The sequence below is a fragment of the Equus przewalskii genome, chromosome 9 (assembly GCF_037783145.1).
Source record: "Equus przewalskii isolate Varuska chromosome 9, EquPr2, whole genome shotgun sequence".
In the NCBI taxonomy this organism is placed as follows: Eukaryota; Metazoa; Chordata; class Mammalia; order Perissodactyla; family Equidae; genus Equus; species Equus przewalskii.
The window spans coordinates 57,591,273-57,702,639 of NC_091839.1; the positions used below are offsets into that span (position 1 = coordinate 57,591,273).

Consider the following 111,367-nt stretch of genomic DNA (forward strand, 5'->3'; position numbering starts at 1 on the left):
TGGAATGGGGGGAAAGTAAGAATGTAAGACAAGAAGGTAGTCAAGGTTGGTCAGAAGAGGCCCAGAGATCATGGCCAATAACCAGTCTCCCTGCTAACACTCTTTCTCCCTTATGGTCTATTCTCACTGTAATGGACAGAACCTTTCAAAACCTATGTTGGATCATGTCACTCTTGATGCTCTGACCTCACTAGTGGCTACACATCTCACTCAAAGTTAAAGACAAGGTCTTTACTATGTTCTAGAAGGATCTGCCACTCCCACCAGCATGCCTTTTCCCCCTAACCTTCTTTATTTTTCTCCATAGCACTTAATACCCTACAAAATCCTATCTACTGTTTGTTTATTTTCAGTCTCCTCCCACTGGAATTTAAGCAAGAACTAACGGTTTTGTCCGCTGCTCTCTCTCTAGTAAGTGCTTGGCACTTAGTAAATGCTCAATAAATATTTTTTGAAAAATGATTTTCATTTAGAGAGGAGTGGAGTATAAGAAGTTTGAAGCTTGAAAAGAAGGTTTAAATAATTGTTTTGGATAATGAAAAAGTGAACATATTAGGTAAGTGAATAAGATTGCCAGGCAATATTGAATGCCTATTTGAGATGAGTAGATACAATTTTAAGGTCTAACCAGTCGGCCTAATTATGTATTCTCCTCAGCAATGATCAGCTGTTCATGTGAAAGTACAGAACAGCATAAAGGTTGAGCTTAAAATTGTTGGGGCATTGTCTCCGCCAGTAGGAGGAAAGGAGAGAGCACCATGCTACTTTATATGTCTCCTCACCTGACCCAGTTTTCCATTCCTTCCCACCTTCGCAAAGCGTTCCACTGGGTCCTTTGGAACTCACAATCTATCATCTATAATCTCCCTTTTCCTCAGTATCTTCTCTAAACAGTAACTTCACCCTCTTTGCCCTAAGCAAACCTGGCTCTCCCTTGATGACCTCACTTCCGCTACGCTTCATGACCTCTAAAGAGTTCATGGAGCTTCCTCAAGAGCAGCCCTAGACTGAGGGTAAGTGGAGATCAAGGCTGCATTCCAGTCCCCAAGCAGAGCGGTTTACTTTGGTCTACTTTTCACGCTGGAATTCCACGTAAGATTTTTTTTAACAGTTCCGCTAGGGGAGAAAATAGTTTGGAAATCACTGTTTTATTACATTTTTGCAGTACTCTACTGTCTGCTGTGTGTCTCCAATCTTCCCATTTCTGAGGTTATCCTGACCCTGTTCCACCATCGTGTGTTGGTATGTGAGGAGCGAGAACTCAGCTTTTCAGTTCATAGGTCTCTGGACCAAGAAGAAAACCTGTTGTAAAGACTACCACATATCACCCAAAGATTCTAGACTTTGAGCTTTATACTATAACAAGATAGGACTTTTGTGTCCTTTGGAGGAGATGGGGGAAGAGTGTATTATGCCTGCAAGGAGAGTGAACCAAATATTTAGGTCAGCTAAATATTTAGGTAGGCATTAATATCTTTCACTAAATATTTCCAGTTTTTCTCCTTTTGTGCACATAGTAGGATTGCACTTTGTTGTGCCCTTGGAGTTAGGTTAGCCATTTGACTTAATTTGGCCAGTGAAATGTGAGCAAAAATGACAGGTGGAAGTTTTAGAGATCAGTGTACGATTTACCTGGTTTCTACTCCCCCCCACTCCTATTACAGTAACTAACACCTTTCTAGATGATGGAAGTTCTGTCAGCTTGGAGAAAAAGCATGGAACAGAACCCCCAGCTGACCTGTGATGAACATGCAACTTGAGTGAGGATAAACCTTTGTTTTTATAAGCTGCTAAGATTTAGGAGTTGGTTGTTACCACAGCAAAACCTAGTTACCCAAATACATATTTCTTTGCTGATTTCCTCCCAACTATTTTCTCTGGTTCTCTCTCTTTGGATCTTCCTTTGTTTATGTTAGACCTTATAGTAGAGATTGCTCGAATTCCTCTAATATCTATTCTCTCCTTCCTTTTAATAATAGAACTCTTGAGTTTGAGCTGAGCATAAGACCACATAAGCAAGACTACATCCCCCAGACTCCCTTGCTTCTAGATGTGAACAGAAGTGATGCAGGTACCTTATGAGTCATACTTCAGTTGTGACTTTTGTCGACTTCTCTCCTGCTTGTTAGGAAATGTTAACAACTGAAACAGCAGCCCTGGATACAGCCGTGGATATGGATGTAACGTGTTTAGCGTGACAGAGCCAACTGGTCGTAAATCAGAGCCATCTACCTATCGTAGGCCTAGGAGAAATAAACTTCTATGCTATTTAAGCCTCTGTATTTCGGAGTATCTTTGTTACAGAAGCATAAGCTGCTTCCTGATGCAGTCTTCCTAGACTCTTACTTTAATTTTCTCATCTTCTATTGTCCTCTCCTATTTTTCCATCTCTTTGTCTTTTTACCCTGCTTCCTGGAGATTTTCATTAACTTTGTTCTCCAGTGCTTCTGTTAAGTTTTTCATTTCTGCTACCATATTTTTAATTTCCAAGAATCCTGGTTTTGTAAATGCTACATTTTCTTTTTAAAGTTTTCTCCTTCCTCACAGCCTGTTTCCTCCAAGTTACTTTTTTCTTCATTTTTTCCTTGAATGACTGGTGAACTTTGGCTGTCTGCTTATGTTTAAGAGAGAGGCACTACAAAGCTGAATGGAAGCTCATGGATAGGGCAGTTTGACTGTGGGTGTCACTATAAGTCAGTGGTTCTCAACTTGGGGCAGTTTATCCCTCTCCCCCAGGGACACTGGCAGCGTCTAGAGACACTTTTGGTTGTCATAACTGGGGGAGGGGTGCTACTGGTATTTAATGGGTAGAGACCAGGAATGATACTAAACATCTTACAATGCATAGAATGGTCACCCGAAACAAAGAATTGAAAACATCAATGTTTCAGATCTTTTCTCTTGGGCAGGTGGTACTCTGCAGAGAAGATTCTGCCAATGTGCTATCTTGCTGCCAGCATTCTGAGATCCCGGCAGTGGGAAAAGACTAGCGATCTCCACAGTCAGTAAACTTTTATTTAGTCCCTCTGTTTTCGGTAAAATGCCTCTGCCCTCAAACATGCTTGTGCCTCTTGGTCCAGACTCCGTCTGCTTCACTCTCTCCAGAGATCAGAACTTCATGGGTATTCTGCTGGAATCAGGGTGGGGCAGAGTTGTGGAAAGGGTATTGTAAACAGACTTTCAAACAGTCATCCTAGTTTTAGCTCTTCCGTCACCTTTTTCACATTGACAGACCATCTGGTTGTAAATATGTATTTCAAATAGATGAATCTTACTAGAACTTCGAGTTTTTATCAATATATATTTAAATAAATATTTGCTCAATAAATAAATGAATAGAGATATACATAAATATGTGTGCTTCAGTTGCTTCAGTATTTGTATATTATCAGCAACCAAATTCTGATTACTGAATCTACTTCCTAATAGAACAGGAAAACCTGGTTGTTAATTGGATACCTAATATATGGTAGGTGTATGTATATATTCTATACCATAATTATATAGCATAATTATATATATATACACCATATTTTTTATATATATATATATTATATATACCATATTATATACCATAATTCTTCTATAGCCAGAAATCACAGGTCCAGGAATGAAGGAATGGAAATGAGAATGGCACTGCTCACTATTACCCCTAGTGACCCATTAGCAAAATTTTTGCTTCCTGTTCCTGTAACCTTGTGTTCTGCTGGCCTAGAGGTCTTAGTTGCAGATGGAGGAAGGCTTCCACTAGGAGACACAGCAATGATTCCGTTGAACTGGAAGCTAACACTGCCTCCCCAGCCACCTTGGGCTCCTCGTGCATCTGAATCAACAGGCAAAGAACGGAGTTACAGTTTTAGCTGGGGTAATTGATCCTGACTATCAAGGGGACATTGGACTCCTGCATCACAATGGAGAGAAGGAAGAGTATGTCTGGAATACGGGAGATCCTTTCATATTACTATGCCCTGTGATTAAGGCCAATGGAAAACTACAACAACCGAGTCTAGGCAGGACTACTGATGGCCTAGACCCTTCAGGAATGAAGACTTGGATCACCCCACCAAGTAAAGAACCATGAGCAGCTGAGGTGCTTGCTGAAGGCAAAGGGAACACAGAATGGGTAGTGGAAGAAGGTAGTTATAAATACCAGCTATGGCCATGTGACTAGCTATAGAAATGAGGACTGTAATTGTCATGAGTATTCCTCCTTATTTTGTTATGAATGTTTGTGTATGTATATATATCTCTCCGTCTCAAATATTTTCATTTTCTTCCCTCTCTTATTCCTTTATCATATAAGATATATTGACTTTATGTCATAGTATTTAAGTATTGTTAGTTTTACATCATAGAATTTAAGTTACGGAATATCAAGGAGAAGAGTAAACATCACTCAAGGACATACCTCCTCTTCTGGGGAAGGGGTTGGTGTGTTTTTGGTTGTATGCAGGACAGTTGTATCATGTTAGGTATAATTATAACCTTGTTATTCTCTTTATTTAGAGATTAAGTTTGGTTTAAGGAGATATATATGGATTCCAAGTTGCCAAGGGGTGAACTTGCGATGGTTAATTTTATATATCAACTTGACTGGGCCATGGGGTGCCTAACATTTGGTCAAACATTATTCTGCTTGTATCTATGAGGGTGTTTCTGGATAAGCTAACATTTGAATGAGTACACTGAGTAAGCAGATTGCCCTCCATAACGTAGGTGGACCTCATCCAATCATTGAGGACCTCAATAGAACAAAAAGGCTAAGTAAGAAGGAACTCCTCCAGCCTGACTGCTTTGAGCTGGGACGTTGATCTTTTTCCTGCCTTGAGACTTGAACTGAAACATCAACTCTTCCTAAGTCTTAAGGCTGCCAGCTTTCAGACTAGAACTTACACCATCGGCTCTCCAGGTTCTCAGGTCTTCAGATTCAGACCGTAACTACACATCAGCTCTCCTAGGTCCCTGGTTTGCCGACTGCAGCTCCTGGGACTTCTCAGCCTCCATGAGACAATTCCTTATAATAAATATCTCTCTTTATATATATGTGTGTGGTATATTTATATCCTATTGGTTCTGTTTCTCTGGAGAACCCTGACTAATGCAAATACCTTAATTATAAATAGAAAATTGATTGCACTATTAAAAAAATCTTGTTCATTGTTCAATGCTTATTAATAACCAGATGCAGATTTTACATATCTCTTGATACATAAAGAGTGTGTTTCATTATTTATTGTTTCTTATCCATTTAATTTCTTGGGATATACAGATTGCTAGAGAAATCAAGAAGATGTTATTTCTATATAGTATGCCTTTTTTAATATCAAATTTTAAATATTCTCTGTAAGTGAATCATATTCACTGTGACATGACAACAGAAGCAGAAGGAAGCAAATGTTACAAACGAGGTAAAGTGTATGAACATCCATGTCTCAGAGAAGTGGATGTTCTTCATTTCACCTATGGCAACATTTGGAGCAAGTGCCACTTGTTATTATCCTTCTACTATGCTTACTTGAAGACCTGAGCCAATGTTAAATTGTTTGCTTTTCTTCTGTTGTAAACTATCTTATTGTCCTTCCAATTCTAATCCTGCCCAATTGCTCTATTCAAGTAAAGTCATTTAATCTCTCCTGTTCTGAGTGATATTTTAATTATCTGGTTCTTTCCAGCTGCATCCACCCCGGTTTTTTATGAAGAATAGAGAGCTATGCTTTCTGTATTTGAATGATAAAACTATGGACAGGGTCATTTTTTTCTCCCAAAAATTAGAGAAAGAAATTACCCACCAAAAAAAACTATTCTTCTGCTCCAAGTATCACGGGGCAGATAGTTGCCCATCTGTTCCCTTTATTAGTCTATTAACATTTTAAAGACTATGACAGCTATTTGAACTAATTACTTGGTTTTACTGCACAGAAATATATATACACATTTATGTATACATATAAGTCTTAGACTTGTCAGATGTGGACCAAGATCTCATTTTGACTCTCCTGGGAAACCTTGATTATATTCCTAGATCTTCAGAGACTGAATTCTCTGTACATTTGAGAATAACTACTGGCTGATCTGATAGAGGCAATAATGTGACTGTAGGACTTGCCAGTAGTCTTCCATCAAGACAGTCTACCCCGGGGCTGGCCCGGTGGCATAGCAGTTAAGTTTGTGCATTCCACTTCCACAGCCTGGGGTTCACGGGTTGGGATCCTGGGTGTGGACCTACCCACTGCTCATCAGGCCATGCTGTGGCAGGCATCCCACATATAAAGTAGAGGAAGATGGGCACGGATGTTAGCTCAGGGCCAATCTTCTTCAGCAAAAACAGGAGGATTGGCAGCAGATATTAGCTCAAGGTTAATCTTCCACACACACACAAAAAAAGACAGTCTATCTGTTGGGTCTCTTTTGGTTTCAAGAAACAACTCAAGTTAACTTAAGTAAAAAATGGAAAATATGAGGATGAAACCAAGGTCATGTTTCAGGATGGGACTGAAACTATGTACCAGAAACCCTCTCTTTGTTCCACTCTATGTCTCTCTTTACTACTCAATCTTAATGGTAGAAAATATGGCTGCACAAACTCCATTTTTTATATCGCCTGCATTAAAGATTTCACCCTAGACAAAGACAAGATTTCTTGCTCCCAATTCCAAATTTTCCAAGACTGAGTCTCTGTTCAGCCCAAAATGTAGACAGGACGAGAGTAAGGGGTCATAATTTATAACCATGGCTGCTCAGAGGCTATCCTGTAACCTTGTGGATGAGAGAGAAAGGGAGAAGTTTTCAGAGAAGGGAATCTAGATGGCAAACTTAACAGGTGTCCACTGCAGGACCCTTCTCTTTCCTCCTAATGGAAAATTGATCTCAAACAGTAGCCTGCTGGAGTCTGAGCTGGGGGAAAGGAAGTGGATGGTATTACAGTAGGTTGGGTAAAGGGAGGAATTTTCAGGCAATTGGGCCTTTTGGGGCTCCCTTCAATTTATACCTTAAGTATGGTTTTTTAAGATACAGCTCATTATTTGGGCCATTCTTATTTTACAAAGAGATTTAATTTACTGTGGCAAATTTATTCCTAGATTTTGAACCATCTTCAAATTTAAATGTATGTTAATTATCCAGATCAGCTTTGCAGAGATTTGACTCAATTATCGTGTGCTTGAAAAGACCATAATGGACAAGTGGTGACTCAGTTGTTTCCATTCTGTAAACCAGTGGGTTCCAGCCTGAGATCCCTAGACATCCTGGGATCATAAACTATTTCCACTATTTCATAAATTCTAAAGGAAATCGTAAACTTACCTAACACAAAGCTACCTAAAACAGCACATTTCTCTGTTTTAGAATAGATTTATATCAAGTCAGAGAAGCAAGCCTGTTATTCCATGATAATTAGTCATCTCTCTAAAAGAATGACCTCTGGAAAATCCTTCCACTTTCCTCTTAAAATATATTAAAATATCATCTACCCCCTTATTGGATGTATTGATTAGGATAATATATTGCCTTAATGACAGGGACTGGCGAGTGATAAGTCATTTACAGAAATACTCTCTGCCTTTAGAACATGAGTTCTGGATCATCCTGTGAATGTCAAGGCCTTGGATGTTTTGGATTTCATTCAAGTCCTCATCTCCATAATGATCACAGGTACTTGCTTATTTCTCTGCTTCATCCGTGATTAGGCCCTCTGGACCCAGATGTAAAGAATAAGGTGGATAGGAAAGGTTTCTAAGATACTAATTCTCTATTTGTAGTCCAAGCTGTCAGAAATCTTTTAAGCCCTAGGCTCTCAAGCCCTAGTACATATAGTTACCTAAAATCCACTTTGGAGCAAAGCCACTCCTCTTCCTATATCCAAGACATGTCAGTAGGTCATTTTCAGTAGCCTTGAACTCTTCTCTCTCAGTTCACCAAGGCTCAAAGCTCTGCACTAAATGGCTATTCCATTCTACCTTTCAGAAAAGTAATTAATCACAGTCAAATGGCAACATCATCTTTAAATGTACCCTCTACTTCAGTTTTGGAAATCATATATCTAAGTTTGAAAAAAAGTTAATGGGATTAGAAGCAATAATGAAGACACTAATTCTAATAGGAAGTATTAGTTTTTTAAATTATTGTTTTAAATGTAAAGCTACATATTCATTCAAAATTGATTCATGTGGGATGGGTAAATCACTTCCCAAATGTGCTTCTTTGTAAGGTTATGAAAACGGGGGAGGCGAAGTAGGTAGAATGTGCATTAATGAGTGTAAGGTCTTCTCTTCACCGTGAAATAGTTGTACAGGATGTTCTTAGTAAAGCAAATGTAGTGAAAATTCTCCTTTTCTTCCATGAAGCATCTGTGAGTCTTTCTTCTTTAGATAAAATGAGCTTTTTTGGTGAGCACATGACTAGGAAGGGGTTCAGTGTAACAAGCAATCATGTTATTTTAAAAAGCTCCATCTCAAATTAAGTTTACATGTGGCAGCTTTTTAGAGAGGGTGGGTGGCAACATGTGAGCAATTTAAAAGTGTAACATTTCATTTACAGGTTCAGAGTAGCTTTCAATTCCCTTCTTGGTGTGCTTCTAATTAAATCTTAATTGTACCATTCATTATGAAATGAAAGAAACACTGAGCTACTGGATTTTCCATAAGAGGAACTCAAGATGGCGCTCATAGAATGGCTGGCTAATCCAAAGAAAAGGAATAAAAGTGGAAATGAGACTTAAAACTAAAGCCTAACATTTGAAGTTTCATAATTATTAAATTATCACAAGCAATATCTTTTTTGATAGACCCAAACAATTTAAATATATATGATTAGTTATAGCAAATCACCAGAAAGCATGAGGAGAAGTGAGTAGGTGACAAAATGAAATAAAAATGATATATTCAATAATTTAAGTTGTTACTGTATCATATACCATTTTTTAAATATATCCTTGTGAAATAAACATTTTTTTAAGCTGGTTTTATCTTAAAGTCAAAAGAAGAAAGGACCAAAAATGTAAGTGGGCCAATGCTGCTTTGTCGTGGGACAGGAGTTTTGTCTGAATTATAGGGTAATTCTTACACTTGCCTCATTATACCTCTTTGGCCTGTGCTTGAGTAATTTATATTTTCAACTTAGCATGAAATAATTTTCAAATATAAATCAATTCCCCTTCCATTTTTAATTCCTTCTGTGTATAGAGTCATCGTTCCTGAAATCTGGTGATGCTGAATTTAGAATTTAAATGAGCTCGCTCTCTTTTCTATTGTCTCCTGCAACTAGCTCTATAGAGAATAAACATGATAATAACTTAAAAGGTATATCAAGAAAGGCTCCAACAGCTTAGTGGAACGGAGGTTGAAAACAAAAGGTGTATTTCTCATATCCTGACTACTAGAAGATAGCAACCCAGCCCTAGGTTTTTCTCATAGTCTGGGATTGGAAATTTATTCTGTTTTGAGAAACAAAGAAAATACAGAAAAGCACATATAATAATGTACCAAATACCCATATACCCACAACCCAGATTTTTAAAATTCTTAACGTTTTGTCATGTTTACTGAAAGTTATCTTTATAAAAGTAATTTTTAAAATTCCCCATCTTTTCTTTAATCCCCTTCCCTTCCACCCCACCCCAATCCAGGCTATAACTCTCCTAATTTGGTGTATTAGTATCTATTGCTGCATAACAAATTATCCCAAAACTTAGTTGCTTAAAACAACAACATTTATTATCTGACGGTTTCTGTGGATCAGGAATCGTGTGGTTTAGCTGGATCCTCTGGCTCAGGGTCTCTCACAAGCCCGCAATCAAGGTGTTGGCTGGGGCTGCAGTCTCTCCAGGTTCAACCGGGGCAGAGTCCACCTCCAAGTTCACTCCAGGATTGTTGGCAGGATCCAGTTCCTTGAGGATTGTCAGACTGAGGGCTTCACTTCCTTCCTGGCTCTTGGCTAGAGGCTGCTCAGTTCCTTGCCACATGGGCCTCTCTATAAAGCAGCTCACAACATGCAGTTTGCTTCCTCAGAGCCAGAAGAGCCAAAGCCAATAAGAGGGAAGTCATGGTTTTTTATACCTAATCTTGGAAGTGACATCCCATCACTTCTGTTCACTACAAGCAAGTCACTAAGCCCAGGCCACACTCAAGGGGAGGAGATTATATAAGGGCATGAAGACTAAGAGGCAGGATTCATTGGGGACCATCTTAAGGGCTGGCTACCAAACTGTGTATATAGGGGGCAGCAGGGTAGCATAGTGGTTAAGTTCGCATGCTCCACTTCGGGGGCCCAGGGTTTGCTGGTCCAGATCCCAGGTCCAGACTTACACACCACTTATCAAGCCATGCTGTGGCAGGCGTCCCACATATAAAGTAGAGGAAGATGGGCACGGATGTTAGCTCAGGGCCAATCTTCCTCAGCAAAAAGAGGAGGATTGACAGCGGATGTTAGCTCAGGGCTAATCTTCCTGAAAAAAAAAATTCCGAAGCGTGTATTCTTCCAGCTAATTATTTTGTGCTTTTGTATAAATATCTGTAAATGAACATTTTATACATATAAATATAAAAATATACAATGATCCATGTTTTCAATTTACAAAAATGGTTTCATAATGTGTGAATCATTTTGATCTTGCTTTTTTCTAGCATATTATATATATAATATATATTATATATAATATATATATTTTTTGGTGAGGAAGATTGGTCCTGAGCTAACATCTGTGCCAATCTTCCTCTTTTTGATTGAGGAAGATTGTCACTGAGCTAACATCTGTGCCCATCTTCCTCTGTTTTGTATGTGGGCTGCCACCACAGCATGGCTTGATCAGCAATGTGTAGGTCCATGCCTGAGATCTGAACTCATGAACCCCGGGCCGCTGAAGTGGAGCATGCAAACTTAACCACTACACTACCAGGCTGGCCCCTCAATATTATATTTTTGACATCTATTCGTGTTGATCTGTTTAGATGTAATTAGTTCCTTTTAACTACTATTCAGTATTCAATCTATGCATTACCACGTTTTACTTAAAACTCTACTCATTCATTTTCTTATGAATGGACATTTGTTTCTCTTTTTTTTTTTGGTGTTACTAACGAAGTGACAATGAGCATCTTTGCACATGTCTCTTTGAGTACATATACCAGTTTCTATAAACCTAGAAGTTATTTAAATATTATACTTCCAAATTGTTGTTATACAATTTAAGATTGTACACCTGTTTATACTTATGCCTGTAGTTTAAGAGATTTACCTTTCCCCAGTTTGCATGCCAACCCTAAATTGGTGATACATGGTATCTCATTGTTGTTTTACTTGTTTTTTCTCTAATTACCATTAAGATTGAGCAGGATAAATCATTTGGATTTCCTTGTCCCTTCAGTCTCTATTCACTACTGTGAATGCTGTGGCCATCTTTCTGTTGAGTTGTTTGTGCTTTTGATTACACTTTGATTATACAAAAACACTTTTCATACAAAAAAAAATTTGATGTAGTCAAATATCAGTTCTTTGCCTTGATAATTTGTGCTTTCTGTGTCTAGTTTACGAAACCTTCTGTGACCCAAGATCCTAAAGATATTCCCTATATTTTCTTCAAACAATTTTGAAGTTTTGTTTTTTTACACTTCAAGCTTTAATCTATCTGAAATTTGCTTGTGTTTTGTCTGAAGTAGGGATCTTAATTTTTCTATGTGGAAAGTAAATCATTCCAACATTATTTATTAACTCATCCACCTTTTAACCCTGATTTAAATATCGGTTCTGTTATAGATCCATATCCCCATGAGTCTATTTCCAGGCTTTCTGTTCCACTCAGCTGACCTCTGAGCACTTCTGAACCAGAACAAAACTATTTTCATTGCTAAAGCTTTATAATGACTCGATATTTTAAAGAGCAAGTCCCACCTCCTTATCATTTTTTCCAGAACTGTTTGGGATATTTTTAGATATTTACTTTTCTATTTGCATTTTAACCAATTTCTCAAATTGTATAAAAAATCCAGGTGGGGTTTTTATTGGAATTGTGTTAAATTTATACATCAAAATTGGGGAAATTGACATGTCCTGAAATCAAGTCTTCCCAAACGAGAACATAGTATATGTATCGCCATTTTTGTTTAAGATTGGCACCTGAGCTAACAACTGTTGCCAATCTTTTTTTTTTCCTCCCCAAATCCCTCCAGTACATAGTTGTATATTCTAGTTGTGGGTTCTTCTAGTTGTGGCATGTAGGATGCAGCCTCAGCGTGGCCTGACGAGCAGTGCCCTGTCCGCGCCCAGGATCCCAACCAGTGAAGCCCTGGGCCACCCAAGTGGAGCGCGCGAACGTAACCACTCGGCCGGGGCAGCCTCGTGTATCTCCATTTTTAAAAAGCCTTCATAGTATGTTATAGTTTTCTCCTTAAAAAGTGCATACATCTTTTCTTAGATTTATTCCCAGGTACCTTATAGTATGTTTGCTATAGTGAATGCTGTCCTTTTTTCTATTGGATTTTTAATTGTTTATTGCTGATTTATAGAAATGCCTTTGATTTTTATGTTAGTATTGTGTCAAGAATATTAAACTTCCTCATTAATTTTACAAGTTTGCCTATAAATTACCTTAGATTTTCCATGTAGATTATTATAGCATCTGTAAATAAATAGCATTTTTTACTTTTTCTTTCTGGGTGGACATTTGTCATTTGTTTGGCCACCCAGCGTCAGAACTGCTTTCTTTGTTTGAGGAATTTCCCATTTTATGAGTCTGGTTGTAAGACAAAGACTGCTCGCTCTATGGGATCTTAAAATATTCCAAACTTCTTTCCCAGCCTTCCTGCCACTGAGGAACAGGCATTTACTGATACTGCAGCGGTGACAGCAGTGACGGTAACAGCAGTGATGGAGCAGAGCTGGCAGCAGTGTCAGTAGGGATGGCAGTTGCAATCAAGTTGCAGGAGCAGAAGTGACAATGGTCTAACAGCAATGTCTACGGCTCAATGGTGGCAGCAAAGGATTCCTTGTCAGACCATTTCTGCAGCATGTTATGGACCCTTCTGGAAACTCAGCCTTAAGCCTGGTTTTTCAGCTCTCCCAGTGATTCTGTGAGCTGCCAGATATTCTTGTAATAAACTCTTTTTCTGCTTAATCAGCCAAAGTCAGCGTCTATTGCTGTAACTAAGAACTTTAAGGGATATATTTTGGCTCCTTAAACCTCTTATTCTTTTTTTTTTCTTTTTTCATCCCAGTGAATTGTCAAGGATCTCCAGTACAATGTTAAATAATAGGAGTGATAGTATTTAGTATAGTCTTGTTCCTAACTTTAAAAGGAATGTTTCTGAAGTTTTACAACTCAGCATACTATTTGCATGTATGTTTTTAGTAGATACCAAATAATCAGGTTAGGGAAATTCTCTTCTACTAATATTTTGCTAAGAAGTTTTTTAAAATCATGAATGGGGGTTGCATTTTATCACCTGCTTTTAAATGTGTCTTTTGAGAGAATCATATGATATTTCTTCTTTAATATGTTAATATAGTGAATTAATAGTTTTCTGAAGTTATTTTTGCATTTTTATTATAAATCCTATCTAATCTTTTTTTATACAATGCTAGATTCAATTTTCTAATGTTTTATTAAATATTTTGTATTTGTGTTCATAAGTGAGATTATCTAAAATTTTATTTTCTTCTACTCTGCTTTGGGTGTCATGGTTATTCAACCTCATAAAATGAGTTTGGTGGCTTTCCCTCTTTCTGTTCTCCAGGATAGTTTGTAAAGACAGACTTTTCTTTCTTCAAGAATTGGTAAAACTCACCTAGGCCCATGTTTTTTATTTTCTGTATTTTATGATGCTTTGACATCTTGGGGCTTTATGGACCTAGGGAGAGACTGCCCCTCCCAGTGTTAGCTAATTTCTAGAGAGAAACAATTTGCCTTTGAGCATGTCTTTGATATGCAAACCAACCAACCCTAAATCCATATCCCTCTCCTTTTATCAGGCCCCTGCATTCTGAGACATTAGCCCCCTGCCCTAAATCACTCTAGGCCAGGTACTAGACAACCAGGGACCACTTATAGCCCAGAGCCTGCCACAGTTATTCAAACTATCCAATCCTAATGTACGCAGTTCACCTGTACTGCCTCATCCTTTCCTTCCTGCCAAAAGTCACAGCAAAGGATCTGGCCCATGCTTTCCCCCTTGTTCCTTCCACCTCTTGGTTATCCCTGGTGCTTCCCTCTGTGGATCCCCTGCGTGGCATGCCATGCCTCCTGTTTCTGGAGATCTGTAAGCATAAAAACTTCTTCCTTCTTGACAGTAATTTCTGTGTCTTCAATCTTTCCACACCTGATTAAGACAAATCCTGGGTACATTTTAAAACAGCCTGGTGTGTTTTAGGAGAGTAAAAGGTTTTTTATGCCAATAAAATTTTCTTAGCAGTTACTGTTCTGTTCACTTTTTCTGTTTCTTCTTGAATGATTGTTGGTGACTTTAATTTTTCTAGAAAATTAGCTATTTGATCTGTTTCCGAACATACTGGAAACATTAATAAAATGTTCATGATTTTTAAAATATTTACAACATCTCTAGCTATGTCACCTTTTAAATTTTCTAATATAGTTCACTTAATGCCATTCTCTTATTTTTTTGATTACTTTGTGAAAGGTATGTCTATTTTATTGGTCTTTTCAACTGACCTGCGTTTGTTTTTTTGATGATCTCTTTTGTTTTTCTGTTTGTTTTCATTTTAATTTCTGACTATTTTTTCTTTTACTCTACTTCCCATGGATTCTTTTGTAGCTTCTGGAGTTGAATACTTAGTTCATTTATTTTCAGTTTTTCTTTTCTTTTTTTTTCTTTTTGGTGAGGAAGATTGGCCCTGAGCTAACATCTATTGCCAATCTTTCTCTTTTTTTTTCTTTTCTCCCCAAAGCCCCAGTACATTGTTGTATATCCTAGTTGTAAGTCATTCTAGTTCTTCTCTGTGGGATGCCACCACAGCATGGCTTGATGAGTGTGTGTAGGTCCATGCCCAGGATCCAAACCGGTGAACCCCAGGCCCCCAAAGAGGAGCATGTGAACTTAACCACTTGGGCACAGGGCCAGCCCCAGTTTTTCTTATTTTCTTTTTCATTTTCTTTTTTAAAGATTGGCACCTGAGCTAACAACTGTTGCCAATCTTCTTTTTTTTTTTTTCTGCTTTTTCTCCCCAAATCCCCTCAGCATATTTTAGTTGTGGGTCCTTCTAGTTGTGTCATGTGGGACACCACCTCAGCATGGTCTGATGAGCAGTGCCATGTCTGCGCCCAGGATCCGAACCAGTGAAACCCTGGGCCACTGAAGTGGAGTGCACAAACTTAACCACTCGACCTCAGGGCCAGCCCCTCTTATTTTCAAATATGGTCTTCACTCCCAAAATTTCCTTCTGTGTTGAAAGAACTCAATTAGTGTAATACTCTTGGTCTCTCTCCACTCCTTTCCTTACTCCACTGGAGGGCAAGTGAAGAGATTTATTTGATTGGTAAATTTTAGAAGGATTCTGAATTCTTCTAAGAACTAAGAATAGTTGGCTCAATTCTTTGTCCCTTCCTCTTGAGAGTAATTGACCAGCAGAGAGCATGAATTCTCCTCTGCTATTCCATGATGTAAGTCTCACCTCGGCATGATCCCCTGTGGGGACACCTGCCCTCATCCAGTGGCCCTGCATAGAAACTCTCAGTTCTGGCTCATGTTCCCACCTTCATAAGTCCTGGTTTGTTACTGTTTTTCCATGAAAGCTGCCGATGCCCTTAAGATTACTGTCTTCCCTACTTTCTCGTGTGTCTTTACTGAATGAAAGCATATTCCTTAGGGTTTGTCAATTGTAGGGGCCGTGTCAATGAAGTATGTTTAGGATTCTTTCAAGTTATAATTACTATAAGAATCTATAACAGTACTACATGAATATTGGAAAGGGGGGAAAGTGGCTAAGAAATTCAACATCATAGAGCAGCCGCTATCACCATTCTTTATATATTCCTTTGTCATGATGTGTAGACATGTTTCATACTTGTAATCATGGAACATACCTAGCATATATATCACTTCATGTTTCTAGATTGTCTTCATACTTATAATTTTCTTTTTTTTTTTAAAGATTGGCACCTGAGCTAACAACTATTGCCAAACTTTTTTTTTCTACTTTTTTACTCCCCAGATCCCCCCAGTATATAGTTGTATATTTTAGTTGTGGGTCCTTCTAGTTATGACATGTGGGACTCCGCCTCACCGTGGCCTAATGAGCGGTGCCATGTCTGCGCCCACAATCTGACCCAGCGAAACCCTGGGCCGCCGAAGCAGAGCGCACGGACTTAACCACTTGGCCACGGGGCTGGCCCCCATACTTATAATTTTCAATGAAAGGATAACATTTCATTGAGCAGACCTTTCATAATTTAACCATACCATATTACTTTCCGTTCTTTTTTGTGAAAGTAACACTGTAATAAGCATTTTCAGATATTTAACATTTTCCTATCATTTTAATTTTTCCTTGGGATTAATATTAATAATACAATTGTTGAATCAAAGAAAATGATGATTTTTGTGAATCTGAATGTGAGTTCCAGTTATATCCCAAATGACCATCTTAGTTTACACTGCTCCCTGTAATACCTGAATACTCGAGTTATACCAAAACCTTGCCAAAACTGAGTAATTCTTAAAATTTTAGTATAAATGTTTTTTTGTTATTAACTTATACATTGGAACATAGTTTGCTTTTTTAAAATCCAGATTTCTTTATTTTTCAAGGTGTATCTGTTAATGATTTTTCCCGCTTATCTTTTAAGCTTTAATGTTTCCTTTTGCAATGACTGAGTTATTTATATAAGATATTAATACTTTTGTTATACTTGCTGTAAATAGTTTTCCATGGTACTTAAGAATATTTGAGATAACACAAAAAATATACACAATCATAAGGTTAATATAATAATTTTTTATTTGTTTTATTTTATTTCATTTTTTGGTGAGGAATGTTGGCCCTGAGCTAACATCTGTGCCAATCTTCCTCTACTTTTGTATGTGGGACGCCACCACAGCATGGCTTGATGAGCAGTGTGCAGGTCCGTGCCCAGGATCTGAACCCCCCGGACATTGAAGCGGAGTGTGCAAACTTAACCACTATGTCACTGGGCTGGCCCCAAGAATTTTTTTAAAAATGGCTGGAAAAAAAAAAGAAGCAAGCATGCTAATCATAGAAGCTGGCAATGATCTAATGTAACATTTGGGCCTAAACTTAGTCTGTCAACCTGAGGTTCAAATCCTGGTTCTGCCACTTACTATTTACATCTAATTTACCTCTCTAACCTCAGAAAGCCACAGTTTTCTCATCTATTGGAAACCTTACAATCATCGTAAGGAGTAAAAATAATATATGTAAAATTCCAGGCACCTAGGTAGCTTACTATTGTTAGTTACAAAACTCTCATTATCAGAATAGGAAAACCATAATTATCTTTTAGGGAAGACGAAGCTTTACTGGCACTAAATTCTTAAAACTACCACTTACCACAGAGTTCCCCCGCTTTCTCCTCAAGGTTAGGGGTGGGCTTAGTAAAGCGTGTGGTTGGGTAGAGCCATGTGACGAGTTTTGGCTAATGAGTTTTGAGCAGATCTCTTCTGGGCTAGAGCATTTGATTGCTAATACGAGCCTTTCAGAGCCTTCTTTCTGTTGGCCGTGGAAACTGGCAACATTTGAGAAGAAAGCTGTTCCCTTAGCCTCGGTCCCAGAGTGGGGAAGCAAGTGGCAAAGGCCTCCAGCTTCACTGCAATGGACATATAACGTGAGTAATAAATAAACCTTTGTTCTCAAAAACCACTAAGATGTGAGGTTGTTACTAAAACATAGCCTAAACTCTCCTAACTGAAACAAGAAGATAGCAGTTTCTTTGTCCTAGATGTTCCTGTAGGGACTTCCGTACACGTATTAGGAAGCTGCAGAATTGACTTGGGCTGTACCCCTACGTGCCTGATGGTGGATCCACCTCATCTGCAGTAGCGACACGCTGGCCAGGTGCTGTCTGCTTGAGCATCACACTGTCAACAAAACAGCAGCTCCTCTTGGGAAATGGATCCATACTCCTACTCACTACCCTCCTTTTGCCTTTTATTTTGGCTACTGAAGGAATCCTTTTATGAAATAGCTTATGGACAGGGAGAGAACAGCTAAGGAGGCCACGTATGTGAAATGAAATCCTGAACAGATTGCTGTTTTCAAATTGTCAACTAGTTATCTACACAGCATTTACTGAATAAATCTTCCCTCAATTTTTTTGTGATATAATGTGATGGAAATGGCACTCTACCTCTGTGGTCTTCCTCCCAGAAACCTATGACTCCAGTCTAATCATGATAAAAACATCAGACAAATCTCAGTAGAGGGGCATCCTACAAAATATTTGACCAGTACTCCTCAAAATTGTCAAGGTTATCAAAAACAAGGGAAATCTGAGCAACTGTCATAGCCAAGAGGAATCCAAAGAGACATAAGAAGTAAATATAATGTTGTGTCCTGGGTGGGATCCTGGAAGAGAAAATGATGTTAGATAGAACTAAGGAAATCTGAGTAAACTATGGACTTCAGTTCATAAAAATGTATGAATATTGGTTCATTAATTGTAACATATATACCCTACTAATATAGTATGTTAATAATAGGGGAAATAGGGTGTGGGGTACATGGGAATGCTCTGTACTGTCTTAATTTTTCTTTAAATCTAAAACTGCTCTAAAAAATAAAGTCTATTATTAAAAAAATACTCCTCAGCCTTGTTCTCTCTTTCACTTTTTTATTTGAGAATAACCTTTAATATTCACCTTGGGTTTTTCTTCCTGATAAAATTTTGTTTGTCAGGTCCCCAATTAATAAGGTTGAGAATTGTTTTGGTACATAACAAACCTATACAGTCACTTTAGGGAGGGAAGAATCAGGCGTTCTGTACTACTGATTAATAGGGGCCCCAACTATTCTAGTGACCAGGCATAGTATAAACTGTACGAAAGTGTAAGGCTTTGCAGTCTTGGCTAAAACTTTTCCCAAACAGCAGTTTCAAATCTGCCGAAATGCTTAAAGATCTAAGCCTCAAGACAACCATTGAATTTTGAGGGCAGGAATTTCCGTATAACTGCTTCTACTATAAAAGAAAGGTAACATTGTTCACATGGAATGTTTCTTTTGAGTAGTACTGTTCCCTAAGTCTGCATACTGTGCACCTATTAAATAAAAATGTTAATCTGGTGGGTGGGATTGATTCAGATTATCCAAATACATCTTGAGAGTAGTAGTTTTAAAACCCTGATCTAAGAGTCTTTAAATACTGTTATGGGTTGAACTTTGTTCCCCCCAAATTGATGTGTTGAAATCCTGTCCCCAGAACCTCAGAAGGTGACCTTATTTGGCGACAGAGTCTTTACAGAGGTAATCAAGTTAAAATGAAGTTGTTAGAGTGGATCCTAATCCAGTATGACTGATGTCCTTGTTGAAGGGGGTGTTTGGGCTTATAGATGTGCGTGGAGGGAAGTCAATGTGAAGAGACTTAGCAAAAAGATGGCCGTCTACAAGCCAAGGAGAGCTGCCTGGAAAAGACCCTTCCCTCACAGCCCTCAGAGGGAACCAACCCTTGCCGACACCTTGATCTCAGGCTTCCAGCCTCCAGAACCGTAAGGCAATGAATTTCTGTTGTTTAAGCCCCGCTAGTTTGCAGTATTTTGTTATGACAGCCTAGCAAACTAACACAAATACCCTTTTAGGCACTTTTGGAGGAAGGATAGAAGAGGAGGCCCAATTTCTGTTTGTTTGTTTGTTTGTATGTTAGATTTCCGAATAAAACTTTTTGTAAATGAAGAGTTCCAAACTAATGTTTGAAAACCAAAATGATTTTGACATAACTGATTTTGAACTCTTCTTTGTAATCAACAGCTTCAGTTGCTTCTTGAGGCCATCCTTTGATGGTAAATTTCTCTCGCTGTCTTACCCTAAATGCCGCCAAAAACCAGAGCCTGAGTTACTGATTTGCGTTCAGGTAGTTTATTTAGGAGGTGATTCCAGGGTGCATGGGATGCTGTGCATTATTCTCCTTTTGGGTAAACCGCTGCCATCTGTGATCCATCATTTTTGCTCAATGCTTTCCTTCACAGATATTGAAAAGTTAGACTTCAAAGTAACATCTGTCTAAATAAAATTCTACCCTATTAAAATTCTGAATTAGAAGAATCTAAATTAATTTGCAAAATATACCATATATACTGTTCAAAGTTATTCTTATTTGTAAAGTAGGTTGTATCAGTCAGGGTTTTGCAGAGAAACAGAACCAAAAGGATATGTACTGTATATATGAAGAGATTCATTTATGGAATAAATAAAGGAATTGGCTCACGCAATTGTGGGGGCTGACGAGTTTGAAATCTGTGGGGCAGGCAGGCAGGCAGGCTGGAAACTCAGGCAGGAGTTGATGTTGTAGTCTTGAGCCAGAATTTCTTCTCTAGGAACTGTGTTTGCTGTTAAGGCCTTCACTGATTTTGTAAGGCCCACTCATGTTATTGAGGGTGGTCTCCTTTACTTAAAGTCAACTGATTGTAGATGTTAACCTACATGACGAAATACCTTCACGGCAACACCTCGATTAGTATTTCATTGAATATCCCGGTACTATAGGCCAGTCAAGTTGACACCTAAAACTAACAATCATACAGGTCAAGAAGTGAAAATCTAGGGACATGTGTTTCCTTCCCTGTATCACCCTGGGAAAGTCAGAAAACCCTCTGGCTCAGTTTTGTTTAAGGAGCAGCCACAGTGACACCATCATTTTAACCCACCTAGGTAACATCATGGAAAAAACCCCCAGTGATACAAGTATATTCTTACAGACAAAGAATGCTACCTTAGGTAGAAATGTTTGTGACTATGGTAGATGCTATGGTCTGAATATTTGTGTCCCCCCAAAATTCCCATGTCAGAATCCTAATATCTAAGGTGATGGTGTTACAAGTCGGGGCCATGGGGAGGTGATCAGGTCTTGAGGGTGGAACCCTCAAGATTGGGATTAGTGCTTTATGAGAGAGATCCCGCAGAGCTTCCCTAGCCCCTTCCGCCATGTAAGGATACAACAAGAAGTCTGTGACCCAGAAGAGGGCCCTCACCCAACCGTGCTGGCACCCTGATCTGGGGCTTCCAGCCTCCAGAACTGTGAGAAACAAATTTCTGTTGCTTGTAAGCCACCCAGTCTGTGGTATTTTGTTAAAGCAGCCCAAATGGACTAAGACAGTAAAAGAACTTGTTTCCGCATTGTCCCTGAACTATCCCAACAATGGGTGAAGATAGAGCCAAATAATCTTTGGACCAACAGGTGGTCAGCTCTTCAAATAAACACCAGTGAAAATAATCTATTCCACTCTCTTTGTTCACCACCGAGAAAGCTGAGACAAGGAGAAATTAAGCAACTTGTTTGTGGTCTCGCAAGAAATCAGTGGCAGACTGAAAAACAGAACCCAGGTGTCCTCAACAGTAGGATGCTATTCACAGCACCAAGCGACCTTTGTGGACAATAAAGATGAATATCGGTAGCTAAAGAATGGCATTTTGGCAATTAATGTTCATGATTTTAGTTGCCCATGAAGTGATAATGTGAAGTTTATTTTATAAAGTAGATACTAGATAATATTAGAAAGCACTTGCTAATTTTGTTAGGTGTGATAAAGACATTGAGGTTATATAGACAAGTGGCCCTTAATTTTTATGGATGTATATTGCGTGTATTTCCTTCAAAATACTTCAGCAAAGAGCCAGCCCTGATAGTCTAGCAGTTAAAGGTTCGACACTCACCACTTTGGCGGCCCAGATTTGCTTCCCTGTCAAGGAACCACACCACCCATGTGTCAGTTGCCATGCTGTGGCGGTGGCTCACGTAGAAGAACTAGAATGACTTACAACTGGGATAAACAACCAGGTACTGGGGCTTTGGGGAGAAAAAAATATGAAGCAAATATGGCAAAATATTAACAATTGTTACATATAAGTGATGAATATATGGTGTTCAGTATATTAATCTCTCTACTCTTCATTATGTTTTAAATGTTTCATAATGAAAAGTAAAAAAATAAAAAAATTCCCTTTCTTTCTGTTCCTAGGCTTGCAGGCCAGTATTAATTTTTTCATATGCCCAACATTAACTTTCCTTGCATTCATTGTCACTGAGTCAATAAACCTACAACCACTGTCCCCAGGCCGATGCACATTCACTGCTCTAGCTAGGAAATCCAATCCCAGGAGATCCCAAATTGACCCTATGTGGGCATATGTCCATTCTCTCTTGTCACTTGTTCTACTATTTGCAAGAAGAAAAATTGTCACAACTCCTAAAAAGGCACCATACTTTCCTATTTTTCTCTTCATAGGTCAAATAGCTTAAGTGTCAATTTTCACCAAAAAAGACACTAAAATAAATTGATGATTGAAATAGATATATAATGCTTATAGTGGTCTCACAGAATTTTTATGCAGGCTGGGAATACACAACATATCGTGAAGCTTTTATAATTATCAGTATTGTGAAAAGATTTCATGGAGTGTACCATGCTTTATAAATGTTGTCACCCTCATCATTAAGCATTAATTAAGCATCCACTGTGCACCTGTGCTAAGAACTGGAGAAATTAACATGAGAAAATCCAGGCCTTGGGCTCTGAGTTACACAGATAAGCCATCTGACGGGTGAAGTAAACCAAATAAGTGCCGATCTCTGCTTCATTGATCATTATTTGGCTATAGCCATCTCTTTGTTCCAAAGGCTCACACCTAGCACTCACGTTCCAGAGACATCTGATGAAGTACAGGAAACTGTATAAACTTGTATATAAACTGGATAAGCTAATGAATTGAAATTGCATTGTCTGCTAGAGTAAAATTGGAAACACTCCATTTCTTTATGATTATCATTTGCTTGACCTTTAAAGAATTTTTTTTTTTGACCCAGCTGAGAACACAGTGCAGATTTTTTAAGGGTCAGGGGTGGGAGGAAACTGTTCAAACTCAGATGCGGTTGTTTCCTGTTGACAGTTAACAACTAAAATTCAAGACAACTAACAATAAAGCATTCTTTACCTCTTCAAAATAGAACATGTGAACTGATGCTGTAAATGTAGATGTGCAAATTCCCATACATATATTCCACGTTTAACCAATTTTACTTAACTTAGCTCTTTCACTAATCTACTGTATGACTCTGGTTATTTAACCTCTCTGAGCCCCAGTTTATTTATCCAAATAAGAAGGTCAAGGGGCGAGCCCCGTGGCATAGTGGTTAAGTTCTCACGCTCCACTTTGGTGGCCCAGGTTCGCGGGTTCAGATCCTGGGTGTGGACCTACACACCACTCATCAGGCCATGCTGTGTCAGCATCCCACATACAAAATAGAGGAAGATTGGCACAGATGTTAGTTCAGAGACAATCTTCCTCAAGTAAAAAGAGGAAGATTGGCAACAGATGTTAGCTCAGGGCCAATCTTCCTCACCAAAAGTTAATTAATTAATTAAAAAAATAAGAGGGTCAGATGATTTTAAAGCAATTTCAAAATATAATGTTCTTGGGGCCAGCCTGGTGGCACAGCGGTTAAGTTCGCACATTCCACTTCGGCAGCCGGGGGTTCACCGGTTTGGATCCTGGGTGCGGACGTGGCACCGCTTGGCAAGCCATGCTATGGCAGGCGTCCCACATATAAAGTAGAGGAAGATGGGCACGGATGTTAGCTCAGGGCCAGTCTTCCTCAGCAAAAAGAGGAGGATTGGCAGCAGATGTTAGCTCAGGGCTAATCTTCCTTAAAAAAAAAAGATCAAATCACAAAATAAAATGTTCTATAATTTTTAAATTCAGTGATTTTTTTACGCATTTTAAGAATTCTGTTACAATTTTGATGAGTGTTTTCATAGTATTTCACCTTTTCTTTTTTCTTTTCTTGTTTTTATAAGTCTTTTTAGATGTATGGCACTATGTTTTTCATGCTTAGTATTAACTTTTCCTGGGGACTTACCTGGTAGCAGAAAAACAGAAAGTTTCAAGGCGGGCAAAGCACAAATAGCAGAGGTCCCAGCAAGTGCCTAACAGATGTGAGCTCTGGGCATGTTGGAGGTGGGGGAGGGGACGCAGCCTACTAGAGGTCTGGAGCTTGAGAAACCCAGGGGCTTTCTGGGAAATAATGGATTCCCAGGGTCAGCGACTTGACATTTGGTTCAAAGACAAGGGGATGGGTAGAGGAGAGAGATGATTTTGAGCGCTAAGAAGTCTGGCGTGGACTTGCTTCCCAAGCCCAGCCCCTTAGGCTCCTCCTCTTCCGAGCAAAAGGGCTGCAAAAACTAAAGCAGCATGAACTAAAAGATGTAGTTTTGTTTTTAAAATTACGCCGTCTACGAGAAGTAAAGAGCATGAGTCTTTGGCGGCATCGATATCAGTGACTCCGCAGGCAGCGTCAGGGACATGTCAGTGACAGGAGAAGGGCCAGGAGTGTGCACTAATGGTGGCTTCAGGAAACTTGCACAGCTAGGCTGATGCAGAGGCTAGTGGTACCCAGGATAGGGACTCTGGCGGGAAGCCATGGGGCACATCGCTGGAGTACATGAGAGGAAAAGGATCAGTGCCCCAGTATGGCCACAGGAATGGTTCTAGGGGCAACATGCAAGATTCTCTGTGGGCTCTCAGCAGCAGAGGGCCTGGAGTTCCCACAAAGACATGCTGACTGTGACCATCATAGTGATGCGCTTCTTACTGCCTGTTTGAAAACATAAGTTATATTTTTCTGACCCAAGGCTTACCTTTCTACTCATCTCCGCACTTTGTAATCCCCCCTCACTTCTCCTTCAGACAATCCTTCTCCACTCAGAGGAGCTAATATGGGTCCTTGGATGGACATTACATTCCCACCGTACCGCCCCCCAGCCATGATTCTCTGTTTCCCAGTTATGTATGAATGTTGGGGCTGTGGGGCTGGTATCTTCTATTCTGATATGAATATCTTCATATCTGGGGCCTGCAAGGGTCAGGGTCAGACCCCAATCCTGTGAATACACCTCTCACCGGAAGAGGGAGGTCATTTTGGGGGTCAGTTTTTTGAGTGAGTTGTTAAGAGTTCAGACAGGAAACTAGGACTCTGGTCAGAATCTAAGGAGGGAGACTCAGGCCCTCTCTCTCCGAATTTAGATTCCTGGGGCTTTAAATAGCACTAAGTCCATGCTTGGCTGGTGGAGGTCAAAATGGCCTCCACCATGGGGAGAGAGGATAATCTTCAAGAGATTTCTTTCCCTGGGTTCTCTGACTAATGGTATGAGTCTAACCATGAGTGCAAGCTGTGTCTCAGAAACTGTTTGTTTCCCTTTTATCACCTCTTTTGCTAGAGAGCGTTGAGTAAAGTCTTTTTTTAACATTTTAATCAGATCTCCTCTGTGCTACTAGGAAACAAGAGGACTGACTTCCCACAGTTGGCCCCTGGAGGTGAAGTATATGAACTTCATTTAAACTAAATAAGAGTGACATTATTTTTTCCTTGAGGCCCTTTATATTTGGGGTGGGGGGCGGGAGGGAAGCAAGTTAACATTGCCTTTTAACAACTATTTGAATTTTAACATTATCACTAACTGCAACATAGATTTTTGTCCACTGTTAAAGGAATTTTCAAGCATTCAGAAATCATATGCAGCAGACATTTTTGGACAGAGGTCACTGGAAATCCTTCTACAGTGGAAATCTCCCGATGTCAGGGCTGCTTTCTGACTCGCAGTACCCTGGCTTACATTTTGAGTTCTGCAGGTCTTCCCTTACCTTTCATGCTCACTCCAACCCCAGTCTAATATCCTTAATATCCTCTAGTACCCTTTGGAGGTGGGAGCCAATCTTTGGCCGGTGTCCATCCTTTGTGGTGAAAGGGTTTTATGGACATCCTTATTCTTTACCATTTGTCTTACAGAATGAATGGCTGAGGAACTTGGCTCTATGAAAGTGTAGGGGATGGTGAGGGTCAGAGAGCAAAGGAGGATGGGCTTGGTGTAGGTGGATCAGCATTTCACTTGTGCCCAACCCCCCTCTCCCTTGCCGCCTCCACTATAGAGGTTTGAAAGCCAAATACTGCTTTCCTAGTTCTCTAGCAGTTCAGGATGCCATCTGACCCAAGAGAATACTGCGAGGGTATCTGATAACGCATATGTTTTCCTTATTGACAGGAACAGATGTGGCTGGCATAGCCCTTTCTTGAGCCCCCTTCTTCTGCCTTGATTGATGGTTGGAGATGCAGCAGCCATCTCGAGGCCAAGGAGAAAAGCCTAAGAGATAACATCTACCCTGTCATCATCAAGCCACCAAAGCAAAGCCAGCAACTGCCAACCTCTGGCTTTCTTGCTATGCGAGAAAAACAAAATCTTACTTGTTTAAGCCCCTGGAATTGGCATTTCTGATACTTTTAGCTGAACACAACCCTTACTGTACACATCCCAGCACTGGGGACTAGAATATTCTTGAGTGAGAGGAGTGTCTTCTTTGGTTTATCTGGCCAAAATTATGCTAACAAAAACCTGACTCAAACAATGAAGATGGTTTGGGCTTTCAGATGTTCATAACCAAGGAAATCAAATTTCTTGTATCTGGTAATCTAGATCAGAGTGGCCCAAATTGATTAATTCTCAGTTAAGATTTTTAAGTCAAAAGACTTTGAACCTTTGAGCCCAGTTTTTAAATACTCCTTTGGATTCCAAATGGCAAGACACCAGGAAGCATTATTGCCTGTGATGTTTCCTGCTGTGGAAAAGAATTTGGAGTCAGGAATCAACAGGCTTGAATTGTGGTTCTGTGTAGGCCCTAAAGTCACTGTGTGGCCCCGGAAGTGCCTTCTCTGTCACTCTTCTATACAATAAGGGAAATGATGCATACGGCTGGTAGAAAGACATAATTTACATGAAGATATGCTTTGAAAAGGATGGTATGCTAACTCTTAATGAAATGCCTGGTTCAAACAATGGTCGGAGGGTGATAGGAACTTTACAATGAGGGTCTGGGCTGACATCACCCAAACCCGCTGATCAGGCTGAGCTTCACTCAAAACAAAACCAGAAATTGTGGGCCTCCTGACTTGGTGCAATATGAAGTTCACCGCTGATATATTCTTGCCCAGCAAGTGGAAAAAAAAAAGAACCTGAATTTATTAAAATCTTTAGATCTTACTTCTAGTCTTCAGGAAATGCAGGAGAAGGGAAAACAGATTAAATCTCTGCTTCATTGACACATGAAGTCTCTACTAAATGATACCATGAGGAAGCAAGCTAGCAAATCCAGAATGTGGAACATTCCTTTCAGGACAACTGACCTGGTTTCTTGAAAAAAGTCAGTGTCATGTGAAAAAAAAAGGGGTGGAGAAAGGAGAGATTATAGTAAAAGATTTGAAAAGATTTAAAGCCATAACAACAACAAGAAAACATTAAAAAAGATTTAAGAAGCATACAACCAAATAAAGGTCTACCTTGTTTGGATCTTGATTCAAACAAACCAACCGTAAAAAAAAAAAAACCAAACAACTTTTTTTTCAGACAGAGAAATTTTAATATGGACTGGATAGTACATGGTATTAGAGAATTATTATTTTTCATTAGGTGTGATATTGCCCTTGTGACTATGAAATATCATTTTTCGAGATGTGCAACGAAGTATTTAGGGGTGAAATGACATTTAATGCCTGGGATTCACTTTAAAATGCCCTAGGCAAACCAAGCGGAAGGGAGGAAACAAGAAGACAAAATATGGCGCTTGTTGGAGCTGGGTGACGGGTTCCTGGGGGGATTGTTATACTCTACTTTTGTGTATAATGGGAAATTTTCACAATAAAAGCTATAAAAAAGAAAAACATGCCATGCTATATAATATGACATATTATTCAGGTTTGATATTTTCCACCGAATACTAATTTGTGTTCATTTTTGTTTTTTTTTTTTGTTTTTTTAAAGATTTTTTATTTTTTCCTTTTTCTCCCCAAAGCCCCCCGGTACATAGCTGTATATTCTTTGTTGTGGGTCCTTCTAGTTGTGGCATGTGGGACGCTGCCTCAGCGTGGTTTGATGAGCAGTGTCATGTCCGCGCCCAGGATTCGAACCAACGAAACACTGGGCCGCCTGCAGCAGAGCACGCGAACTTAACCGCTCGGCCACGGGGCCAGCCCCTCATTTTTGTTTTTATCTAGACGTAGCATAAGTACGGTTTCAGTTTTTCACCAACGGGATGATAGAGTCCCCCAAAAGCATTCAAAGTACTAAGCTCTTCCTCACACAACCTGAGAATGCCCAAGCAGCTTCTTCTAAAGAGCTCGCTTGTGTCTACAGAGCACAAAGCAAACCGAAATTATCCAGCCAACCGCTGACAGAGAGTGGGGCACGCAACCCAGATCATTCAGCCTTCAAGTGTACCTTCTGACCTGAATTGTGCAGTTTGGCTGTCTCAAAACCTACAGTGCTTTAATAATAGTACATTCTTCTCTTGGCTTTATATTGTTTAGACTCAGTCCAAATTGGAAAAAAATAAATCACCTTTGCAATTGTCCAGAGTAGCCATGAGACATTCCAGCTTTTTTCAGGACAGTAGTTACAATACGGTCATGTGTCGCTTAACCATGGGAATACATCCTGAGAAATGCATTGTTAGGTGATTTTGTTGTTGTGTGAACATCACAGAGTGTCCTTAGACAAACCTAGATTGTATAGCCTACTACACACCTGGGCTGTATTGTACTAATCTTATGGGACCACCATCATATATGCAGTCCATCAACTGAGATGTCGTTATGGGGTGTATGAGTGTACCAGGATGTGCTGAGTGTGTCATGATGCTCTGATGAACAGGAAAGACTGAAGAGGATACAACTGACAAGAGTTCGTGAAAGCTTTAAAGATGAGATGGCGTGGTCTCAGGGGAGTGCCCTGTGCCAAAGCAGGGTCACCACAGCTCTGCCTCCGGCTCCAAAGGTAGCCACAGGAATTCTGATTCATTTGCCAAGACTCCCTTTGTTGACTTGGTACCCCTCATCTCTAGCCTAAGTCATCATTTGGGTCAGATTCAGGTGAAGGCTGTACTGGAGGCAGTGATGGGCCTACCAGGGAGGCAAAGTGGAGAAACTCCAAAAGAAGCATGTACTGTTACTGACAAAACTCTGCGGGATATAGTGCTGTCTACTCTCACCAGAACATGTACTCACCTCTTATTAATACTTCCCACAGCCCATTTCCTTGGAACAGGCTACAACCATTTCATTAATTTCTGTTGGGAGAGGCTATTTGTCCTCTATCCAGGACACCAAACTGATCTTCCTGACCTGCTTCTCTCAAAGCAGATTTCAGAACAACTGTGCTCTCTGCATGTCTGCCCACCCCCAACTCCCTGTCCCCGTGTTTGGCACTTTCATTGGAGAGTCACAAGCACAGCATGTAGGTTTTCCTTCCTATTATACCCTCAAACACAGCCTCTGACAGCATCCTCATCACACCCCACAGCAAGGGTTGTTAGTTGCCAAGGAGTGGCTGTGGTTCACACCAGATTCCAGAAGGGCCAGCCCAGAACCACCCTGCTCCTAGACCAAACTGAGAATCTCAGGATAGTCAACAATTCAACAAATATTTTCTGAGAACTCACTGAGGGCAAAGTTCTGGATAAATGGATGATGGAGGTGGGGGGTAATTTCCAAGAAGAAAATGCTTCTAGCATATCATAGATGCAGGAGAGATGGGGTGTGTGAAGGAAATCCCTGTATAATATCAGGACACGTAGAAGAATCTGAAAGATAAGGTAGAAGGATGAGGATGGAGCAACACCAAGGCACATCTTGATAGTGGGTTCAAGAAAGGCTTTAAAAAGAGCTCAAGAACACAAATGCTACCCTTTGCATTTCCTTGATTAACCCGAAGCGCTCACTCCAAGTAAACAGTGACTTGCTCATCAGTGAGATCTTTATCTTTGATGTCACCTTTTCTTTCTTTTATTTTTAACTGTTTGGCCTGGACATCAGCAGAGACTTCAGTGTAGTGGTTCTCCCGTCACTGTTTCACTGTAGCGCCTGAAATACCACCATCCCTTGTGCACAAACCTTGTGCCCCAGATATTCCCCATTAAAATTCAACAACAAATAACTACCAGAGAGGAATGGGGCTTGCATTCTAAGCTGTTATCTTCCTCGGTACGTTGAATTTTTGCCTTAGTTACTATCACCTAGCTAAGACTGAGAGGTTAGAATGATGGGAAGCAGAGATTTGTTTCGAGGAATGAGAAGATTCTGGAACCTGGATGCTGTCTGGGGCGGGTAGGCAGTGGCTGCCAGTGTCCAACAGAAACCTCCACCTGCCCTCTGTAATCACAGAACTTCCAGACCTCCACTGGGGAGAAAGAGACGAAATGAGACGTCTCTGCCTCAACTCTGACACTGGCCAGGCCACAAGCATTGAGGATGCAAACTTGACCCAAGGGCCCAAACGGATGGCCTGTCTGAGCTCCATTCTTCCCAGCTCTCTCCACCTGAATTCCAGCTACTGCTATGTGATCTCCCCTGTTTTCCGCCCCTTCCGATTTCCCTTTCCCTTATTTATCCTTTCCGGCCCTCCTTCCCTTCCTTCTCCTCCTCTCTCTCCCGTGTACAGATGTTTGAGCATGAGGCTCTCCCCAAACCTTCCTTATATTCTTAAACTTTCATTTTCTTCCACCAGGGGTCGGCTTTGTTTCTTTTTCTGAGGCTGATGAGGCTCCCACAGGGCGAGAAATCTTAGTCCAGACACAGTCCTTTTTTTTTAGATGGATGGGAGACCCTGGGGAGATCAGCCCCTGGGTCCGAGTGAGGAGGGAGCTCGCCAAGGGGGAGGCTGGAGTTCTCTCTGCCAACAAAATTGCCCCTTCACCGCCCCATTTGAGGCATCTGAGTCGGGTCGAGTCAAACGGGTTGGGGATATGGGGAAGCGTTGGGAGACGGGTGGGGTCGCGACACCGAGATGGCGATGCAAATGCCTGGGCGGTGCGCACAGAGGCCGCGGCGGTGGTCCAGGATCCCGCCCCTGAAAAGGGCCCGCAGGTCGCCGCCCACTTTCAGCAGGGCCAGGGTAGCGGAGGGACTTTGCCCTGGTTGGGTCCGAGCACGGGAGGTTGAGGGGAGAGGGTGGGAGGGCGAGGGCTGAGCTCTTCGGCCCTGACAGCCTCCTCCAGGCCCCTGGCAGGGCCGAGACTCTCCACTCCCAAGCTCTGGGCCTTCCAAGGTCCCCCAGCCGGCCCGGGTAGTAGGCGGAGCAGCCAAAACCCACTTCTCTTCGAACTCAGGATGGGACATTCATCTCCAAAAGCCTTTTCTTCTCGTTCTTCCTCCTTTTTCTTCTTTCCCATTTGTATCCCTCTGGCTGCAAACCAAGAGAGGCGCCCAAATATAAAAAGTCAAGTCGAATTAAAAGCGTATGGCTTCTGCGCTCCCCGCCCCCCCCCCACCCCCCTTAAACTGTGTTTCAAAACAACATGGTGACTTCTGGACAAGATTTTTGTATTTCACCCGCACCACAATAGAGACGCAATGAATGCGGCTGGTGAAATGTTTGGCTGTGTCAAATTCAGTCCCGCAGGCTGGCTTGGGCCAGCACTGGGGCTCCGCTTTGTGTTATGTTCACGGAGAAGATATTAATTAAAAGAAATACATGATTAAAAAGTAATGAGTTGAATAAAAATTATCTCCGCTCATTTTCTGATTATGTTAATTGTTAAAAACCCTTCAATCACGCCGTTGCAGTCAATGGGTTTTAATGTGAAATTAGTGGGCTCTTGATAACTTACAGTCCAGAATAATCCTGGCGGTTTAGTCATCATTCCTAATAACAAGGATGTTGCTAAGAACAGAAATTTTACATGATTTTGATACATTCAGCCCTTCCCCCCACGTGCCATTAAAAAAAAAAAAAAAAAAAAGACTTAGCCTGCCTTCGATTTCCAACTTCTTCCACGGATCGACCGAGGCCTTGGCGGACTTGAGCTCGTGTTCCAGCTCTTTCGCTCCCTGCGCGCAGCCCCTCGCCGGTGCGTCCGCCGATGGGCGGTCGGCGGTTCCCGGCTCGGCGGCCAGGGAGCCTTTGCTAGGCTGAGCGCGCAGCTTCCCCTCCTGGCGGGGCCCGAGCGCCGCGCTGCACCGGGGGCTGTGCTGGGGTGCGGGGTTGGGAGGAGAGGACCGAATTCGCAGCTACGGGAGCGGGAGGGACCGCGCTGCTGCTGGGGGACCGGTCGCCTAGCGGCGGGCGAGTAGGACTGTGCGTGCAGCATCTAGACAGTCGTGGTGCGCCCCACGGGGTTGCTGGGCAAGGCGCAGGCCGAGTTGTGGTGCGTGTGTGTGTGTGCACCTCCCGCTCGCGCGCTTTCAGAGCTTTGGACGCCACAGATGTCGAGAACCATCCAAAGCGCCGAGGAGGCGGACGGTCCAGCGAGCTAGGAGAAGGTTCCCCGCGCCTCGGAGCCTGGGTCGCGCTCCTGACACAGTGCCTGGTGCGGAGCGGGCTCTTAACAGGGTTTTATTGGATCTAAACGAAAGCTAGTAAATTTGTACGTGATTCTGATGCGTGTTGACGCCCGGTGTTCTCAGCCACCCCTGGCCCTCCTGAGGTACCCAGAAATCTCCCACCGCACCCGGGACCAAACTTAGAGCCAAAGTTGGGCGTGAGGGGTGGGTTAATATGCTGGTCGAGGGTGAGAAGGGATGTGTCTCACGTACAACATAAACACTTTTCACTCTCAGCGAGCCAGAAGGAAAGAAGAAATGCCCCCACGCCCTCTTTTTGGCTTCTTGGGAAAGAGTGCTGCGCAAATGGGGCCTGGGAAGGAGGTGCGACCCGGAGAGTCGTGGGGTCCTGGACCTGGGCCGGGTATGGGCGAGGGGCTCCTGAGGCGGGAGGGATAGGCTCCTGGTCTCAGCCCACCCAGTGCTGGACGTCTAGGAACTCAAAAATTTCCCATTCCAAGTGCTTTGACGCCTTGGCCAACTACCACCGCCATCCAGCTGGGGCTGAAGCAATCGTCTGCAAACAGGAGGAGTTTCAAGCCCAATTTTTCTCCCAAGAGAACTAAATGGGGGAAATTGCATTTCCCGAGTTCTGTCTGAAATTATACATGCATACCATATACAAAAAGTCTATCGATCTTGATATGCAAAAGTTGTGAGCTGGAGGTAGGTATCAGTAAGGTGGAGGATGTATATGTGTGTGTGCGTGTGCGTTTGTGTTACAGATTTGATTAATTTCCAGAGCAAGAGGCTCTGTGTCTCAAAGTGCCTTTTTCAAAGCTTCTATCTTTAAGGCTATCTATCTGGATGGGGTGGGGAATCTGGTGTTTCTTAATTTGTTTTTTGCACCTCCAAAAGAGAAATTTTCTTTTAGAGGTTTAAAAAAAAAAAAACGTTTCCACATCCTCAAGACCAAACAGCGATGGCTCTTCCCTGGGGACCGGGGGACAAAGGTGTCAGGGACTAGGACGCGTCCCAAAGCTATTCTAGTTCACCTCTCTATTTGCATCCCTGTTAGGATGAGGATCATTTTAATAAATAACAATGACCGGGAATGGCATCTAGAGGGCTTGTCAGTAACATTTAAAAGCCAATAGAGTTTATAATTCTACTCTATCATTTCTTATTGATTAGAGTAATCAAGATAAAAAGCTAGCCGGGCTCCGAGAACTTCAGCGGCATATCATTAAAGATAAGAGTCAGTTAATTCTAGAGCTGGGGTAATGTGGCTGAAATGAAGAGTTCATTTGCATGAGATGCTGAGCCCAGTAACAAGGGGACAAAAATCACTAATTAGGACTGCAGAATGTCGCCCTCTCTGCAAGCACCCTTTCCAGATCGCGGACGAAGCGGAGATCCACGTTTATGTCAATCCGGAGCTGGGCAGAGGGCTCGCTCACTTTATAGATGGCGATTATCACGACCCCCATTCCCCCTCTACACTATCTTTCCAGGCCGGGCTGCCCGACCTGGGTGGGGATGCGGGTCAGTAGGGTCTCACCCTCTCTTTCCCTGCATCTCACTCCCCACCCCCGTGGCCACCGGAGGGCAGCTCGCCCACGCCCTTAAGGAGGCTCGTGGGCTTGTGTCTGGTGCCGCAGTGAGCGAGTCCCGCTGTCCATTCTTCGCCGCGGGCTCTGGCCTGGTCGGTGTGGCGGGCTGGGGAGGCCCCAGCTCTGGTGCAGCGCCTGCTGGGTGAGGGGTGCGAGCGCCGCACAGGCCCAGCGCGCACGCCCCGCCGGGAGCTCGGGGGTATCTGCCCGGGCGGCGAAGATCCCCCAAGGAGGCCCGGGTCTTAGGGCCAAAGTCCGTGACCCCTACCCGGCTGGCTGCCTCTAATGCCCCCTGCCTGACCTACCATTCCTGACGGAGGCAGTCCGTGGGCTCCCAAGGGAGCGTGCGTGTGCACTGCGAGAGCGCTGGGGAGTGCGTGCTTGTGCCGTGTGTGCCTGGGTGTGCAAGAACGTGTGCATGTCTGTGTGACTGTGTATGCGGGTGAGTCCACGTCTTGTGTAAATGTGAATATGTTTCGTAAGCTGCGTGAACGTTTTTTCTGCTTGTGTATACACAAGTGTGATAACGTTCGTGCAAATGGTATGCAGTGTATGTCGTGTGTACACATGTGATGTGTGTGTAGTGCGTGATACGCGTGGCGCGGAGTGGGGGGAAGTGGCAGCCTGGAGAGGTTCCCCCAGAGATAAGGGCAACAGGCTTCACGGGTTTGGGTGCCAGGGGCGAGGCAGGAGCGGGGAGCCGCGGGAGACCCGGGCCGGGGCTGGGGCGGGAGGCGGGGGAGAAAACGCCTTCGTGCGCACGTGGCCCTCCCTCACCGCCCCCGGAGCGACCAGGAGAAGAGCCTCGCCTCTCGGCCATGGGAGGCCCTCTCTACCCACCCAGAGAAAATGAAAGTAGAGAAAAAGGCATCCCAAGACCAGCTTCGTAACATACTGAGAGCAGCGGACGCGGAAAGGCCGCGGGAGGGGCGCCGACTGCGCGTCCACACCCGGCCCGGCCCTTTCTCTGCCCGAGGGAGTGTGGGATTCGGGTCCCCCGCGGCCCTCCCGAATCCGCTGCTGGGGACACTCGGGCTGTGGACCCCGCGTCGGCGGGCGCCAGAGCAGCCCCAGACCTCGAAGTGCTTCCTCGGAGGGAGGGAGAGAGAGCGCGCGGATGCTGGGGCCACCCCTCCCGGACGGGCCGCGGCCGCGCCTGGAATCGGGCCCCGCGTCCCGCTTTGCATCGGCCTCTTCAGAACTAACTTTGCCCCTCACTTGGCTGCGGCATAAAGGAATCAAGGCCGCTGTCAGATAATTGCAGGTGTCAGCGTGGAAAGTGGCAGTGTTTGCACACTCTCACGGGGCTCGCTGCGTCTGCTCCCGCGGCTCCGCGGGCCTCTCACACCCCAACCCCCGCCCCAGCTCCCGGGCCGCGGCTTCCGGGCGGGAGACGCGGGGCTGCGCGGCGCCGGCGGCCCCCGGACCCCGTGCGCGCGTGCGCCGCACCCCTGTGCCCGCGCGGGGACCGGAGCGCCGAGGCCGCGCGCCCGCAGGGCCCCGGGGGCTGTGGGCAAAGGGCGGAGGGGGCGCCCAGGGCGGCGGCTGGACCCGGGCGGGCGAGCCCGAGGCGCCGGCGGGGCCCCGAGCGGGAGATGCCCGCGAGGGGCGCGTTTCTTTAGCGTTGCCACCCCGCCCCCATCCCTCTCTCCGGGGCCTTTTTTGTATCCCTGAGCAGCTGGGGGCTCCCTCACCACCCACCCCCGGGCCTCCCCATACAGAATAAAGTCAGTCTGTATTTAATGGTTATGGCGGATGTGAGGGGGATTTGGCAGAGGCAGAAGAGAGGCCTTTCGCTCTCAAACATCGCGCCTTACGTCGTGTGAGTCTACCAACCCACCACGACCCCATATTCTTGTGCGGGTGTCTGACTCGAATGACAAGCGAGCTGATTTTTTCAGTACATAGCTGGGAAATGTAGTGAGTGATAATAGAGATTTCTCTTTCATTTTTTACGCTTGACTTGGTTATTGTTGCTTTTCTTTTCCCGTGATTCCTTCTGAGGATTAGCTCTGACTTCCCCACTATTGGCGGTCAAAGTGGCCCCGACTCGGGATGACAATTGACGGGGATCAAGGGATTGCCCATTCTGTGCCTGTAAGAACGGATTCGTGCCAGAGAAACTCATCAAGTGGAGGCGGAGAATAAAGACCGTTCGGGGGTAAATGTATTCATTGAGAAGGGTTCTCCCAAATTGCTTCTAAGTTTTTTTAATGAAAAGTAACGATTGCAGCAATCAGCGGCTTTTTGGCGGATTACAAATCTGGAGGGGGCTGCGGCGCCGCATTGAAAAGCGCCCCCGCCTCCGCACGGGGCAGCGGGTTCACAGGAGCAGCGCCAGGGGCGGGGGTCCCGTCGCCAGACAAAGGCGGGAGGGGGCGAGCCGAGGAGGCGCTGAGGAACTGGACGAGGTGTGGTCCACCCGGCGCAGGTGTGGCGGGGAGCCCCGAACCGAGGAAGGCGAGGGGCAGGATGCAGGGGAGGGGGCTGAGAGAGGTCACCCCACCACCGCCACCACTGGGTAAATTCCGGGCATCTGGAGCAAGGAAGGTGCGCGAGAGGGACCCAGCAGGTGCCCGTGGAGGGCTGGAGAACCTAAGGTGCGACCTGGTTCCCCACCCCCACCCCTGACCTGAGCACGCTAGAATCTTCTTCTAGAGACGCCTTATTTTGCAAACTGGAATCGACGCGTGGAAGCCCGCTTGGCCTGGGGAGGCTCTCCCCCAGGTGTGACAGGCAGGAGGAGGGAAAGCTGGGTCCCCTCCCCAGGGCGGGGGCAGGGCGGCCGCGAGCAGGACCCGCTGAGCTGCGTCGGCGCGGGCACACAGCCCTGCTCCCACATGATTTGGTGTGGTTCGCCCCAGACCCCTCTGCCACCAGGGAACCCAAGCGCGTGCCCTCGCCCGCACAGGATCCTGCGCACAGTGTCCAGCCCGCGCCGTGTCGCCCCGGACCTAGGCCGTGGCGCCCCCGGCTCCAGGACGCGGGGAGTCGCCTTGGAAAGTGGGGGGAGGAGGAGCAGAGGGCAGAGACGAAACGCTGTTCCCACAGAGGCTGCAATCAGCCGCCGCGGCCTGAGGCGGTCTCCTCCAGCCTGACTTTTTATACATTTATTTTTTTAATAGTGTATCTTAGTAGGGGGGTAGGAGGTATGTGTTTTCAAGCCGATTTCTCTTAAGGCTCTCTGGAGTAAATAGGGGGAACAGAGAGACAAGGGTGGGGAAGAGAAGAAGAAAAAAAAAAGACTCTCCCTTCTCCTACCCCCGTCCAGTTTAAAAAGAATGAATCCAGCAGGCAAAGTCCTCGGCCGTGAAGGTTTAACTTTTTTTCTTCGCAGCTTGTCAATGCGACCATTGCTTTGATGGGAGGCTCCTCAAGGTGACACATTTCTGAACTTCACCCCCTTTTCAAACTAACTCCCTACCTCCTTGTTAGTGGCCAGCTCTGAACTTCTGCAGGGTGTTTTTGTGCGAGTCAAGGCTCATTCACGGGCGCTTTTGTGGGCCTCTCCTCCTTTCAGGCCTCAGCGTGTTACACCAATTAAAGGGCGACGTGCTGTAAATGTAATGGGCCGCGCAGCGATTGTTCCTGACAAGCAACAAAACACATAGATCCACCCCTTAGATTAGGCCGTTGAAGGGAGGTTGAGGCCGGTCAGTTTACTGAATAGTTTGTGAACTGTAATTCTGAGGACTCATGTGAAAAAAAGTCTCTTCCCACCTCCCTCGCCTTGCTCCCCCTCCCCAAAAGCTCCAAAAAAGAAAAAGAGAGAGAAACAAGTGACATCCATAGAGCAGAATGGGGTCACTAGAGAAGAAAACGCGGGTGAGGGGCTTGTCCTGTCATTTGGACTGTCCCAAAAGCCCCTCCAGTACTTTCCATCCTTCCTTACTCTTTCAACCTGGCCCTCACTTCTACTGGCCACAGCAGCCTTCCCCCCATGATGGGGGGCCTGGTGCCCCCATATTAGACTCGAGATCAGGGTAGGAGTGAGGAAAAGTCAGATTGTCTTAGAAAATGCCGTTGGGGTTGGATCTGGTCCTGGCGGGACCCCCTGGGTCACAGGGTGCAGCCTTCCCCCCACCCTCACCCCTCCCTGGGCAGGGCCCTCGGCCCTGGCTTCCCCTCCAGCCTCAAGTCCTTCTCCACAGCCCTGCCTGCTGCAGAGGCTCCCTCTTTCCTCCTGGGATTTCCTTCTCTTTTCCAGTGTCTGGCATCCATCCTGGCTTCTGCAGCTCCGTGTCATCACTCGATCTTTAAAGAGCACACTTCTCCTGGAAAGGAGAGGTTTAGAGATTACCTATGCCATCTTCCTCACAAGTGCTGAGGCCCAGAGAAGTGACTTGTCCAAGGTCACAGAGCAAGTAGCTGAGCTTGCTTGATGGGTTCAGATCTCCCATCCCCTCCTACTGAGCACCCACCCTCCCACAGCTCCTCACCCCACCTCCTCAACCTGCCTCTTAGATGGCTTCTCTGCCCCTCCCATGCTCAGGTGCTCCCAACTCCCTCCCCAGCCTCTGCTTATGTGGTCCTGCCAGCTCTGCCCATCCCCAGGCTTCCCAGCCCTGCTCCATTCAACAGATAGTTATGGAATATCAGTTATGTACCAAGAACGTTTTGCCTTTTCTATGAAACTTGCCCCAGTCTCTTGCTCACTAAGTCTCCTCCCCACTCAAACTCTTCCACCTGGAATTTCACCCCCTCCCCCATCCCTTTCTGCCTGGAAATCTCCTATGCATCCTTCAAGACCCTGCTCAAATGACGCTTCTGTGAAGCCATCCCATTGTGCAAAGACCCCAAGGAAGGAAGGAGGCTTAGCCTGTTGGAGCAGCTCAGCAAATGCCAGTGTCGGTGGAGCAAAGTGAGGCTGGAGAGAGGGGCAAAGGTCAGATCTCCTACAGCCATGTGGGCCGCGTCAAGGATTTTGGATTTTACCCTGGAAGCCACGGAACAGTTTTGGCCAGTGAAAATCCCTTCTCTAGATTGAACTTCTTGAGAATAGAGACTGTGTCCTCTTCACCTTTGTGTCCTCTACTCCTATCCCAGTGTTTGGCACGTACTGCTCAAGAACCCTTCGCTGAGTGCATAAGCGAACCAATAACTCACTGCCCGGGTGCCATCCAGCGCGTCCTTCTCTCTTAATTCCGGCTAACCAGGTTGTAGGTGCCAGGTCGGCAGGAACCAAGTCCCAGTGTCTTTGGATTCTCTGCAGAACCTAATTGATACTAGTTCCATGCTGGGAGTACAGCACACATTTGTCCATTCACTAAAGATGTGCCAGGGAAAGAACTGAAGATCGCGAGGCTGCAACTTCTCATCTTCTTGTCTAACAGCCTGACCTTGGGGGACACCTTACTGAAACCACTCTGAAACCTTGGTTTCTTCATCAATAAAATGGGGACAATGACACTTAATTTATGGGATATGAGGCCTAAATAATACCATTTGTATGAGAATGACTTGATTATGAAGGAATACCTTAATGAAGGAAAATTAATGCAGGCTCTGGGGCCAGGGCAAGACCAGTGGTGAAGGCACCACTTTAAAATGACAAAAGATGGTCCCAGAAAAAGCAGGCTCTTGGGAGAATGCCTCTGTCTTGCAGCAGCCAGTAGCCTCTCTTGCTGTTGGCTCGGAGCCCAGCTGGTCCCACATCTTCCCCCAGGGCGTGTCACTGCTGCTGACACCCTTCACACTTGGCTCCCTGTGCTCCTGCTCTGAGAAGCCTGTTTCAAAGAAGCCTGCATTCCCTCCTTGCACGTAGGAGGCTGCACTTGGAGAGGAGACAACGAGATTCTGGGACGCCAGGGCCGAAATCACACAGACTCTGGTTCCTGCTAACTCAGGCTAAAGAACCACTCATGGAGAGCAGACGGGGGCCCACCCGCCCCCTGGCTGCCCACCAAACTCTCCTGCCCAGTGACTGTGGGGTTCTTGTCCTGGAGGCCTGCACGTCCTCGGGGATGAAATGTGAGTACAAGAGCAGAGACTGCTGCGTGCTGGGGTGTGCATGCTTGCATGTGTGCGTATGTGTGTGTGTGTGTGTGAGTGTGTGTGCATGCTCCAAACCACCTTGGTTAGCCTCTGACAAAGATAGTGGAAAAGAATCCCCAAAGGCAGAAGGGGAAGTCTTTTTATTTATGTTTCTGCATCCAAATCAAATTCCTTTTCAAAAACTAACTTCTTAACTTCCATCCAAGAAGAGAAAGGTGAGAAACATGGTTTCTTACCTTTCCCTGCTGTGCCTTCATCTGAATATTTTTTTAGCCTCAGGGAGCAGGCATGGAAGCTAACATTTGTTAAACTCTGAAGCCAGGTCAGCCAGCCAACCTGCCAGGGAGCACTCCGGGAGCATGAGGGGTGTCCAGGCGGGTTGGGGGAATTGTTTGGCAAGTCACATCCTCCCTGTAGAGATGGCTTTCGTGTCTTCAGGCTAAGGAGATGCCAAACCGAAGGCCTGCCATTGTCGTCGAGGGTAACGTGGGAACCAGTGCGTCCTTGGAGATTTTCACTCCAACCTGATGTGTGCCCTGCTAAACCCTCTCCCCCGGCCCCAAACAACAACAAAAGCTATCTCTCCTCCTTCTACTGATGCGTGAATCCCTCCTCTGCAAGGAATGCCTGTTGCTTGAGCTCAGGGTCAGCTCTTGCAATCGTTAAGTGATTTCAGTGAAGGATTCTAGACCTTTCTTCATATTTTCTCACACTGGATTCCTCCCAGAAGATATTTTTCAGATACTCTCCTCTCCAGCTGATGGGATCGTTCATTTTCATAGGAGGGTAACTTTAGGGACTGGGGGGAGTTGGTGAGTGGCAGGAGGGAGGGAAGGGTACCCAGGAATTTTCCTGGGATGGGAGGAGAAAGGACTTAGAGCCCGGGGTACCTCTGGGGGATCCTTGGAGAAGAGACGTCCTCACCAGTGCCGGTGCCGGTGCCGCTGAGAGCCAAGCAGCTCTCCCCCTGCCACCCGATGGAAGGTGGGGGAGACAGAAACCTAAACAAGTGAATTCAATTACATCTGAGAAAGAATAGGCTAAATTAGGATTCAGTCTTTGGGCCTGTTCCAGGAAATATTTGTGAAAAGTTGGTTGGAAGAATACCACCATCCAAACCCTAATTTCGCTATTATATAAAAGCCCCGATTTCTTCGCCGTTTCTGATGAGAAAATGTTTTCCTGATTTTGTCTTTGCTACTGGCGTGTGACCTCTTAATTTAATTTTGGTTTTTGCTTATACAAACCAACTGCCATGGAAACTTTTTCCAGTAGTACAGCAAAGACAGGGGGAAAGTAGAACATTGGTAATTATATATTGTGCACCTAATTCATTTGATTAGTAGTTATCAAGCATCCTTAATGGTTCCTGGCCACAAGCTAGGTCTCTATCTGAGGACGTCAGTCTGCTTCAGCCATCTCTCCTGTGTCTCTGTGAGGCAGAAAGAAGGAGGCTGTTCCTCCAGGGCTGAAGCTAGAATCTGCCAGTCTGATGCCCCACTTTCCTGCTGCCTTCTGCCCCCGCCTTGCCCCTAACTGAGCCACGGAGGTTGGTGCCTGATCAGTGAGGCCACTGCCCAATTTACCCAAATAGCCAGTCAGTGGGAGGGGAGATCTGAAACCTAATGTTTTTCAAAATTAATTTTTGATTTTTCAGTTACTTGCCTGAGCTGGTAAAGAAAATGCTCCTAGGTTCCTTCAATTCCTCTTCTCACGGAGTGCTGTTAACTCTGAGAGAACTCTCAAATCTATGAGAAAAAATATGCATTTGGGAACAGAAACTAAATTAGGCAGAAGTCTCAGATTTAGAATACGTGGTACATTTTTTTGGTCATGTGCCATTTCACAGTGGATGGAATTCAGGGCTGTTGCATACAGTTGTATGGGTTGTACACTGCACAATGATAGAAGCGTGCAATCAATCTATGGATGGAATTGGATCTTCTGCTCACGGGGATGGGGGATTGAGGACAGAGAGGTCACTCCCATGCTGGCGATCTTTATTTCACCAATTTAAGAAAACTGCAATAGATATTGAAAATAGTGTATTTCTTTTGGACAGAATGACAAATTTTAAGCTCTGGACCCAGACAAATTGGTTCTAAACTCTGCCTCTGCCATATACTAGCTGAGCTGCCTTGGACAAATTGCTTAACCTCTCTGTGTCTCAATTCCTCATCTGTAAAATAATAGATAAATAATATTAAATAATAAGAGTAACCACTTCGTAGGTATGTGAGGATTAAATGAATTAATACATGTAAAGAGCTTAGATTATTGTCTGGCACATAGTAATTGCTCAATTAATATTAGATGTTATCATTATCCTTTGATATGGTGAAAAATGTGTACTTTCCCCCCATTGTGGCAGGAGATAGAAACACAAGGCCCCCACTGTTCTGTCTGGGAAAGAGCAAAGGCCCTGTGTGGCTTGGCAGGAAGGGGGGGGCACTCAAGTAGGACAGAACAGGTTTAGTTCAGGTGTAAGCATCTCTTGTGACTGTGGCCCTGTTCTCTGCAGCCGCGGTCTCCTCGTCTGCAGACTGAGCATGATAATAGTGTCTACCTTGCAAGGTTGGTATGAGGATTAAAGACGAAACATGGCCAGTATCCAACACAGTGCCTGACCCTTAACAGGCTCTCAAAAAGTGTCAGCGCTTGTCAGGTTGAAGCTAAGCCAGGACATGGCGCTTGGATAGTGTCATATACAGAGTCACTGAGCGTGCTCCAGCCTCAGTGAACAAAAACTTCCCCACCCCGGCCAAGGGCGGAGATTTCCGAATCTCTATGTGGGATTTAGACTCAGGCCCCAGCCTTCTTCTGGACTGCTGGATCTTGACGATCTTGGTGTTTGTGCTCCTTCTCCCACCTGCTCCCAGGCCCTGGTCAAAAATGGCATTTGCATGGACTGAGAAAACTGGTCAGAAGGTGGAGCACCTCCCCAGGGCCTCTTGGCTGTGTGAGGGTGTTTCGAGTACCAGACTGTCAGCTCCAGGAGGGCGGGGATCATGTCTGTTTCTGTTCAACACACATCCCCAGGGCCCTTGGCAAATATTTGTTGAATGAGTTTAAAAAAACGAATACATTATTAATGACTTCCTTGTATAGTAGCAGCCCGGTTAAACCTGAACTCAGTGGATGGAACCCTCAATTTACCTGACTTTTACCCCTAAATCTCACTTTGTTAAAGAAGAAACCAACAGAACTAGCTCCTATGAGGAATTTAGTATAAAGTAAAACTAACTTCAGTTTTTCAGAACATGACCTGGAATTTGCACAGATTCAGCCCAATTTCCTACACCTTGTACATGGAGAGTTCGCAACATAGAAGTCATTCAGCAAACATTTATAGAGCAAGTCCCATATGCCAAGGGCTGAAATAATAACTTACACTTTCAATTTACTAATTAATTTCACATATAAATTTAAAGCAATTACCCCTGAGATACAAAGAAAAGACAAGAATTGCCACGTCCACTTCCTCTTTCTCATATGAGGAAAGTAGGGCTCGAGGCCCAGTGACGTGCCAGAGGTTCCTCTGACCATACAGCTGGGATGAAGGGGGTGTTCCAACTCCCAAAACCCAGCTCCTTCTCCACTGCTCCCTGGACCTCTTCCACGGGAACTGCTCCTGAAACTCATGACTCACATGTCGCCAAGAGGGAGCACATATTGTCAGTATCTTACAAAGAGAGGAAAGTAAACATTTTAGAAACATTTTCCGATGAAGTCTTTTTTTTTTTAAATAAAAGTATTTTCTGGGCCAGCCTGGTGGCATAGTGGTTAATTTCACGCTCTGCTTCAGTGGCGCGGGGTCCACAGGTTTGGATCCCGGGCACAGACCTACACACTGCTCATCAAGCCACACTGTGGCAGCAACCCACATACAAAATAGAGGAAGACTGGCAACAGATGTTAGCTCAAGGCCAATCTTCCTCACCAAAAAAATAAATAAATAAATAAAATAATTCTGGTTAACACAAAGATTTTTATCAGAAAATGAGTCAGAATACTTCACTCCCCAGTGTACCCATTAATCCAAATTTAGATCCAATTATTTAGGATTTAAAATAGAAAAAAAGGTATTTTTGGACATCTCTAACAATCTGAATAGAAATTTTCAGCATGCGTTTCCTCAGTAGATGCTTGATGACCTAAACCCCCTGCCAGGCCCATCCTACCTTGTGGACCAGCACAAGGTGAACTACCACAAGGGCCTCAGAGAGAGAGGGAGAGGAGGAAATGGGCTGTACTTTCCCAAGAAGTCTAGCTACACTTCCCCTGTACCCATCCAATAACCACCACCCTCTCCCCCAGTACATAAGTAGGTTTGAATGGGTCTTTCATCCTAACCATCAAATTGGCTTTGATTAAGACAATTATGACACAGGCCACCCTCAGGATGAAGTGGATGGGAAAGCGGGTAGAGTCTGTATGATCAGAAGTCCTGGGGAAACTGCCCTGCCAACCGAGTCTGTCTTGTACCCGTCCGTCTCTCCACCCTCACCTGCTTCCTACCCCTCCCCACGGGTGTCCTGCATTCCCACCCTGACCCTGCTTCTGAAAGGTCCGAACCGCTACAGTCTTTTTAGGCCTCTTCTTTCCTTTTTGGAAAGTGCTTTTCAGGTAGGTATTAACATTTCCCGACCAGCTAACTCATCCTAACATGAGTGATCCCCAGAGACCTACAATTCAAAAGAAGATCTTCTGAACCTAAATGAAGCTCTCATTTGTGGGGTTTATGCCAGAAATGTTTCAGGGGCCCATGAATGGAGTCTCCTGGGTCAGGTGCTCACCCCTGACCAATAAGCTGAGGACACAGGAGCATGTGGCCCACGGGGCAGGCCAGGGCGTATTATTTAGAGGGGGTCAGGTGGGGGCAGTGATGGGCATCTCCCTTATATGGCTCTTGTATTAGTCTGCTCAGGCTGCCATAACAAAATGCCATAGACTGTGTGGCTTGAACAACAGAAATTTATTTTCTCACAGTTCTGGAAGCTGGGAAGCCTGAGATCAAGGTGCTGGTGCATTTGGTTTCTTCTGAGAGCTCTCCTCCTGGCTTATAGGTGGCTGCCTTCCCTCTGCGTCCTCACATGTGGAAGAGAGAGCTCTGACGGCAGTTTTTCATCTTATAAGGGCAGCAGCCCTATAGGATTAGGGCCCCACCCTTGTGACCTCACTTAACCTTTATCACCTGCTCACAGGCCCCATCTCCAAATATAGTCACATTGGGAGTTAGAGCTTCAACATATGGACTTGGGGAGAGAGGGGGGACACGAACATTCAGTCCATGACATTCCACCCCTGTCCCCCCAAAATTCTTGTTCTCACACGCAGACACATGCACTCCATCCCAACGGCCCAGAAAATCTTAATTCACTCCATCATCAACTCTAAAGTCTAAAGTCCAAAGTTTCATCTAAATAGCATCCAAGTCAGATACAGGTGAGATTCAAGGTGCGATTCATCCTGAGGCAAAATTCCTCTCCCCTGTGAACCTATGAAACCAGACAACTTCTGTGCTTGCGAAACACAATGGTGGGACAGGCAGAGAACAGACATTCTCATTCCAAAAGGAAGAAGCAGGAAAGGACGATGGGTCCCAAGCAAGTCCAAAACCTAGCAAGGCAAATTCCATTCGAGCTTAAGGTTCGAGAACAATCCTCTTTGGTTTGATTCACTGACCTCCAGGACCACGGGGCTGGCAGTGTCACCCTCAAGGCTCTGCAGGCAGCCCCACTCCTTCAGCTGTCTGCTGGGGCCCCCACCATGGCTGTCTTCAAGAGCCCGCCCTCTGAAATCAAGGGGGAAACAGTCTTGCCCCCTGGGCCTGTGGTAGGAGTGCCAGCCCTAGTGATCTCTGCATCACCTTGGGGTCATTCTTCCTTTTTCTTGAAGGATAACCCATGTTAGCAGCTTTTCTTCATTTGTCCCATTTTCTTGAAGTTGGCAGTCTTTCTGATGGTATAATCCCATCTCTATTTCTGGCTTCTGCTGAGATGGCTGATTGAGCCCATGGTTCACACCCACGTTAATCTCCTTATCAAAGGGCTATTCAGCCACACCCTTAGTGTTCTCTTCAGAACACCTTCCTCATTCTCTGCAATATGGTTAGGCTGGAAATTTTCCAAATCTTTAAATTCTGGTTCCTTTCTGCTTAAGGATTCCTTCTTCCACTCATCTCTCTCCTATTGCATTTTACGATAAGCAGAATAAAGCTGCACCTTCAATAATTTGCTTAGAAATCTCCTCTGCAAAATAGCCAATTTCATTGCTTGAAAGCTTGTCCTTCCACAAAACAGTAGAACAGAGTTCAGCCAAATTCTTTGCTGATTTACAACAAGGATCCCCTTTCCTCCAGTTTCCCATAAACTGTTCCTCATGTCTACTTGAGATCTCACCAGAATGGCCTTCAACATCCATGTCTCCACCAACATTCTGCTCGTGATTATTTATGTGTTCTCGAAGAAGATGGAAGCTTTCTCTCCAGCTCTCCTTTTTTCTTTCTGAGCCCTCACCAGAATTGGCTTTAACACCCGCATTTCTAACAACAGTCCCTTCCTGGCACTATAGACTTTATAGCATGCACCTCAAAACCTCTCCAGCCTCCACCCATTTCCCAGTTCCAAAGCCACTTCCACCTTCTTAGGTACTTGATACAGCAGCATCCCAGTTCATGGTACCAAAATCTGTATTTGTCAGACTTCTCTAGAGAATCGGAACCAATAGGATGTATATCTATATAGAAAGAGATTTATTATAAGGAATTGGCTCCTGTGATTATGGAGGCTGACAAGTCCCAGGGATCTGCAGTCAGCAAGCTGGACCCAGGAGAGCCAACGATGTAGTTCCAGTCCAAAGACTGGTGGCTCAAGATCTCACCAGATGTTGGGAAGAAGAGCCATGTGTCAGTTCAAGTCCGAAGGCAGGAAAAAACTGATGTCCCACCTCAAGGGCAGTCATGCAGGAGGAGTTCTCTCTTACTCAGCCTTTTTGTTCTATTCAGGCCTTCAACTGATTGGATGAGGCCCACCCACATTAGGGAGGACCATTTGCTTTACTCAGTCTATGATTCAAATGCTCACCTCATCCAATAAACACCCCCACAGACACATCCAGAATAATGTTTGAACAAATATCTGGGCACCCCATGGCCCAGTCAAGTTGACACATAAAATAAATGATCACAGTTCTCATCCTCATAAATCACCTTATTAGTGCCCCTGGGAAACTTTCAAAACATACCACACTCTAGTCCCACCCCCAGAAATTCTTATGTCATTGGTCGGAAGTGCAGCTTCTCTTGGGAGTTTTAAAAGCTCCTGGGGTGACTCTGATATGCAGTCAAGGTGGACAGATGAGGTACCTCAGCCAGCAAACTTAGCTGGGCAGAGAAGCCACATGGGAGTGCTTTATGACCCAGACCAAGGCCAGCACCAACTAACCACTGAGAGTCTCTTAATTAGTTGAGGGCCCTAAATGCACTGCCGGCTGTAACAGCAAGCAAATATCATGCAATTTAACAATGTAGGTGCCAAGTGCACATACGATAAAACTGAAATCAAAGACACAAAGCTTTTGGGGGAAACAGAGATCCTTTGGATATGGGAATGGTGAGGTTTTAAACTTCGGTGTTGGTGGCAAATAGAACTATGGTTTATGTTTCATAATTTAGGTACTTTTGATTCCATGCACTTTTAATCATTTAGCTGATTTTTTGTAGTTGCTACTTTTTTCTTCTGGGAAGTTGGGGGCATGTCACTCCCTCATTTTGCCCAGTGCTATGCCCACAGCCAGGAAAAAAGGGATGACTCGGCTAAAGGGGCTGCAGGGAGGGCCTCTGGCCTGGGCCATGGAGTTGGGCTTCCCTGTGGGGTGGGGAGAAGGAGGAGGCTGAGAGGATGAGGGGGAGAGAAACTCCTCTCCACCCTAGCTGAGGAAGAAACCAGCGCCTGGGTGTGGGTGGGGTCACCAGATAGGACTTTGCATACTTAGGATAGTAGTTCTAGTCCTTTCCATGGTGATGCTAAGAGCTGAGAGTGACCGTTTTTTCTGAGGGACAGCAACTCTCACCCACTCTGGCATAGGGTAAATAAGGCGAACTAAAATGGTAATTTACAGTCTGTGTGGGTTTTGTGCAGTATTTGCTCAGTATCAGTCCAACCAGAGGCAAAAGCACATAGAAATGTTTTCCATGGTAAACAAGAGCCACATTCTATTGTTCCAGCTTTTGCCATGAAGGAGAACTTTGCAAAAGCTGCCAACGCCTTCAAAGATGCTCATTCCTTAAAGAGAATTTACTGATAACCTTAAAAAACCGTGGATCCAACTCTGCAACATAGTTTCAGAAACAAGTCCCACCCTGCCAACAGAGTTTCAGTTTGAGAAGATGGACCGTGGTGATGGTTGCACAGCAATGTGAATGTACTTAATGCCACTGAACCTCACACTTAAAAATGGTTTAAATGGCGCAAAATAAAAAGTTTCCCGTTAAAAAATAAAGGCATTCCATATGCAGAATTAACAGCACCTTTAAATATATAATACCAAAACTGAAACCCTGAAGGCTTTACTAACTGCCTAAATCAGCAATTCTAGGTTCAAACACGTATGAGAAGAGGCAAGAAACGGGATGGCGGAGAGGTCGTGTCTATGCCATCACCACCAAATCTTTCCATCAGCCATGTGGTTCTCAAGATGGCAAAGAGCTGGTCAGACTGAAGTTTTTCCTTAGTTGAGCTGCTGTTTTGGCGGCAGAGAATCAACGGGAAGCGAGAAATCTTCCTCCTCAAAGCAGCGAAAACGGGCCGGGCGCCCACCCCTGCGGACCGCCGCCCCGCGCAGCCCCGCGCCCGGCTGCCCTCGCCCTCGGCGGCCGGAGCCGCGGACCCGCGGGCGGAGAGGGCGTCCCCCCGGCCGGCGCAGCCCACCCCGGGGGCCGCGCGCCTCGCTCCCAGGGCCTCCTGTGGCTGCGAGGCGGGAGCAGGCTTCGCCGCCTCCCTCCCGCTCGCCCGGCTTCCAGGTTCAATAAGGATTACATCATGGAGCAAGTATGCGGGGCAGCCTGAGAATCAAAGCCGTCACAATCAGCGGCTGGTTAACTGTAATGTTGCTGAAACACACCCTCCCCGCTCCGGCCCCCTCCCCTCCCCACCCCGGCCCTCTGCTTGTCGTACTATTAAGGATAGCATTATTGGGGAAGAGGAAAATCTGATCAAAACTGTCGACCGCCAACGGCAGACTTTCTATGGATTCTGTAAAGGCCACCTTAACGATTTCCCTAATTAATGGATGACATCTTTGGCTGAAGGAGAGGCGATGGATTCGACTCTGTCTTCGTCTTTGTTAACCTTCTAATTAACTTTCGTAGGTCACCCAGGTCTCCCAAACCCAAAAAGTGAAGAGGCCCATTGTGCGAGGAGCAGTAAACTTACTTTTTCTGCTGGGGTACTTAAAAGGGGAACGATTATAGGCCGAGAAAAATAACTCCATTTAAAAGCTTTGTGGCCGCGGAGAATGCATAGGTCCCTCCCTTAGAAAATAATTGAAACACCTTTTATACCAATATTTCTATGCATAATAAAAACAAATTAGTAAAATGCATCTAAATTCAGCAGCACTTTCAAATTCCCTTTTTTGGAATCTAAGCCTCTGAAAGTCAACAAAAGGAGTGGGATTCAGAGAGAAAATTGCAACAGCTATCAGCCTTTATGCAGAGTGAGTGCGGACAGGGCCAGGGGCTCAGTCACCTCCCAGAGAAAAAGCTCCCAATATACTGCCCTCGCCCAGGCTGGGGATGAACGGCCTGGGGCACCCAACGACTGTTAGCTGATGAGCAGGTCTTTTTCTGGATAGAGTGGTCTTTTGGTGTTCAGAAATATTTTAATGGTCTTAGTGAAAACCAGAAACCACAATGGTGGAAAAGCTAGAAAGCAAGACGAAACCCCACTGTGATCAGTGAAATTGATAAACCAGAACAATTAAAAGAAAAAAAAGTAAGGGATATTCCCACTGGAATTTCAGTTTGGGTACATTTGCCAGACTATGCGGATGAGTTGGGGCTGCTGCTCCAGCTTCTTGACATCTCTGACCAAGCAAAGGAGACACAGGAAAGAGCAGGTGCTCAGCCTAAAATGGAACCAAGGTGGGGGCTCCCTTTAAGGAGGGCTTTGCAGAGAGCGAGCTCCTCTGAGAATCTCTTCCAAGGGAAAGAGATTCCTAACCCAAGGACAACAGCAGCAGCAGTGACTTTAATACTGTCTTCTGATTATAAACAGAACCAGAGCTAATTGTAGAAAAGTATAAAGACTTTAAATAAGTACTGTTAATATTTTAATTATGTCTTTCCATTTTTTCTATGCACCCCAAAATTTTTACACAGTTTGGATTTGTATCCTTCTTTTTGTTCCTTTAATACCACTTCATGAGCACTGTCCTGCTCCTTTCGATGGCCTGCCCGCGCACCCAGATGGAAAGTGCAGGGGGCAGGCAGCCTTAGGCATCTTTCTGCTGGAAAGCTGCCACTTGTGAGGAGGCAAGTGCTCTCATGCATTGCTGTGAAAGTTTACATTGCTGCAACCTCTCTGTAATAGAGGGCAATTTGGCATTATTTATCAAAATTATGAAAATATTCACCCTTTGATGCAGCAATTCTTCTCTGGGAATTTGCCCTCGGGATACGCTTACACATGTGTGAGGACCTATGTATAAAGTTATTCTTTACTGCACTGGCCGTAACAGATCAAATAGGGTCCATAAAAACAACCTAAATGTTCATCCATAGGGGACTGGTTAAAGAAATGTGGTACATCCATCCAGTGGAATATTACGCAGCCATAAAAATATGGATGAAGATGTGCACTATATACCAATTTGGAATGGTCTCAAAAATAGCCTGTTAGGTAAAAAACAAACAAACAAAAAGAGCAGAAGAGTGTGTAAAGTATGCTAACATTTGCAGGGAAAGGCATGGTTTGAATATGCATAAAAATTTTCTTCTAGCAGCAGTTGTCCTGGGAGCAGAGAACTGGGTGGCTGAGGAACAGCTGTAGGAGGAGACTTCACTATAACTTTTGTATCTTCTGAATTTGTACTATGTGAATACATTACCTATTTTAAAAATACGCAAATTTAAAACTAAAAAAAGAGAAAGGTTAACATCTTCCAATGTGCTCTGTGCATAGCTCTGTATAATTCAAGGGCGGCCCAGTCTTAAAACCGTCCTGTTCATATCCGCATACTAAATGGCTTATTTCAGACTTCTCAAAGTCTGTCTAGATTAAAAGACCCCTAAAACAGAAGGTACAAAGTCACTCTGTCTTTGAAATCTTTAAATGTTTTTAAATGAAAACAGACTAATGCAGTCTGTGATTTAATTGTTCAAAATTAAAATTCAACAAACTGTTAAGTCTGTACAAATAAAACACAGGCTTCATCAGCCTGTGCACGGGGACAAATGCTTTGGGCCTCGGAATTGTGGAAACATTTCCTAACATTTGAGATGTGCCAAGAAAGAGAGAAAGAAATCAAATGAGATCGTGTCTTACTCAAATTCCTCTCACTGGTAAGGGTCTGATTTACTGGTGTCAATCAAGTTAAGTGGTTCCCATCCTATGAGCTATAGGAAGTGATTGAACTAAAACCTGGAGCCAATATGATCCCCTCCCCACTCCTCAGCCCAGTCTGTCAAAATGGCACTGGAAATTATTCGGTTGAACCAGATGAAATTGGTGTTGCGTCAATGATCCAATAGCAGCAATGTCAAGATTCAACCTAATTTTTTCATCCTCATAATGTTGTAGCCGGTGGCTACACAACAGAGACGGTTAGCTGCCTGTCTACCATCCACTTCTCCATTCTTCCCTGTTAGCAGAACTCCCATTTAGTTCCCATTTAGGAAGGTAGTAAATCTCACTTCGAATCAACCATATACATGGAATTCCCATTTCTTTTTGCCTGTGATTGGTTTCAATCTGGGCATGTGATACAATTCTAGGCCAATGAGATATAAGAAAAGACAGCTAGAGGCTTCTCAGGAAGATTTCTCTTCCAGTGGACATTTTCAGGTTCAGATGGACCGCCCAGCTCGATGCCTCTAGCTCAGGCCAGTCTTCGCTCAGACAAAAAGGGCATGGATTGGCAGCAGATAGCTCAGGGCTAGTCTGTGCCCATCCTCCTCTACTTTATATGTGAGACACATACCACAGCGTGACTTGCCAAGTGGTGCCATGTCCTTATTGTTTAAGCCATTTTGAATTGGCTTCCCATTACATTCCAAATATCAATAGACCATCCTGGCAAATATTTTCACCACTTGAAGCGGTGCGAAGCCCAGGTAGTATCTTGTAAAGCTCCTCAAGTAGTTCTGCTGTGCTCCTGTAGACAATTTCCACAGAGACAATCGTTGAGAATTTTCCACTATTGTTAAAGACAACAGGGCCCAGATCCAGGAAGCCAAGTGCGTCCCAAGTAGGATAAATAAAAGAAATCCACATGTATTCCTGTAGTCAAGATTATTTTAAATGATAAAAATAAATGCCTCCTCAACATCTTTAGTCACTAGGGAAATGCAAATGAAAACCACAATGAGATACCACTTCACACCCATTAGAATGGCTATAATCAAAAAGATGGCCCAAACCACTGTTGAGGATGATGTGGAGAAATTGGAACCCTCGTGCATTGCTGATGAGAATATAAAATGGTGCAGCCACCTTAGGAAACAGTTCGGCAGTTCCTCAAAAGTTAAACATAGAGTTACCATATAACCCAGCAATTCTACTCCTACATATATATCCAAGAGAATTGAAAACATACGCTCACACAAAAACTGACCCAGGAATGTTCATAGCAGTGTTATTCACAATAGCCAAAAAAGTAGAAACAATGCAAATGTCTATCAACTGATGAATGGATAAATAAATTGTAGCATATCCATACAATGGAATATTATGTGGCAATAAAAAGAACTGACGTACTGACACAAGCTACAACAGGATGAACCTTGAAAACATTATGCTAAGTGAAAGAAGCCAGACACAAAAGGCTACCAAGTATATGATTTCACTTGCATGAAATGTCCAGAATAGGCAAATCCACAGACAGAAAGTAAATTAGTGGTTTCCAGGGGCTGGCAGCAGGGGGAAATGGGAAGCAACTGCTAATGGAAATGGAGTTTCTTTTTTGGGGTGATAAAAATGTTCTGCAATTTGAGAGTGTTGGTGGATGTACAACTCTGTGAGTATATTAAAAACTATTGGATTGTGCACTTTAAAAGGGTGACATCTGGGGCTGGCCCAGTGGCGCAGCAGTTAAGTTCGCACGTTTTGCTTCAGTGGCCCGGGGTTCGCTGGTTCGGATCCCAGGTGTGGACATACACACCGCTTGTCAAGCCATGCTGTGGCAGGCATCCCACATATAAAGTAGAGGAAGATGGGCACAGATGTTAGCTCAGGACCAGTCTTCCTCAGCAAAAAGAGGAGGATTGCTGGCAGATGTTAGCTCAGGGCTAATCTTCCTCAAAAAAAACAAAAGGGTTCCTTTAGGGGCTGGCCCTGTTGCCTAGTGGTTAAGCTCAATGTGCTCCACTTCAGCCACCCAGGTTTGGTTCCTGGGCGTGGACATACACACTCGTCAGTGGCCATGCTGTGGCAGTGACCCACATACAAAACAGAGGACGATTGGCAGCAATGTCAGCTCAAGGTGAATCTTCCTCAGAAAAAAAAAAAAGGTGAAATTTATGGTAGGTCAGTTATATCTCAATAAAGCTGTTATGAAAAATTCAAAAAATAAATGCCTTCCATAATTATAATTGTTTTAAAAGATCCCAGAATCACCATACAACTAAGAGTCAACCTTCAAAAATACATGACCAATTATTTTAAAAAAGTCTATTTTTCTCTAATTCGATCTGCATTTTTCCGTTAATTCAGCCAAAATGGGTGGAGATTCTATTCCCCGGTAGACTGTAAACTTCATGAGGCAGTGTCTACATCTGTGTCTTAGTGTCAGCATGTCCAGCTGAACTACACATATTACAAGTTTCCATTAGATCAATATGCCTCATCACCCTTCCTGTTCGTTCTTGCAAGAAAGATACAATGTCTAGAGAAAAGTGGGAAAGAGATGAGCAAGTAAGTGATTTTTGAAGGGATTAGAAAATCTCTGTTAGAAGCAATTCAGTGTATTCACAACAACCCTCTAACTATACCTCACTTCACCCCACAAAAATAGAGAGAACAGAGGGTAGGATAGAAATAAGAGAGTCTGGGGGCCAACCTGAGGCCGAGGGGTTAAGTTCGCACGCTCCACTGTGGCAGCCCTGGGTTCGCTGGTTCGGATCCTGGGCATGGACCTAGCCCCGCTCATCAAGCCATGCTGAGGCGGTGTCCTGCATAGAGGAACTAGAAGCACCTACAGCTTGGATATACAACTATGTACTGGGGAGCTTTCAGGAGGAAAAAAAAAGAGGATGATTGGCAATAGATGTTAGCTCAGGGCCAATCTTCAAAGAGAAGAAAGAAAGAAAGAAGAGAGTCTTCTAATACCAGGCATTAACAAGGTTTGATATCACCAAACTGGGTCAGAAATAATGGATGGCAACCTCACCATTGCACACCATCCCTAGAATTAATTCCTTTTTCTTTGTTCTCTATATCAGTAAGACCCACTCACAAAATTTCCTCCCAGTGTGAAGAGACTTCCTAATAACTAAGAAAGTTGGATATTTTCTCTGCTGAAAAGCCACATCTTGTTTATGGGCTGGATTCGCTATCTAAAAGTTCATGGGGCGAGGGGCCCTATGGAGACGGGTTATCCCCCATACCCCCCAATATAATTCCTTCGTTCAATTCACATTTTCTTTTCCTTCCCCTTTATCTTTTCTTATTCCTCTTCTCGCTTCCTATTTTGCACCTCCATTTATTCCTCTGAATTCTCCTTCCCTTCTCTTTTATCACATCCATCTTTAGTAGTGTATTTAAAGTGTCTCAACAAAGTCCTGATTCTGAAATTCTAAAGTCTTGATTTTGAATTTTGCTTTGCCGGACGAAAGATCAGTTTAACATGAAGAACCACAGGTGGTCCAGCATCTTTTCTTATATCCATCCACCAAACAAGGAGGTCACATATCTATCGAGAGATATTTGGTAGAGCTTAATTCAGTATACATGCAATTTATGTATACATATACATTAAAGAATTTTCTGGATCTGTGTAGGGGCCTTTGAAGTCTCTTCTGCATGTTAATTTCTCTGCTAATCCAGATGCCACTGCTCTTTGTGACATTTCAGAGAGGTCACTGAGCACCATCCTTACAACTCTCCAGAGAAGAACAATGGAATGCCAGTGCAGAACCATTTTTTTATTACCTAACTTTTAGTATTTTTTTTTCTTTTCAAGAAAAGATAGACAGGTCCTAGGAGGTCTCATCACTGATAGGAATTTCTCTGGCTCAGTCAGCAGTTACCCTCTGCAGAGAAATGTCTGAATGTGCCTGTGTTCACAGATTTGTACATTTCCTGGTTTATATGATTACTCCCAGAAGGAAGCACCATGAGCCTCTTTGCCGCTAAACTGACCTTTCTGGCCTCCCCATGTCTATGCAGTACAAAGAATCATAGATTTTTACACATGAACTTGCCCCCCGAGTTGGGAATTCTAGGAGCTCTAACTACAGTTAATCTGTATGCAGACTACAGAGATTGGAAAGCAGTAACCAGTGTTAGGGACTGCAGCTTTTTAAGCCATATATTTCACAAACAAAACACCAGCTTAAATTAGAAGCTGAAAAAATATTTTGGTTTTAATAAAGCAGATTTTTAAAATATGCTACAAAATCTAGGTACAAGGTTATTTGTGTTTATTGTAGAAACTTTGAAAAAACACAGAAGAATATAAAGAAGAAAATAATTGATAATTCCACCATTCAGATAACCACTATTCATATTTTCTTCCAGTCTCTTGACTATGCATATATTTTGAAATTCCTTTTTTAGACTTTCGTTGTTCTGTTTTAAGCAATAATGCTTCATGCTGAGGCTTGGCTCGAGTTTTCATGACAGGGAAGAAAAACAGAGAGAAACCAAGAAAGAACAGGGAGGCTACCGGATTCTCTTGCCTCCTTTCCTCCTGACTGTTGACACTGCTTCCTTACACCTTCCTTCCCCGGAGGCATCCCCATAAATCCTCAAATAGAACAAAAAGGCTTTTCCACTCCTGAAAAGCATGGTAAGTGAGCCTACTGCTTTTCACTGTGAAGAAAATATCCTCATTCTGTATGGGGATAGCTGGGCAATTTGTGAATTTTTGCATTTCTATCATCATCTGTTTCCAGGCTTCTAAGACGGTATGAATATCTGGAAAAAAAAGAAGAGGAAGAAAAAGAAGGAGAAAAAGAATCTTTTTCATCGTTGAAAACACCCTTTAGATTCTAAAATGGGGATGACCATTATTCTGACTCTCCTGCAACATAGTCATTACTCTCCTCAGTCCGGCTCTTTTTAAATTTTTAGTTTAAGATACTTACTGAATTTTGGCAAGTTTGAGTAAATAATACAGGTTTTCTAGCTTTGCATCATTATGGCCTAGAACTTAAGGCAATTGAGTGTATCCTCCTTTTCCTGTAATTGTCAATGGAAGAGCACATTTGTCACAACCTATAGTACCTATAGTAAGCACTAAAAGCCTGTAGGAAGCATAGACTGAGAAACCAGAACAGTCTGTCAGCCTCCTCAGAGGATGCTCAGTGTCTCCTGAGACCTATTTTCAGTGAAGCCTCTAAGCATGACATTATTGTGCCCCTTGATTGTGCTATCATTTCGTCAAGAGAAATTGTAGCTCTGGCCTCTGCTTCCAGCACTTTAGTGGACTAGGTGCTGTGATGGTGAATTTTATGTGGCAACTTGGGTAGGCTGTGTTGCCCAGTGTTTGGTCAAACACATCCAGATGTTGCTGGGAAGGTATTTCTTAGATGTGGGCAAAGCAGATTTTGAGTGAAGCAGATTACCCTCCACAATGTGGGTGCACTTCGTCCACTCAGTTGAAGGCCTTGAGAGAAAAGACTGAGCTCTCCTTAGGAGGAAGGAATTCTGCCTCCAGACCTGCCTTTGAACTAAGATTGCAACATCAACTCTTGCTGGAATTGCCAGCCTGCCAGACTGCCCTGTGGATTTTGAACTTGCCAGCCCCTACAATCTCATGGGTCAGTTCCTTAAAATTTCCCTCTCGCTGTCTCTGTTCCTGTCTCTCTCTCTCTCTCTCACTCTCATATGTATATATATTTCTTTGGAGATCCCTGACTACTACAGATAGCCTGAATGACAATCTCAACTAAAATAACTAAAATGCTTCATAAAATAATTTTAAAACATCTTTTTAAATGCATCACTGAGCTGGCACAAAAGGGAGAGATTTTTCAGATCCCAAAAAGTAAGTGAACGCAGGAACCCTGGTAGTTAAGCCAGTTTCAAAGCCAGCTTTCGCCCTGGGAGTTTTATCAGACTCTGGGGACTCTGAATCTCAACCTGAGATAATGCTCAGGGATTGCCCAAGGTGGGGAACCTGTTAGGAGAATCCTTGCGTAAAGCTGAAAACACAAAGGGCTACATCCTCGGTGTAAAGATAAATTTTAAAAATAAACCCAGCCCGAAAAACTGGTGCCACAACAAGGACATTTGCCTATCTTAATGTTGACGCTGGAAGAGCAGATGGAAAAAAACTTCCCTAAGAATTTGGAAGCACAACTAGGTCTCAAGCAGATATTCTCTCTGGATTCATACCACCTAGGTGGTCCCAAAAATTTTAAACCCTAATGATAGAGTATTTCAATATAAAAGGATCCAAGCTGGTAGTACAACCAGGTGACTTGACTAGAAAGAGAAAACGCAAATCTTTCTTGAACAAATTCATCTTCAATGCTGGCCTCTAAGAATCTCCAGAGATAAAGTGCCAAGACAAATGAGAAGCTCGCAGAAGGAAAACATCACAAAGCCTAGCAGGAAACATGGCACCATGAAGTGAAGACCAGAAGAAGCAGGCAACTGACACCAATGAAATAAAAGAGAAGCTTGAAAACATCAGCAAGGAACAAGAGACTGTAAGGAACATCCAAGTAGAACTGAAATGGAACCAAACGGTACAGAAATGAAAAATAAAATGATTGATTTTTTAAATGAAGGGGGGTGATTAAACAACTGGTTAGACCCAACAGAAAAGAGAATCAGTGAACTGGAAAATAGATTAAAAGACATTTTCCAGAATACAGTGCAGAAATAAAGAGACAGAAAATATGGAAGAGATGTGAGGCCAGCCTGGTGGCACAGCAGTTAAGTGTGCACGTTCCGCTTCGGCGGCCTGGGGTTTGCCAGTTCAGATCCTGGGTGCAGACACAGCACCACTTGGCAAGCCATGCTGTGGTAGGCGTCCCACATATAAAGTGGAGGAAGATGGGCATGGATGTTAGCTCAGGGCCAGTCTTCCTCAGCAAAAAGAGGAGGATTGGCAGCAGATAGCTCAGGGCTAATCTTCCTAAAAAAAAAAAATGGAAGAGATGTTAAGAGTTTTATAACTCCTAATCAGAGTTCATGAAGGAACTAATAGAGTAGAGAGAAGACAATTTCCACAGAGACAATAGTTGAGAATTTTCCACTATTGTTAAAGACAACAGGGCCCAGATCCAGGAAGCCAAGTGCGTCCCAAGTAGGATAAATAAAAGAAATCCACATGTATTCCTACGACTGTAAAAGTGCAGAACTCCAAGGGGGAAGGAAAACTTTAAAAATAGACAGAGAAGAAAGACAGATCACCTGTAAATGTGGAGCTTTAGACCAAATACTGACTTTTCCACAGCAGCAACAACAAAAAAACAAAAGACAGTGGCATGTCGTCAGTGTCCTGAGAGGAAATAACTACATGTCAAGAATTATATCCCCAGTGAAATATCTTTCAAGAATCAGTGTAAAATACAGCTATTTTCAGTCAACTTAAAATTGAGAGCCTTTAACACTGGCAGACCCTCACTAAAGAAAATTATAAAGGATGTACTTCAGAAAGAAAGAAAGAATCAGCAAAGATATAGGTAATTATATGGATAAATCTAAATAAATTTGATTGTATTAACAATGATATCTAATCTGTAGGGGGGAAGGGATTAAGTCAGAAGTGGATCTCAGAAGTAGAAAAGGATAAGCTGAAAAGATTATAAGGTCCTCATATTGTTCAGGAGTAAGAAAGATATTGATTAACTTTAAGTGAAATTAAAATACCTAGGTAATCACCAAAAGAATAGACACACAAAGAAGACAACTTCCAAACAAGAGCAGGGGGAAACTGGACTGGGGGGGGAATTCCTCAATGAATGCATAAGAATCAAAAGCAAAAAGATGGTAGTAATAAATCCAAGTATATGACTAGTTACAATAACGTAAATGTACTAAAAACTCCAGTTAAATGACAAGGATTGTCAGACTGAATTTCTTTAAAAAAACAGTTACATACTGGTTACAAGAGATTCTTAAAACATAAGGTCATAGAAAGATTGAAAGTCAAAGAATGGAAAACCAAATATTAACAGAAGAAAGCTAGTGTGGCTAAATTAACATCAGAGAAAACAGACTACAGCCAAAGCATTACTAGGAATGAAAATTGTTGCTACCTAATTCACCAAGAAGATATGCCAGTTCTACACACATGTGCACCCACAATCATATACTTCCCTTTAATATCAGAGAAAATGCAATGCAAAGTTACTGCCATCACCACAGCTATTTAATAGTGTATTCAGGGCTGGCCACATGGCCTACTGGTTAGGTTTGGTGCACTCTGCTTTGGTGGCAGAGTTCAGTTACCAGGCATGGACCTACACCACTTGTCAGTGGCCATGCTGTGGAGGCATCCCACATACAAAATAGAGGAAGACTGGTGCAGATGTTAGCTCAAGGAGAATCTTCCTCAAGCAAAAAGAGGAAGATTGGAAACAGGTGTTAGCTCAGGGAAAATCTTCCTCAGCAAAAAAAAAAAAAAAAAAAAAAATCCTAACCTTTATAAGTATGACAAAAGCAGAAAATAAATTAAAGATTTAGGACTAAAAAAGATAAAAAAACTGTCATATTTGTACATTATATTATTGGCCACATAGAAACTCAAGAAAAACTATAGATAAATCATTAGAGTTAATAAGAGTTTTTCAATCAACATACCCTTGTGTGCAGCAAAAACAATCAATAAGAAAATATAATTCTTTAAAAATGCCATTATAATAGCAAAAAAATGTAATAAATTTAGGTATAAATCTAATAAAAGTATGTACCTCATTTATACAGAAAAATTATACCTTATTGAAAAAACACTGAAGAAGACAAATAAATGGAGAAATATCAAATTGTTAGTAGGAAGCTTCAATAGCATGAAGATGTCAATTCTCCCTATATTGATTAAATCCAATTCCAATGAAAATCCCAACAATATTTTTCATGGAACTTGACAAGCTAATTCTAAAATTGGAATGGAAGAGCAAAGGGTCAAAAATAGCCAAGTCTCCCTAGAAAAAGCACAAGGAAAGGAGGATTTCCCTCCCAGATATCAAGACAGTATATAAGCTATAGTAAGTAAGACAATGGGATACTGGCAGAGGGCTAGACAAAAAGACCAAAGGATTATGATAGGGAACCTGGGAACAAATCAGTGTATATATAGAGACTTGCTTTTTATAACATAGTGGGCACTAGAGATAGAGAAAAGATTCAATCATGGTACTGGGAAAATTTATTAAACAACTGTGAGAAAACTAAATTGGAACCCGACCTCACACCATACACAAAAATCAATTCCATTTGGACTAAAGACTTAGATGTGGAAGGCAAAACTATAAAACTTTTAGAAAACAATTTAAGAGAACACTATTACAACCTCACAATAGGGAAATGTTTCTAAAACAAGACACAAAAATATCAACTCATGAAGGAAAATATTGATAAATTCTACCACACAAAATTAAAACTTTGGTTCATCAAAACACATTAGAAGGAGAGTGAAAAGACAATCACTAAACGGGAGAAAATATTTTCCATACATATAATTGAAATAAAGGATTAGTATCCAAAATGCTATTTTTAAAGCTCCTGTCGATCAAAAGAAAAACAACCCAACAGGAAAATGGCAAAAGCACAAAGACGTGTTTCATAAAAGAGAAAATTAAAATGGCCCACAGACACCTGATAAACACTCAGTCCTGTTAGTAAACAGAGAAATGCAAATTAAAACTACAAAGAGATATTTCTCCCATATGAATAATAAAAATTGTAAAACAAGTCAATAATAAGTGTTGACAGGATGGGCAGCCACAATAACTCATACCTCCTGGTGCGAGTGTAAATTAATACAACCACTGAGTGAAACAGTCTGATAGTACCTAGTGAAAATGGATCAGACAGCAATGGTATTACTGGGTTTCCATACTAGAGAAACTCTTACACATGTGTACCAGGAGGCATGCACAAAAGATGCTCATAGCAGCACTTATGATAATTACAAAAGAAAGGAGAGAGAGGGAGAGAGAGAGAAAGGGAAGGGAAGAAACCAATATCCATTCACAACAGTGAGGACCAACCAGTTGGGCATGCTCACACAGCGGAGTACTACACAACAATGAGAATGAAGAAAGACATTGTGTGAATGTGCCACAGTTAATTTAATACCAACATTAAACAGTGTTGGGAGAAAAAAACAAATCACTGAAGACTATATAATGTATGCTTCTGCTTATGTAAAGTTTGAAAAAAGCAAACTTCACACTATATCATTTAGGGATACACACATAAGTAGTAAAATCATAAAGAGAGCAAGCAAATGAGTAAAACACAATTCAGGGTGGTGGTTACCTCCAGCGTGTGCCCTGGGGAGAAGAGATGCAATCCAAGAGGGCACAGAGGAGTCTCCTTATAGATACGACTGAGATTCTATTTTTTTTTTTAACATAGCTGCTAGGATACAAGCATTTATTTTATTTCATTCTTTAGATTGTACAGATACATTCCTATAGTCTTATATTTATGATTCATATCACCATCAAATGTTAGATACGTTATTTCTAGGATCTTAGCTATCATACCGAGGCTCAGCCTATGTCTCCTGTTTTCCCTCTTCAAGGAAAAGCCATTAGAAAATGCCATTCTCTTATTGAGTCCATCCCTGGATCCAGCGTTGTTTTTTTTTTTTTTTTTGGTGAAGAAAATTGGCCCTGAGCTAACATCTGTGGCCAATCTCCCTCTTTTTTTTTCTCTCCAAAGCCCCAGTACACAATCATGTATCCTACTTGTAAATCATTCTACTTGTTCTATGCGGGATACCGCCACGCCACAGCTTGATGAGAGGTGCATAGGTCCGAACCCAGGATCCAAACCTGTGCACCCTGGGCCGCCAAAGCGGAGCGCACAAACTTAACCACTCAGCCACAGGGCAGCCCCTCAGAGCTCTTTCTTTTTGGCTCGTGACTACCACAGTCTAGTTGCAGTGCTGTATTTGCCCCTGCCCTGCCATGATCAGAAGTCAGATTTCTGTACTTTGCTGGCAGTCTAAGCCTGGGGGTACCAAAATCATCCTCCTCCCCTTCCAGCAGTGTTTGCTCAGCCAGCAAGTGTAAGAGAAATAAATGGAGTTAAATTATAATGAGATCTCCAGAAACTTCCTCTAATGATGTTCACATTGAGTGACTCCAAAATAATTCCTCCTAACAGACAGAGAGTAATTCAAGGCCTTGAAAGCTAACCAGAGCGAGTGGTGGAAAGGCCTGATGCCAGTATGTCAGCCCTTTCACGGGTAGATCATATCAAAACCACCTAGTCCTCCCTCTCTGAAGACCTTCATCTGCAAAATAAAAATGATCAGCAATTGTGCTGGGTGTTCTTAGAAGCTGTGCTCATGAGATTTCTATCAATAGGCTGTAGACCCTGTCATCAATTCTGTCTAACCTACACATTGCTGTCAAATGATGCCTTGTATTTTCTTTTTCTTCCCGATAATGCAATATCTCAGTCTTTATGCCCTCAGTCAACCTTTGCCGGCATGGACACATGGCATTATCACACTTGCCAATAAAGGTCAACTACTATATATTTTTTGGTAGACTTTAATAACTTTCATGATAAGCAAAAGGTCCTGTCATTTGTTTGATTTGAACTTGCAAAGGCATCAATAAGCTAAGAAGAAAGCATACTGAGAACTGATGGAAGAAAAATGTTGCTTCCCAAATTTATCTTTTGGGAATTCAAAATACACAATGGAGTAACAGCTGCTCTAGATTTCCATCAGAGATTAGCAGATAAGTTATTATTGAAATTCAAAGTTGTGACATCTTTAGATAAATATTTGCCCTTGATTTTCACAGGCTCTGATTCAACAGAAGTCTGGAAGGCTTCAACAGTCTGGCCCAGAGAATATCATTTTAAATCTACAGCTTTAAACTGTGGTTGAAAAGGAGCCCAGGTTGGAGTCTGCCAGCAGGTCCGTCTGCGGCTGTAGCCTCCTGATGTCAGTGTTTGGGTCTCTCTGCCTCCAGCCCTATTTCAGCCTGTCCTTGAAGACTTTCTTCACCTCTCCTCCTGAGCCTGCCACAGATTCAGGACCTGCCATCAGAGCTCCACCTTCACTGTGGCGGCCTAGAGGGTTGCCAAAATACCCTGGCCTGATGCCTTCGGAGGGTCTTCATACTAAAGCCTAGCTATTGGAGACTTCAATTCGCCAGCCTTAGAGCACAAAGTGCCTCCAGATCCAAGAGCAGAAGCACCCCCACAAAATAAAAACCTTGGGATATCAGCTGTGAGCACCTGCTCAAGCCCTCCACCCAGCAAATGGCCTCCCTTACACCAGCACGCGGTCCCTCCGCCCTGTTGACTCCCTTGGGAAGCCAGTCCTCGAAAAAGAATGTGGCCTTTGCACTAACCACAAGGACGAGGGTGTCTTGTATGCAACCACTGCCAACCCAGCTTACAACAGAGGCTTGTATCCAGTATTATTGTGAAAGGAATTTCCTGCCCCTCTCGTGTCAGTTGAAGAGCCCTCTGCATTCATTCTCCCATTTTGAAAGGAGAGAAACAAGAGGAGATGAACTCCTGGTCCCTCTGGATGTGGTTTTCAGACTAGTGACAATATTAATCTTACAGTTTCTTTTTTTTAAAAAAAAAATTACTGCTACTTGGTTCTCATAGTACGGTGCATCTACAAAGTAATTAGATATTTTTTCCCACGCATTTCATGAACAAATCCATCTTGTGACTTTATAGAGGAATGATGACGCCTTCCTTTGAGCCCACTGTCTTGGCACCTCCTCTTCCCCACCTGCTGGATGATTTAGGTGTCAACCTTCCCAACTTGTCTGTAAACCGAAGGCAAACTCACTTTTGTCTCCCTCCTATCAGGAACAAATAGTTGCTCAATAAACGTCTGATGCATGGTCACACCTCCGAGGGCTAGAATTTCAAGGGGGTGTATCTTCCCCTTCCTCCTAAATCACCTGCCTATACTTCTCCCATCCCGGTGCACCCAACCCTCACCTCGGTCCTTGCCGTCACCCCATCACCCCATCGCCTTTATCTGCGGCTACAGACCTCGGGCAGGGAACTAAGCTCCTGCCTGGAAGGTGGGTGACACCAGGCGGGTGCAGCGGAGGCGGGACGCGGCAGCCACACCCTCATCCCTCTCCACTCGCGGGCTCCCCTACACCCCTCTCCCTCCAGCCCTTCTCCCCCCACCCCCCACCAAGCAGCAAGGTTGAGGCGAGGGAGCAAGTGGAGAATCTTGGCGGCCCCCTCCCCCGCCTTATAAAAAAGAAATTGACTTTTGTTTGGAGTTTGTGAAAAGTGGGGCTCGGGGCCCAGTCAATGGGGCGCCCCGCGGCGCGGGCTGAGTGGAGCTAGCGCGAACCGCTCAGCCGCGGCCCCAATTAATCCGCCCTTTGTGCGGCCCGCGCGGCCGCCCCCGCCGCAGCAGCACCAGCGGCCCATTGTTCGGCCGCGCCGGGCCGCGGGATTTACCCTTTTCAAACAGCCGGTTTTGTCCAGGGCAGTTCGAGCGGAAGTTTCTCACTGACAATTTGCCCCAAATAGATAGATTTGTCAGAAGCGACCTTCGGGAAGGAAGCAAAAAGCCACCGGCCTGAAGGTTGGGCCGGAGAGGGGGCCTGGCCGTCCACCCTCGGCCACCCGGCCCTGCGCCCCCGCAGCCCGACGGCCCCAGCCCCGCGGGGGTCCCCGCTCTCGGCACCTGCAGGGCCAGACACTCCGCGGACCCGACCTCCGTTTACCCATCTGTGAAATGGGACAGCTGGGAGCTTGCAAGCCGTAAGTCCAGGGCTTTGGGTCAATTCGCGTGGACGCCGTTCATTTCCTTTCTCTCTCCCCCCGTCCTTTTTAAAAACTGTAAGCAAAAAAGCTGGCGAGGCCTCAGCGACCACGTGAAATAGCCTTGAAGGTGGGTCACGGTGACAAGTTCCGGATTGTGCTCGTGCTGTTTCTCTCGTGCCCTCCGGCTCCTCCTTAACAGAGATGTCAACCGTGCCGAATCACAGGTGGTGCCTTTGTAAGACCGGCTATTGTCCTCTCATAAGTCAAGATATAAAACGCTTTGTGCTGAAAGGCCCCTGGTCTGGAGATCTCAACTTGGGAGTCAGACTGTTAGATTTTTTTTTTTTTTCCCATTCACCAGAGCCGCTCTTCTCCGAAATGACCTCACTTAATAAGCAAAATCTAAATGGGGGAAAAAAAACCCAACATGCTGTTGATGAAAAGAATAGTTACTGATTTCTTCACACTTAATGGCAAGTATGAGTCTTTTAAAATACAGTCTCATACCAAACAGATCTGTGAATTTTAAGCAGAACTGAATTGTATTAATCAGTTGATGGGTTTGTTCATTTTCTGTCACTAGAGGAGAAAATACAAAGGTTGGGTCTCCACGGCATCTGTTTTTACTGTACCCAGGCAGTCTCTTTCTTTAGGCTAGAAAATTTCCTGCTAGGTGCACATGAGAGAAAAATTGAAACAAAAAAGAAATCTGTTTTTTGTTTATCCATCAGGTGAATACATCCTTCAGCATCCTACAGAGGAAACCCTAGGTGGTCTTTAACGAGATTTCAGTGGTTAACAGCTACAATTTAGAGACGATGACAATACATACACAGTGTCAATAGTATTTAAACAAACATCCCAGACAACAGAATAATGGTTATTAACTATGATGCTTTGGGCTTCTGACTAATTTCCCATGCCTCTCTGCAGCCAAACAGCTGCAGGATTCCCCCCCTTTAAAAATGTTTATGTGCATCATTTAAAAAATTGCATTTAACAGCCATATCATTCCGTATGGTCCCTCTGTGTGGAACAGAAGTGACTGATCTAGTAACAGTGATGAAGCCAGTAGCAAGAATGTTTTTCACGACAAAAGGATTCTATTCTACTAGAAATCAACTCCTTCAAAAGATTCCACATCTCTCTGAAATGTGGACAGCTCTCTGATGCTGTATGCTCTGCGGTATGGGTTAACGTGTCTAAATAAATGGAGCTCTTTAATCCTACTCATACTTGCACAAGTGTTTTCAAAAATGGATTCAATTGTGCAACTGAACTAAAGTGTACCCCTCCAGGGATTGGAAAATATTAAAGAAATCAAAAGAGAAGGTAAGGTTATTATTCCTTTCTCACTTCTAGACAAATATTAAGTTTTAAAAAATTACTTTAGTGATCAGGACATTAAAATGAATGCATTACTGGTACACTCCAAACAGGCAATCCAATCATTATTTAGCTAGTGCAACTAGAAATACATAGATTTAGGGATCCAAATATGTGCAGTTATGAATACTTAGGTAGTTATACATTATTTTAGCTAATCATAAATGCATAGACCAAAGTTGAATCACCTCCACTGCTTTTGTTGTTGTTTAGCATTTATTAAGCATCCACTTTGCACTAAAAGATGGTCAAAACATGTCAAAGAACCTCAGCCTTCAAAAAAAGCCATCTAAATATTTGTATCTTATCTATAGAGAAATACATATGTTGTATGTGGTGCGTGTATGTATTTGAAATAGCTCATTCAATGTCCTGATCTGATAGAAACAGGTTTCAAATCACTGTTTCATCTACTTCAAAATCATGTCAATTACACCTGAAATTTTAGAGCCTGGGAGAAAGCCTGCAACCTACCTCCTGAGCCGTGAACTGCTCTACCTGAAAAGCCAAATCCTCCTCCTCCCAGCAGGCAATCATCTTATGCCCTGAAGCATGAGATCTGATTACCCCTATCATCATCTTAGCTTGCATAGATACAGATGTTATTAACGGCTGTAGTTTATCCAACCCTTTTTTAAAACGCAGCTGCAGCATTTGACTTGGGGACCTCCTGTGAATCCCACTGGTTGACTCCGTCTTGCACAAAGCACGTGGGGTTTGGGGGAGGGAGAAGAGAGGGGGAGGTTTGTTTTGTTTTGGAGGGTTTTTTTTTTTTTTTTTGAATCAGACTTCCCTAAATAGACACTCGGCATCTTTGTAAGTGATGTGAATTCTGAAATTACTTACTAGAATAGGAGGACAACAGAGTACTGTGTGAACTAGACCATTTGGAACAAAGCATACTAGAATGTATGATGTTTTTCACTGCGTTGGTAGAGATCAAATATGTGATCCTGATATATTTATTCACGGAAGAAAGAATCATTAGCTTATTCTCAAATATGTTAGCCACATTTAAACTGGGCTACCCTGTTTTACATAACAATTGTTTCTACTAGTGTTGAAACAGTAATCTGGATAAAGCAGGTCCTAAACCTGCTGTGGAAGGAACAGAGGGATGTTTTTAAAATCTGAAAGTCCCAGGTTGGCAATCCACACTGATCAAATTCAGTGACTAATTGTTCAATCTAATCATTGACTTTTTCTCCGCATTTACTATTAGTGTCTCTAAGTAGTTCTTTAGCTCACACCATCCCCTCTGCGAAAAAAAAAAAGAGAGACCTCACAGGTTTTCTCTTCCTTGGGACACAGGAAATTTTAAGTGCTGGCAGAGAGGAAATGTGAAGAAAAATCTGTGATGTGGAGGAGTCTGAAGTTCCAGAAATACTATGGCTTCAAGATGCACAAAACACTTTTCTTAATTCTGATAACTTCACTAGCAAGTGAGTGAAATTGCCTTAATTGGAGCTTCTAGAAGCCCTTCTGGGAAATGGGAGGTAGCTCAAAGCAGTGGAATTCGTATTTCAAAGAGCATTAGACTCAGCACCAAGGGATCTTGGTCCTGGGAACGGACTCTGTCTCTAGATGAGTGACCTAGGACAAGCTTTGTCTCTAAGGGTCTCAGATTCCTTATCTGGAAATGATGGAATTAGAGGCTACTGAGCCCTGAGCTCCCTTCTGACCCGTGTGCTCTGTGCTTCTGGGCCAAATGGAAGCCAAGTCGGACCATGTAATTCACAGGAAATTAAAGCATTGAAGAAGACTTGGTAGCTAATCTCTCCCTGGCTATAGTCTGCTTTCTTGTTTCTTTAGCCATCCTTTTGTTTTAAAACGCCAAAAATGGCCTGCATCGCTTCCCGAGGTTTGGAGATCTAGATGACCTGTCCCTGCTCTCTACCCTCCCGGTTGCTGGGGCAGAGCAAAGGCGAGCCCCTCCCACCTCAAGCCTCAGCTTTGATTGTGAGTACCATCAGGCAGGGCCACTCATACGGTCCACATTTATAAAGCACCGCTCTGTGCCAGAGTGCTGAGGCTGGCGACCCAAAGATGCATCCGAGCGTCTCTGCCCTCAAGGAGCTCCCTGTCTAGTTGGAGAGCTGGTATCCCTTATGTCACCTCTGAACTTTTTATTCTTCCTATTAAGGAAATAAGAAGCAGGCAGCCTTGTTTCTGTTGACCTATCTTCCTGGGAGAAGAGACTACATTATTTTCTTGCTCCTCTCTTCCTGGTAACATATCTAGTTGTTTCTGTTTAAAATACATTTCAGGGAGTCATCTTACAGGGAAGGAGCCCAGGTCCCAAAGTAAAGCAATTTGACATGAGAAACATGAAAAATTCTTCCTGGAACAAGGCAGGATATAAATAAATAAAATAGTTTATGTAGGAAATAAAGTAAGAGATGGGGGAAAGGTGTTTCTATTTGATTATTTTGGGGGCTAGAAGAAAATCAAAGTGCCATGAGACCCTAGAAGCCTCTAATCCTCAGCCAGCCCCCAGATCTGAACTTCTGCTGATGTGGCCCGAGGGAGGGTGTGAATAAATGCAGAGACACGATTTGTCATTTGTTAAGGAAAAAAAAAAAGGAACTCTCCCACACAGCATTGTCATATTGCGGTTGCTCTTAACAGTGTTCATCTTCCCACTGGTGAGGAGTAACAACAACTCTTAGCCGACACAGTCCTGGAAAGTGTCAAGGAAAAACTGTGCAACTCAGTATCCATGGGTTCTAGAGCAGCTGGGTCTCTTTTCTGGATTGTTCTTGATGTTTCTTTTCTGAGTAGAGTTAGATAGGAGCCAAACAGTTTGTTGAAAGGTCCACAGCAGAATCAGGAGCAAGCCTGAAGAGACTGTTTCTTTCATCCCATCACTTCCCAAGCCCTCGCTCAGCCCCTGCTCCATGACCCACCTTCTCTCTCTCTCACCATCCGCTGGAGAAGCAACAACCAACCAGAGGTTGAATTATGACTTGGAAGTAAGTGAAAATCAACTTTCTCCTTCTGGTAAACAAGCAAACAAATAAAAAACTTGCATCAGTGTCTTTTGGAAACTGAACGTCAAACCTGAGGCGAGCTCAACTGGTAGGTTTTCCCGGCCGTTCTCTGGGTCTCCGTATTTCGTCAGTGAAGTGAAGGGCCTTTTAAAGGAGTGAATCTCCAGAAGTAGAACGGCCTCGGAGAGGGGGCTGATCGCTGGTCAGGGAAGGGGGGGGGGCGGTCTGTTCCACACCAACTTTTTCAGCTCTGCTTGCTGATGAGAAAGCTTTTCCTTTCTCCTTTGCTGTTTTAATTTAGAAGAAAAGTGGGGACAGTTAATGGAGAAAATGGCATCATTTTTCGAGAAGCTAGTAAATAGAGAGCTAAGGGTCAGACTCAGATAATCGCATGCTGAGGAGGCATCCCGGCCTCTCCTACAATGAGTTCACAGGGGTCGGCTTACCTTCTTAAATGGATGGGAACGGTGTTCGCAGGAGAGTGAGTTATGATACAGGACAGTTTTCAGAGGCACTAAAGTCCCCTAACACAAGGCCAGCTTTCCAGGGCATTCCCTGACAGCCTACCCCACTCCACACTGATTAGGGTCCCTTGTATTTTTTCTTTTCCAGACTGCCCTGGGTTTTAGTCCAATCTGAAGCACTTATCACCTTTTATGTGTCTGCTCTCCCTGCGGACTCCTTGAGAAAGGGCTCATGTCATTAATCTCTGGCACATAGTGGGTGATCAGCATTTGAATGGGGTGGATTAATGGATGGACAGAGAGACCTCTAGATTCCATGGTCCTTCTTGTGGTCTTTTTCCTGGACCAAAATGTAGACATCCTGTGCTAAAAGATGCCTTCTCTGTGTTTTTGGCTTTGGTTTTGGTTGAGAGCTGGGTACTCACAAAAGACTAAAGAGAAAGTTGGGGGCTATGTTTGGACCTGGTCAGAGGGCTTCAGAACCTCTGGGGTGTGGCTCTGCCCGGTTCCAAGCCAAGACTATGAACTCAGCCTTGAATTTAAGATCTTGTCTCTGTTAAAAGGTATTTCTGAGATAGATGGCATTTGCCCCTTATCAGTCATTTCCCTTGGTGGACTCACAGGAAAAATCTTTGAAAGTTGAGGTTGAACAGGGCATAGTTGTTTTACATATAATGACCTGGAGCCCAGAGAGATCTAGTCACTTGCCCAAGGTTACACAGCTAGTTGGGATGGAGCCTGAATCCCCACCTTCTGGCTTCCATGATTAGCCTTGCTGTGCCTCCAGTGGCCCCTTGGGAAATCTTCAGGTGACTCTCCTCCTTCATTTATTCTACCAACATTTATGCAGCACCTACTATGAATCAGGCAGCATGCTGGAGCCTGTGGATAGGAAGATGAAAAGTAAGAGTCCCTGCCCTGTAGAAGCTTTCTTCTCTGACCTTCGGCCATCAAGAGCCCTAAATTTCTACACCTTAGATGCGCGTTCCCTCTGGCCTACAACTGTTTCTGGCGAGCAGAAGGCACGGGTGCTCGGCTCCAGGCTCCTCCTGGAGCTGGTGGGCGCCGGGCCCCAGCCCCTCCTGCCTACCCTGGATCTTGTTGCTGCCGTTGCCACCGAACCAATCATGCCAGAAAGTCATCACGATGATTTCAGAACTGCATTGTGATTTATGCAAAGCGCGCAGATAATTACAGCCGGGCGCCCAGAACGCAGGACGAACATGCTGCGGATGTGTGTGAGCGTGTTGTGCCTTTTGCCAGGGTTGGATGCTGTGTGTGTGTGTGTGTGTGTGTGTGTGTGTGTGTGTGTGTGTTTCTATTCAGCGGACTTCTTGACACCTGCTTGATTAGGGACTGGTGACAGGAGAAAGAAGGAACATTCCCATTTTGATTTTGAGACAATTCAGGGAGCCTTGGGAGTATTTTCCAAAAATTCTGGTGCCTACAAATGAGCCAGCAGGGCGAGGATGTCGGGGAGTTGGGGCAGAGGTGGTTTGGGCCCCTCCAGAACTATCATCCTCCTACCTCCAAGCCCTGGAACCCGCGAATCGGCTTGTGGGTCTTCTCACTACAGATTCCTAAACTTTTCCTCGGGAGGCAGGCCCAGGTCTAGTCTTCGCCACCTGCCCTCATCTTCGCCCGAGATAAATTACTTGGATTCTTGAAGTTCTTTGTCCTTAACCAAGCGCCCCTCTCTGCGTCCACATGATGGTAGGGGTGATGGTGGTGGTCGTTGTGGTTGTGGTGGTGGTGGCTGCCACAAATGGATTTCTGGCGGGAGCCAGAACCCCAAGCCCCAAAACCGAGCCTGGCGCAGTAACTGTGCTTCCCAAACTCTGCCTGGAAGTCACTTTCCTTTCTGGGTGCGGAGTTCGAGTTTGCACTACGTCGCGGGCAGGGCTGGTGGCGCACGGGTCTGCTCAACTTGTCTGTAAAAAATGTTGATTTCTTGTCCTGTCGCCTAAAAAAACCCCTCAAGTTTATGGTTTCTTCCCACAATTCCCCAATCTCGTCCCAATTCGAAAAACGGAGGAGGGGTAACTTGGGAGATAGTTGTCCCACTTCTTGCCTTTTCCGGGCGTCCCCAGCCCGCAGCCCTGGTCGCTGCGCGGCACCAGAGAGACCGCGGGCTCTGCTGTGTGGGGCGGGCGCGGCCCCGGGCTCCAGGCGGAGCCGAGGCTGCCGGGGAAAGTTACAGTCACGTGCCTCGGCCGCCGACAGTGGCGCACAGCCCGCGCCCCTGAGACGCCGGGCCGACGAGATGCTGCACCCTCCGAGGGCTCGGGGAACGCAAGCAGTTACTTGCACACACTTTCTCTGATCGAAAGCCCGAGTTGACACCCAGTCTGGGGAAAGTGGGACCAGGGGTGGGCGGGCAGAATTGTGCAGTGCCCGCCTGGGTTCTCCTTCCCGCAAACGCGCCGCGGAGGGCGGGGGAGCAGGAGGTGTGACCTCTGACCTCTGGCCGAGCCCATGCCCCGAGGAGAGGCTGGCAAGCTCTTGTTCGACAAGTTCAAGCTGCTGGGAGAGCTTAAATAAGAATTAATCTCTTAGAGATCGGGGATCACCGCTCCCTCGGCGTGCGCTCTCTCAGCGCGACGCAGCAACCAGGGCGCGAAAGAGCAGTGGAGTCGCGGGAAGGCGGTGGAGGCCGGGGAGCGAGGTGCTGAGGCGGGGTGGGCTCTCCAGAATCCCTTGGCCTGGAGAAGGGAGGTCAGCGAAGCCCACTGGGAACGAGCTGCGAGTGGCAGGAGGCGGCGGGTGGCGGGGGTTGGGGGGTGGGGTGGGAAGCTCTGCCCTGCAGCCGCTCCAGCGCAGATAATGGAGGCGGCAGGAGCTTCGCTGTGCTCCGGTCGGGCTTTGCTTTGGGAAGCAAGCAGCACCCTCCCCGCGGCTGGTGCCCAAGAGGACCGCGTGAAGGCCGCAGGAACTCGGAGCCTCCGCAGACCCCATCCCAGACCCCAAGTCTGCACACAGCGTCCTCAACTCTAACTTTCCGTAGATAGTTGCAAAATGAATAATTACTCACCTCGGACCAGATCCAAGTTTTACTCAACAGAAGGGGCACGGAACGAACTCATACGGTCATAGCCGGCGCGCACAATCACACACAATCACACAGCCACCCAGTTTCTTCCACGAACCTGTCTGGCACTCTGGAGAGAAGGGGAAAAGCGTTTTGAGAAAGCTCCATCTCCCCTCCCCTTCCCCTCTTGCCATGAAATAGAGTAATTCATTTTTATTGCAAGAGCAGTACCGTGCTCACCATCGCGCACGCACAGAGCCACACTCCCATATTCACTCTGCAACTCGTCAGCTCCGAGAGCGCCTGCATTTTCTTTGGGAGCCGCTTGGAGGTTCATTAATATCATTAGCATTTAACCCCCTCCCTCTTCCCATCCCCTCCCTGCACATGGCTGACGTCAGACCCCGCCAGGAGTTGGGGGAAAAGCTAAGTGGGCCAGGGACGCCCTATTCCCCTCCCCGCGGCTGCCTGTCAGAGCGCTTCTGGAGATATTACAGGGGACCCAGCCCGCAGCGACAGGCACAAAGTCACGGGGTAATGAACTTCGGGGACCCTTTGCCGCTGCGTGCGCGGCTCTCCCCGGAAACCCGGACCTGGCCGCCTGTTTCCTCGGAAGACTTCCCAGCAATCTAGTTTTCGCACCCCGCGCTCGGGTTTGGGCAGCGCCGAGCCCATCTGCCTGAGCCTGCAGTTGTGTTTTCCTTCTCTCCTTAGAAGACCAGCGGCCTGTAGAGATCTATGCATACTCTGCATGCCTAATGTAGAGGGAGAAATTGAAGACTGAGAGACCGGAATGGGGAAAGAGAGGGATTTCACCCTTTTTGCTCCGTAGGAAGACCATTTTCGTGTCTCCATCTCTGTCCTTCAATACCCCTCTCTCGCTGTCCTCCTCCCTTCTTCCTCGATCTGCCTGTCCGTCTCTCCATTCGTCTGTCCATGCGTGTGTCCATATCAAGCAACATTCCCAGCAGCTGCGGTTTTGCAAGAGCCGGGAAGAAACTTAAGGATGCTTAAATTTCCACTGTGGAACGAATTCTGAGCCCTCGGGGAGCAGCGCAGCGCGCGACTGATACCCACCTGTCCGGCCCGGAAGCCTCGCAGGCTGGAGGGCGGCTGGAGAGCGGCGGCGCCCGGCGGCGAGGCGGGCGCTGCCGGCCGGGACTCGGGCAGCGCCCACCAACCGCTCCGCCCCGGGACCGCCAGCATGAGCAAGCCCGCCGGATCAACAAGTGGGTACCTTTCCGGCCGCCGCGGGGCTCCGGCGGCGCGCAGCCTGGGGCGGGCGGGCGGGGAGGCCTGGGAGGTCCTGCCCCGAGCGCTGCGGCTCCGAGCCCGGGAGCGGTACTCCGGCGGCGTGCGCGCTTTGGCCCAGCTCCTTCCAGACTGTGAGTCGGAGCGTTTCCTGGCGAGGGAAGAGCAATTTCGTTACCTCTGGATTGCTTGGTTCCCCCCTCTCTCTGGTGCGGTGGGAAGGTTGCGACCCATGCAGCCCACCAGTCCGGCGAGTTGCCTCCACTTAGCCGCCAGGTGCGGGGAGGAGGGGGGCGACGGGGGCGGGAACTAGGCCGCAGCTCCAGGCGGCAGCACAATAACACGCTCGCTCCAAACTCCGAGCTCCAAGGCGCAAAAGCAACTCTGCGCAAAGCGGATTTGAATGGAATGCTTTGCACCCCGTTTCTAGCTGTTTCAAATAATCCTGCAAACCGGGAAGCAGAAACAATTTAAAAGTCACATTTTCCTTAATCCTAAATCCGCGTAGGTCATAACTGGGGAATTTAAAGTATGGCGAACCGCTCTAGCAAAGAGAGGACCAAATCCCTAATCCCAAGTACTTTTCGAGCGGGAGCTCGGCAGAGGCAGGAGTGTGCGGCCTGTTCCCTTCGCGCGCTCCTCTCCTTCCTCAGACTTGCTTACCGGTGGCTCTCCCTCGGAACGACAAGCCGAGGCTGGTCTCTAACTTCCCCTAGACGCCGCCGTGCAGGGCTGAGTGTGTGCGAGGGCATCTGTGTACACCGTGCCTGTGGAACCGAGACGTGCAGGCCCGAGCTGGGGTTGGGCGGCGCGGCCGCAGTGCTCGGATCTCCCCAGGGCATTTCAGTTCCCGCCTTCCGGGGGCCCGGGGCTGCCGCCTCCGGGGTCCAAGGCCGGGGGTGGCCGCTGCCGCCGTCCCCACGTCTCGAGTTCTCCCTCCGGCCTTGAGATTTTCTGCACCCGCCTGTGGCATTTTTGACGCTCTGTGCTTTCCTCAGTCCCCCTCTCCTCGCTCGCCCACATTGTCCTGAGTCTTTGAAAGTTGGGAGCGTTCGAGATACTTCTGAGGTCCACTTAAGTGGCATGCAATTCCAGCTCTACCCCCCTTCCCGAAGTGCGTGGTGTTTTCACTTTGCCCGTTTGTTTTGGTTTGGGTGCTGACGTTTTAAAAATTAGAGTAAAATGAACGCGAACAAAAAGAGAAAATGAGAAATGTCTAGATCTGGGGAAGAGAGAAGGAACTCTAGCCGCGTCCCGCCTTGGAGCCCACCCTGGAGAAGGACCAGCGTCCGCAGCGAGCCTCGGGCCTACCCCGGCCTCCCTGCGCAGTCTCTGGGAAGGGAGGCCAGCTCGCCTTTTGCGGCCCACGTTCCCGCGTGTGAGGGGCCTTCGCAGGAGGCGCCGAAGTGACCCTTTCCTGTTGCATTCCGAGCTTCCATGGCAAAAACCGAAGCCCGCAGGCCTCGCTCGGCAGCCTCCTGGCTCGCTCGCCCTGTGCCAGGCCCTGGCTTCCTTGCCTGGAAGTAAGGGGGCTCGGACTCTCGCGCCCACTTCGGGTGTGGAGCCGCCGGGCTAGGGGCGGGGGTGTGAAAAGCGAGGCCTGGGAGGCGAGGGAAGCGGCCGGCGCCAAGCAGGGTCGCGGGGGGCTGCGCCCGCCTGTTGTGCACGAGGACGCAGGGGACCCTCAGGACTTTTAGGAGGAACGGCGGAGTGACGTACTGGGCAAACTTTGGAGCTTTCCAACGTCCCGAGAGCCAGAGATTGGCCTCGGCAGCCCGGAGCCCCGGCGCGGGTCCCGACGCCGCTGCAGAGGGGTCCCCGGCCCGCGGGGACAGCAGCCCCGCCCGCGGCGCCGGCGCGTCCAGGCCTTCTCCAGACCGGCGGCGGCAGCCTGGCCCGAAAGCCGCGGCCCTCGGCCCCGGGCGGCGGGGAGGTCGGCGCGCAGCGGGCGAGGTCAGGGCCGAGCCGGGCCGCGAGGTCTGCAGCCCCCGCCTGGCTCGGCTTCGCCCGGCTGGAGAGCAGAGCGCTGTCACCCGGGAGCCCCGCCTGGGTGGTAACAAGACCCCGGCCAGTCACCCCTGCAGCCCAGACTAACTTCTTTCAACAGTCTCTGATGGTAATTACAGTAATCGAAGCTGCCATATATCTTTAGGCAATTATGACACACAAAAAGCCCCAAGGGGACCCCCTGGCGAGGGAAGTTAAGAACGGTTTTCCAGCCTCGGGAAACTCCCGCTCGCCTCACGTCGGAGCTCGCTCGGCTTGCTAAATGAGAGGAGCTTTGCAACGGGGTCAACCAGCTTGTCTCGTGACCCCAAGTCACCTTAACGTGGCTGGGTGGCGGAGTCTGAGGCGCAGACCCGCTATGCCCCGGAATGTTTGCGTCCCTCCCTCCTGTGCCCCGCCCCAGGCGGGTCTGCCGTCTCTAATCTGCCCCGGGAGCCGCGGCTCCGAGGTCTGCGCCGAGCCCGAGGAGGGTCGTCCACCCCGCCCTGGTCCTCCCTGCACCCCCGCGGGGTTCTCCAGAGGATGGTGTCCCTGCCCTCCTGTCTGGATGGGCAGCGGGGGAAAAGAGCCCCTACCACTGCGCCTCCCGCGTGCTCGTCTTGGCATCCTCAAAAGTGCCACTGGGAAGAGGAGGACAGCTGGGGCGACAGAATGGTTGGACCCCAAACACGGACCCCATCTCAGCCAGAGGGGTGTGTGTTCTGCAGAGCAGTATGATTGCAAAATATGACAACCAAGTTTACTGCCTCCAGAGTGAGTGCGGTGAGGCCGAGCTGGCCTGGCGGCCAGGCTACTGGCAGGCCCGTGAGTTCCTTGGGGCGCAGGGACAGGCCCGAGGGGGCGAGGGACAAGACCCGCTGTGGCCTCGCCTGGCTCTCTCCAGCCCCTCCCTCCCTCCAGCACAACCTCTCCTCCCACCCTCAGAGAGTGGGGGAACCGAGGAGATGGTGGCCGAGCCGCGCGTCTCCCCCGCCGCCCTTTGTCGCCATCCGAATTCCCATGCTACTCTTTTTGACGGGTCACTGGTGGCTCTATAGGCAGGTGCTATGGAGGGGTTGTAATTACCCCAGCCGAGCCTGGTGGTTACCGAACCCCACCCCCCCGCGCTTCTCCCCCGCTCCCCCCCACCCCTCCTCCAAGGCGGCAGCCCAGGGTGTGCTCCAGCCCCCCCCCCGGACGCCTGAGAATCCATCAGCAAGTTTCCACCTCGGCCTCCTCGAGGGCCCTCCGCACGCCGCGCCCTCGCCTCCCCTGGTCCCCTCGCCACATCCTTGTCACCCTTGCTTCTCCTCACCCCGCCTAATCGCGTCCCCATCCGGGGCGCTCCGGGGAGCAGCTGTCGAGTTTCACCCAGGCCCGAGGACGCCGGGCCCAGACTGGAGGCCTTCGAACGGGCAGCGACGGGAAAACTACATGTTAAGAAGTTAGTTATTATTAACTAGTATTATTAACTATCATCATCATTATTATTAAAGCGTTAAGTTACCACTTTATTTAATACCCCCGTTGTTTGCAGGAAGAAGGATTTCTAAGTCCCTATAAACCTCTTCAAACTGGTTGGACTCTTGAACCTTCGAGAAAAGTAGTTCCCTCCCTACTGAATTTTGGAATATTACCCCCTTCCTGACATTCCTCCAGGGCCGGCGGCCACCCCAGGCTTGACGGGATCCCGAGGAAAGTTCTCTTAAGCCAGGCGACTGTCGAGGCCAGTCGGGGTGGGGGGCAATCTAGAGAAACCAGTCGAATCCTTTACAAAACTAGCCTCTGACAGTGGTGGAAAAACAGGAAGGGAGAGACCCGCACAGGGTCCAGCGTGAGGAGGCAGGTCTCTAAGAAGGAAGAACTCGGGGAGTCGAGGGAAGGCGAGGGGCTGTAACAGGTCCCACTTGACCTGCTAGCGAATCGACTTGCATCACGTCCCTCCCGCTTGCCTAGGCCGGTGCTAGTTACTTTGGGAAGAAATTTTTTTTTCCCTAAAAGAAATAATTTCTCAAAAGCGATCCACCCAGCATTTTTTTAAATAGGTAAAGCGAAAGTTGGGCAATTACCACTACCCTTATTATCATTAATAATCCTAGTATTAGCATTACAATAATAATCCTAATAATAACAACCGCCCGGCAGCTCAGAGAAAACTCGATTGCCTTCCAGCTGCCATCCCTGGTTCCAGCCGTGTTTGTTTTTCTTCTTTTCCCTTTTACATTTCAAGTTTGTCTCCTCGCGCGCTCACTAACAACTTTTCTCTGTTAAATGCAAGAGCCGGGGAGGGAGGCGGCCAAACTTTGCGCGGAGCAGAAAGGCAGCGGCGGGCTGCGCTGCCGCCCCGGCCTGCTGTAATCTTTTATTCCAAAATGGGCCTCGGCGATTAGAGGAGACCCAAATACATGTAGCGGTGCATGAATAATGCTCATTGTAGGAAACTGACACTTGCTCAAGGAAAAAAAGTTTGGCTATAAAATCACTTCATTATTTGCTTTTACCGCAGCTTCGGTGCTAATCCCTTCAGAGGTCAGATTGCTTAGCATCTCTCTCTCTCTCCTTTCCTCCCTCTCCTCCGCCCTCCTCTCCTTCTCGCCCCATCCCCCCTTCCCGGTCTTTCCTGCGATTTCAGGCCGCATTTTAGATATTCCCTGTAAAGTGTGTGGCGACCGCAGCTCGGGGAAACACTACGGGGTCTACGCCTGCGACGGCTGCTCGGGTTTTTTCAAACGGAGCATCCGAAGGAATAGGACGTATGTCTGCAAATCTGGAAACCAGGTACCTTAGCCAGGGCTGCACTGCCTGGCTCCCCTCCGCTGCCTCCCCCTCCTTTGTTTGTGCCAAGGCCGCCTCTGAGTTTCCAAGCTACAGAGGAGAGACCAGGCCCTGACCTCGCCCTTCCTCTCCCCTCCTTACTGCCTCCACTCTCAGAGGCCCTTTCGCTTGGGAGAGGCGGGAAGAGGTAAGAGAAGACAAGAGTTTGCAAGGGGAAGTTTGAATGCCCCCAGCCTCCCTACACCCTGCGCCACCCCTGCGCCCCCCTCCCCTGCCCTTTTAATCTTCTGATAGATTTTTACACTGGGTAAGGCCTACACCCAGTGGCTATAAGGCCAGCCCAAAGGACCTAAAGAAGTTTAGAATATAAACCACAAGTGCAAGCAGGAGAAAAGGCTATGTTGTGTTGCCTGCCCACCCCACCCCCAGCACCCAAGCTCAGTGCACTGACCACTCGCCTGATTGGCAGGAGTAAAAGGCACAGGGCATCACAGTCAAAGTTGAGGCCCAAAGTGAGAGTTGGCCGCTTGGGACAGAGACGATGTGCTTTGTGAGGGACTGTGCCCTTTCAACTTTGAGAAGGGTAAAGGAGCTTCAGCACCCATGTGACTTTAACTGGGCCTGGTCAGAAAAGGGCCGAGTGAGCGAGAAGGCTCCCAAGGAAGGGCTAACTGGGACCCTCTCCAAGCTTCCCATGTCTCCTCTTTCTCTGCTTAGAAGACGTGCCTGGTTGGTTGTGTTTTGGTCTTGAGCAGGCAGAAGGGGTCTCAAAGAGAATGGGGAGTCAGGGCATGGGCTGAATGTGAGTCAAAGCTTCCAGAAAGAGAGAGTAGAACCCCCGACTCAGTTTCTAGCTCAGTAGTAGATTTATTTCAACCTAGGATATCAGTCTTTTGGTCCCATATTTTGCCTTCTTCTTAGCCAGGCACACAGACCCTCAGCTCAGAGCTACCACCTTAACTCCCGAGAAGATCCTGGAGAGTGTATTAGTCAGAGGTCATCCTTTGGTAACCAAAATGGTGAAAACATTCTCACTAATTAATACATATGATACATGTATATACCTACATATATATTGTTTGGTGCTAGTGAATTAGTCCATCTTTTTCTGAAGCCATGTCTGCTCATATAAATTTCTGATAGATTTGAGTTATCCACAAAAAGAAGAAGACATTTGCATTTGGATAAGTTATTTTGAACTCTCTAGCTCTGTTACCTGTTTAATTTGGTACACAGCTCTGTATCAATTTTTAGCTCTGCCATAGGGACCCATCACATTATACACACACAGGACTGTATCCTAATAGCTCCACAGAAATATGGGGATTACTGTGGGTCATCAAATTTGAGCAGACTTCTACTTAAATTATCTTTCGCTTTTATGCAATGCACAGAATTGGGGAATCAAAATCTCAGATGTTATGCTTGATATTTTCAAAGGGGTTGGCTATCAATTCAAACATATTGATGTCAGTCCAAGTACTTGTAAAGGAGTGATAATAGACTCATCAGGCTTGGTGGTCTCTCCTTGCAGACAGAATAAATGGACTGAGCTGAGGCGCTCTTTTTCTCTCAAGCTCCTGATATTTACATACACATCATTTGATTTGAAGACACTCTTAAGAACTAATGAAGACTTCTATTTTGCATTAGCATGTTTATCAGAATACTAGGAGGATAACATCTGAGGATAGACATATGATTGCATTCAATAAGTTCTTTAAACCTCTTTACGTTGAACTGTTACACTGGCCAGCAAAGATGCCCTGAAGAATTCACTTAGGAACCCAAAATTATTTCCATTCTCTCTTTTATTCTAAAATTAGGTAAATAATACTCCAAATTATTATTAACAGTAATGAGGACATTTAGAAATTGTTACAAAACCTCTGCCCTACCTTTATTTTAAATAAGTCAACATATTTTAAATTGGAGAGGTGTGATCTCATAAAATTGTGTATTCAAGTGTGTAATTTTTCCCTAAGGGATATTTGAGCAAATGTGCTTACTCCAAATTCAGAGTATATGAATTTTTGAGATCATGAAGCAAAATAAACATGCATTTATTTTATTCTCTTCCTTCCCACTGCAAATGTAACAGTAGCAAGTCATATAAACATAGGAGAGCACCAAACCTCTTATGTATTTTCTGTGTATAAAATACGTATGTAGATTTGACTCTTTATGTATCTATGCATATGTTCCCTCAGTAATGACACCTAACGCTGAATAAATTCCATAAGAAATTTTCTCTGTCAATTTCCTTTTAGTGGCCAATATTTTTCCAGAAAATTGCATTAGATAAAACATTTATTTTCTCACGCATCTTAGATAAATATTTCTAAGGCAGCAATTACCTCTTTTTTTCAGTTATCGGGCTGTCGCTCTCAGTCCATATTATCGTTTTGTCGGATAGTCCATCACATTAGCTTCCTTGTCATATTTACATAGGAGGCATTTCTAGATTTTGCCCAGGCTTTGGGCTCTTCCTTTCCCACCCACACCTCTGTAGACGAAGCCCTCCTAACCTCACTGGCTTCTGCCTCACCTTCTAGGAATGGCTGTGTTTCCATGAATCTGGGCTGAGGCTAGTCTTTAAGAGAACTCTTGTCAGGCTGGTTATAAGGATTATTTCAAGTACCAAGGCAAAAGTGAGGAAACAAGAAAGTGAAGGATAAATAGCAGATATTTATCTGATAGATAAATGGGCTCACCCAGAAAATGACCGAAAGAGGTAAACCGGACCTGAAGCAGAAGGAAAGCATAGCTGGCGAGAGGGGCGGCGGCGGGGATGCCGGCAGGCCAGCGCACTCCCGACTGCTCTGAGGCCTCCTCCTCCGGCACCAGGTCGCTGTCTTCGGTCCTGAAAAGTTTCGCCCCTGCTCCACCACCTCCGCGCCTGGCCGAAGTTCCCCTCGTCAGCTTCTCTTCCCAGCGCTGCAGAGTCTGGCCGGCCGGGCGCTGCGCCCCTTCACCTGCTTGGAGAAGGACTTTTCCTCCTTGTCCGCTTTCATAGGATCAGGGCTTGGTCCTCTTGAAGCAGCCCCGGGAATCCTAGCTCTTTCTCTACCTGTCCCTGCTGGTGCCCAAGGCCCTGGAGTTTCGCGGACCCAGGCTTGGCGCTCCGGGGTCGGTGGCGGGGTCAGTTCTCACCTCCACGACATTTTCGTTTACCCGGTGCCGGCCTCGCATCCCCAGCCTGAAGGCCCTGGGGGCCGCTTGACCGCCTGCGCTCTGTTCCAGGGAGGCTGCCCGGTGGACAAGACGCACAGAAACCAGTGCAGGGCGTGTCGGCTCAAGAAGTGTTTGGAAGTCAACATGAACAAAGATGGTAATCAATACATCTTTTTATTGGTCTAATGTCGATTGAGTAGTAAGTAAATTATATGTACAGAAAATACATGGCCCCCCTATGCATGCAAATCATCTCCCTAACACTTCTTTCCAGATGCTGAGAATTGGCCTCGGGCTTTCAGGTGTATCCTTCCTCATTGAACTCCCTAGGCAAGGCCCATGCCCACCTAGCAAATTTGAGCCCCCACAAAGGCGTCGTTGCCAGGGACCCCACTCTGCTACGGATATTTCCTGCCTCGCTTCCTAATTCCTCTTCTCGCCTCTCCTTGCAGCCCTTTTTGTGGCCACCCTTAAGCCTGTTAGCCTCCCGCAGGATCTCGCAGTCCGGATAGTCTGCCAGGAAGGAAATCACGGGGACTTGGAGACGGTGTGCAGGAGGAGGGAGGGCAGAGACAGGAACACTGGGAATTTCGAGCCCTTGTTTGCAAATTCATCAAGATTCCAAAATCAGGAAGGCCATTATAGAGAGCTGGGCTTTTTCAAGGCCTTCTCTCGGTTCTCCAGGAAAGGGCTGGACAGGCAGGGTGACACCTTGGGTGCCTCGGACACCCAGCTCCCAGAAGGCTCTTAAACGTGAAGAAAGAACTAGGACGTCAGGATGCTGGCTGCACACAGAGCGCCGTCCCAGTGCGCGCCGCGCGGTGGCCTGGCGAGGGCGCCCCAGGCCGGGGCGGGGCGGGGGTAGGGGTCAGGAGGGAAGAATGGGGCCTCAGGACAGGGTGCGGAGGGGGCTTTGCCGTGGCGGCGGGCCGGGTGACAGCTCCAGGAGGCACCGTGCCCGCTGGGGAGTGCTCCTTCCTCCGCAGCGCAGGAAGCAGGAGGGAGCGTCCAACCTGTTGAACTTGTGTATTGACAAGTTGTCAAGCTCGGCGAGCGGAAGATTGCCCTGAATTAATTTGTTTGTTTAAACCGTTGGTGGTAATTGTCACATCTCCCCTGCCTTCCTCCAGCACTCTCCGAGACAGGCTCTCCCTCGTCCCATCTCCCAGAGTCTTCCGGGCTCGGGTCCTTTTCTCCTGGGGCCCTCCGAGGCCAAACGACATTTCCTCGGGGGCGGGGGGTGGAGGTGGGGGGAGTCGCCCCTGGGCGGAGCGGGAAAATTCCGTGCACAGATGTGGTGCCTGGCTGTGCGCAATGCTCCCTCTCCCCTTGGTTGCGGACGAGGATACCTAGCTGCTCCGTCCCAAGGCTCTCGGTTTCCTTGCGACCTCCCTTGGGTGGGGAGGAGCCTTCAATGGATAGAGAAGTCATCTAGTCTTGCTTGAAGCTCGGCCGGTGTCGTGACCTCTCCTTGGCCTCAGCTTCCTAATGCATTCGATGTAAGACTTAGACGGTCTCAGAGCACCCTCCGCCCTCACGTCCCCTCTCCCTCGCTCTCTTCGCCTCTGGGGTGACTTTGCCTGTCCAGATGTGGCGTTTGGCCCGGGAGCGCGGGCAGCGGCCAAGTGTCGCCGAGTCTCTGATCCCAGGCACGCGTCTGTCTGTCTCTGCAGCCGTGCAGCACGAGCGGGGGCCTCGGACGTCCACCATCCGCAAGCAAGTGGCCCTCTACTTCCGTGGGCACAAGGAGGAGAACGGGGCGGCCGCGCACTTCCCCTCCGCCGCGCTGCCAGCGCCCGCCTTCTTCACCGCTGTCACGCAGCTGGAGCCACACGGCCTGGAGCTGGCCGCCGTGTCCGCCACCCCCGAGCGGCAGACCCTCGTGAGCCTGGCTCAGCCCACGCCCAAGGTCAGTGGCTTTGCTGGGCCCAAGGAGATCGCGCCAAGTGCAGGGCGGAGAGGGGCGCACCCACTCATTCTGAGGTGGGGTGGGGTTGAGCAAAAAATGGAGAGCCCTCGCGGGGTGCTCAGCCGGCCTCTGCAGGGCACTCTAGACCTCCTGCTCTTCCCTGTGGAGCCAGAGGTGCTCAAACTTTAGCGTGAGGTAAAGTCACTCTGAGCTGGCTACAAATGTGGACTCCAGGCCCATGCCCCCCAGAGTCCCTTTCTGCAAGTTTGAGGTCGGGCTCAGGAACCCGCTCCTTTAGAAAACCCAGATGTGAACCTGCCTGAACTGAGCGGGCAGCCTAGGAGTTCCCTGAGGCTAGAAGAGCAGACGTCTGTTTTTAGAAGAAAGGAGTTGCCTGCAGCTGACAGAAGAGCCCGAGTTGCAAACCTCAGGGATGTGTGTTCTTGGGCAAAGCTATGGCTCCCTAATGCAGGAGACAAATGTGGAATTCACCCGCCAAGACAGTTTGAGGAACCTGGCGTCCTTTCCCACACTCCCCACTCTCTCTTCTGACATACGTGGATTTACACCAAGACTGAGCCTCTACTAGAAGGGCCAGAGCCAGAACAACCTCAAAAGGCTGCCACCTAGGGATTACCCTCCAGGCTTCCAGCTGGTACCTACCCAAAGCCCCCACTCCAAGTGGAGCAGGGCTCGGGGCCTCCCCCAGAGGAGGGCCAGCTGCAGCCCCACGCTGCAGGAAGCCAAACACCTGGGCACATGCACACGCACAATATTTAATATTGCTTTCTTACCCTTGATGTGTATAATAAGCTTGGGAAAGTAGTGTTATGAATATGTTGTCAGTTATGAATGGGAATGCTCTGTGAATGATTAAGATGCCTAATTGAAATATTTCCATAATATACTAATCCTTTCTAAAAATACTCATATGCATATTTGTGTTTGGGATGCCTATTAATTTATACTTTTTTCACATCTATTTTTATTTACACAAATGCAAGCAGCTCTTGTCTAAATTGGGAGACAGGCCTGGCACTTGGCTCAGCCCAAGGAAAATTTGCTGCACAAGATAGAAAAGCCAGATGCCCCCTCTGGAAGGAACAGGCCTCTAAAGAGTGGAAATGGGCGTCTCCAAAAATTGTTATTTCCCAAGTTCTGTGGATGTAGATGTTTGGTTTTTATCCCCCTATGGCAACAGCCCATTTAAGTAGAACATCCAAATTCCTATCTCCTTCCCTGTTCTAATCATAAAGTTAAAAAGTTGGCTCCTCTGGCAAAGCTGTGGTCTCCTCACTCTCTGGTGTCTCTCTTCCCCACCCAGTACCCCCACGAAGTGAATGGGACTCCAATGTATCTCTATGAAGTGGCCACCGAGTCAGTGTGCGAGTCAGCTGCCAGGCTTCTGTTTATGAGCATCAAGTGGGCTAAGAGTGTGCCAGCTTTCTCCACACTCTCTTTGCAAGACCAGGTATGGCCAGGAGGGCCCTGAGGTCTTGGGGGAGGGCGGTCGGGAAAGAAGCAACAGTCATCATTATGAAGCCGGAGGTTACCCAGATAAATCGCCAAGGACAGGCATCCATTCTTAACAGCACCGAGGAACCTATTTTTACTAGCTTCTTTCTATGGGTTCGAAATATCTAGTTATGGAATCCTTAGCAAGAAATGTAATTATGTTATTTCAGTAAAGATGGATCTGGTCTATGCAAAACAAACCTACAAGAACATTATCTCTTTTTTTAAGTTTAATTGAAGTATTAAATTTAATCACAAATTTTTAAATATCTTAATGACCTCTAAAATTATTAATAAAACAATGTTTTCTTAAGCACACTGGTACTGAGAGAAATAGAAGGAGATGAAAGTATTCTCCTGTAAGGTTTTTGGAACTAGTCTCATCATTTTATATTCACAGCATTATATTTTCCACTGTGATGCTCAGTTTTGGCCACTGATTTATCAGCATGCAGGAGTGAAGGGTACATTGCACACCTCCTGCAGGGAGGGTCTCCCTTGATTCTTTAAGTGTTTTCAGAGATTTTGTAAACAAATAGGCATTGTGCATAATTCTGTGGTTGTAAATGACATTCAGAGGGAGAAAAAGTATGTGCTGCTAAAAATTGCATGGTACCAAAACACAGAAATGTTATCGTTAGGAATATCAGAAATAGCCTCTACCAGAATTTTTCTAACCTTAAGGGAAAGAAAGAAAATGAAGCGTTCACAACCATTGGCTGTCACTAGTGCATTCACGAAAATCAATGACAAATTTCCCAAAAGGCTAATAAGTGGTTCTAAAGGTAAAGGGTTTATTTCCTTAATTCATTTTATACCTAATTAAAGCATAATAGTGCCCTTTAATATGAAGTACATCTCCTACAGAGAGACTTGGCAATGTGCTCAAAACATTGAATATTCCAGCCTGGGATGTTGTTTTTTTCATGGTTTGGATGCTCAGACATGGCCAGAATTAGACATTGTTTACCTTCCATTTTTAAAGTATTATTTTCTGTACTTAATGCAATAAACTAAAAATAAAGCATTTTGAAAATTAAACCTTTTGGTCTAATTGTGATTTTGGTTACAGGCCGTCACATTTCAGTTTTTAGCTCCCAAAAGGAAATCCTTTCACATAAATCATCCAGAACTGGCTGGTTTCTGAGAGATTTTTCAAAAACAGATTTTTCAAGATGGCTGGGTTCTATCTTCAACCAGGTTTACTCATTCACTCTAACCATTTGCTCTGTGTCTGTGGTGTATGAGTAAATTGGCTATTTTTTCTCAAAACAAGTATTTGTAGACTCTTTAATCCAAACAAAATTTACTTACTGTCCGCCACTTAGCCCTTCGGTGCAAACCCTTCAACAACAAGCAAACTGTGGTGAAGTAGAATCCAGTATATTAATCTGGAATAGGAGCCGGAGTTTCATTTTAAATATTCAGTAGCACATTTTATTAGAATGAAAATGACAAGCACCTTGATGCTGTCCACTTATGAGCCTCGGAAAAATCAGGCAGTGAGATGAGGTAAACTCAGCAAAACCCGATTAACATAATTACACCCTGATTTCCCTGCATGCCTCTTGGGAATTAGTGATCCCTCTTTCTCTGTCTGTCTGTCTGTCTGTCTGTCTGTCTCTCTCTCTCTCTCTCTCTCTCTCGGCTCAGCCCCCTCAACCCTCCAGGAAGACGGGGGCCCAAATCTGCCCACTTAGTCTAGAATCCTCAACTCGGATAAAATCAGCATTTTATATGAGGGAAATTCACCTGCTGAGCTGCTGGTGACATTTCGTAGATCTTGGATCTCAGAAGCTTCTAGGTGGTTAAGAAGGAATGGATGCAAGGACAAGAAGGATAAACCCTTTACCAGGGGAAGCAAAGTTGGGGGAATTGGGATGGCTGACTTTCAATTGCATGTGCTTATCCATAGGCACCTTTTCAAAAAGGAAAATCCAGGAAAATAAGGGAAAGCTAAAATATTCAGAGGAAAAATGACCAAGACAGGCATTTAAAACACTTTTTAAAATAATGGAAATTTACATATTGCAATTGTTTATAAATTTATAAATTACACACTATATTATATTATACGTCTATTGTATGACAGCTGATGCTTTTGGAAGATGCTTGGAGAGAACTGTTTGTTCTAGGAATAGCACAATGGGCCATTCCGGTTGATGCTAACACTCTACTGGCTGTATCTGGTAAGAATTGCACAATTTAATGACTTTGTTGTAGAAATTACCATAAAAATACATTACTGAAAAAAGAACAACATGTAAAGAATAACAAATTCCTGCTGAACAATAGCGTATACCTGTCATTTATAAATCTATATTTAAATGCAAATAATGTTGTTTTGTTGTATTCATGACTGCTTGCATTGTTATTTAAATGCAAATTACTGTGTTTGTTATCATCCAAGAGAAGATTTTATATTAACTTTCATACAATATAGCCGGTTTACATGGAATCAGATATCTCAGAGTGACAATTGAATAGATATTAATATGCAGGATTTTGTCAAAAATCAATATTAAATCATGAAAATGCCTTCATATTAGAGCATTTATTCCATATTTTTATTCTAGGCATGAATGGTGACAACACAGATTCCCAGAAGCTGAACAAGATTATATCTGAAATACAGGCTTTACAAGAGGTGGTGGCTCGGTTTAGACAACTCCGGTTAGATGCTACTGAATTTGCCTGTCTAAAATGCATTGTCACTTTCAAAGCTGGTAAGCAGACTCAAATCCATGTCTCTTCTCTTTCCCCAGTTTTGCCCCCTCAATAATTCAGCCACCTCAAAGACAGACCCTTGTAAAAAGAGGTGATTGTTTTTCAAGGGAGCCGATACTCTCAGTTTGATGAGGGGAGGCCCCCGCTTTTGATAGCCGTAGGGGTCTGCATGTTGTGCTGGCCATCCACTTCCAGAGAGGAGCTTTCCCCATCTGCGTTTCCTGTGCTGCCTGTCACAGTTTCCTGGTCTTCATTTCTAGTTCCAACACACAGTGGTTCTGAACTGAGAAGTTTCCGGAATGCTGCCGCCATCGCAGCTCTTCAAGATGAAGCTCAGCTAACTCTCAACAGCTACATCCACACCAGGTGACTTTTGTTTCCCTTGAAGGTGTACTTAAGAAAATTGCTTCCATTGTGAATGTGTAAGCAGACGGTAATAAGCCAGTTCAAACATTGTGACTAATTATCCTGTTGCCAGCAAGTTAATTTAGTTACAGTATATGTCCTCACCTATCTGGCAGGGTGGGTGAGAGGAGTAAACCAAAGTAGATTATTGGAGGGAAACACAACAGACGCCTTACAGCCGTCCTGGCGGAACAAGTTGATCTGTCAAAACAGTTGAACACATTTTGATGAATGGACCCAGATATGGGAAAAGCCAAAAATGAAGGCTAAAGTGTTATGGTTGATATAGTAGAGAGCGGGCCCATCATCCTTTAAAAAAGTCAAGTGCCTTTCTTTGGATGCCCATCCCAAAGAGAAGGACCAGAGAACTTTCTAAAGAGGCCATCTTTCCCCCGTCATGACTGCTGTTTGACTTTGCTGATTAGTATCTGTTGAGTGGTTGAGTCATAGCCCCCACCGGGTTTCTTCTGGCCAAGCAGTGCCTACTGGCAGAGGCTGTTCTTGGCTATTTGTAGAAACTCTCACCTGCTGGGGATCCAGCGATGCTCTTCCTGGCCCACCACTGATGGGGAGGTCTACCCGGAGGTATAGAGTTTCTGACTCCATTTTCACATGAAAAAAAGCAAGGCTTTTCAAGAGTGGTGAGCAGCTTCCTAAGTTAGGACTGTGGTAGAGGTGAGGTTAGAATCAAGTTGCTGTTCTTTTTATTCTCTAGATTGATATTGAGGGAAACCCATGGAAGCCTGTCTCTATCATCTCAACGTGGAAGTAACTAAATCAAACGGGTAGAGGTGGTTAATGCCCCCCTCACCTAAGGGGTCAGAGAAACCCCAAGTCAGCTGTATTCATTGGGGGTGATAACACTTCTGCTAGGATCTCCCTATTCTGTTGTAAATCCTCTTTTGAATACTAATGAATAAAACTGTCCCCTGTCCATGGAACATCACTGGAACTGTGTTGTGACAGTGCATGTGTATATGTTTTTCCAAATTAAAGTGAGATGGGTTTTAAATTTAAATCCATGTTAAATTTCAGAATGTATGTAGTAAGCACTTAATATTTGTTCAAAATCATGAAATGGAGCAGTGCATAATTTGGGCACTTTTTCCCTACTAAAAACTAACTTGGATATCATAAGTGACCTTTGACACTTAGAGTCTTTAAGGCATAAAGAACATTACGCCAAGGAGAATGTGATATCTGGAAAGTGATTCAGTCAGGCTTTACTGAATACTCACTCTGTGCAGGGCTCCTGGTGAGCATTGTGGGACCCCAGAAAGAACCAGACACTGCCCCTTATCTTTGCATGAGGCAGGAAAAAGTGTTACTCCAATTCAGACCAGAGGAGAGGGGAAAGAAAAATGGAGAGTGGGAGAGACACGTTCTGTTTAGACGGGGTGAGGGAAAGTCTGGAAAGACTGATGGATGGAGGAGAGCACATGTGAGCTGGTCCTTGACTGGGAGGATCTCAGCAGGGGAGAGGGGCGCAACGAGAGCCAGTAGAGGGGCTGGTAGAGGCGCTGTGGGAGGTGCTGGAGAGGTGAGCAAGGAGAATCTAAGTGAGCTGGCCTGCCAGGAGCAGCTTATGGGGAGAGTAGAGGGGGTGAAACCACAAACTGACAAAACTCTGTCTTAGAGAAAAGCGAATAGACCATTTCTCCCCCACCCTCAAAACAGGGAAGTTATTCACGGAAGGAACACATTTGCTTTGACGTGCAATTTTGATTTCATGATATCAGCTACAGCTATAATTTAATATTAATATCTAGAGTCTACATGTGACAAAACTGATGATGCCTTATTCCTTAGCTTCTTCAAATCAGTGAACATTCTCCTCTAGCACTTTCCTGTCTAGAAAAACAAAATCTGAAATTGAAAAGTTAATGTTGCCAATTGAGCTAATTGTACATTAATTGTTAAAATTGAGAACTGAGCCAGTTGTTACAGCTCTGTAAGCTATTTCTGTAATTCTTTAGGACATAAGGAGAAGGAATTGGCATGTCACACAAACTATATGTTATAACTAAGGGTCAAATATTCAGATCTGTGACAGACCCAGAACACTTACACCTGGAGAGAAAACTTCCAGTTATTTATGCTGCTGATGGATGAAGTCAGGGGCATAGATATTCTAAAAAATAATTTTGAGTAGTCAGAGACACTCTCTCTCTGTCTCTCTCTCTCTCTCACACACACATACACACACAATGTTATTGTCCCTGGGTAGCACAGTACTTCACATATAATAGACAATTAGTTCTTGTTGACTGACTAACCAGCCCCTTCCAAACTAGAGAATAAAAGAAGTGGGTGAGTGGGTTAGTGGATAGTCTACTCATAGAAAATCAAGAGTTAACAGTCTATGGATTGTCCCAAATCCATCCTTTCTGAAAGCAATTATTTCCCACAGTGGTTTCTCACCTTGGGAAACTTCCAGCACGTTGGGTGGATGCTGCAGACACGATGGGGGCTTGTCTAGACAGCCACTACCTCCCACCCACTGCAGGCTTCTCTCTCCTCTGCCTGATCCTGGGAAGGGAAACAGAGCTGTTGAAGGGAGTGAGTGACCAAGGTGAAAGGGAGGGGTGGGTCTTGGGATTACTTTCCAGGAAACATAGGAGATACTTTCATCAAGGAGAGCAAGTGGTGGGGTTTGGGTGTTTTTTAAAATGTAGAAAGGCTATGCTATTTCCATACCACATCATTGAAGGTGGTCTAGAGGTCCCTGTCCATGGGTGGTCGTGAAGCGAAAGAGCCAAATGAGGTCCTCAGAGGCCAAGGATGTATTATCAGACCATTATCAGGTTGAAGAGAGGGACTGTCGTGTGCTCCAGCGAAGAGACAGTCATGAAAACTGCTCCCCTGGCCTCTATTTGCAGGGGAGAGTTATCAGGCAGTTCAACTCAGTGTTCAGCTATCCAACTCCTGTGAAGGAATTTTGATATCTGTCAGTTTTTCTGGCACCTTATGGCCACGGGTTGAACCTGGCTTGGTTGTAGGTAGGTGTCCTGGAGCTCAGTCTTTTAGGCGGTCAGTTTCAGTGGAGGGAGCCCTCCTTGTGGAGGGGATGGATACCTGATTCCAGGCTACTGACTGAAGAATCATTGGGGCTGCCATGAGGAGATGGTTTATAGGCATCTGAAGGCAGCAGAAAACGGAACTTGCATATCTGAGCCCAGATGTATGTTGGACATCAAGAGAGGAAATTGTTAAGCAATTTCTCACATCTTTAATTATATGCCAATTTCATTGACATGAAAGTTGGGTGGCAGTGCCACCCAACAGAACTTAGTCTTTAATTTGCAGTGTAATAAGGATGGAATTATTCCTGAGAGTGACTAAGTATAATGCCTGAATAATGATTTGGAGAATTGCTTAGAAAAGGACTCATTTTATTTTAGAGAAATAGCCTGGTGGAGAAGCCTTGAGAATTGGAAAACGTGGGTACTATGGCTAGCCTTGTCGTCCATACCAGCGGTGTTTTCTACCCTGGAAACCTTAAGTTTATTATTTGACCTACACTTAGTACCATGTTTGTTAAAATTATTTTTTTTCTCCAAACAAAATGCATCCCCTTTGCTAATGTAGAGACAGTTGCAGTGTGATGTTGGCAGCATCGTTTATGCTTACCATGCCTTGCTTGGTCTACCTGATAAACTGGGACGGTAGTGCCTGTCTAGGACTCTGTTGCAAGGATAGTATGTTATTAAAGAGGCCCAATCAGGAGATCATGCTGAAGATGGTGTGTGTTCCAGTATAAGATATTAATTGCCATCAGTAATGGATCTTATTGCTTTCATGGCTTCTCCTATTCCAGATATCCCACTCAGCCGTGTCGCTTTGGAAAACTCCTGTTGCTTTTGCCAGCTTTACGTTCTATTAGTCCATCAACCATAGAAGAAGTGTTTTTCAAAAAGACCATTGGCAACGTGCCAATTACAAGACTGCTTTCAGATATGTACAAATCCAGCGACATCTAAGCTCTCGAGGTCCCCACTTTTCAGGATGGGACAGTCTCTGATGAACTTCTACCCACGGAGAACAAGCCTCAACTAACAAACGCTTCAGGGGGCATAAACCTGGGGATGTGCAGCCTGCAGGAAAAAATGTCAATTGGCACAGAACAGTTCCAGTAGCTTTGACCTGCTGCCTCACCCAGGGTAGGGCAGCCTGGAAGGAAAGGGGGAGTCACAGGACCCCTGAGCAGAGCGCTCACTGCTGCCATGCCCTGGGAGGGGGGCGGAATCGGGGGCTGTCACAGGCCTGCCGTTCTGCCTCTTCCTGGAAGATCCGGCTGAATTATCAAAAGCCGAAACACGAGTAGAACTTTCTTTTCCTTTTTAGCTTACAAAGTTGGGTAACCAAATATAGTTCTCTGTGTATAACATCAGACAGCAGCCTTCAGAACTATCTTATGTTGGAGGATTTATTTTACAAATAATGGTTAGGTCTTCAATCAAAAGTTTTATCAAAAGTTCCCCTTCTATTGTAATACATCATGAAGTGGCCTTCAGAACTGAGTTAATAAGTGAAAGGTAGCTGATGCCATGAGATTTGCTTTTCCTCTCTCTTTTTTCTTTCCCTTCTCTTTCGTTCTTCTTCTTTTTAATACCATAGGCCAGGCAACCTTGTCAAAGGAATTGGTGGACGAAAATGAGATTCTCACCAGGACTTTAGGTTGGATAACATCTCAAAAATAGAAGAGCTTTACTAAAGGAACACAAGTCGAGGGAGGGTGAATAAAGACAGCAAAACCAAATAAAGTGGAGATGAGTGATGGAGGGAGGCAGATTGCTGTCCCATTAACATAGTGCTGAAACCAAAGGCAATGGGGGTCGACACTCGTGTTTCAGCGAGTCACACCAGACAGTAAATGAATAGAGATATGATGCCAGAAGGAACTTCAAGGAGACGGATGCGAAAGGTTTCGTGACTGATCCATTGCTAACAGCCTGAGACTCTTCAATGCCTTTCAGAAAACCGGTTTCTAGTAAAGCCTTGAATGCGTACACACGCATGTGCACACACACACACACACACACATCGTCCTATACTATACGCTGCTCCTTTGGTATGAATCTATACTTATGGAAATGTAGAAACAAACATTTTAAAATAGCTGCTGTACTTTTCACGTTTTGATTTATTAGGTACTAGCACTGAGGAAAAATATCCAGCACTTGGCCTATCATAGGGTGAGTCAAACTTTTCTTGTACAAAGTGAATTAACTGATTTGTGAAGTTACAGGTTGTACTCATTGTATTTACAAAGAATAAAAATATATTGAATTTAAATGAACTCTGCCTGATTTCTTAGCCTCCCCCCGGGGCTGGTTCACACCCACCAGATCCAAGGTGGTGGCAGCAGCTGGTGTAAAAACTGAAGCTCTCCCGAGTGCTCCAGTCTGAAGAACTGAACCACAAAGGCAATTTCCTTTTTACAGTGAGTCCCATTTGTAAAATGATGAATAAAGAAATAAAACGCAAGATTCCATTCTTGCAGCTCTCAAATGAAATTGCATCTGTTAGAAAAATTGCTGTGTGAGAAAGAAAGAGGCCGATTAACAAAGTCTTCATTCACTCACTCTTCTGTTTCTCACTCCCTTGCCAACATTTCAGTCCTGACCAGGAACTTGAAATCATTCAATGATCACAAAGATAGAGGGTGAAGAACTATATTGGTGAGTAAGATGTGGAGGGAGCAGTGGGAAGTGCGTTCAGATGTTCCCAGCAAATCTTAGGACACTGGCCCCTTGGCCAGAGGCCAGTGGTGGGAATCAGAGGTGCCCAAGGCCGTGGGCACTGTGGGCTTCTCCTGGGCAGCAGCTCCAGCAAGAGTCTGGAGCAGAAGCCCTAGCAACTCTTGGCTAAACTGACCTTGCAGATTGCGTGTGTGGAAGTTGAGTCAGCCATGCACTACTTGTCTACTGACTCTGCAAAGGAGAAGTAGGTCTTAAAGAAAAGCAAGAATGTTCCTTGCAGTGCTGTTCATATTTAACAACTAAAACATGCACCAACAGAGAATAGATACATTGTGGTATATACAGACAGTGTTACAGTAGGTAAGGTGAATGGACTAGAACCAATGTATCAACATGGACAAATCTGAAATACAGTGTTGAGGGTGGGAGGGAAGTGAATCACAGAGGTTACACACAGTTCGGTATTTATATAAAATTTTACAACCTACGGAACAATACTATATATGTTTATAGATATATAAATGTATGGGAGATGCTTAAAACAAACGTGGTATGATAAGCACTGCCTGCATGATAGTGGTTGCTTTTGGGAATGGACAGGATTGGTGAAGGACCCGAAGAGGCCCTGCAAATGTTTCTAAAATGATTTATTTCATACGACAAAAAAGAATCAGAAACAAATATGAGATCAATGACAAGATTTGGCAAAGCTGAGCAATGGGTTGGAGGCTGTTCCTCCATGTATCAGTCAAGTTTGCTTCGGCAATGCTGAGTAACAAACCACCCCCAAAGCTTACCACAACAAACTGGATTTCTTGCTCTCGGGACCACGGTCCCTGGAGGCCCAGCTGGGCCTGGGTCCAGGCTGTAGTTTGGGCTCAAGCTGCTCCAGGGCTTCCTCCTTCTGGACGAGCAGTTTCTCTAATGCAACTTCTTTGAGGCGCAGAGGGCAGAAGTGCAAGAGACTGAGCCAAACCATGCAAGTACATTTACAGCTGCTGCTCACGTCACATTTGTTCCCTTTCCACTGGCCAAAGCCAGACATGTGGCCAAACTCTACCTCAAGGGGGCAGAGAGGCGGGGGAGGGAAAGGTATCACCGACCTATAATAAAATCTAGCACAATCATAGGCTAATCTATTTAAAATGTTCTTAGTAAAATTACAAGGAAGTAAGTGTCTGGTGACACGCCACGGGAATACTGATTCCCACTGGAACTGCCTTTGTTTTGGGCATCTCTGCCATTACAAACAAGAATCAAACCTGGCTTTCAACATTGGAAAATGCCCAGCATTAAAAACTCGGTAGCAGTCTCTTCTGGCACTTTGGGCTTTCTCCTGGATGCAGCTGGGTACTTTAAAAACCTCCCTGGAGCCAGCCCGGTGGCGCAGCAGTTAAGTGCACACGTTCCACTTTAGAGGCCCGGGGTTCGCTGGTTCGGATCCCGGGTGTGAACATGGCACCGCTTGGCACGCCATGCTGTGGTAGGTGTCCCACGTATAAAGTAGAGGAAGATGGCCATGGATATTAGCTCAGGGCCAGTCTTCCTCAGCAAAAAGTGGAGGAGTGGCAGCAGATGTTAGCTCAGGGCTAATCTTCCTCAAAAAAAAAAAAATAATAATAAACCTTAAAAATAAATAAATAAATAAAAACCTCCCTTCCTGGCTGGAGTTTTTTTTTTTTTTTTTTTTAAAGATTTTATTTTTTCCTTTTTCTCCCCAAAGCCCCCCGGTACATAGTTGTATATTTCTCGTTGTGGGTTCTTCTAGTTGTGGTATGTGGGACGCCGCCTCAGCGTGGTCTGACGAGCAGTGCCATGTCCGCGCCCAGGATTCGAACCAACGAAACACTGGGACGCCTGCAGCGGAGCGCGCGAACTTAACCACTCGGCCACGGGGCCTGCCCCCTGGCTGGAGTTTTAAGGCTGGTGTTGTGGGGACGGTGCCACAGTGGTCTTTGAAGATACAATTCGAGATATACTATTCCAATATGTGCAATTTGAATACACAAACCAGAGAAGATGAATCCAGCCAAGTGACTACTGCAGTCGAAATCCTGTCTTCAGTGCCTCTCCTTTGACAAATAGTTTTTCTACATCTGGGAGGGCCACTTGTCAAAAGTGTCATTTACATACCATGATGGAGTCTTCTGTTTGTGTTTGAATTACTTTCAGTTGTTTTTTGATGCTAGGGAAGAGAGAGAGCAAGGGATGAATTCAGAAACTGAATTGAGACTCCCGAATTATTTCACTGATAGTTCAAGGTTTTCAGTCAAATTTTGGAGCCCAAGAACTGAGCTGATTGATCACAGACCTGCACTGAGATGGCTGTCCTTAATCGTTTGTGCAAAAATGGAAACCCTCTACTTTTCTACAAGTTATTTTTGTGTGTATGTCCCTCTCCCCTGGTGGTACATATGGCTCTATGTCATTCTTTCTAACATCTGCCTAGTCTTTCAATTTGTGCATGGACTATATTTTATTCAACTAATTCCTTATTGATGGATTTGGGTTGCTTGTAGATTTTCACTATAATAAATTAAGCTGCAAGGAACCATCCATCTAGGTACACTTCTGTGGACTTGTGGAGGTATTACTGTAGGATTAATTCTTAGAAGTGGCATTCTGGGTCAAAGATTATATGCATTTTTAATTTTGATACATAGAGCCAAATGGCTCTCCAAAAGGGTTGTATCAATTTGCACTCCTGCCAAGAGGGTATGAGAGGGCCCATTTCATTGCTTAGAATTTAAAAGTGCTTAATCAGACACAGGCTTGATGAACACTTCAGAAGCTGTTAGAAAAATACAGAGAATGCATATGTTTCTATCATGAATATGCCTCGGCTACAATGCTTACTGACTGATTAGATAGGTCTCACCCTGTACCCGTGGTTAGATCTTGGTTCCCCAAATTTTTCAGTTCGGGCCACTTTTGTGAACTTTTGGGAGTACCCATGTCATGATACAGGTGGAGAGAAGTGGATAAGTGAAAATATCGATGGAGCTTGGCAGACACTTTCTGCTGCTAAGATGCTGCTCTAAGAATCTCAAGCCACTCATTTTACAATAAAATTTTTCATTATCATTTATGGAAATTGAAGAACAATAACTCTCTTTAACTGAAGAACTCCAGCACCTTTACCCCAAATGAAATGCATTTATTTTTTTTATGTAGACTGTATTTTAAATGTTTTTAGATTTTTGAAGCTCACTTTGGAACTCGAAGTGGCTTTTTTTCCTCCAAATATTGCTGATGTGCATACAGACCAGTAAGGAGGGTCATCAGAGCTTTCAGCTGCCCACTGAGCTGGGCTCAGCAATGTGTGGAGGCCAGTACTTCTGATGAAGAAACCAGGATGTTGCCACATAGCCTGGGCATCTTTCTGATGTGCCAAAGTGTTGCAATGCTCTGCTGGGAAACTGTGAGTAGGGTCACTGTTTTGAGGAGGCCAAGGTCATAGGTTTGATCTTCAGGGAAGCCAGGTGGCCTTTTTTCTCCAAGGCCCTGGACTCTCTAATATTTGTCAATGGTCACATCACAGGACACTGAGCCAGGAGCAGCAAAGCCCTGGGCACCTCTACCATGAAGGCCTGTCCCACTGGGTGCCATCCAGGGCACCTTCTTCACACTGGCCCAGCGATGAGCCTAGTGGAAGGAGCACTGGCCAGGGTAAAGAGGCTGGGGCTCTTGTTATGACCAAGGTGATCTTGGGCAAGTCATTTAACCTCTCTGCACCTCAGCGTCTTCATCTGTACCAAGGAACATGAGGCTCAATGATGCCTAATTTCCCTCCTTCTGTTCTCACCATCATTATCTTTAAGTAGGGCCAGGAGATGGCCCCAGAAGAAATTCTCCTTGGTGGCAAGAACTAATCAGATTAAGCACATTTCCAAATGTGCCCAACCTTGGTTACTTGCCTCCCAAATCCTTCCATTTAGGCAAGTCATTCTCAATTTTGGCTGCACACAGAATCACCTGAGGAGCCTTGGAAACTCTCGGTGCCCAAGCTGCATCCCAGAGCAATTACACCAGAGTCTCTGAGGCGGGGCCCTGGCATTAGCATTGGAAAGCTCCTAGATGAGTCCACTGTGTGGCTAAGGCTGAGAAGCACAGATGCCAGCCTTTGACCAGGAGCCCGGGAACATGGGTTCGTGCTCAGGCTCCAGGATCGTTTGTGCCCCTCACCCTTCATGCCTGGCTGCTCTCCGCCTACTCTCTGATGACCTTTAAGAAAGTTAATTTCTTCCCCTCTTCCCCCTGCTCTGGCCTGTCATTGAACTCACCCAGCTGATTGAGGTGCTTATGATTGAGAACCTCTTCTGACCGCTTCCCTTTCCCCAGAAATTAACGTGATCATTAAGCCTTATAATTTCACTCACCAGTGCTATCAATCAAGGGGCTGTGAAACAGAGTTAAGAGTCCTTTTGTAATTGGCAGCAGCCTGAGATTCGGAGCCAGGCATCCAGGGGCTGTGGGGAGGCTGCAGGAGGGGAGGGCCTCCTTGAACTGACTCTGCGGCCTCTTTGTGGCCTGCTCCCACTGAGACCAGCAAGCTCCAGCTTCATCTGCCCTGAATGTCGAAAGGAGGAAACCGGTTCTTGCCAACAGCGCTTCTGGCAACCCCTTGCCCCCCCGCACCCCCCCCCACCCCCCCCCACCCCCCCCCCGCACAAGCTCTCTGCCGTGGAAAGGAAGGTCTTCAGAACCCCGAGTCCAGAAGATCAGTGGATTCTTTACACACTGGGCAGCTTGAGTCTTGTGGGGGAGGGGCAGTAGGTCCAGATTATTTGTAATTCAGAAGTGGGGTTGAGGCTGTCAGGCTCAAGGGAGCGACACATTCCTCCCCAACCCCCTTGGAATCCCTAAACAGCAGCTGAGCCTGGAGTGATGCGCCCCCTCTCCGCCCCTCCCCTAGCCCAGCATGACTCCAGGCTTCCTTCCGCATGCAGGGAGCTTGTGATCAGAGGGGCCCTGGGCCTACAGCTGAGTTTTCCCTCCTAGGAGAGTTGCGGTGGTTGATTCAGTTTCTAACACACACAGTGCCTAGTGGAATATCTCACACATACATAGTAGGTGGGTGATGGCCCAGAGGTGAGGGGGTTTATTTTAATTTCAAATAAAACATTATAACAACATTAAAAGTGACTTTCTTTCATTAGATAATAAGACAGGAAAATCTAGAGAGGAAAAAATCGTCTGTAATGCCACCTCCCTATCACAACTGTTTTCACTTTTGCCTGTTTTTTCTAGTTCTTACACATGCACCTATATATTTTAACATAATTGTAATCATAGTGAACGTGTTTTGGATTGTGATATCGCTCTTAACGTTTTACCACTAACATTTTTTGTTAGTAGTTGTGAAGCCTCAGAATTCCTTTTTGTGGTTGCACAATAAATCTGTTACTTGGTGTGTGCCATAATTTACCTGCTGTTCACTGTTTTGGATAATTACTAACAAAAATGTTTAATAAAATAAATTCACATTGTATGGAACAGCATGCGTAAGACTTACCCATGGAGATTGTTAAAAATTTAGATTCCTGGTTCCTGCTTCCTGAGACTGGGATTCAGCAAGTGTGAGACGGGGCCTGGGAATCTGCATTTAAAAAATCCTGATGGAGGTGCTCCCAGCTCCATACTTCTGGAAACACAGGCTTGAGGCTTGCTTCGAGTTTCTTTAGGAGCCACCAAGGATGGAGGTTTGGTCACTACTCCACCACAGAGACACCAAGAGAAACTTTCATCTTGAGCTCTTCAGTCAGCACCAAGGTCGGGCCCAAGTCTGGAGTTAATGTCTCCTCAAGAGTGTGGGCCACATTGGAGCTTCAGCCCCATCTGGCTCTTCACGGGAATTTGCCGGGCAATGGCTCACCCGGCAGCCTCCAAGAGGCCAGCAAGCCCAAAGACAAGTGGTTTGGCCAGTTCAAATTCTTTCTAGGATCAACCCAGCTCTCTCCTCTCCACTTAAAAACTACATAGGAAGGGTTCCACACACTCGCCCTGCTCCAGCATTTTGTCAATGAGAGGCTCCTTTGAATGAACAAAGTTCTCTTTTAAAATGCAAGTACTCCCTGGTAGGGTGAAGCTGTGCTAGGTGAGGCCACTCTTGATCTCTCCACTGTGGCTGGCCTGCTGGAGCCTGGGCTCTGTGGATAGTATCAACAGGTTCTCTTGAAGCAAGGTGACAGACCTCTTAGCACGCAGTAGGGGTGGACCCCTGGGTCTACGACAGTCTGGAGAACTTGGCAGAGATTCAGGGCTCAGCAGCCAGCAAGGGCTGAAGTGGGGCCCTGTCATCCGGGGACCACCACAGGCTCAGACCACAACTTAGCTGTTGGGAAGCCCAGCACAACGCCTGCTGGTGGGCAGCACCCGGCCGACAAGGACATCTTTCCAGAGCCCAGCGGGGTGGGGGCACTGTGCCTGACGACCTCAGCTCTTCCTACAGCCAGGAGCACGTTTCTGCTGCACTAGCTCCCATTACACAGGGACACCTTCTTAGGGAGAAAAGCCGGGGGAAGGGGTCACTCTCTGGGAGACTGCAAACTACCTAAAAGTCTGTGTAAACCACTCCCACAAGATAGGATGAGAAATTAATTTTTGTCTCTAAGCAGTAGGTGTGAGTTTGTGAAGAAGACCGGGCGAACTGCGGATAAACTAAAGAAATCAGGCATCTGTGCAATTTGAATTGTAGTGAGAGTTTCGTGTGGGCTCTCCTACATCAGCTTGAAGGGGCTGGGCCAGTCGTTTGAACTGTGAAATGATGGGCTAAAGTGGAGAGATCGCCAAACTCCTGTCTAGCTCTGGCATTCCAGTGCCATAATCCAAAATAAGAATATTGACTGGGGAGGGAAATAAGATGCCATAGCCCCATGGGTTATGTTATTCATCCTTCATTCATTTCTTCACCCAGTAATGCTCGTTGAGAGCCTACTGTGCACCCGGCCTGAGCTCCATGGCCAGGACACAGAGGAATGATAAAGTCCTCGAGGAGCTTATTCATGGTCTAGTAAGGGAAACAGATATACAAAGAAGTATGACACAGTGATGTGGGCCATCATAACTGGAGACTTGGACACTTTGCTCAGGGAACACCAGAGAGAAAGAATCTTCTCTCTTCCCTGGGACCTTCGGGAAGCTTTCACTGGGCTGGTGACAGTTAGGCTGGCTCTTGACGAGTGAGGTGAGCCAGGTGCTGAACAGTTGGGAACAGCAGTTTAGGTGGAACAGCATGTCAAATGCCTATCAGAGTGGCATTTTTAGGTCCAAGCTTCAGAGGCTGGAGGGTATGTTGTTAGGGGCTGAAGGGTTGGGGGAGCGGTAGCAGATGATGATGGAAACGAGACTGAGATCAGATTCTGAAGGTGTGTACATCTTTCTCTATGCACCACTTTCTACCTTGAGTTGTTACATACCCACCCCCAGTCGCCTACTAGACTGCCTCACCCTGTGGTAAGCAGTGCACGTAGAAAGCAGTCCGTAAGAATCTGATGAATAAAGAGTTAACTGTGTTTCTGTAGAGTGTATGGGGTCAATTGGGCTGGGAGATAGGTTCTGTTAATCCATTTGACAAGGGTCAAGACCAAAGCAATGGGGGGTTTAGGGACTTTCATTTGGTCAGTAAAATTCTGTTGTCCCATCGAATCCCTTTAGGAATTACTAACTCCTGTGTTTTCTATCAAAACCTCCAGCATAACTCAGTATCTGATCCATCTGTTCATGGATCCCCTTTTATACTGTTCTGTCCCAAAGCACTTTACCTTATTTTTTTTTAAAAATCATCTCACCTGCAAGTGAAACTGACACTGCTGAAGAACGAAAACGGTAGCAGTCCATTGCATAACACCGCCTCCAGGGCAGTGTGGAAACCGAAGCAGTCAACACCAGAGGGGACAAGGTCAGCAGGCTATCGTGCCCACACAGCTGGCCAAGGCCTGGAAATAGTATCTCTCTTCCAGGGAGGAAGCCAGCAGAAGAGTTGGAACGCCAACCTCACCTCCCAGCTGAAAGACACGCCTACGATGAGGTGTCTTCTCCAGAATAGGAGGTGCCTCAGTGAATTAGACCTTTCCACAAAATGCTTGTGACAGCACACAACTCTTGTGAAAGACAATTTAGCAACTTGAATCACAAGCCCAAGGCATTCATTCACATCTTTAGATGTACTTCTGGAACTCCTCCCCCAGCAAGGGCTTTATGCATAGAGATGCTCACCATAGTGTTATTTATAACATTAAAAATTGGAAATAACAAAAGCGTCAAATAAAAGAAAATAGCACAAACACACTTGTATACCCTCCTCATTTATTGTTATATCTGCAAGATTATGTGGAGGTATTATCTCATGAAAATTTGCATGGCAAAAGATGGTGGGATTATGGGTAAGTTATTTTTTCAACTATTTTCCAAGCAATCTATCAGGTGATTTTATTATTTTTTAATAGTTTGACATATTTATTCTACTTATATTAGTTTTTATTACTTACATTATTTTATTTATATTTATAGGCCACAAATTTATTTAAAATTTCCAAAGCTGGAGCATTGACTGATTTAGTCTTGACTGCAGGGAATTTACAGGTGCTGGCAGGTCTGTGGAGACACACGCAGCCTGGAAGGTAATAAGGAGGTGACCTGCCTTCTTGGGAATGCCTATGCAAGTTCAGGAAAAATCTTTCTATCCATGGTGTGTCATTAATACCTACAGGAAAAACAAGGGCATAGACACTGAAGAGAGGGGATCTCTGAGAGGTATGAGCACGAATGGTGAAGAGAAATGACAGTGAGGAACACGAGAGAATTTAGAGGTGGGCTGTCCACTCCCTTCATTTTACCTTGGAGGCCCAGGCAGATGAGTAACATCTCCAACGTCCCATGGCTGCTCTGAACCTGGAGCTCAGCAATTTCCCCAGCTTCTACAACGGAATTTTGCAGTCCATGTAGAAGCCCAAGCCCCTGCTTCTTAATATGGATGTGTCCACTCAGTGCCTATACTAGAGGCTTGCTTTTCTTCCCACTCCCTCTCGCTGAGGAATGAGGCTGTCTCTGCAGGCTTTCATCTCACACTGCTCCTTCCTCTTGCTCCCCGCCCCAGCAGCAGTATGGGGGCCCGAGAGCTCCATGCTTCAGTGTTCCCAGGAGGGGAAGCGCAGTCTGGTCAATGGTGTTGCATTTCTGTCCAAGAAGCAGAGATGAAGGATGCAAAAAGACACTTTCTTTTCTCAACAAATTCTTAGAAATCATGACTACTTCCTCAAAGAGCTGTTTGGTATTTGCGGGGGTGGGGGTGGGTGGGGGTGGGGGGAGTAGGGCTTAATGTCATTTGTATTCCAAGTTCAATGCAGCATCTAAGAGCATGCAAAGGCTGAGGTTATGGGCTATGAGGTTTCGAGGTGCAAAGCACTTGGTCCCTGCTGGGGATCGCCGTCTCGTGAGGGAGAAAACATGGATGCAAGTATCTAAAGTACCAGGCAGGCCCTAGTGCGGGTTAAAACCCGGGGCCAGAGTTCTCTAGGGCCACAATAAGGTCTAGTTAATTCTGTTGGAAGATTCATGGAAGGGGTGGTGTGAGTCCTTGGAGGTGCCCTGGTGACCTGCGAAGGATTTGGTGACCATTAAAACTGGGTTTGGATCATGTCTCTATAATTTAAAATCCCTGTGACCTTGGGAAAGCACAAAGAACTGGTTTTTTTTTGTTTGGTCTTTCAAGCAAATTACTGATATATGCAATATGGTTGAATCTTAAAACATTATATTGAGCAAAAGAATCTAGGCCAAAAAAAAAGAGTATCTACTGGCCAAGCACCCAGGGCTGGGATTTGAACCTGAGCCTGGGTGACTTCAAAGCTCCTCTTTCTACTAGTTTGGGCTCTGGGTCTGCTGTTGGGGAGGCCTTGAACAAGTCCTTTCCCGTGTCTCAAAAATGAGAGGCGTGGATTGGATTGCTTCTAAGATTCCCTATAGTTCTATCCTATGACACTTTAAGTAATTTCCTTTTAAAAATTTACTTATTTTTGAATAGTTAATAGTCACATGATACAAAATTCAAAAAGTTCCAAAAGGTGTACCCGTCTCAGAGCAGGGGAGACTAAAGAGACGTGATGTCTAAATGACTGTGTCTCCTGGATTGGATCCTGGGACAGAAAAGGATCTCAGTAGGGAAGCTGGTGAAAGTCAAAGTTTGGAGTTCAGTTCACAGTAATGTATCAATGCTGGTTGCTTAGTTTTGACAAAAACACCGTGGTCAAATAAGACGTCAACATGAGTGGAAACTGGGTGAGAGGGTATATAGGAAATCTTTGTATTATCTTGACAACTTTTCTGTAAATCTAAAATTATTCTAAAATAAAGTCTTTTTTTGAGAATATACAGTGAAATGTTTTCCTCTCATCTCTGTCCTTGGGCCACCCAATGCACTCAACCAGGCCACCAATGTTACCTGTTTCTTATATAATCTTTCAGAGATATCCAATTAATTGTCAGAAAAAATATCTGTAATGTATAAATATCATTTCTCAAAACAGAAAGTATGTCTGTGAGATAAATTCCTAGACGTGGATCCTGGGCTTATAGTTTTGTTATTGCCAAAGTGCCTTCCAGGGAATTTGTGCCAACTTATCCTTGCACAAGACAATGTGTACGAGGACCTGTCATTTCACCAACAGACTGTTGTCTGAGACATCAATTCACTTCAGCTTAAGTCAGACTGTCAACTCTCAACATGCTCATGGACAAACCTCTCTAGAATGCTGTCACAGAACGGCGGGCCCATTCTGAAGCACACAGCCGAAGCAAGTGGGGGCGGTTGCGGTAGCCAGGGGCAGCGAGGCTGTGAAGAAGTGACAGCCATGTGATGAAAATTCCTAACATCAATTACTACTGTCCTCGGGAGAATTTCACAGAAGGGCATTGTCTCTGCAACACAGCACACAAAGGGTCAAGCCTCACAAATTTGCTCATAGTGGGGGAAAAAACCCATAGGTCAAAGTGTTCAGATTACAGGTCCAGGAAAATCCCTTTGCAGAAAGAAGACAGCAAATCCCCAGTGCAGTTGAAAGGACAAAACTTTCTTCACCTCGGAGAGTCTCCGATGAATAAACCGGTTAAACATGGTTTGGATTTACTGAACATGAAAACAACTGGATTAAAGTATAATCTGGCTAGAAAGGAGAGGAAATGTACCGAGAAAGCTATGTAATGACAAAGCTGCGGTGTTTACATGGGCCAAGCAGGGACGGCCACTCCAGTTTTATAATTAAATTTTCTTCAATGTTTAACTTTCCTTTAGACCAAGATCATGAGTCTGTTGTCGTTGGCCTCGTTGATAACAACACCGGTGTCAGGGCAACTGTGCAATCACTGGGGACACTGATGCCCAGGAGGCCGGAGGCCCGGGCTGGCAGGGTGATGTCCCCACGCGGGCCTGGCCCAAGCGCCAACAGTCAGTGCAATCCATATTGGAGGCAGCATCGCACAGGCAGATTTTAGAATCACAAAGACCTGGTTTGTATCCCGGTTTCACTTTTTACTGGCTGTGTGACCTTGGGCAAATGACCTGCGCTCTTAGTTTCTCTCTGTAAAATGGGGATAATATCTACCCGATAGGGCTGTTTTTCGAATTAAATGAGAATACATGTAAAGAGCCCAGGCTGAAACCAAAGCACTCAAGAGATGGCAGGCCCGGTGTTTCCAGTCTCTCCCGCTACCCCCTCCTCCCGCACACCTGGGGAGCTCCAAGCAAACCTGCCCCACCTCATGCAGACTCAGGGCACATCAAAGTTGTGCCCTGTGCCAGAGGGCTCAGAATTTGTCACATCAGGGGTTCCTAACCTTTTTTGTACCAAAGATCCCTACTCAGATGTTTATAAAAGTATAAAATAAAACACATAGGATTACAAAGGAAACCAATTTGTTGACTATTTATTAAGCATTTTTAAGAACTTGTGATAAAATGATATATGTGCTGCTCTTTAACACATTAAACAAGATTTGGGGGGCAGGTCCAATTACAATAATTTTCAAGTAATGATCAGTGTGTTTCAAGATCTGCAACAACAAATTCAATATATTTGCATGTTTTAACTGGTAACAGTCATGAGTTCTGCTTATACTACTGCTATAGTTTGCTCCTACATTCATAATGGAAGAAATGCTAAATTTCAGCTAGGGGATACTAAATATAAACAGGCAACTTTTTCCCATCCAAGTTCAGACGCCAGGTTAAGAACACAGGTGCTATAAAATATCACCACCTCCTGCCCCAAAACTACTGATAAAAGCCATTTAAAAACTGTCACACCAGCACTCCTTTATTTTATTCTTTCCCTCTGGCTTCTTTCAAGATTTTCTTTTGGTCTTTGGTTTTCTGCAGTTAGACTATGCTCTGCCTAAGTGTTGTGTTGTTTTGTTTTGTTTTGAGTTTATCCTGCTTGGTGTTTTCTCAGCTTCCTGGGTCTGTGGTTTGGTGTCTTTCATTTTGGAAAGTTCTCAGCCATTATTGCTTGAAGTATTTCTTTTGCTTTTTTCCTTCTGCTATCCCGATTACACACGTTATACCTTTCGAATCCCACGGTTTCTCAATGTTCTGTTTTTTCTATTGTTTTCTCTCTGCATTTCAGTTTGGGAAGTGTCTACTGACTTATCTTCAGATCGACTGATTCTTTCCTAAATTGTCATGTCTACGGAGAAGCCTGTGGAAGGCATGCTTCATTTCAATTACAGTGATTTTGATTTTTTGCATTTCCTTTTGATTCATAGCATTTCCATTTCTCTGATCACATTACCCTTCTGTTCTTGTATGTTTTTATCCATTAAAACTTTTAACATATTAATCATAGTTATTTTAAATTCTATTTCACAATTCCAACATCTGTGCCATTTCTGACTGGTTCCTGATGATCGCTTTATCCTTGAAGACTGTTTCTCGCCTTTTGGCATGCCTTGTAATTTTTTGTTCAAAGTCAGAAATGTTGCATTGGATAACATAAACTGAGGTAAACAGGCTTTGTGTGTGAAGATTTATGGTACTCTGGCTAGGGAGTAGATGTGATCAATGTTTGCTAAAGATACAGTACCAGGTGCTTCAAATTCCTCTACTGCCTTTGTTTTTGCCTCTCTCTGAAGTTTGGGTTTCCCTAATTACTCCTCCTCAGAGTCTGTCCTGCAGCTGTAATCCGTTATGGCTGTACTGGAGCCGTGTGGTGTGATAAAGTGGGGAGGGCATTCTATCATCTCCAGATTAAATCTCAGGGGTTCAGTGGGTCTGTGACCTTCATAAGTGTTTCCCCAGTGGTACAGCTTTCTCCCTCTGCCCCTTCCTCCCTTCTCTGGCTGCAGCATTGCCAATCTATTTTCTTAAGTCTTGACTCCTGTGGACTATGTGGGTCTTTTTCTCCCTTAGGTGAGACAGGAAGGCTGGAGGGGGCTGGTGTGGGAAGAATGCCCTCCCCCTAGCTGGAATAAGGCTCTGGCAAAGTCTTTTACCCTGGAGAGAAGGCCTATTGTAATAAAGAAGGTTCTGGGTGTGTTTCACAATAATTAGTCTTCTCCTCTCCCTGTCAGAGCCACATGGGGATCTTTCTCGATCTTCACTGTGGGAGTCTGGTGGGGTTCCTGGACCAGGAAAGTGTGGGGGCCCCTCTAAAACTGTGGTCTCCAAGTTTCTGTCATGTGATACCACACTCAACCTCCAGCAATTCATCAACCTTAACATCTAAGTATCCCTACCAGTTTATGGCTCCAGTAGCTTGTGCACCAGGTAAACAGATTTTGGCTGTCTCTCTCAAGATGAGTCTCTCTCTCTCTCTCTCTCCAGATTGTGGGACGGTGGTTTGCCCTGCAACCTCAATTCTCTGATAGGTGGATCCAAGAAAAGTCACTGATATTTAGTTTGTCCAGCTTTTTCTTGTTCTAAGGATAAGGGTGCCAACTTTTAAGTTTCTTGACATGTCAGAGCTGAAACCAGAGTCCCCTTTATTTTGAATGGCCATTCCTTCCCTCCATCTGCACTGCCATGCCCGTTCTCGTCCTCACACTTGCCATGGCTCCTATCGGGCTGTACTATCAGTTAGTCATCATGACAGTGTACTAACAAGACTGAGTGTCTTCAGAAAATGGCCCATGTTTAACCTTTGGTCGATTTTAACACTTTGCACATAACAAATACTTAGTGTTGCTGGTTTATATCCCTTTACAGCACTCATTTTGACAGTAAAAAGCATCTGTGGTGACATATTACCCAGCATCCTCCAAATTTCCTTTTGTGCTTTTTAATTAATTTTCCTGGTCTCCAAATCAAGGTCTTATTTTGTTAGCAAGGTTGGACTAAGGCAAACTTCACTTACTATAAATCAAGATTTACAAAAGTAATTTCTTGATATCTGATTAAGCCCTTTTTCATGATTTCCTTATCTCTTTTTGTAATGACTTAAGTAGCCACGTTAAGATCAAATCTGACCAAATTCCAGGAAGTCAAAGGGCCTCCTAGCTAAGTGCCCAAATCTAGCTGTTTCAGAATTATCTGGGAAGCTTTAAAAAAAATCCTGGACTCAGTCTTGAGAGAGTAATTGTGGTACACAGCTAAGTTGAGGAAAATAAGATACTTCTGATCAGCAAGCACTTCACGACCAAAAGTGCTTTTTATAACCACATTTAAAATCAACCCAAAAAACATTATCCATTCATTCACTTGTGTTCAGCCTAGAAGACATAGGAAAGGTTACTGAAAATTCACCCTTTCATTCATTCAATAAAGTTTTGAGCATGAAGTAAGGGCTGAATATCAAGCCGCAGGCCCTGACCACAAGAAGGAAGTGCACCCGAGCACGGCCTCCAGAGTCAGACATCCTCATGGTCTAACTCCAGAGCCACTGCATCCGGGAACCTTGAGCATGCTTCTTAAGCTTGCAGAGCCTCAGTCTTCTCACCTATAGAGGATGAGATTACCTATTTCTGAGGGACGTTCTGTGACAGAGATCACAGAACTACTACTAAGATGACTTCTACTCTCTATTCTCCTACAACAGTTTCTCACTTGTTTCCCAGTCCAAACACTTACTGTACTAATCACTGCTAGCACGCACTGAGCAGTTATCCTATACGCCGGGCAGTGTGCTAAGTTAAGTTCTCTGTCTGTCCATCCATACCTGAAATTTCATCTGTAAAGGCCTAGGGCCCAGCAGCCTCCTTCTTTCATTGGCATATTCACTCCAAACAGGCAAACTGAAACAACAGGACAAGAACTTCTAATCTAGAGTGGCCTATAACAAGAGGGCTGAGGTGCAAACTCAGGGGATGTAATAAGGAGGAGATGCTCCCCTGCACCACTCCCTAGAGAGGTCACATCATTACTAAGGGTCATGGTGGCAGAACCTCCAAGCAGGAAACCAAACAGCAGAGAAACCTATCTGGGAGCTGTCATGGGTTTAGTACCATTTGCTGTTTCACTACTGTATCTATGATTACCGCTGCCATCAGATAACTATTAATAAGCTATTACATGTCCCAGACACTGCTGTTCTATGGATTTCAGATTTAGTCCTCAACAACTCTAAGTTACTGAAGGTATCACTGATGTTGACCCTTTACCACTGGCAGGACTTGAGACAAAGGACTTACTTACTGAGAGGACACAGAGCCTGCAACTCTGGCTGCATAACTCACTGCCAAATTAACATCTACTCTTTTAGGAAGACTCTTAAGGGCTTCTAGAACCTCCTCCTATGTGGCTTGAGTTAACAGCACTTGCATTTTACTTTACAGGATTAAAAGTGTAGTTTTAACATAGACCATGTTTTCAATTCTGTGAGAGATGACCCCGAAAAGTACCCTCCTACATTAGGCAAAAACATGTTACCTGGAATAGGCAACTTTTTGCCTAAATTAAAATCTTCAACTTTCTGAGAGCATGTCTGCCCTTAGGAAACTGCAGAGGTTAAAAGGAAGCTGGCCAGTACCACCATCCTAAACCACATGATTCCCTTGTCTGTAAGTGATTCAACTTAAAAGCATTCCACAGTGAGTGGAAACCTCGGCACTGCTGGCATTTGCTATAGTAGGGGCTGTTATGTGCATTCTGGGAGGTTTCACGGCATCTCTAACTTCTACCCACTAGATTCTAGGGGCTTTCCCCAGTTGTGACAACCAAAAATGTTTCGGGACATTGCCAAATGTCCCCAGCAGGCAAAATCGTCCCTGGTTGAGACCCACTGCATTAGAGAAATTATTCTGTTTAGCAGAGTTACCATTACTCCACTCTGCATACCAAAAACTGACAGCCTCTGATTATACTTCTCTAGCTCACTGAAATAAAATCCAAATGTTTAGCTTTGTGCCTTCCTAATTTATATTAACTAAAAAGTTCAGTATTATGGAAATGTGAAATACTGTGTAACAACAAAAGGCCTTATAGGGCAGCTCTGACTTCTTCCTATGATTTCCAATCTGCTTGGTGGACTTCGTACTTTGGCCAAGACCTAAGCTGGTTTCCTCTCAATGGACTGACTCGAGGCGATGCCTCTGGAGTGGGAAGACAAACTTTCCTTAGCCTGGGCTTTACCTCTAGGTCACAATGAGGCCCCAAATCACCAGAGGTTGTGCAGATTCAAACTAGAGACCACATACTGGCTGCAAAGGTCTGCTGACAAC

At 45.2% G+C, this 111,367-nt stretch overlaps 1 protein-coding gene and 1 long non-coding RNA gene across 2 annotated transcripts; one reads left to right on the forward strand and one right to left on the reverse strand.

Annotated features, from left to right (window-relative positions):
- Positions 1-37,175: 37,175 nt before the first annotated feature.
- LOC139073370 (uncharacterized) lies at positions 37,176-73,614 on the reverse strand. Its single transcript, XR_011522022.1, has 5 exons — positions 73,517-73,614; positions 73,280-73,406; positions 41,740-41,822; positions 40,965-41,075; positions 37,176-38,354 (listed from the first exon to the last, which is right to left on the reverse strand). It is a non-coding gene; the product is annotated as an uncharacterized lncRNA (long non-coding RNA).
- A 110-nt stretch (positions 73,615-73,724) lies between these two features.
- Positions 73,725-94,313, forward strand: NR2E1 (nuclear receptor subfamily 2 group E member 1). Its single transcript, XM_070556783.1, has 9 exons — positions 73,725-74,505; positions 79,146-79,291; positions 82,532-82,619; positions 84,136-84,371; positions 85,696-85,842; positions 87,979-88,075; positions 88,463-88,612; positions 88,874-88,979; positions 92,836-94,313. Exons 1-9 carry the CDS (start codon positions 74,481-74,483, stop codon positions 92,996-92,998), a joined length of 1,158 nt encoding a protein of 385 aa, XP_070412884.1. The 5' UTR covers positions 73,725-74,480; the 3' UTR covers positions 92,999-94,313.
- Positions 94,314-111,367: the final 17,054 nt, after the last annotated feature.

What these genes read in the sequence shown, in the direction of transcription:
- NR2E1 (XM_070556783.1), top strand. Translation starts at nt 74,481, where the DNA reads ATGAGCAAGCCCGCCGGATCAACAA. An exon ending in CACTCTACTGGCTGTATCTG is followed by an intron (nt 88,076 to 88,462) that starts GTAAGAATTGCA and finishes TTTTTATTCTAG; the next exon opens with GCATGAATGGTGACAACACA. An exon ending in AACAGCTACATCCACACCAG is followed by an intron (nt 88,980 to 92,835) that starts GTGACTTTTGTT and finishes CTCCTATTCCAG; the next exon opens with ATATCCCACTCAGCCGTGTC.